The 139,964-nt window shown below is 52.0% G+C and overlaps 4 protein-coding genes and 1 long non-coding RNA gene across 15 annotated transcripts in view; 2 read left to right on the forward strand and 3 right to left on the reverse strand.

The window, feature by feature from the left end:
• Positions 1-2,850, reverse strand: part of NAA40 (N-alpha-acetyltransferase 40, NatD catalytic subunit) — a 12,790-nt gene extending 9,940 nt beyond the window's left edge. Inside the window, exon 1 of the mRNA XM_046644836.1 lies at positions 2,710-2,850. Within this exon, the coding sequence (XP_046500792.1) occupies positions 2,710-2,715 (6 nt within the window). The 5' untranslated portion in view covers positions 2,716-2,850. The remainder of the gene's footprint in view (positions 1-2,709) is intronic.
• Positions 2,851-19,022: 16,172 nt separating this feature from the next.
• RCOR2 (REST corepressor 2) lies at positions 19,023-24,204 on the forward strand. Of its 3 annotated transcripts, none has more exons than XM_046644250.1 (13): positions 19,023-19,246; positions 19,562-19,799; positions 20,528-20,584; positions 20,882-20,962; positions 21,208-21,260; positions 21,354-21,515; positions 21,623-21,747; positions 21,841-21,910; positions 22,000-22,215; positions 22,560-22,637; positions 22,753-22,810; positions 22,952-23,181; positions 23,288-23,734. In XM_046644250.1, exons 2-13 carry the CDS (start codon positions 19,673-19,675, stop codon positions 23,600-23,602), a joined length of 1,572 nt encoding a protein of 523 aa, XP_046500206.1. In that variant the 5' UTR covers positions 19,023-19,246; positions 19,562-19,672; the 3' UTR covers positions 23,603-23,734. The 3 variants fall into 3 exon arrangements, with proteins under 3 accessions (XP_046500206.1, XP_046500208.1, XP_046500209.1); XM_046644252.1 differs by having other exon boundaries at positions 22,952-23,067; XM_046644253.1 differs by lacking the exon at positions 22,952-23,181 and having other exon boundaries at positions 23,288-24,204.
• Positions 24,205-24,455: 251 nt separating this feature from the next.
• On the reverse strand, positions 24,456-79,581 carry MARK2 (microtubule affinity regulating kinase 2). Of its 9 annotated transcripts, XM_046643300.1 has the most exons (20): positions 45,218-45,597; positions 40,897-41,097; positions 39,909-40,088; positions 39,618-39,671; positions 36,837-36,885; positions 36,452-36,517; positions 36,293-36,363; positions 36,017-36,073; positions 35,060-35,296; positions 34,509-34,628; positions 34,318-34,417; positions 34,129-34,241; positions 33,051-33,183; positions 32,603-32,781; positions 32,190-32,287; positions 31,207-31,368; positions 30,334-30,591; positions 29,265-29,291; positions 27,213-27,257; positions 24,456-26,585 (listed from the first exon to the last, which is right to left on the reverse strand). In XM_046643300.1, the coding sequence occupies exons 2-20, from the start codon at positions 40,897-40,899 to the stop codon at positions 26,225-26,227; spliced, it is 2,313 nt and encodes a 770-aa protein (XP_046499256.1). In that variant the 5' UTR covers positions 40,900-41,097; positions 45,218-45,597; the 3' UTR covers positions 24,456-26,224. The 9 variants fall into 9 exon arrangements, with proteins under 9 accessions (XP_046499256.1, XP_046499251.1, XP_046499252.1 ...); XM_046643295.1 differs by lacking the exons at positions 40,897-41,097; positions 45,218-45,597 and adding an exon at positions 78,524-79,581; XM_046643296.1 differs by lacking the exons at positions 40,897-41,097; positions 45,218-45,597 and adding an exon at positions 55,625-55,737.
• Positions 79,582-93,378: 13,797 nt separating this feature from the next.
• SPINDOC (spindlin interactor and repressor of chromatin binding) lies at positions 93,379-105,092 on the reverse strand. Its single transcript, XM_046644824.1, has 6 exons — positions 104,775-105,092; positions 100,837-101,166; positions 100,591-100,740; positions 100,280-100,423; positions 99,884-100,084; positions 93,379-94,185 (listed from the first exon to the last, which is right to left on the reverse strand). The coding sequence occupies exons 1-6, from the start codon at positions 104,899-104,901 to the stop codon at positions 93,974-93,976; spliced, it is 1,164 nt and encodes a 387-aa protein (XP_046500780.1). The 5' UTR covers positions 104,902-105,092; the 3' UTR covers positions 93,379-93,973.
• An 89-nt stretch (positions 105,093-105,181) lies between these two features.
• LOC124229554 (uncharacterized) overlaps positions 105,182-139,964 on the forward strand; it is a 39,261-nt gene continuing 4,478 nt past the window's right edge. Inside the window, exons 1-2 of the long non-coding RNA XR_006885898.1 lie at positions 105,182-105,732; positions 139,193-139,297. This is a non-coding gene — a long non-coding RNA (uncharacterized LOC124229554). The remainder of the gene's footprint in view (positions 105,733-139,192; positions 139,298-139,964) is intronic.

Consider the following 139,964-nt stretch of genomic DNA (forward strand, 5'->3'; position numbering starts at 1 on the left):
CAGGACTGTCATGAGGACGAAATGATACACTCTAAGAGATAGAAAAGTTCTTCGCAGCAGGGACTTCTACTTACAAGGGGCTGCTAGGGTCAGACACCCTGCCAGCGCTTCAATAAGGATGACTTATTTCAATCTTTACAGTAACCCAGCAAAGTATGTGCGCCCACTTCTTTGATGAGAAAACTGAGGTTACACAGTTTTCAGGGTCACAGAGCCAGGGAAGAGAATTCTCAGAGGCCTTCCCACGACCCTCCCTCTGCTCCCAGCAGACTGCAGACGCCCTGAGACAGAGGTCACGTCTGCTTTATGCGCCAGTGTATACCTAGTGCTCAGCAAACAGGAGGCACTCGGGCTCTCCCTGCCAAATGGGTCATCCCAGATTCAAACCCAGGCCTCAACCCTAAAGACCATGCTCCTTCCAGGACGTCAACTACATTTACACAGCACTTGTCACGAAGAAGTGTGACAGAAATGTCGTTTTCACATGCAGCTGTCACACCCCTCCCCTTCCTATTCCTACGGCAGTTCTAAGACAGCTAGGGGTCACACAGAGAAATCAGGAAACACAAACCACCCAGATGGGGGCAGGAGGCACCTTTCAGAAAAGGGGTAGGCATGCCCCAGATTTGCAGGTTCAACGCCTCCAACCCACAAACTCCCCAGGATCCTAAAAGAACCTCTGTTTTTGGCGAACGCAGACAGAGAACTAAATTCTAACTCTAAAAGACAACAACCATGTAGCAGGAAGGGCACAAGAACTGTGAGAAGAACGGGGCTCCAGCGAGGCTGTTCTCTCAGCCTGGGGCCAGGCTGTCAAGTGCAGCAGGGCCCTCGCTGGAGGGCGACCACTGTGATGACCTTCCTGACGCCAAAGCGGGGCGCCCAAGGCTCCCACCCATGAAGAATGAGGCTAATGAGAGGGGTTCAGGGAGAAAAACTCAAGCGTCTGCTTTGCAGCGAGTTTCAGGCCAGAAGAGACGAGGTGGGGGCCGTTCCGAGAAACACATCTGTAAAGCATGAGTAATAAGATTGGGGCCCTAAAGGAAGCAAGGATGGCAGTATCTCTGAGGCCTGCTGCTTCGACTCGACCAATGAGGAAGTGTGGAGCCAGACTGGCATGTTAGGCTGCTTGTTTTCACTCTGCCTGCAGTGGCTGGTGCTGGGCAGACACTTACCCAGAGATACCGCAGACACAGGTTTCATTTAGTTTCAACAAGAGCTGGGGTCTGGGCCCTTTCACCAAAATCTAGGTTAAATACGCCTCGGGTCTCTAGACTCGCTTTGCTCCCTATGAAGCATGTAGCATCCCAAATTCCTGCTGAAACAGGGTGACTGTGTTTTGACACGGATTACATAAAGTACTTTGATATGGATGAGACCACTATTTCTGTCTAACAAGTTGATTCGTTCAGTCAATAACTATTTGAGTGAGAGGAAAAAAAAATCTAGGTTAATAACAGTAGGGACAAACCCAATGGGTTAAAAATAGCACAAATCCATTTTAGATAACTAAAGGCTGAGAATAGAGGCAAAAATAACAGCCACTATTTCAGAGGCCCCTATTCGGCTATCCACATCCACTATCTCATTGGATCCTCACATCTATCCTAAGGGGGAGGTGTCATCAGCCTCCTCACACAGAGGAGGAAATTCAAATTCAGAAAGGCCAGCCAGCGAAGACGAGGCTGGAGCTGATCTATCTAGCTCCAAAGTTAGGGCTCCCCAAAGGTGGTGGAAATTCCAAGGAAAAACTAATATACACAATACCGGAGGGGAGGGGGAGGGCCAGTTCCATTTTTAGGAGAGTGGCTGATGCTACTCTAATTGGGACTTAGGAGGGTGAACTCACAGGAACATGTGAACGACTTCTGCCCAATCCTCTATCAGCACATGCCAGAGAAGGGCACAAAACGCACCGCCAGGCGGCCTGGCACAGAACAGGTGGTCACCACCCACCAGCGGCTGGGGCCGTCACCAGTGGCCTCCCCATCAGCGCCCCGCTCCCCCTCTGCACAGCTTCCCCACGCAAAGCCACCTGTAGTGCTGAGACCACGAAGCACCCCAGTAACAACGAGAACCACTTGCTCGCACCTAGGAGGCCGTGAAGGCCGGCCTCTGCTGGAAGGGAAGAGGATGTTTCAGGAGCAGGAGGAACCTGGAGGAGAGGTTTCGAAAGAGAGGAGGGGAACTGGCTTCGCTGAGAATCCGAGTAGCGGGAAGAGCGGCGGCCGGGGATCCGGGAGACCCGAGTTGGGGCCGGCCCCCCGTCACCGCCAGCGTGACCTTGGCTGGGGGCCTTCTTTCCTCTGGGCCTCAGCTCCCTCCACGCCAGGCCTGGCCCCTGACGTGGGAAGCCCCAAAGCCGGTGACAGCTAGGGGATAGGGGACCCCTGGGGATGGGGGGATATCCCAGGGCCTGCGGGGAGGCCAAGAGGGTAACAGGTCCCCCAGGAAAGCAGGGCGGGCGCGACGCGGGGGCCCCCGAAGGGGTGGGGCCCGGAGAAGGGGTCTCTCCGGGGATTCCCGGGCTGGGCCAGGCGTGGGGACCCTTAAATGGGGGAGTGGGGTCATGTGGGGGCTGGGGGTCACGTGAGGCCGGAGGGGGGGGGGGTCACGGGGGGGGGGCTGCGGGGAACGGGGGGGGCGCGGGGGGCGAGGGGGGCGGGGAGCGCTCCCGGCCCTCGCGTCTCCTCTCCCCGCCTCACTCACCCCCATGGCGGCAGCGGCGGCAGCGGCCCTCGACTCCTCCTTCCCACACTTGCCGGCGGGGAGGCGGCAACGGCGGCGGCGGGGGCGGCGGCGACACCAGAGCGGCGGCGGGCCCCGCAGCGCGCATGCGCCTCGCGGGCTCCCCCGCGCGCCCCGGCGGGCACCGCGCCGGCGCAGAGCCCAGAGGAGAGGGCGGGCGGGGCGGGCGGGGCGGGCGGGGCGGGCGTGCAGGTGGAGGGCCCGGGGGGCGGGCCGAGGGTCTCGCCCGCGAAAGGGGCGGGAGGCGGCGCCGAGCGGCGTCGCGCTGGGGATGACGTATGCCCGGCCCCGCCCCTCCTCGCCGGGCTGTGTCTGTTGCTATGGCAACGGCCGCGCTCGCCCGGGGCCCCGCGCCTCCGGGTCGCCGGGTGGGTGGCAGCGCCCGCCGGGCGTCCCGCCTCTCCCCGCCCGCCCGAGAGGCCCGCGGAGCAGTCACTTTCACAGACGGCCAAATGCGTCCCCTCTGAGACGCCAGCCCCTCCTGCAGCCCTCGGGCACGGAAGTCTTTGGAAACGCTCCCACCCTCTGGACCTTGAACTCCAGAAATTCCTTTTCTAACCAGAGTCCCGTTGTCCGTTCATCCATCCTCTACCCATTCATTCACCCTTCATTCATTAGCTCTCCCCGTCAAAATTTACTGGCACCTGCGCTGCTCTGAGCCCAGGGGGCACAGAGAAGAGCAAGGTGCAGCGGGGGCCCACAACTTCCTGTTCAGAGGGAAGACAGGCGTGTGACAACTGTTTAATGGAGAAGGGGTGGCGCTGTGAACATGAGACCCCAGGTGTCCCGTGCAGTATTGATTTCAGTCTGTCCCAGCAGACCAGACTGTGACCCCCACACGACCTGCGGCAGAACCAGCTGGGGCGCTTCTGCACAGTGCACACCCCTGGGGCCTGTCCTAGAATCTCCAGGGATGGAGCCAGGGTCTTTGCTTCTAAAAGCTTCCCAGGGAGGCCCTACACACGAAAATTAGAGAGCCGCTGCCCGACACTTAATCTTCATAGACTTCGTCAGGTTTTGCTCATTATCCCATCTTCAGTGCTCAGCGCAGTGGTGGTCCAGGACTCCTTTTTTTTTGCTGAGGAAGATAGTCCCTGAACTAACATCTGTGCCAGTCTTCCTCTATTTTGTACGTGGGTACCCGTCCCAGGATGGCTGCGGAGGAGCGATGTAGGTCTGCGCCTGTGCGGAACCCGGGCCTCGGAAGCGAGAACTGGGAACTTAACCACTAGGGCAAGGGGCTGCCCCTAGGGGTGGCCCCGAAACAGGCGCTCAAGCAACGTTTGTTGAGCGTGTACCATATGCTGGGCACTCTTGCCGGCAGCAAAGAAAACCACAATAACAAACAGAAAACGCACTGCCCTCGTAGATCTTGTATTCTAGGAGGAGGAGGGGGTAATAAACACAAAATACAGAAGACGGCAGATGAGATAGGTTCTATGGAGGAAAACAAAGCAGGGAAGGAGAATGGAGAGGGTCAGGTTTATGGTTTTAACTAGGATGCTCAGGGAAGGCAAACTGGAGGTGACACGTGAGTCAAGATCTGAAGGAGGTGAGGGAGCAAGTCATGAGGAATCGGGGAAGGGCAGACCAGGCTGGGGGTGAAGCTAGTGCAAAATCCCCACGCAGGAGGTGACTGGAATGTTTGAGGAGCTGCCAGAAGGAAGCACAGTGTGGCTGGAGCAGAGTGGATGTGGGGCGTGAGGAAGGGAGAAGAGTCAAGATACCTTCAGGGTTTTTAGCTTGTGCTGCTGGAAAAATGGAGCGATGTGGATGACTCTGGAAGGAGCAAGATGGGGTGGAGTGGGGACGATCAGGAATTCAGTTTTGGCTGCGATGTCTTTTAGACATTCACGTGGAGACGTGGAGTCATGAGAGTCTGGAACTTAGGGGAGAGGTCCAGGCCAGGGGTGCAAATTTCGGCACGGTCAGTGTATGGATGGTATTTAAAGTTGGATGAGACCTCGGAGGGAATGTAGGCCGACTAGAATGCATGCGTCTTCAGCCCGCGTCTTCTTCCTCCGTCAGACGATCTGGTTGCTGGCGCTGTGGGCACCAGAAGAGGGAGCTAAGGGTGGGAGGAGGGTGACCAAGGTGGGAAGAGGGGACATCTGAATTTGCCCTTGAAGGAGGAGGAGGCAAGGAGATTCCAGACGGAGGGAACAGTATTTGCAGAGAGTGGGGAAGCATGAAGGGGCGGAGCAAGGTGAGGCTGAGGTCCCCCACGCCCAGCCCAGTCCCCCGCCCTGTTTGGGCTTCTCTCATCTTGTTACCCACATTGAACTTCATAGTCAGCTGTTTCAGGGAACAAATGCCTGTCACCGTGACACCTTGTGCCCTTTCTCTTCTACTGCTCCCCACTCTTGGGTCTGCCCTCCCCCAGGATGCTGGAATTGGCTGGGTACCAGACAAGGCTTGGGAGGTGAGCCCAGCAGTCCCGATGGGAGGTGAGCTCATCAAGACCCTATTCCCACCCCACAGCGAGTCCTTCTCCCTGGGGGCTACCCCTGATTGTGGGCTGTCTCGTGCTCAGGGCTTCTTCGGTCTCCCGGGGTGGTGGACAGAGCCTGCTGTGGAGGCAGGGCAGCCTGGGTTTCAACTCCCTCTCTGCTGCTTACAGGCTTTGTGACTTCAGGCAGTGAGCCTCAAGTCTCTGAGGCTCAGTTTCCTTACTAATAAAGGGAGATCACCAGGAGCAATCATCTCCAGCAGCAGCAGCATCCTTCAGGAGGGTCGTGAGAATTAAATGAGATACAATGAGAGGTAAGGATGGAAGGCACTGACAGGTCTGGGGCAGGAAAGGAATGCCCTCCCATGGCACACAAGGACATCTCTGCACCCTCCCCACCCCATCCTCGCCCTTTCTTCCCTGCCAACCCTCTGCCCCTATTGACCGGGCTGTCTACACTGCCTCCTTAGCCACTCTCTCCAGCTCCCACGCAGCCCCCCCACCCCCGCCCCCATTCTCCACTCTCCTACCCTCTGACCCCTCCAGACAGGGACACTGTCCCCCTCTCTCCCCAGCCCTGCAGCCCTCCCCCCTCCCTGGACCCCTCTTCCTCCCAGGACAGCCACTCCCCCAAACTCTGTGCTTTGCCCTCCTCTCACTCTACAGCCCTCCACTTCTCCCAACTCTTCATTCACTCCTTTGCTTGGCGAGGCCTGGGGGCTGCTGTCTGCTCCGTGTTGTCCTCTGTGCTGGGGAACAGGCCTGGGAGACAACCCCTGCCCAGGGGTGGGCGTGTCCCAGCACAGCTGGGGGGAGGCAGACTTTGCACTGAGTGATCAGCTGGCAGATGAGGGTCCCTTGATGTCCCAAAAAGAATCTGAATGGGCCCCACCCTCCTCTTCCTGCCACCTGGGGAGCTGAGCCTCCTCCAGGGCCAGACCACCCTGGGCCTCACCCCCTCAGGGTCCCTCCCTTCAGTCCCCCCCACCCCCAGCCTTTCTCAGTGCTGGCCCTCTCTGACTCCTGCCTGCTCTCGAGCCTCCCGCCTGGCTCAAAAGCTTTGGGGAAACTGTCCTACCCTGTCTCTACTTCCTTGCTTCTCATGCCGCTCACTCTCAACCCTCTGCAACCTGGCTCCTGTTCTTCCCACTGCCCTGGCGAAGAAGCCTCCCCTGAGTCCTCCAGCAGTTTTTGTAACTCCAAGGGATGCATCTCAGTCCTCTTTTTTTGGTGAGGAAGATTGGCCCTGAGCTAATATCTGTGCCAATCTTCCTTTATTTTGTATGTGGGATGCTGCCATAGCATAGCTTGACAAGCCGTGTGTAGGTCTGTGCCTGAGATCCAAACCTGTGAAACCAGGGCCGCTGGAGTAGAGCATGCGAACTTAACCACTATGGCACTGGGCCAGCCCCTTTTTTTCCTTTTTTTTTCTTTCAGTCCCTATCTTTCTGGATCTCCCTGTGACATCTGCTCTGTTATTCGCTCCCTCTTCTTTGAAATGCTGTTCTTTCCTTGGCATTTGTGATACCACATACCCCCCCTTTTTCTTTGTTAAAGGTTTTGTGGTTTTTTGTTTTTTTTTTTTGGTGAGGAAGATTGGCCCTGAGCTAACATCTGTTGTCAATATTCCTCTTTTGTTTTCTCCCCAAAGCCCCAGTACATAGTTGTATATCCTAGTTGCAGGTCCTTGTAGTTCTTCCATGTGGGATGCCACCACAGCAAGGCTTGATGAGCATAGGTCTGCACCCAGGATCTGAACCAGCAAACCCTAGGCCACCAAAGCAGAGCACGTGAACTTAACCACTATGCCACCGAGCCGGCCCCTAACCCCTTTCTCTTTTTCCTTTTTTTTTTGAGGAAGATTAGCCCTGAGCTAACTGCTGCCAATCCTCCTCTTTTTGCTGAGGAAGCCTGGCGCTGAGCTAACATCCATGCTCATCTTCCTCTACTTTATACGTGGGATGCCTACCACAGCATAACATGCCAAGTGATGCCATGTCCACACCCGGGATCCGAACCGGCGAACCCAGGGCTGCCAAAGTGGAACATGCGAACTTAACCGCTGCACCACCGGGCTGGCCCAACTAACCCCCCTCTTCACACCCTGCCTTCGGCCCTGCTGTTCCCTTCACCAGAAACCCACTTTCCTCCTCACCCCTGGGGTCCCAGCTCAGAAGTGGGAAGCCTTTGCTGTAGCTGGCCCAGGCACACTTTCTGGGGTCCCCCGATGCCTTGCCCTCCCCCTGTCACACAGCAGCGAGGTCACTCGGCCCTGCTGTCTCTCCCTTCAGGCTCTAGGCCCCCTGCAGCTGGGGGCCCTGCTCCCCCCCCCCCCCCCGGCCCCGCACTGCTGGTTGGGTTGCCAGACACAAGACGTGGGCCAAACTTACACTCTATCTGCAATTCAGACTTAACTGGGTGTCCCATATTTTCGTATGCTAAACTTGACAACCCTTACAGCTGTACCCCTGGGACCCAGCTTGGTGCCTGACGTAGTAATGGTGGCAGCGATGGTGGCAGGCACAGGTGCTGTGGGGCACAAAAGAGATGTAGCAAGCTCCCTAGCAGAGGTGACACCTGAGCCAAAGCAGAGGGAGCTATTAGGCCACGGCATGAACCAGCCCCTCTATGAGGATGCCTCCTGTAGGTTTGAATAGTGTCCCCAAAGAGATACGCCCCAGCCAAGGCCCTGGTACCTGTGCATGTGGCCTTATTTGGAAATGGGGACTTTGCAGATGGAATTAAGTTGAGGATCTCAGGATGAGATCATCCCGATTTAGGGTTGACTGGTGTCCTTATAAGAGGAAGGAGAGGGAGATTTGAGACGCACATCCCGCGGGAAGATGCAGACAGAGGCGGGGGTCGGAGCGAGGCAGCTACAAGCCAAGGGACGCCAAGGATTTCCGGCAGCCATCACAAGCTGGGAGAGAGGCCTGGAAAGGACTCTCCCTCAGAGCTTCTGGAAGGAACCACCTCTGCCAACACCTTGGTTTTTGGACTTCTGGCCTCTAGAACTGTGAGAAAATAAATCGCTGTTGTTTGAAGGCACCCAGCCTGTGGTCCTTTGTTATGGCAGCCCCTCGGAACCGACACACTCCCAAGGGGCCGTCTTTCTCAAGCTCCATCTGTAAGCCCCTTCCTTCATGACCCCTTGTCCCCAGGACCCCTTAGAGGACCAGGTCTCTTATCCAGCCTGCGGCAGCCAGCCACCAAAATGGCCCCAGTGACCCTCGCCGCTGGTATGCATGCTCTTATCTAGTCCCTCCCACACTGAACAGGGCTGACGAGTGTGACAGTGAAATACTGCACGAGTGACAGGGTGTGGCTCCCAAGACGAGGTTATAAACGTCAAGATCCAGCTTCGGCCCTGGCCTCTCGGACTGCTCCCTCTGGGGGAAGCCAGCCGCCTTGTCCACGGGGTGAGGAGCAGAGGCTTGTCCCCCACAGCCAGCCCCAACTTGCTGACCAAGTGAGCGAGCCCCTGGGAAGACCACTGTCCCACACTGGTCCAGCCTTCTGGTGACTGAAGCCTCGGCAACCCCATGGGAGACCTCAAGTCCAAATCCTGCCTGAGGGTCGGACTCATAGCAGCTTGGGGGTCGTTTGTTATGCAGCACTGATCCTGCATAACCGACACAGGGCCCCAGTTAAATTTCATGCTTGTTTCTCTCAACTTCAAGGTCCTCGGGCCCCACCCTTGGCATGGAAGTCGACAGGAGGCAACAATTGGTGGCTGGATTTAATGGTGACAGCTGGCCCTACTGGCCTCAGGAGGATCAGAGCTGGGAGGGGGCCGGCTGGTCTTCTAGTCTAACCCTCTTTGACAGCCCAGAAGCCGCTTCAGGTCCTTGTCCGGGAAAGTCACGCCCAGTCTGAATAGACTCCTGTGCCTGGAGGCCATTGACCCATTTCCTGGGGCTACTGTAACAAAGCACCCCAGATCAGGTGGCTTAACCAACAGAAGCTTAGCGTCTCACGGTTCTGGAGGCCAGAAGTCCAAAATCAAGGTGCCGGCAAGGTTGGTTCCTTCTTTTTTTTTTTTTAAATTTATTTTTTTCCCCTTTTTCTCCCCAAAGCCCCCCGGTACATAGTTGTCTATTCTTAGTTGTGGGTCCTTCTAGTTGTGGCATGTGGGACGCCACCTCAGCGTGGTTCAATGAGCAGTGCCATGTCCGCGCCCAGGATTCGAACCAACGAAACACTGGGCCGCCTGCAGCGGAACGCGCGAACTTAACCACTCGGCCACGGGGCCAGCCCAGGTTGGTTCCTTCTGAGGGCTGTGAACAAAGGAGCTACTCCAGGCCTCCCTCCTTGGCTTGGAGATGACCATTTTCATGGTCACATGGTGTTCTCCCTACACGGCTGTCTGTGTCCAAATTGCCCCTTCTTACAAGGACACCAGTCCTATTGGACTAGGGCCCACCCTAATGACCTCACTTTAAGTTCATACCTCTGGAAAGACCCTGTCTCCAAATAAGGTCTCATTCTGAGCTACTGCGGGTTAGGACTGCAACATATGAATTTTGGGGGGAACACAATTCAATCTGTAACACCCCAGGATCCCCTTTTTAGGGTCATGGTCTTTCTGCCCATAATTCATTCTGTTTCCCGGCCTCTTTCCTTCTCTCTGCCTCCCCCCCGCCCATTTTGTGCCCTTGGGAGACGTATCTGATCCCTCCGAGCATCCTCTCTGCTGAAGCAGGAGGCAGACTCAGAGTCCTCATCAGCAGTCTCCAGGCCATCTGCCCACCAATATGGGCTGGGTAAGACTTTGTGGAGAGGGGTCAGCCCCGTGGCATAGTGGTTAAGTTCAGTGCACTCCACTTCAGTGGCTGGGGTTCACAGTTTTGGATCTTGGGTGGGGACCTACACCACTCATCAGCCACACGGTGACCACGACCCATGTATAAAATAGAGGAAGATTGGTACAGATGTTAGCTCAGGGCTAATCTTCCTCAAGCAAAAAAAGAGGAAGATTGGCACCAGATGTTAGGTCAGGGCCAGTCTTCCTCAGCAAAAAAAAAAAAAAAAAAGAGGACTTTGTGGAGGAGAGGGAGGAGTCAGAGGAGACTATGCATGATAAGCTCTTATTGAATGTATGACTGCATACCTCTAACCTACAAACAGTTCAAAATCCATCAACTTGTCCTTCTGTCTCTGAAGGCTTACCACTGGGCCCAATGAGGCTGATCCCCATCAGGAGCTGTGGCCCTCTTTGCTGGTTTTCATCCTGGGGAAGGTGGGCACCTGGGGGCCCTGACTTCAGGGCCAGAGCCCATGGCTGCCAGGGAAGAGAACCCTTCTGCGTCCTTCTGTTGTTTGTAGGTCAAGCAGTAAGGTTTTTTTTCTTTTTGAGGAAGATTAACCCTGAGCTAACATCTGCCACCAATCCTCCTCTTTTTGCTGAGGAAGACTGGCCCTTGGCCCTGAGCTAACATACGTGCCCATCTTCCTCTACTTTATACGTGGGACACCTACCACAGCATGACCTGCCAAATGGTGCCATGTCTGCACCCGGGATCCAAACCAGTGAACCCCAGGCCACCAAAGTGGAACGTGCACACTTAACCTCTGTGCCACCAGGTCGGCCCCAAGTAAGTATTTCTGAATGCTGTAATGCAGGGAGGGGGCAGGGGGTGGGCAGCGGGGGGCAGGGTTGCCTGTCTACCCAACAGCCATGCTTCCTTCTTTCTTGCGAACAGAGCCCCAACTCTGCCGGGGTGATGCATGGAGATCCCTGGGTGTCACGGCAGGTGTGCTGGAGCACAGACGTGATGGGTCCAACCCAAGTGTGGGCACTCTATGCTCCTTTGCTAGGGGTTGGTAAAGGGGCCTGGGCCTGCTCAGGGATTCCTGGCAAAAGTTATTCTCCCTGAAAAAAGAGAGATGCCACGGAGAAAGGCCCACACCTCTCCCCTCCTAATCTAGAAATTGTCCTTCAAGGATGGGAGGCTCGGAGCAGCTGCAGCCATTTAGCGACCATGAGGGGAAAACTTCTGATGCGTGGAAGAGGCAGAACTGAGAGAAGAGAAACAAGGAAGAGGCCTTGATGACCACGGAGAGCTGTCCGTGGTGACCATCAACCTTCACACTTCTTAGGAGAGATCATAAAATGTCTGCTTTGCTCAAACCACCACTGAGCAGCTGTTCTCTTACAGGAGGAACAGCCAAATGCATCTTCACTGAAAGGGCGTGGACACAGGGATGCGAAACACAGGGCTCTGGCGGCAGCCGGGTTGAGATCAGTCCCGGCTCCGCCACTTTCAGGCTGTGTGGCCTTAGGAGGTCCTGTTCTGAAATCTCAGCTCCCCGCCTGTAAAAATGAAGCTAACTGGGATACCCACCTCACAGGGCTCCTGAGGGGGGAAACGAGAAGAGAAAATTTAGGCAGACATTTTGCACACAGTGGTTGGTCCATCTCAAAATTCAATTTGTTTATTCATCCATGAATTTATTCAGCAGTAATTCTTGAACATCTACTATGTACTTGGACATAGTGTGGACTAATTTAGAGTCAGAAGATGTAGCTATGAAAAAATTAATAATAGGAACTCAAAGACGTTGGCTCTTTCCGTTATTATTGTAAGTCTTTACCTACCAGGAGCCCGTAATCTGTTGGTAAAATCGAGGGAGATTGGGCAGAAGGATTTCCCTGGACGTGGTGAGGCTGGGGCCGTTACAGAGGGGAGGGACAGTGAAGTGGGACTTGGGACACCCCGGAGCTGATTCACTCAGCAGCCATTTGTTGCGGACCTACTGTGTGCCAGCTGCTACAGGAGGAGCTGGGGATGCACAGGTGAGTCAGACAGAGGCCCCGCCCTCTCTGGGCTCACAGCCTCAATGGGGGGACAGACAGGTAAACAAGCAGGTGGTTACACTGGAGTGTGATCGGGGCTGAGATGGGGAGGGAGGGAGCAGTCCCAGACAAGGCGCTCTCTGAGCTTCATTTTGCAAAGTCAATGAGCATTAGTCAACAGGAAAGGAGCAGCAGCGGCTTCCCCAGGGAGGAACGGCAGGTGGTTCAGCGTGGCCGAAGCATCAGTTCAAGAGGAGCAGTGTTCAGGGATGTGTTGTTTCAGAGGCTGTGCTTGCAAGTGACAGGAAACTGGAATCAACCAGGCGCAAGCAGTCCGAGGAACCTGCTGGCTCATACGACTAAAACGTTCAGAGGTTCAGCGGCTTCAGGTGCGGTTGATCCAGCAACTCAAAGATGTCACTGGGAAACCAATTTTCTTCCATCTCTTCGTGGTGCCCTCCAGTGTTGACTTTCTTTAAGGATCAAAGATGGAGGCCGAGGGGCTGGCCTGGTGGCGCAGCGGTTAAGTTCCCACGTTCTGTTTCGGCAGCCTGGGGTTTGCTGATTCCGATCCCGGGTGCAGACATGGCACCGCTTGTCAAGCCATGCTGTGGCGGGTGTCCCACATACAAAGTAAAGGAAGATGGGCACGGATGTTAGCTCAGGGCCAGTCTTCCTCAGCAAAAAGAGGAGGATTGGCAGCAGTTAGCTCAGGGCTAACCTTCCTCAAAAAATAAAAATAAAATAAAATCTGTAAAAAAAAAAAAAAGAAGGAGCTCAGAGGAGGCAAGAAGGGAGCTGTTTCAGTAATGGGGTGAGAGGGAGGGGAGTGACAGAAACGGGAGACTCGTGGACACGGAAGTGAAGCAAAGGGAGGAGGAGTCCAGGGCAACGCCCATTTCTACTTTGGGTCCTGGCGGGCAGGGGAATCAGGAGTGGGGTAGGCAGTGTGAATGGGCCATCAAGAGGCTGAGGTCTGACTTGGAAAGGCTGGCATGGGGGTGTCTGAGAAATAAGCGAGCACAGCCGTCCAGAAGGCACTTGGTTGGACATGGGGCTCCCGAGCCCGGGGTGGCGGTCTGGGCTGGGGAGGGAGGCTGGAGTGTCCATGGCAGGGGAGTTCAGGATGTGGACTGGCCCTGAAGCAGGCACGAGGGGAGCCGGCCGGGAGCTCATGTCCGGGAGCACGGCTGGCCCTCTCTGTCCAGTCCTGCCCGTCCAGAGGCAGAGGAGCGAGACCGGGCCCACCAGGGTTTTGGGTTCAGAGATAACAGCCACTGGTGACCTTGGCAGGAACAGTCTCCGAGGAGCAGCTGAGGGTGAGGTGTCATTGCAGTGAGTGGGAGGTGAGGACAAGGATAAAGGGTGTGAACAACTCTTTTAAGAAGCCCAGCTTGAAAAAAAAAAGAGGAAAGGCAGCAGTAGCTTCAGCTGAAAGGGGGAGCCACAGATGAGCATGAGACACAGGGCCGGCGGGGTGCGTGTGCGTGTTGGCATGTCAGTGGAGGTGGCGGCTGGAGGTGGGCTGGGGGCGTGTGAGGATGGAGGGACTGAAGCAGGCTGACGTGCTGAGGGGACAGACAGGAATGGGGGAGGAGAGGTAAAGGAGGACCAAGGCCCTCAGGAGGGGGTGTGTGTGCACGTGGAGGGGGGAGATGCGGAGCCTGGGAGCGAGGTGGCCTTGAAGGGGGAAAGTGCGGCTACAACTGGAGGTGAGAGGGACGGAGCCGAATCTCTGGATGTGGGGGCAGGCTTCCTCCCAGATGGCCTCACTTCTGTCTGGAAGTGGGAGGCAAGGTCACGGGCTAAGAGCCAAGCACCAGGTGGGGTGGAGGAGGAGCATGAAGGGCCAGGATAGAGGGGACCAGGCCAGGAGCCCTGGCTGAGTGCTGCCAGAGCAGAGCTCGCCTGCAGGAGCCAGCAGTCCCAAGGGACAGCAGGGCATGGGGCATTCCGTAGTGGGCTGGTCAGCATTTGCAGGGTGGATGGGAAATTCTGGGCCACCAGCTAGGGCTCAGCAGATGGTGAGCAGATCTCTTTGGCTGGATCAGAAACGGGTTAGAAAGCCCTCGGTACTGGGCTAGGAGAGAAGTTCCAACTTTGCCCGGAAGGCAATAGAGAGCCACAGAAGATTATGGAGCAGGAAGGGGACCTGATCAAAGCAGTATTTAAGAATCTGTATCCAGCTCCGTGTGCACGAGGGACTGGAGAAATCAGACTGAAGGCAGGACTCTGGAGCCCTGGACAAGTCTGAAGGGAGGATGTCAAGCGTCAAATGTCACAGAGGAAGAGCTTTTTAGCACCAGAGGTCAGACCCAGGAGCCCTGGGTGGCGATGGCCTTCAGCTGGTCCACAGAGCATGGGCTGCCTCACAGAGCAATGAAGGGGTTTCCAGCCGGGTGGGGGTATCCAAGAGGGGACCCCTGCTTCAGAAGGAAACCAGCATTGACCGCGGCTCTACTTACGTTCCAGCTGAGATGATGCTGGATCGTCTCCCAACAATCAGATGAGGTCAGAATTATTGTTCCCTTTGAGAGATGGAGGGCTGAGGATCAAAGAGGCCAAGTTACTCACCTCGGGCCACACAGCAAGGGAGAAGCAGAGCCAGGACTTACCCCAGGTCTGAGATCTTTGACCTGCACTGCTTTTGGGCTTCCCTGGCCTGTTCCTAATCTCCTCTGCCATTTCTCTAGAGCTTTCTGCTCCATCTGACCTTGTTCTGGGAGGTTCTGGGTGGCTCTGGGCCTAGGAGACTTGTTGGGGACCGGATCTAAAGCTTAGTAACTCTAAACGTCGCAGGGCGACCTGGATCCCACGCCCTTACGCCAGGAGGTCGACCTCCCCTGGAGGACGTGTGTGGCCAGGCGGAGGCGGGACCCCTTGGTTCACGCGGTCACCGCCAGAGGGCGCCAGCTGTCGCCCAGGTGAGGGCGCGGGGAGGCCCCTGCCCGGCTTCCGGAACAACAGAGCGGGCTCCTGGGGCTGGAAGCTGCCCCCTCGTGGGTCCGGGGAGCCCCTGTCGCCTTCCCCCGTCTGTCTCAGCCGCGGGCTTGCTGACCCTTCCTCCCCACTTCTGCTTTGCGCAGGGAGTCACATTTCCTCGGTGTGGGTGTCGGAAGCCTGGGGTCGTCGCGCTGCCCTCCCCCGGGCGCCAGTCCCAGATGTGCCTGCCTCACCTCCTCTGGCTCCCCCCTCACGCGGAAACAGTGCTGAGGCCGTGCCAAGCACCAGATTGTCACCTCTGTCACCTCCTCTCAGCCTCTTCACAGCCCTGGGTGGGAGTGCGGGCCAGGCCCGGGGATTACTAACTGGGCCCAGAGAGGGGGAGGGCAGCGCTCTGGGCCACACAGCCTGCCAGTGGGCCCCAGGGGTGTGGGGGAGGGAGGAATCGAATTCCTGCCTAGGCAGGATTGGGAGGGTGGGGGCCCCGGCTCCTTCCGGCTGCAGCCCATCTCCTCCATTCCCCCAGCTTCATCTCCCCCCAGGGCCTCCAATCCAGGGGAGTCCAGGGGAGCACCTCCCTCCAGCCCCCCCTACTGCTCAGTCAGGTTTCTGCTTAGATCCTGCCACCGTCCCCCCGCCGGCCCGCTTCCCTCCCTCCCCCCCCACGCTTAGCCCCTTGGCTGTGGCCACTGAGGGCCTGGCCGGGGGCCCAGGCAGCACACCGCAGCGGCCAGCGCTCGGGACAGTCCCAGTCTGTCTGGCAGGGCTGCGGGTTCAGGATTGGCTGGAGCTGCCCCCGCCTTTGGGAGGAGGTAGCCGTGAGAGAGGCCCGGAGGTGGCTCGCTCAAGGTCACCCTCCTTTTCTCTCCCAGCATCCCTGTTCAACCTTTGTCCCTTCTGCCTCACCTGGAGGAGGGGAGGAGGCAAGAGGCCCCACAGGCAGAGGACAGAGGAGCCCAGGGAATAGGCAGGCTTTTTGGGCTCCTGGCGTTTATTCATTCAGCAAATATTGAGTGCCCACTATATGCCAGGCACTGAGAACACAGCAGGGAACACCGTGGACGCAGTCCGTGCCCACAGCCCAGTGGGGAGACAGACCAGAAATAAACAATCACACAAACTGTGTAAACTTGTGTCCCCAGCAGTGTGGCAAGGGCCCTGAGCGCGGCTGTGGTCTCGCCTCCCTGGGGACCTGGGAGTGAGGCGTCTTATCTGGCCCAGGGCAGGGAGGCTGACTTCAGACGCAGCCAAGGGCTTTGCGGAGGCTGGGGGGGGCGGGGGGGGGCCGGGCAGGGCTGAGCACAGCCTCAGTTTCCTCAACTGGAAAACGGGGAAAATAAATGGCCCTGATCAGGGGCTGCTGCATCCTGGCCTGCAGCCCTCAAAAAGAAGGCGCTGTCACCGTCCCTAAGGAAGGGTGAGGGAGCTCATCAGGAAAATGGCGGGGGGAGGGCATTCCTGGAGACCAGCAGCTCTCACAAAGCTCAGAGGTGGCCTCAAGGAGGTGAGGGACCCCAGTCCTATGGCCGGCCGCTGCGCTACCGAGCTTCGCTGGCCCCTCGCTGCCTGAGGCTGGAGGAGAGGAGGGGCTGGTCCCCGGGGGCTGTCTCTCCTTCTCTCCCTTCCGTGCCCCCATGTTCCTGGCCACGTGGCACCTCTGCGGCCCCCCGCCTGGGGGAGGCTAATTCCTGACCTGGGGCTGGGGGAGCCAGGGACAAGTGGGTTTGGGGTACCGCAGAGAGCAGGTCTGAGGCGTGCTGGCTCCGCCCCGCCCCACAGCCCCAGGGTGGCAGGGAGGGGTGCTGTCTCTTTAAGAGCCTTCAGGCTGCTGGGAGCAGATGGCCAGGCCGGCCGGGGCCCCTTGTCCTTTGTGTGGCTTTGCACAAAAGAGGGGGCCAGCTGGGGAGGGGGCGGCTGCAGCAGGTGGGAGGGTGGGGCCTTGCCCCTCCCCCTCCTAGCCCTGTGCCATTGCCCTTGGGGAGGGGGTTGCTCACTAGGAATGTGCCTCCTTTACGGGCACTGTGGCCCCCACAGTCGCCCCCAAACTCCTAGGATACCCCTCCAGTGTCATGTCACACCTCCTAGGCAGAAGCTTCATCACACCCAGGCCTAGGGACTCCCGCCACCCCAGCTCCAAGGAATAAACCTACCCTCCCTGCCCCCTCCCCCAGCAGAATCTTCCTCCTGCCCTGAGCTCCAGGCTCTCAGGAGAAGGGAGAGCAGAATGAGCTCCTTCTGGGAGGGGTATGGAAGAAGGAGTGACACTAGTGGCGGGGGGTACCTGGGGCACCCCTGGAGAAGGGAGGCCAGAACAAGCATGATGCTGAGGCCTGGGGGTGCAGGGGAGCAGCTGGGGCCCTGGACCCTGGGTATGAGTGCCAAATGGAAGCAAGGGGAGGCGGGAGACCCAACTGAGGCCCTGCCTAACGTGGGCCGGAGCGGGCAAGATGGACTCCCTCCTAGGAGCGGGCTGTGTGCAGTGATGGCTGCCTGCCAGGCAGGAGGGGACAGCGATGGGAGCCTCCCTAAGGACTGGAGGTGCTGGGGGCGGGTGTGGCACCCTGCCCCGTAGGAGGGGTGGCTGGAGAGGCTCTCTTCATCTTGTAGCAGACCCCTTAGCTCAGACCTGCCCTTGGCCCATTCATTCTCCTCCTTTGTCCAGACTTCCCCACCCTGGGGCTTGGTGCCCAATCCATGATTTAAGAGGAGGAAAAAGGCCCCGTAGCTCTGGCCCGAGGTGTGGCGGGCAACGTGGCCGCGGGTTGGGTGGCCCCATGTGGCCCGACAGTGCCGCAGCCGGGCGGGGTGGTGCCTGACTTTGCCCGGCCGCCCGCAGGAGCCCTAGGAGCAGGCGGTCCCAGCCGGGTCGCGGCCCGACCGCAGGACCCCGGCCGGCTGGCCGCAGGCAGTGGGTGGGGGCGGGGATCCCTGGCTGGGCCCTGGGTTGCTTCTAAATTTAGGAATCTGATTACAGAGTGGCCGAGGAAGGGAAGGGAGAGGAGGGGGCGAACGCAGGCTCGGCTCTGTCTGGGCACAGCGGGGTGTGCCCGGGTGGAGGTGTGTCTAGGAGTCCGGGGCTCCGGGTGGGAGGGGCGGCGGGCGGGGGCTTCGGCTTGTGTGCGCTGCAGCACGTGCCCCGGGTGGCGGGGACGGGCACCGGCGCGGCTCGCAGGCTCGGAGCCGCCGCCGGTGTGCGCGCTGGCTCTTTGTGTGCCTGGCAGGGTGGCTGGGTCTGGCTTTGAAAGTCTCTGCCCACCCCCCTCCCCCATCTCCGTCTGTGCCGCTCTACCCGCTTCCCGGTCTGTCACTCTGCCCGTGCTTGTCCTGGGGGAGGGGGATGCTGATCCCAGCTGGGGTGACAGTGAACCCAGTAGGGAGGAGACCCAGCTCCTCCCTCTCTTTGCCGTCCAGACTTTTCCCTACACCTCCCACTCCCCATCCCTCAGCCCCTTATGCCACTGTTTTGGGATGCACACTGCAGCAGTTAAAGGGAATTGGGGCGACCCCTGGGGACCCACAGATGCACCAGAAGCCAGGCTTTGGCCCGGGAGCTCTTGGAGGAATTCATTCCTCGCCTGTCCGGCCTCCCATCCGCTCTAGCCCCCAAGGGCGCATGAGGGGGGGGTCCCCCCTGCGGAAGGGGGGGCGGGGAGTTCCTTGGCAGGAAGGGAAATGGAAGGAAAAGCTGGGCTCCACCCGGGCGGGCGGGCAGGCGGCCTCAGGGCCCCCGGGGCAGGCGGCAGTAACCCGAGCCCACTGGTGCGTGGGGCTGCTGTGCGCGCGGGTGGGGCTGACCCCCGGCTACTCCTGGGGGGCAGCGGGGTCTTCCCCAGGGACAAGTCTGGGAGCCCGGGGGGCCGGCCGAGGGAAGCGCTCTCCACCCTGGTCCTGACCCCACCCCCTGGAGGTCTAGCCCCGGCCCCCAGGCCCCGCCCCCCGGGCCCTCCCTCCCACCCCAGGGCCAGATGTTCAGCTGGCGGAGGCATCGGCTGGGGGAGGGGTGCTGAGGCCGCAGCCGGCACTACTTCCCTGCCAGCAGCTTCATTGTGTGCGCGAGGAGCGAGCGGCGGCGGAGAGCGGGCGAGCGAGCGGCGCCCGAGCGCGGCGGGGAGAGCGAGCGCGCCGGGGAGGGTGCGAGGCGGCGCCCGCGGCTGCGCTGCGCCCGCCTCCCGGCAACTCTACCCCAGCGCCCCGCGCCGTGCGCGCAGTCCCGCCACCGCCGGGGTGCCGCCGCCTGCCGTCGCAGGCAGGGGTCTGGTCGGGACAGGGGTCCCCACCCGGGGACCGGGGCATCCCGGTGCAGCCGAGAGGTGCGGAGCTCCCGGGGGGGCGCCAGTTGCACGGCAGCGTCCGCCCGCTGAACTGCGTGGGCACGCGGGCGCTGGGGCTCAGGGGCGCCCCGAGGGCAGGGCGCCCCGACTTCTCCGGGGGAGCCCATACCCGGTGGAGCGCACGGCGCGAGCGCGCCCCAGCCGCACCGGACCTTGCGCGCATCCCCCGCGTACCCCACTTCTGCACAAACTTTTCTGACGCCCTCGCCCCTGGGGGTCGCGGGGAGCGCTGGGCTGCCCGCTGGCCTCCCGCCCCGCCGGACCCTAGCCACGCTGACCTCCTGCCTCTCGTAGCCTCAGTGGCGACCTCTCCAGGCCGGGCCGGGCACGGCACCCGAGGCGAGCGCGGCAACCACCGCAGCTCTCCGAAGGCTCCCGCGCCCCCGGGGGCAGCTGGGCGCGGTAATGCCCTCGGTGATGGAGAAGCCGAGCGCGGGCTCCGGGATCCTGTCCCGCAGCCGGTCCAAGACGGCGCCCAACGGCGGACAGCCCCACTCGGAGGATGACAGCAGCGAGGAGGAGCACTCGCACGGTGAGCCCGGCGGCCTGGGGTTAAAGGCGCACCGCACCGGCCCGGAGGGCGCGGAGTCGGGCGGGGTAGTTGCCGACCGCGGGCGTGTTATACTGATGGTTCCTGCTCCCTGGCTTGGAACCTCTGCCTTGCTTCTCGCCTAGGCCGGCTCAGGGAATCTGAAGGCTGGGCCCCTAGCTGCTCAGGAGGCGGTCCTGCCCTCCCCCGCCCTGCCCTCAGTCCCTGAGGGACTCAGGCGCCCCTCCCTTCCCCTGATTGGGTCCCTCATACCTTGCCACCTTGCAGGGGTCTGAGGTCTGGCTGGGGCAGGGGCTGGAAAGACACCTCCATAGCGAGCTGTGAGGCTCATGTGGTAGGGAGGAGCTTGGATTCCCTGCAGGGCTGTGGTCCAGGTCTAGGGGCAGCCCTCCAACCCCCTTACCCCCGCAGCCGGAACAAAGGGCTCTGCTTGGCCTGGCCTCTAAAATTGGCCCCTTGTCCGTCTGGTGTCGTCCCCCCCCCCCACCCCCCCGCCCCCCATGGCTATGACTAGGCAGGGTCTCTCCCTCTTCCAGTTCCTTCTGTGGCTGAGGGTAACTAAGAGGGAAGATAGCGAAAAGTGAGCCTCCTGGAAGGTGGGGGCCCTGGGTGGTCAGGAAGGAGAACTCTAGGCCAGCCACCTCCCCCGCCACATCCTCCCATCCTCCCTCCCTCCCTGGAGTCCTGACTGCCTCCCCCTGGCTTCACAGACAGCATGATCCGCGTTGGAACCAATTACCAGGCCGTAATTCCGGAGTGCAAGCCTGGTGAGTGGCAGGGCAGGCTGCGAAGGGAGGGGAGCGGAGGGCCCATGGCTTGGCCCTGAGCCCCACCTGGGGGAACCCTTGGCTGGCGCCCACTGGAAGGACAGGCGGGGGGGGGGGGGTGGCCCCGTGGCATGGTTAGTTTTCCTGCTCTGCCTTCCTGTCTGGGTCTCTGCCCCTCCTTCCCTCTGGGCCTCACCTCCCAGGCCCCACTCCTCTGCCGCCCTTTGGCCGTGGGTTCAGGCCAGCGCCACCAGGCTGGTCTGAATGTCTTCCCTCCTCTGCTTCTGTGCCTTTCAGAGAGCCCCGCACGCTACAGCAACAAGGAGCTGAAGGGGATGCTGGTGTGGTCGCCCAACCACTGTGTGTCAGATGCCAAGCGTGAGTGGGGTCAGGACCCTGGGTTCATGCACGTCCCTGGGAGCTGGCGCCTTGAGGTCGTGCCAGCCGGTGGCCAGCTCTTCTCAGAAATGGGCTGGAGGCTGAGTGAGGTGTGTGGGTTCAGCCCCTGCCAGGGGGGGCTCAGGCTCAGGGGCCTGGTCCCTGGGGGTGTCCCTCTGTCTGGACAGGCCTGGGTTAGGAGTTGGAACCCCTCCTTCAAACTCTGGCCCCTCCCGCCCCTGCAGTTGACAAGTACATCGCCATGGCCAAGGAGAAGCACGGCTACAACATTGAGCAGGTGAGCCCTGGCCCCGCAGGGGTTTGGGGTGGGCACGGGACAGTGCAGGGGGCGGCTGAGCCTGAGCCCGAGTTGTCCCCTCTCCCGGGCCAGGCACTGGGCATGCTCCTGTGGCATAAGCATGACGTGGAGAAGTCGCTGGCCGACCTGGCCAACTTCACCCCCTTCCCCGACGAGTGGACTGTAGAGGACAAGGTGTTGTTTGAACAGGCCTTCGGCTTCCACGGCAAGTGCTTCCAGCGGATCCAGCAGATGGTAAAGCCCCTCCACCCCCACCGCGGCTCCTTAGCCCCTCCTTCCTGACGAGCCTGCCTGGGGCCCGAGTCTTGGGTGAGCCCCAGCCTCTGGCGTTGCCCCTTCAGCTGCCCGACAAGCTGATCCCCAGCCTGGTGAAGTATTATTACTCTTGGAAGAAGACCCGTAGCCGGACCAGTGTGATGGACAGACAGGCTCGGCGGCTGGGGGGCCGAAAGGACAAAGAAGACAGGTAGGGGCCCAGGGAAGCTCTGGGTGGGGGCAAGCCGAGCTCCTGGGGGCCCTTAGCTCCCGCCTCACTCCTTCCCCGGCCCTGTGTCAACAGCGATGAGCTTGAAGAAGGACGAGGAGCCGTGAGTGAGGGAGAGCCAGATGCCGGAGACCCCAAGAGAGAGGTGAGGTCCCAGAGCTGGGTAGGCCCTGCCTGCCCGCCTGCCTTCTCTCTGGGCTCTGCACCACCCAGCCCCTCTCCTTTCCCTGGCAGCCTGTGCCCTCTCGGCCCCTGAATGCCCGCCCAGGTCCGGGGAAGAAGGAGGCGCAGGGGTCTCAGTACCGCCACCACCCGCTGCGAACCCGACGGCGCCCACCCAAGGGCATGTACCTGAGCCCAGAGGGCCTCACTGCCGTGTCAGGAAGCCCGGATCTTGCCAACCTCACGCTTCGAGGCCTTGACTCCCAGCTCATCTCCCTCAAGCGCCAGGTGGGGCCCAAGAAGGGGCCATGCAGAGGGGGCAGTCAGCAGCGGGGAGCTATGAGTGGGGGCAGCTGCGATGGAAGGGAGGAGGTGCAGGCGCCAAGGCTTCCTCTGCCCTATCCTCTGGGCTTCCGGGTAACTCGGCATTCTTTTCTGGGCCTTTAGAACAACTGGTTCGTAAAGAGAGGTGAACCCTAGCATCACCCCTACTGAGTGGTTGTGAGGGAGGAATGAGTTAGATGGTGGGTGGCAAAGAGCTTGGCTGGGAAGGAGGCCCCTGGCGAGGGCTGGGTATTGATGGCCATCCTGGCACGGAGAGTTTGACGTCCCTCCATTTCTGACCTTCCCAGGTGCAGAGCATGAAGCAGACCAACAGCAGCCTCCGCCAAGCCCTGGAGGGGGGCATTGATCCACTCCGCCCCCCCGAGGTAAGGCTGCTCTTCGAGTGCAGAAGGGGGTTTTCTTGCAGGTGGAGCAGAAAGGGAGAGCAAGGCCTCCACTTCCGTATTTTTGAGTCTCAAGGATATATTGTTTGCTCTCCAGGCCAACACCAAGTTCAACTCCCGCTGGACCACGGATGAGCAGCTTTTGGCTGTGCAAGGTAGGTTCGATCGCCTATGGGGGGAGTAGAGGGCCCCCAGAGTCTTCCCACCCTCCGAGGAGCTGGGGTGGAGGGGGAGGAGCAGGGAAGTAACTAGTTCTCAGGGATGTTCACAGTCTGCTGCCCTTTTGACCCTTGCAGCCATCCGTAGGTATGGCAAAGACTTTGGGGCTATTGCAGAGGTGATTGGGAACAAGACTCTGACCCAAGTGAAGACCTTCTTTGTGAGCTACCGGCGCCGCTTCAATCTGGAGGAGGTGCTGCAGGAATGGGAGGCCGAGCAGGATGGGGCCCCTGGAGCCCCGGTCCCCATGGAGGAGGCTAGGAGAGGGGCTCCCTTGCCAGCCCCAGCCCTAGAGGAAGATGACGAGGTGAGAAGGGGTGAGGACACCCTTCAGAGAAGAGAGGAGAGGAACCGCCGGGACTGGGCCGAGGGCGGGAAAGAGCCTGGTCTCTCGCTCTTTTCTCTCCTCTCAGGTCCAGATTACATCTGTCTCAACGTCGGTGCCCCGATCGGTGCCCCCTGCACCACCCCCTCCTCCACCTCCCACCTCGCTGTCCCAGCCGCCCCCGCTGCTGAGGCCACCTTTGCCCACGGCTCCCACTCTGCTTCGTCAGCCACCCCCACTCCAGCAGGGCCGCTTCCTCCAGCCCCGGCTGGCCCCCAACCAGCCCCCACCACCCCTCATCCGCCCTGCTCTGGCTGCCTCCCGCCACAGTGCCCGCCCTGGCCCTCAGCCCCCACCCACCCTGATTGGAGCCCCTCTGGAGCCTCCAGCACCCTCACTCTGAGCCCTGAGGCCCTCTACCAACCAGAGGCTCCAGAACCCCTTTGCTGGACATCCTCAGACACCTCTGGCTTCCCTGAGGCCAGAAGGGACTAGAGCTCTTGCCAGGCCTTTTGAAGACCCGAGCAGCCGATGGGCACAGCCTGGACCCGCGGGTTCTGCACATCTCTGGCAGCTGAGCCTGTCTCTGCCCCCATCCCAGCCAGCAGCTGGGACTCAGTGGCTTCTGAGCTGGCCTGAGGGTACTTTCTTCCTGGCTGGGACTGGAATGGCTGTCTCCGAGTTGGCTCGGGCTTGGCCTCTGGGCCGTGCCCGTTGTGTAGAGGGGGTAGACTCTAGCTTGGTGGGTAGGGGAGAGGACAGTTCGACGTGTGGGCTGTTCTCCCTCCGTCCCTTCTTTCAGCAATAAGTCTGGGGTGAGCTGGGGAGGGGCCCGCAGGGGGTTGGTGGGCAGAGGTTCCTCGGGGCCTGAGGTGAGCAGGGCTGGAGGGGCAGCTCTCCTGTCTGTCTTCAGGGGCCCCTGGGGAATGCCGAGGAGCTCTGAGGGAGCCCACTGTGCCCCCCACCCACAAGCCTGGAGAAAGGAGGACTGGGAACATATGCAGACATGGGTTTATTTTTCAATGTTTTTAAAAAATAAATAAAACCTTCCAAGCTCGCTGAGTCCTCTTTCCCTGGTGTAAGGACCTGTCAATGCCATGAGGGTGGGAGCGAAGGCCGCCCAGCATAGGCCTCTCCCCCAGGCCCCAGACAGGAATCAGTTCTCTCCTGCGAGGCAGGCGGGCTGGGCCACATCTTGCCCACGGGGACTGGGTCCCTGCCCAGCTGGGAGAAGAAACAGGAGGAGGCAGCTCAGATTCCAAACATTCTCTTTATTACGTGTTTGATCCAGAGGAGAAACTAAGTGCAGGGGGGGGCTGGGTGGGGAGGGGCCACCTTGCCTGGGAGCCCCCCCGGCCACCACCCCCTTTGGGAGCCAAGCCATGCCCTCCGGGCCCCTCGGAGCACCCGGGCTGTTCCATAGGGCAGGAGCGGGGAGGGAGGGAGGGTGGAAGGGAGGGGGAGCCCTTGGTCGGAGCCGGAGCAGCCCGCAGTCCAGTCGGGGCTTGGGGCAGGAGGGCTGAGGTTGGCGAGGCCCCTTCCTGGGACCCAAGGGCTCGACTTGCCGCGGAGCCTGGCCTGGGAGTGGGGGTGATGAGTAGGGGTGGAGTCATCATAAATCAAAAAAAATAAAATAATAAAATAAAAAATAAAACCCATCACAAAAAAATGTACAACTCAGGTGAGGGTGGGGGCAGCCTCTGTGCAGGACCCCCTCCCCCAATTTCTCAAGAACAGAAACAGCAGAGAAATAAATTAAGGGATGCAGCGGCCGCCACCAGCCAAGCGCCCGTCACCAGCCACTCCCACACTGGCTGTGGAGGTTGGCAAGCTGGGCATCACTTGGCCTAGCTGTCCCCCCACCCCGTGGAGGGCAGAGGCTCCCGGCCCCCGCTGCCCCATCCAGCCCCGCCAGGCGGCCCTGGGCAGTGTCTCCTGAGAGGAGGGGCGACAGTGTCAGGAAGAAGAGGCAAGGCCGAGATGAGTGGTGAGGGAAGTCACTGCTATGGAACTAGCTGGTGCCTAGATTAATGCCAATGACGGGGAGCAGTGGGGGAGGAAAGGCGGGGGCTGTGCTTTCAGACAAAGGCTCTCCCATAACGGAGAATGCCCAGCGTCCCTGTTCCGGAGACTAGCAGCCCAGGCGGCCCCCTGGGGGCCGAGGAGCCCATCTGCCCTGCAGTCCCCTCCCCTCTCCCAGCCCTGGGGTCAGCCCCGCCTTCTACCCGGGAGGGGATGGGAGAAGATGGCACAGACTTTTGAGGAGGGGGACAAAAGTCCCCACAGCAGCTCGTGGAAGGAAATGCCCAGCTCGGGGGAAGGAGGGGCAGAGGATACAGTGTGGAGGGAGGCCGAGCCCCATCCTCGCCGCCAGCCCCACCTGCTTCAGGGCTGCGCAGCACCCCCGCCCCAGCCCCCAGCCGCCCAGGCCTCCAGCCCAGGGGCCTGAGGTCAGGGGAAGGCCACCTCTGGTGGTTTGCTTGGAGGGGAACGAGGGGGAGAGGGGAGAAGCCCAAAGTGGGCCTGGCGGAGGGCCTGACAGGGAACTCCACCACTCTTGCCTGAGAGTGTTCCAGCCCTGAGCCACCCTCCCGGGAAACCCCACAGATCCAGTCTCAACTGTCCCGATGGGGCAGGGAGGAAAGGTGGCCGCTGGGATTTTTTTTTTTTCTTTTTTCTTTTTGGTAATAAAAAATTTCTTGGTTTAGGCGAAATACTCTGTGCAACCGCAGTACCGAGGGGGAGCCCTGCCCCCCCACCCTCCCTCCCCTTCCTTTGCCTCCTGTGGGAGCGAGGGGGGAAGGGGGGACTTCTGGGCAGGGGTAAATGTGGGGGGGAAAGAGCCATCTCCCATCCCCCACAAACATGGAAGAAAAAACTGAGAAGGGCGGGGAGGGGAGATGTGCCAGCAGGGGGAGACACACCGATCCATCTCTGCAGTCTCGCCCAGGTGGGGCGGAGCGGCCGGCCCCAGCAGCGAAGTCCAGCTGGCCCGCCTCCGTGGCCCCCCACTCCTGGCAGCCTGTTAAAGCTTAAGCTCGTTGGCTATTTTGGAGGCAATGTTTTTGAAGGCCATGGAGGTGCCCGATATCCGCTTAAATCGAACACCGTTGAGAGAGAGCCGCGGCAGTTTGCACACCTCCATCTCCCACTGCACGAAGTTCTCGTGGCCCGGCGTGCCGTGCATGCACAGCAGCATGTATTTCTCGTGCAGCTCGCTCTGGCAGCTGTTTGCGTCCAGCACCTTGCGGATCTCCCGCATCATCTCGTTTGGCTCCATGGAGCTCGTGGTCTTCATACTCCACGTGAAGCGCAGGGAGCGGGGCTTGGCCTCCCGAAACTCCTCCTTTTCTTTGTCATTACCTCCGCTGCCCACTACGTGAGGTCTGCGGAGAGGGCAGAGGCAGAGTCAGGCGGGGGCTGAGGCACCCCCCGAGAGACAGCCACCCTGGCAGACAGACCCTGAGACGATGGGGGAGCGGAGGGTGCCCGGGAGGCAACACTGCAAGAGGGAATGCGAGCCCTGGTCCGGGGGAGCAGGGAGGGTGCGACAGGTGGGCAGGCCTGCCCCTCCGGCTCTTGGGGCGGAGAAGGCGAGGGGAGGCCAGGCCCTGATGGGGGGTGGGGGGGTGACAGTTCCATGCTTTGCTCTGAAGAGGGGAGGAGAGCCAGGGAAGAAAGGGGAGCGGTGTTCAACAGCCCTGAGCAGTTCACAGCCTGGACAGAAAGAAGCAGCTGAGGCACAGAAGTGAGCCAGTCAATGGGTAGGAATCTGTAGCCCTGACCGCCCAGCCCAGGCCCCCTGCTTCTAGAATATACCAGATCTGAGGGGAAGGGCCCACACCGACTACAGCTGGGCTGTGGGGATTCTCTGAGGAAAGGGAGGCCCCAAGAGGGTGAGGACAGGGCAGAACCACCGGGGGAAGAGCCAGGTGGCAGAAGGAAGGAGGAGCAGGCGGCGTGTGGCGAGCCCGGCGGCCCGGGCAGGGCCAGTGCTGCTCCCGCCCTCTCACCTGAGCGTCTCCACTCGGTCTTTGCTTTCAGGTTCATTCAGGTTCCTCAAAAAATAGAGCGAGGGAGAGTTTAGTGCTGGGACCTCTCGCTCCTTCCGCCGCCGCAGACCCAGGTGAGGGTGGGTCCGGGGAGGCGCCACTGGCGGGTGGGCAGGACCCAAGCCCAAAGGCCATTTGCCTGTCACCTGGCAGGCCAACGTGGCTCTGCAGCACCTCACACTGGCAGCTCGACTGTCCCTTTCCAACAGGGAGCCCAGCACAGGGGGGCTGTCCCTCCCCACACTCCCAGGTATCTGTGCTGGGGAGAAGGAGCCTCTGCTCTGGGGGAGGAAGAGGGTGTGGATGTGCAGGCACACGCATCAGCACACAGCCACAGCACGAGGCAGCTTCCCCCACCAGCCCACAGCCAGGGCTCACGCTGTGAGCGGGTCTCTGAACCGCAGTCCTCTGGGACGGAAGGGGCAGGGGGGAGACAGAGGTCTCTGGCCAGAAGCTCACAGGCTCAAGAGCCGGACCTGCTCTGAGAACACCCGGGGCTGGGCGGGGAGAAGGGCCCTGAGGCCAGCTGTGCCAGCCTGCCTCGCCCATTCTTTTATAACTCCCTGCCTGCCAGGCCCTCTGCTTGTAGAGAATGGAGGATGGAGGGCAGGGCAGGGCAGACACCTTGCTTGAGAGGGTGGGTGGGGAACAGGTCTGGCCCCGCTGAGCGGCTTCTCCAGCTCCTGGCTGGAAGATGGGTGCCTGGAGCCGGGAAACTGGGGATTGCAGGAGGGCAGGGATGTGAGGAGGAGTGAGAGAGAGCAGCAGCAGCACATGTAAAAGGAACACAAAGACACAACAGACGCACGACTGCAAACCAGCGCACCGCGAGCAGCGAGCCCGGGCTGTGCAGGGGAAGGAGCCTGGCTGCTCTCTCCAGCCCCACCTGGCTCCTGCCCTGTGGGTGGAGGCGCCCTGCAGGGCAGGCCCCCACTGGGGCCTTGTGAGTCAACAGTCAGCCATGCAGTGAAGGGCTGGGTGGGGAGCAGTGGGCGGAAGGGGGAAAGCCTGAAGACCCTGTCTTGGCCCTTCCTCTGTCAGCTGGGACACCAACGTGCCTGGCGAGGTGTCCCCGCCCAAGCACAGGGCCTGGGCTGACAGCCTTGGGGAACCAGGGCTCCCAACCTGGCCGCTGGTCTTCAACTTGGTATTTGGCCCACTCAGGCCTCCAGAGAGGAGGAGGGTAGGGCCAGGGGTGGCAAAGCCAGAATCTGGCCTACGAAGGGAGATGCCTGAGGTGGGATCTCCCATCGTTTCGCCAGAGCTTAGGGGTAAACAGCCCAGACCTAGAACATCCCAGCTCCTGGCTCTTCGGAAGCCACAGGCCATATCCGGAGCACCTAGCCCAGAGAGGTGGCTGATTCGTCCAGATACTGGGGGAGGCAGGAGGTGTGCCAGGGGAGAGCGGGGTGGGCCTAGTTCTGCAGGAGCTGCCAGAAGGGGGTGCTGTGCCCCACTCGTGAGGCAAAGGCTCCTTGGGCCTGGAGGCTCAGAGTGAAGTCCTGGGATCCCAGGGTCCCTGGAGTACCTCCAAAGTCCTACCATCCTGTAGGACGGGGGCAACAGGTCACAAAGTTCCAAGGACCAGAGAAGGCGGAGCCCCCAGGAGACCCGGAATGAGATCCCATCCCAGACGCACTTTCGACCCCCGTGGAGCCTCTTCACAGCGCATGCACAGATGGGCAAGGGCCAGAAAGGGAACCCAATGCTTGTACCAAAACCCGGGCTGGGGGTGGGGGGAGGAGACAATCTTAAAGGGAGAACTCCCTGAGAAGGTCCGCCTTGCTTGGGGACAGACCCATCATTTTCGAAGCCATCTGCCCTGAGTGGGCAAACGTGGCCTCGTGCCGCCGCCTGGTCAGAGGCAGTCTTCGTCCCTTTAAGATGGCAGAGAGAGGGCCACACAGACGTGGTTAGCAGATGGAGGAGGGAGCGAGAGCCAGAAAAGGGGAGTTAGTGACGGAGGCAGGACACAGGACACAGACACACACACACAGCGGGCTCAACGCCTACCTTCTGGCAAACCTGAAAGACAGATTTCTAAAAAAACAAACAAAAAAAGACAAAATAAAAAAAGAAATAAAAGAAAAAAACCAACAAGACGGTATGTGGATAAGCAGGTGAGGAGTGGGCTTTACAGGGTCCAAGGGTCGCCCCATCTGTGGAAGAGCCGCTCAGCGAGACTAGAGTCCCAGACATCCCGATCTGCTCCCGCCCCGCCCTGCAGCCCTGGACCCCGTTCCAGGGCCCAAAGGGGCCTGGCTTCGGGCCGCTCCAGTGAGTGGAGTGGAGTGCAGGAGTAGGGCCAGCAACCCTGCTCTCTCTGAACCCCCTGCTGCTTCTGGAGCTACACTAAGGTGCTTAGAGGAAGCGGTGGGATGGAGAGACAGCATCCCAAGAGGCCAGATTGCTGGATGCCCCTCAAGAATCAAAACTTCCCTTTGGGGTGGTCGGGGCCGGGTGAGAACCCTCGTGAAGAGAATTCCCACCCGGTTTCCACACAGGGAGGCATCAGAGCATCGGTCTGCAACGGAGGAGGCCACCCTTGGCGTGGCCCACCCCCACCCCCGCCCCGGGCTACTTCATTGATGGCTTCATCTTGGCAACTCCCGTGGCAGAGGGGAGTGGCTGCAGCCAGACCTAACCAAGTGGGTCGAGGGGGAAAGGAGGTCAGAGGGGGCGAGGCAAGAGACTAGGAAAAACTCTCCTTGCCGGCCCAGCCTGGCTCAGGCCTCATGACTTTGCAGCTGCGTCACCAAATATAAGTTTCCATGGGAACCCAGGAGAGAAGAGGGGGCTTTTATTTTAGCATCTGAGTTCACACTCTCCGAGGGAGGAGGCGGCATCGGCCATCTGCTCTGGGGCCAGAGAACGAGGGGTGTGTTTAAGGAGTTGGGAAGGCCTCAGAGGGATGGACGGGTTTGGGCACCTGAGGTGCTGACAAAGACCCAATTTCTTAGGCTTCCCGAGGCCTCTTCTAACCCCAGGACCCAAGTGCAGTTCTGGGTGTCCCTGTCCCCACCACCAGGCAGGTAGGAAGGCCTGGCCTCAGCCTCTCTGCCACCCTAAGCCCCCTACTCACCTGCGTACAAACTTGGAGGTGAATTTGCTGAAGATGCTCCCAGAGGCGCCCCGCCGGCCCTGGCTGTTGCCCGAGGGAGAGGCTGGGGTCACACCGTAGGGCAAATTCTGCTGGTCCCGCACCTGCCGGAGCTGCCCAGCGTGGAAGGTGCTTCGACTGGACACACCCCGGGGGAAATTAGTTCGGTCTGGGGCTCCACCACTGCTGCTGATGTTGTGGGCGGAGGGGGAGGCGACAGGGACACGCTGGGGGGCTGTGCTGTGGGAAAAGAGGTGAGGGGTGGGAGAAATGCGTGAGGGCATGAGAAAGCTGTCATTGCCAACCAAACGGACCATCCTAGGGTGGGAACAGGGCAGAGACAGCCACCACAGAGGACACAGAAGGAAGGGGTGTGACCACTGAGGACACTGGTGAGGACGTCCGGGTGGAGGTGGAAGGAAATGGTGGCGGGGAGGGAGGAAGGAAGGACACGTGTGTGGAGAGCAGCACAGGCTGGAGAGAAGTGGCTCCGTGGGAGCTGGGCAGACTGGAACCTCAAGGGGACAATGTTGACCAGCCCTCAAGGGTTGAGTCCCTGTGATGCTGACTGTCCCCAGGGTCCTAAGGACGTCCAGGAAGGCTCAGAACAAAAAGGCTTCCTTCTGGAGCCCCAGGACGGCTTCTGGCATACCTGTTCTGAGGGAGAACTGGAGGAAAAAAGGGGGCAGTAAGCTATTTTTGGTTCTCTCCACTTCCTGGCTGCAGGGGACAGAGCCATTTCTTGTGGCTAAGATGACAAGAACAGAGCAGGACCCTCAGGTGGGAAGAAATCATAGGGGCAGGGGTGGGGCAGGCCGAGGGCAGCAGGTGCACCAGCTGCCACAGCACACTTGCCTGGGCCGCGGCACCTCACAGTTACTGTCCGTGGGGGGCAGCCCAGTGGCCTTGTTGGGGTGCACGGAGGCCGACATGGATTTCTGGTGCTGGCGGGGCCGGGCCGCAGAGACTGCGGCGGAAGCAGAAGCCGTGGAGGCCCGGGACCCTGGCATGGTTAGGCTAGGAGACAAAAGCAGCGGAGAGGCCTGGGTTAGGGGCAGGTGGGGGCAGGGAGGTTCAGGTTAGGAAGCAAGGGCAGGGCAGGAAGGCCAGAGCTAGGAGCCTCGGCAGGATGCAGAGCAGGCCCCAGAGCAGCAATGGGATGCAAGTCAGAGCTGAGAAGCAGGGCTGGGAGGCGGAGGGCAGGGTGACGAAGGCGAGGCAGGCCCGAGCCTGGGAGAGGAAACCAAAAGTGCAGGGAAGCCGACAGGAGGCAACTGCCTCCAGCTGCACTGGTCTCCTAGGAATTCTAAGAACAAGGATGCTTCGTTGACAGAAAGAGCAGGGTGTTGCTAAGGGGAATTTTCATTAAGCTCAGAAGAGGCGGAGCCAGGAATGCAACACACGGGGAGATGCTGACGGTCAAGGCTGGGGGAGCGCTGCTCTCACGGGCACAGCTGGAGTCACCCACAATGTGTATGCCCCTCAGGTGGGCATCTCAGTTCTGCCCTGAGCTGGGGCCCCCAAAACAAAGCCTCAGGCAGTGATGCCTCGAGGAGCGCAGCTGCCATGCCCGGCTGCAGTCAGGAAGCGAGAAGGCAGCTGAGATGATCATGGAGTCACACTTGGGGCACCGCAGGGGCGGCCACAGGAGCACAGGGAAGAGGAGACGGGTGGGGGGAGTGGAGAGCAGGGAGGAGGCGCTGGTGTGTGGGAGGCTGGACTGGACAGAGCCGGGACGGAATTCCAGGGAGCAGGGAGGGAGGCGGTGCCGCTGATGGACGTCACCACCGCGAGAAGAGGCTCCAGGGAGCGGGGCAGGCAAGGCCAGGCCTGCTTACCTGTCTTTGCCATTCTGGATGGAGGCCTGGCCAAGGCTGGCCCTCTCCAAAAGTGGGGAATTCCTGCTTCGATTTGTGCTGGTGGAGAGGACACTGTTCTGTGGGGAATAAAAGACAGAGTTGTACCCAGAAAATCAGTGTTCTACTGGCAGGTTTGTAGGACCTGCTTCCCCTCCCCCTTTCACCGGGGGCAGATGGGGTAGCGAAAAGAAAGGATTTTGCTTTTACTCTTGAGGGCAAGGCTGTCCACAGTAAGCAGACGTGGCCCTGGAGGGAAGTCAGGGAGGCAGCCAAAGGGAGCTGGGTCTGGATTAAGAGCTGCCTGGAGAGGGCAGGCCCCACTGCAGGAGGGGAGAGAATGGGAGGGAGAGAGTGGGGCTGGCCAGGAGCAGGGAAGGGATGGCATGGCTCACCGTGGAGGGGGTGGGGGTGGTCTTCTTCCTCTCCAGGCCGGGCAGGGGGCTGGCAGGCACTTTGGCTGTGCTGCTGGCCTTCCGCCCTGACTCCCGGTCCTCCTCCGGCCGCTTATTTTCTGCGTTGTTACTCTGAGTCTTCTTAGAGTAGGAATTCGAGGTGGGAATGGCAGGACCAGCTGTTGGGCCAGAGGGACGGTGGGAATGGGTGAGCGCCGGGGGCCCGCTGAGTGCCCGCCACATACACGGTGCTTTCCTATAGTCTTGCAGCAGCCCAGCAAACCCCACCTCACCGGGGCCAAGAGAAGTTCTGTGACTTGCCCAAGGCCATGCTACTAGCAAGCGGCTGAATGGGGTCTGAATCTCTGCGGTGTCACCTGAAGCCCCCAGGACCTGTGACCTCTCAGGAGAGGGGTGAGCCCCCAGCTGCAACTCCTGCTGCACTTACCCTGGTCACTGAAGCGCCGCTGCTTGGGGTTGGCTGAGACGCTGCGCTGTACCTTGTGGGAGGGGGAAGGGGCGCTGCTATTGGTCAGATCAGCTGGAGGCCGGGGCTTCAAGGTGATGGTGTCGCCCTCCAGCTGTAAGAACAGAAGAGGGAGGGCTGATCCTCCAGCGGTGCCTACAGAGGGACTCGCTCATACCTATCACTCTGCCTCCCCCGAACCCGCCCCGGGCTCACAGGAGACAGAGCCCTGCAAGGCCAATGTGCATCAAAACACGTCCCGACACAGATGCTGACAGGCACAGCCAAAGACACCCCCTCAAGACCCCCACCCTGAGAGAGGGATGTCCATGTCCACGAGAACATACTCAGAGACCCTCCGCCCCCGATAACGCCTGAGCCCGCAAAGGTGAGAACCCAGAGAAGGAGCCCAACACTACCAGGGGCCAGCAGGGTGGGGAGGCCGTGGCACATGTGGGGACACACAGATGATGAGCAAGACCCCACTCCCACAGAAACCCATGGACTCAGACACAAACATGATCACGCAGACGGGCAGAAGGACAATCACGAAGCCTCCAGATGCACAGACTCCCATGGACACACATGCACACAGATGCACATACCGAGACGCCAGCACCAGGCAGAAGCAACACACAGACTCAAGACCCCATAAGAAAGACACACAGGCCCACAGACCCACAAACCGAGATGTGCACTTCCAGAAACAGAGAGACACCAACACATGGAACGGACACAAAGATTTCTAGATCAACACAAAACTAATCCAGTCAGACTGACCCAGACCCAGTCTAGCCAACAGAGAGCGAGCCACATCTGGCTTGCCCACGTGAAAACCCAGCCCCAGGCCCTGGCCCAGAGGCTTCCCTACTCCTTCCCTCCTGCAGACACGTGAAAGCAAAGGCCAGAGGCCCTCGGCCACCAGAGCTGAGCTTAAAATTCGTCAGCAGAGAGCACACCTATTCAGAGACAAGCGTCTGCCCTCCACGGCTGCCAGAAGCATGGGGGAGCTACTGACGGGGAAGGTGGCCGGTCAGGGAGGGGAGCAGGGGGCACACACCTCGGAGCTCTTGTAGCCCAGGAGCAGATAGGTGGCCATCACCTCGTTGTACCTCTGGCCCACCAGCGAGTCCTGGATCTCTTCCCGTGTGTAACCCATGGACACCATCAACTCTGCAAGGGGGGACACACAGTTAAGGCTGGTCCTGAGTCCTGGCAGGCTCAACTTCCTGGCCCAGCACAGCCTCACCTGTCCGCCGGGGGTCCTTGTAGTCAGGGAGTGGCTCCACATAAGGCTTTAATTCATCATCTTCGTGACCCACGTTCATCCATCGATCTTTCATGATTTGCTGGGGAACAAAGGGAAGGGGAAGGAGACTCAGCTTGGAGGCTTCCTCGGGAACCCAGGGCCTCCCAGCCAGCTGGGCTCAGGCTGCTCACCTCTAAAGTGCCTCTCTTGCTGGGATTGAGAATGAGAAATTTCTTAAGCAGGTTTTCACAGTCCGTGGACATGTAGAATGGAATACGGTACTTTCCCCTCAGTACCCGCTCCCGCAGCTCCTGTAGGAGGGAAATTTAAATCACCCCACGGCCCAGGGAAGGAACCTAATATTCAGGCTCTTGAGAGCTTAAGACTGGCCAGGCAGGTATACATGAAATACAGCAGGAGGCAGAGAGCCCAGGACAAGGCACCTCGCCCGAGAAGCGGTCAAGTACCCTGTGCCCTGTGGCTTGCCCGAGGCCAGCAGTCCTGAGTGCCTTGGAGGGTGAAGGGACACATGATCTATCCCATCCCTCGAGGAAACAACTGCGGTTATGACACCGGGTGCAGAAGACCTTTCAACTGCTGCTACCTTTTGCAAGCCCTTCTCTGAAGCCCTGGCTGGGGAAGAACGTAGAGAGGTGGCGAAGGGGAGGCCAGGGACAAGGCGAGAGGCCGAGAGAGGAAACGAGAAGTAACACAAGCGGCCTGAGTCTGCGCTGCACTCCACCTTGAGGTTCTGTCCGTCAAAAGGCAGGGATCCGCTGACCAGTGTATACAGGATAACACCCAGGCTCCACACGTCCACCTCGGGGCCATCGTACTTTTTGCCCTGGAAGAGCTCCGGGGCGGCATAAGGAGGGCTGCCACAGAAGGTGTCCAGCTTGTTCCCAAAGGTGAACTCGTTGCTGAAGCCAAAGTCTGCAATCTTGATGTTCATATCAGCATCCAAAAGCAGGTTTTCTGCCTGGAAGGTAAGGTGGAACATGTCAGGGAACCAAGTGGACTCCACTAAGGCCCGGGGCAGGAGGGAGCTGAGGGGAACGGGAGAACAAACAGGAAGTCATCTCCAGTCTTAGAACTTTCTCCACCAACTCCAGGGCAGCTCTTCAATTGCTGTGAGGAGGCTGGGCTGAGGAGGGCAGCGCAGGCCACTCCTCACACAGGCAGCCCTGAGAGAGCTGGGATGCGAAGGCTCAGAGAGGCTGCGAGCTGTGCAAAGCGTCTGCGTCAGGCCCAAGGTTAATCATGGTCACAGCTCTGAGGATGCAGGGGCCAGGAGACTCATTGGCAGCCTCACGCCCTAACATCTCAGTGAAAGAGGTGAGTGAGCGTGTACGCCGGCACAGCAACTGTGACACAGCTGTGGGAACAGCCAACGTTCTTTCCTCGCTCAGCCGCCAGGCTGCCTGAAGGACCAGCAAAGCCTGGAGCGCTCCTGCCAGGCCCGGCTGCCTGGAAGGTGAAATGGCAGAGACCCTCTGCCGGCCAGCTGGAGTGCGATCCTAAGTCCAGTCGTAAGGCCTCTATCAAAAGCAGCCCTAGAGGCTTCCTCACCATCTCCAAAGAAATTAAAGGCTGGGGTTTCCTCGAACACTTGGGGCCTGATGGTTCTGTACGTCATGGTGAATGGAAGGCCAAGAACCCAGCCCAGACTGAGAGACGCGGGGGTAAGGGCACACCTTACCTTTAGGTCTCTATGAACAATAAACTTCTGGTGACAGTACTGCACAGCAGACACTATCTGAAAGGAAGGAAGAAGGGTCAGTCCAGTGGCACCTGAGGGTAGGCCACAGGGGCTGGCAGAACTGTGACCCCGTGACCTAGTTCTCAGCTGCCACATAGATAAGCAAAGCCCAGAGGACCCTCCAAAGGCCACTTACAGACAGGCAGCTCCTCCATGTATGCCAAACCCCAGAAGGCAGAGGTCGGGCCCATACTCCATGGAGGGACTCGCACCCACCTGGCGGAATTTGGCTCGAGCCTCTTTTTCTTTCATCCTGCCATGAGCCACTAGGTAGTCAAACACCTCTCCTGCAAGAGACGGGGCAGAGTCTAGGTCAGAGCTTGTGGGGTCTGGGGGGCATGGGGACACGGCAGGAAGAGACAGTTCCACACCTACCTCCACTGGCGTACTCCATGACAAGGTAGAGAGTTTTTTCAGTTTCGATCACTTCAAATAATTTAACTACAAGAGAAAAGGCCAAGCCATGAGTCAGAGAGGCGGGAGGGACAACACATCGAGCCCCAACACGTACAGGGGCATCCCAGGGATGAACGCTCCCCCCTCACACGCCCAGCCTCCCAAGGACAAGCTCCTCTCAGAGCAGCCACATTCCTAAGGACAGCCCAGTGGGCCGGAGGCAGAGCTGGCCGTTGAGCTGGGCTTCCCCAGAGGCGGCCTTGAAGACTCCAGAAGGCCACATGCCTGGGGGGTGGGGGAGGATGACACGCTGGGAAGTGGAGCCCTGAGGTGGGGGAAGAATGGAATGACGACTGGTTCTCACCTATGTTGGGGTGATTCAAAACCTTCATTATTCTTACTTCCCGGAAGAGCTGGAAAATAAAACACCAGGGGTCATGCTTGCCCAGGCTGCTCCCCAAACAGAGCCACTGCCAGCATTCTTTTTCCAAAAGAGAAAACAGGCAAGGAAAGGAAACAGGACAGTTGTCCAAGTCATCCCTGCCCGTCCCGGGTGGCTGGGAAGCAGGGGGGAGGGGAGGAGAGCAAGGAGGGCAGGGGAGGGGGAGAGCTGGGCTCTCACACCTTGCAGCCTCAGGTTCAGCACCTGCGCGTCTCCCCGAATCCAGCCCCCAACAGCACACGGGTTTGGGGTGCGTCGGAAGGCAGGAGTGTGAGTCCATGTATATGAATATTCAGAAGCTGAGCTGCTTCTAAAGTTCAGTGCCAAGACAGACTCCAGCCTGGTCTGCATGAAGGGGTGGGGCGTTCTAAGGGGGACCCCATCATCTCCTGATTTGCAGAAGTCACAGGGCTCTGCACTGGGGGTAGGCCTTTCTCTCCTGGGCCTCTGGGGTGGTGACAGAAGAAGCCACTCCTATATATAGCTGATGCCAATTTTAATCAAATCCACCTCCACACACTCACGCTCTCTTTGAGAAACAAAATCAGGGACTCCAAACCATACATTTCCATAAAGAAAGATGACAGAAATGAACTCCATCCCCTCGGCGGGGGCCAGAGCACTGGAGGTGGGGTTTTTCGTAACGTCCAGGCCTCACAACTTGCACAAAGAGCAGAACTAGTTTTTTGTTTGTTTGTTTTGGTTTGGTTTTTGCGGGGAGAGGAGGTTTGGCGTATAGTTTATGGCATAAAGTGAACACTGTTTTTTCCTTTAACGAGGTCCCAGAGCTTTCGTGAGCTGGAAAGAAGAAGAGACAGGCTTTCCAAAATCTTCAGGAACCTGATTCTGACCTTGGCCCCCTTTTCTTGTCAGAGCCCAGGTTTCTCTTGCTTTCTTCCCTGGCCCAGCAGTTGTCTTGGATGAACAGGCAAAAAATCCTGGACACCGCCTCGGGGCGGTGAAGGGGGGTAGCACTGAAATGGGGTCCGGAGGCAGCTGCCAGCGTTCTGCTGCTGAGGGCAGCCACTTGGCCTGGAAAGGGCACTCTCCTGGGACAGTGTGGAGCTTCCTGGGCTCGACCAGAGCCCTGAGGGGGCTAGCTTCCTCACTGCTAGTCCTTTAGGGATCATTCTGGGATTAAATTTAAACAGAGTGATGCGGCCAGAATCAGATTGGCCTGGTAACAGAGTGTGTTAAAAGGCTTTTAAAATGGCTGCATTTGTCTGGTACTGGTGCCTTCCAGCCAGTCGGGAAGAGGCAGGGAGCAAAAAAGAGGTGTGGAATAAGATGGCCTGGCCGACTCTGGCAATGATGATGGCAGGCCGCACGGTTCCAAAGACCAAATGGCCCATGCCAGACTGGCGTCTCCTCTGTGGGGTCTGAGCCAATAGTAGCCCTCTTTCTCCTCTTTCTGGAAAGCTCCAAACAGGGAAGCCCCAGTGATGACAGCAATGTTTCCTTTGAATCAAAGAGCCTTGAAAGGATCTCAGGGGTAACAAAAAACAAACACCTTGGATTTGGGTCTAAGCGTGTCAGGGCGCCTCAACCCACACGCTCTGATTCGGAGAGCATCTCTCTCGGTAACAGCCCCTAGGCCCTGTCCCAAGCTTCCCCATCTCACTGTAGCTGACTCTGTTAGCACGAGGTGTGCCCTCTCCTAACTCAAATGACACAATGTGCTCATGAAAAGAAAACTTCAATCTGCCATGAGATGAGAAGAACCAGGTTAATCAAGGTGAGAAATCTGAGCCAGGGTCAGCTGGAGCGGGAGGGCGCAAAGGAAATGTGACTGACCTTAACGGGGGCAGCTTTCGGGAGCCAGACGGGAGATTCCCTCCTTCCCCTGACTGCCGGAGTGCAGCACGGGGGGAAAGCGCAGAGAGCTTCCAGGTCTACAACCCCCAGGCGCTGGCACGCTGCCCCCTTCTGCAAATCAAAGTCTCCTTTTCTCACTCCTACCAGCTTTCATAGTTTCTTGAGTTGGGAGAGGGGGGAGGTATGTATTCCTACTTGGAACGTTCTCCCAACCTGCCAAGTAAGACCTCAGTTTCCCTCCACAAGTCAAAGAGGGAAGGAGAAGTTCAACCTCAACCAGCGAAGACTGTGTGCAAACGACGTTGCGACTTCTGGTCAAGAAGAGCCTGGAAGTGAGAAGGGAGACTGGGAGAACCTGTCTTCATGTGCACACTGCCAGAGGCCCGGGCTGGAGCTCACCCTCCAGAAACCCCAGTCTGCCGCACTCAATCTCCAAAACGGAGCTGGCACAGAATCCAGGGGCAGGCTCCCTGCCTCGTCTTATCCTTGTACTCCTATAGCCACTCCCCTGGATTATTCCAGATCTGGGAGTAACTGCATGTGTTTCTAGTAATGGCTACAAACATGTGTTTTTGCAGAGGGCTGGCCACAGGCCAGAAGATAACAAGATGCAGGAAGTAGGTCAGACAGGTAGGCCAAGTGGCTGGGAAGGGGCAGAAAGACTTCTAAAGAGCCAGTGCCTGTGGCCAGGAAGTCCAATTGGAAGGAGTCAACACAGGAGATCCAACCAAGGCCGTAAAGGTAGCAGAGCCACGGAGAGGGGTGGTGCGACAGTGAAGTGCCCAGAGATTTTCAACTAGGGATTCAAGAGGAGGTCCAAACAGGGTTAGGAGATCACTGACCCCTGGAGAGAGCTTTAGAAAGGGAGAGGAGGTGCGGTGTGCTTACTTTCTGGAGGCTGGAGGAGTTCAGCTGAGTCTTGTCAATGATCTTCACAGCTACCTGAAGATGAGACAAAAAGCCCAAGGTTACCTCTCTCCCCAAGCTAACCCAGGACGCGAATCTCCTTCCTCCTTTACATTTCTGCCTCCTTTCTGCCCTGCCCTCTTAGCACCCCTACTTGTTCAGATCTCACTTCTGCCTGATAAACAAGAGGTTGGCTGTGGTGGAGGCCCCACTACTACCTGCTGGAGCGTTAACAGTCGGGAGACACTGCCATGTCCCAACCCCAGTGCTCACCTCTTTCCCAGTTAGGATGTGCCGAGCCAGCTTCACCTTAGCGAAGTTACCCTTGCCAATGGTCTTGAGGAGTCGATAGTTGCCAATATGGGGCTGCTCGTCAGCAGAGGTGGCTGAATTGCGGCCCCGGAGCATGTTGGACTTACTGCTGGGCTTGGAGTCAAGATGTCCCAAGGTGGGCTGCAGGGTGGAAACACGCACACCTTTGAGCACACTGGCCTTCCAGCTCCGCACACCCTTCCCTTCAGCCCTCTGCAAAATATCGAAGAGGCTGGGGGTGTAGGGGCAGATTCCAAGGGGCTGGCGGGCATGCAAAGAATCATAAGGCGAGGAGGGAAAGGAAAAAAGAGATGAGAAGTGAGCCAGTCTTCCCCTCAAGAGCACAGCCCAAGGTCCCTTGCCAACATCCTGTGGGTGTTGGAGCTTAGGACCTGAGCTATTCCATCACTGGCTCCACCGCCTGGCAATACATTCCCCCATTAATAACCCAACAGCTCCTCCGCCTCACGTGGGAGAGCGTCTCCTACTGTTCTGCCTGCTGCCTGTTCACACTGTGAGAAGGCTGCATCTCAAAGTCGCAGGTGCAACACGATCAGAACTACTTCAAAGCACTCATCGCCACCCAACGCTTTCATCTACCTCCATTATTTATCATTTTGCATTGATTTGCTGTCTATCCCGATGAGAAAGGAAGCTCATGAAGGCAGGCATATATCATTTATTCATTGATACATCCCAGCACCTAGAGTGGACTATGGTGGATGCCAAGTGAATATGCGTGCAAAGAGTGAAGTGAAGGACAGAGTTTGAGCAAGGCAATGTTCTGCCCTACCTAGATACTTGACAGCTCCAACAAGGGTGCGAGGAAGCAGAAATGATGACAGCGGCACTGAGCAGGCATACAGACATAAGGCGGGGTGTGGTCCAGACAAAACATACGTGCATACACAGACTTGTACATTCCTCAAAGGGCTAAACACACAGTTACCATGTGATCCAGCAACTCCACTCCTAGGTCCACACCCAAGAGAAATGGAAATGGACGTCCACACAAAAACTTGCATCCCAATGTTCACGCATAATATCCCATAGTCACGATAGCCAAAAAGTGGAAATAACACAAATGTCCAACAACTGGTGAATGGGATAAACAAACTGCGGAAGATCCACACAGTGGAATATTCATCAGCTGTGAAAAGAAATGAAGTACTGACACATGCTACAACACAGATGAACCTTGAAAACATGACGCTGAGTGAATGAAACCAGTCACAAAGGAAGACATACTGTATGATTCATTTCCATGAAATGTCCAGAATGGGCAAATCTATAGAGACAGAAAGGAGATTAGTCTAGGGCTGGGAGGGCTGAGGAGAGCGGGGGATTTGGGAGTGACAACTATGGGGTGTGGGGTTTCTTTCTGTGATAAGGAAAATGTTCAGCTCTGTGAATTTCCTAAAAGCCACTGAATTGTAACTTTAGTTATTTGGTTTTTTTTGGTGAGGAAGATTAGCCATAAACTAACATCCATTGCCAATCTTCCTCTTTTTCCTGAGGAAGAGTGGCCCTAAGCTAACACCCGTGCCCATCTTCCTCTATTTTGTATGTGGGATGCCACCACAGCATGGCTTGATGAGCGGTGTGTAGGTCTGTGCCCGGGGTCCAAACCTGTGAACCCTGCGCTGCTGAAGCAGAACACGCAAACTTAATCACTATGCCACCAGACAGGTCCCTAGTTTTAAAAAAAATTTTTCCCCCCACCCCAAAGCCCCAGTACACAGTTGTACAACCTAGTTATAAGTCCTTCTTCTGTGTGAGTCACTGCCACACTATGGCAACTAACAGACAAGTGGTGTGGTTCTGTGACCAGGAAGCGATCCTAGGCCGCCAAAGCAGTGAGAGCACCCACCTTTAACCACTAGGCCATCGGGGCTGGCTCTGAACTGTACACTTTAAATGGGTGAATTGTACGGATACGTGAATTATATCTCAATCAAACTGCTGAGAGTCTGGTCTAACTCTAGTTCTTATTTTCCTCTCAGAGAACATCTGACGCCATTGCTCCAGCAGACTGCACATAGCTGCTGCCAGAGCCTCACCCTAGAATCACTCAGAGCTGCCCTGAAAACTTCATGGGGACGATCTGGAGGGGGGCAGGCTGACCAGAGGAGTGGGCGTCAAAGTTCCTCACAGCCCCTTCTGGCTGTATGTGAAGCCCTCAAAAACCACAGAGGAAAGGAATGACTTGCTGCCACCCAAGGAACTGCCCAGGGTTCCCTGACAAGGAGCTTGCCTTCCCTACCAGAGACTTCAGCAGAAAAACAGTAACACACAGTAAGTGTCCTGCTACCGACTGTCCCCTTCTTCACTGTGTCAACGTCCGGCCTCCCTTTCTCTCCACACTGCAGCAGCCGCCTGGTTTGGGGGCAGCTGATTGACTCAGATCCCAGAAGCTCATGAGGCTGAACCCTTGAGGAGAAAAGACCCCCCCGCCGCGTGCGGCAGACGCGGGAGAGGTTCCCGCCATCCCCTTGGCCCTTCAGGGAGTGCTCTTTCTTGAGTCCTCACCAATCCTCAGATCTACCACAAGTGCCCAAAGCCTCTGACGCCTGCCCACTGCCGCCCACAAAGCTCTCTGCCCTCTGCTCTCCAGACACCCTGGAGCGCACCTGAGCCTGCCCGGTCCTGACGCGGCACTGCTGGACCAGCTTTTCTCCCTCCAAAAGGAACTCTAGGGTTCACAACGCTTGGAGAGAAGGGCATTTCTGGGTCCTGCTGGTACCTGCATTTGGGTCAGTCTACCGAACGGCACCCTGAACCCCACCCTTCAGGGTCCTGAAGGCCTGGCCTCCTGGCCTACCAGCCGGCCTGAGGAACCATGGACAAAGCTTCCCTCTGCCCCAACTCCCACAGGAGGAAGATGGGTAGAAAAGCTTCCCAGCAACCTCTAATTCACCTCCTGTTTCTTGTCACTCCCCTCTTCTCTGAGGATAGGAGCCAAGGGCAGCAGGAGCTTGGCAGTCTCCAGTCCTCAACATGTGGAATAGGGATTCAGCATCTCCCTGGGGATTTAGGCCCTCTGCCCCTCTGAAGCCAAGGCTGCGAATCCTACCGCCTATCCCGAGCTCTGCGCTGCCCATCCCTCTCAGGGTTTCTGGCACCAGGGGCTGGTCAGTGTGGCACGGCAGGACAGCACTCCCTGCCAGGCTCAGCTGCACGATGAACTTGAAGGAACATCCACAACCACAAGCGGGGCTCTGCCATCCAGGCGCCTCCTCACCGGGGTAGAGCGGCGTGGTTAAGAGTGTGGATGCCAGAGACAAACTGCCAGGGGTCAAACCCTAAATCTGCCACTTACTCACCACATGCTAACTTTATTATCAACACCATCCTTCAGAAGGAGAAGAGAGTATTACAAAGTGGGAAGGAAACTATCTGAAAGACGACCGTGTGGGTGACCCCACACATCTGTGGTCTGGTAGATGGTCTAGTGGACGATGAGGAGCTCCGTCCAACAGAACTCGGCTCCCCCACTTACTAGCGATGGTTTCCTTATGTGTAAAGTGGCGATAAAACACTCCTTACTTCACATTAGGTAGGTGAGAGAACACATGTAAAATGCTTTAGCCAACGCTCAATAAAGAGCAACCATTATTGCTATTATTTTTGGTTCCCAAATACTACTGTCTGCAAAGCTAGAAGTCTCAACAAGATTTCCGCATCTAAGTCGAGCCCTCGTAAGCCAGCTGCAGCCCAGATGGAGGCCCACGAGAGATGCTATGGGCCGCCCCACGGGAGAGAGGGCCACGCTGAGTGTCGGCCGCCCTCTGCTCCGGCGCTGCTGCCGGCCTTCACAGCAGGGGACGAGACAGGCCAGCTGTGAAGCGCTCGTTCCAAGCCGGGTATCTAGGACTGTAAGAGAGAAGGCTCTGCTTGTCCGGGACCCAGAGAAGCAGAGAGTGCTGGCACATGCTCTTTGATCCCCCGCGCCAGAAGTCACCTACTCCCCTGTCAGGACTGAACCACCCCCCTCTCAGGACTCAAAGCGTACAGCCCTTCTCTTACCCACTCCCCTCTTCTACGTCGTAAGATGTTCCCACAGCAGGGATGTGGGACAGGGCGAGGAGAGCCCACAGCAGGAAGGAGAGCATGGAGAACGGGAGTAGAGAAAGGAGAAAGGCTCCAACAGAAAACGTTTCTTGGACCGAGATCCCAAGCGAGGCGGCTTCCCGGAAGGCTGACGAGGAGGTAAGGGTGTGCGGCCGCTGCTATGGAGAGAGAGTCCCTTCCCTGGTTCCGAGAGACCCGTGCAGCCTGGGCCCAGATCTCCCCAGGCCGAGGACTAGCTGCCCCTCTGGGCCAGCTAAACAGGATCTGGCTACAGCCATGTCTGTCCTCCGTGCTCACAGGAAGATACGGAACACCAGCCGGCCCAGGGCTCTGGCCTACCTCACACCCAGGCAGGCCCCAAAGGTCTGAGGGAGCCTGCTGAAAGCACACGCCACGGCTCTCGGGCGGCCCTCAGAAAGAACAACGGGGTCCCCTGTGAGGACGTATTTGGAACCAAACGGCAGGCTTGATTCAGAAGCAGGGCCTCAACAGCTTCAGGGTCCTCGACGGAAAGGAGGAGAGAATGCAGGACACGGAGGATAAAAGAACAAGAGAGCCTGACATCCGGTGGGCCCTTCCACCTGGGATCTCCGAGCCGGCTGAGGCGCGCTGCCAGGTGCGCCGGAAGCCAGCCTCCACCCCGAGGCCCGGCGCTGACTCAGGGAGCGGGGCGCCTTCCCTGGTGCTGGGGGCTCCTCCGACAGTTCTCCCCCGGAAAGGCTCGCGCTTCGGGGCTCTGCACTCAGGGCTGGCCTCGAGCGTCCTGAGGCTTCCCCAGGGCTGAGAAGGGGCCGAGCTGGGAGGGGTGACAGGCAGGCACTCCCTAGCCACAGGTAGAGTAAGCCCGGGCACTGTGGAGTGGAGGAAGAAAGGCGTCCCTTGGGCACTACCCTTGGGTGACTGCCCAGATCCCAGTCTCCCTCACTCTCACACCAGAGACCCCCCCTGGGCCCCTGCCTGTCACCAGCACCCCCTCTCGCTCTGCTTGAGCCCGCTGACTCCACCTAAGGGAGACTCCTCCTGGTATTTGCTCTTCCTTCCGTAGCCAATGCCTGTTCGTCTGGAAACCCTTCCCATGAATTTCACTGCCCTGTGCTGGTGCCTGGCTCCATTTAGCAATCTTTTAGACATCCGGTATTCGGGGTAGGAGGGAGGAAAGAAGACAGGGTAATCCTAGAGCAAAAAAGGGGAAAACATACCCGGCTGGAGAAAGGGACAAGGACTACCAGCGACTTCCATTCAGCAGAACCTGTCAGGCAGCGAGGGCAAAGTACAGAGGCCGGGAAGAGCCAGGCCCAGGGCGGGGGCTGCTGGCTCCGCCAGCCACCCTTACTCAGCCGACGCAGGCGACACCTTCCACCACCTCCTCAGTGAAAAGTAGCGAAGCAGCCAGGCCGAGCGGCTCCTGCCTGGGAACCTGGACTGTGTTGCAACCGAAACCACCACTAGCAGAGAGAACCCGGGCTTGGCAAGGGGAGCAATGGGGACCAAGCCCCGCGGCTTCCCACAGGCCAGGGCCCGGTGGCCAGGAAACGCATGCAGTTCCAGGACACTACAGCAGGAGCAAGGTGGGAGAAAAGGGGCAGGAGGGGACGGAGAAGGAAGGGAGACAGACAGAGAAAGAGGCGGGTTTAGATCAACTTCCTTCTCCCTCCCCCACCCCCTCCCCGGAAGTGGGCTGCCCCACCCTCCCCAAGGTGCTTTGCTGGGTAACAGCTGGGACAGGGTGAGGAGACTCAGTGCAGCCAGGGCTGTCATCAAGTCCTTATCTCACCTGCAGCAGGTGGGACCTGGGTAAGGGCTCGAATCAGACATGCTGACCCAGAGAGCGGCTGGGAAGACCAGCAACCGCCCCTCAAGAACAAGGGTGGGCGGGGGGAGAAGACACCAGCATCCCATGGTGGCAGATGGACCTCCTACTTCTCAAAAAGCAGTGTTTAACCTTAAAAATGCATATTCTACTTACATGGACAATATTTTGGACATAGTTTCAGGGGGTTTAGGGACCCTGTGAAGCACCTTAGAAGTCTGTGGGTTCTAGATTAAGGACCTTTGTCACCGATACAGAATGTCATGTTTAATCCTACAGTTTGCCCAAAGGCTGGGGAACAAACGAAATGTCCCTTCTAAGTCCCTTCCAGCCCTGCTTCTGGGAGTCTAGCCCTAGCTTCCCGCCCCCTTCCAGGTCTCCACCCCACCCGCCAACACTGCTTTCTAGAAGAACTCTGAGGGCCTGGGGGCAGCCGTTCGCACACCTTCCACCTGCAAAGCCTGCTCTCTAGGCGTCTGCTGACGCGGGGCAAGGTGGAGCCCACCCTTGCCTATGCTCTGTGCTCTGGTCATGGCCTTTCTTCTGGCTCCCAGATCGACTTTGCATTCATTCCACTACTCCAGGCTACAGTCTGCCCCACTGAGCAACTCTTTAAAGATCTCGTGCTGGTAAGCCCTAAACACCTCCAGGGAAGGGCCAAGCCTCCTCTGTGCCCTCAGCATCGGAGCACAGACACCTGGGAGACCATGCTACTCAGTGGTCACCTTACATACGAGCCCTCGTGCACAGATTCGACATTCTGACACTACATCTGCCGGCACTTCCTTCCTATGTACTCCACACCACAGACCTGGAGGGTAGGTAGCATCCTCATTTTACAGAGGAGAAATTGAAGCACAGAGGTTAAGAGACTTGCCCAACGTGTCTCCAAGCCTTGCAGTGCAGAGCTGGGACTGGAGCCCAGGGCCCCTGTGCCCGCTTCAGCACTCTGCTGTTCTCACAGTCCCCTTTACTACTTCTCATTAACCCTTCTTGATGCCTAATCTGCTCTTATTTCCCCTAAAAGAAGGTAAGTCCCTAGCTCTTCCTCCAAGGAGGGGAAAGATGTGAAGACTCCGGGAAGGTGCCTGGGACAACAAGAATGCCGATGGCCGCTTGAGGCCAGTGGGGAGGGCTGTTTTAAAGGCTGACCCAGGTGGTCCCATAACAATCCCTCCTTTCACTCCTTCCCAAAGTGGGCCCTGATCTCAACGGAAGAGGTCAGGATTTATTCTGGACCCTGGGCTCAGGCCTGCCTGGGACCACTTGCCCCTTCACTCAGAAGCCAGAGCAGGATGGAACAGCTTCATTTTTCCAGTCCCTAGGATTTTGCAATGTGACAGAAGGATTGTTTCCTCAATCCTATTTGTGGGAGGCATTAAGGGGTTTTGTAAACTGAGGAAGTACTGAGCACTGACCTCAAACAGACAGGCTGGGGAGAGATGGGGTCAGACTGAGCTGAAAAGTCACATGGCTGTGGCAAGTTGCTAGTTCTTTAACCCTTCCTCCTTCACCGCATCCAGGAGCCTTGTCTGCCTCCTTTGATCCTGGTAACTGTCACTCTCAACTGCCAAACCAGCGGAACACTCTAGGTGGGAGAGATCTTGCAAAGCTGTGGTAAGCACCGATCAGTGGGGAGGCTGGATGCACCTCTGTCCCCGACATTGACTGTGATGGCCCCACCTGGGGACCCCCATCCCTTTAACACCCCACTGCAGAGGGGAGGTGGGGGCTGTACAAAACCGTCAAAGGGCTGCTCCCTTTTCCCGCCAGGGCAGCTGCCTCCCTGACACAAGAGACCAGCAGAGCCTGCCACTGAAGCACAAAGCCGAAAGCAAGGGGGTCCGCTGCCCTTTAGTGCTGAGTTGGAAGCCTCACCGCGAGCAGGGAGACCAGCACTGCAGCCTGGGCCACGAGGGGAGCCTGCAGGCCTCATAGCGGCCACAGCAGAACAAGTGCCCGCCTGGCAAGACCAGCAGGCAAGAACCGACCTGGAGTGGGATGAGAACTGAGCCCCTCCAGCTCACTCCCTGCATGCACGGGAGCCACACTGCAGCGAACACCCCTCCGATCTCCCGTCTCCAGAGCCGCCTCAAATGCTGGGCTCCTCTTCAAACACAGTGGATTCTCCTGAGCGACCACGGCTTTGTTCAGGAGCTTCCAGCACCACTTCATCCCTGAGAATCTGCTCGCTGGGGTCTGGTCTCTATGTCAATCCAGAGGTAGGGGCCAGAGCCAGCTGCAAAGTTCAGAGCGATGTGGTTCCCGCCTTCTAGAAACTCAGAGGAGGGAAGTGTACATGAGACTCACGACAGTATCTCTGCTTACTGTACTGAGGGGGCAGGAGGGCACGGCAGACGAGCCCCGCCTTGGCTGCTTACTAGCCGACTGAACACAAGCAGGATTACTTCACTTCTCTAAGTCTCAGTGTCCTCATTTGGGACATGAGGATACTAGCTGTACCCACTTCACAGGATTAGTGTGAAGATGAAATAAGGAAATCCACGCCCGAGTTCACCATGGTGCCAGGTACTCAGTAAGGTCTCGACGAGGGTTCTACGATCTCTCTTCACTTTCAGTAGGAACCTTTGTTTCCCGTCTCAAGGGGTTCTCTGAGCCCTGAGAAGAGCTATAATCTCTAAGAACTTGACCACAAGTACCAGTGTAGCGAAGCTGGTATCCCTTCTAGAATAAGGAGAAGTCAAATTTCTACCATGGCTGGGCTGTCAGGCAAAAATGACCCTCCTTCCTAACATAAAACCCCTCCTGCCAAGAGGAGCGGGGAAACGAGAAAGCGGCCCTGCACCTCTGCCCCCTGAGCAGCCCAGAGGAGGAGGAAAGTGTGCCTGCTCTGCCCTTTCCCATCGGTTCCTTAACTCCTTCCTCTCAGAAAAGGCCTAAGAAACAGCCGACATACCAGTACCACATGGTGCCAAGGGCTGGGGGAAGCTCGCGTTGCCAGCCTGACACTCCATTCGGCTCCTCCCTGTACCAGTGGGTTCTGTAGCCATGGAGACCAACTAGTTCCTCCGTCTCACAGGAGAGCCCGCCTGCCAGCAGCCCAGGGCTCTGGGGGAGGCAGAAGGCAGCCTGCAGCAGGAAGGTTTGGCTCACGTTACAGAGGACTGTGGGGAGCTGATGGAGACTAACCAGTGCAGCCAAGGCGCCTGGGCCTCCCTCTGACTTCCTTTTCTTTGCCTAGTAGTTTGTGTTGTTAGCACATTGTCTGGCTGTTTATGGTGTGGTAGACAAGGGCATCACTCTGGAGTTAGACAGACCTGCAGGGGGACCCCAGCTCCACCACTCTGGCTGCTGTGTAGGGAACGGATGGGAACTGTGGTAGGAAGAGCTACACAGATACACACATATTAGGAGGAAGGCTCCAGCTATCATATAATGTCTTCTTTTAAGGGATCCAAGTAAGTAAACCCTCTTATCCTTTGTTTATCCGAAATCCTTTTGTTCCAAGAATTATCCAGACATCTTAGCTGAGAGCGATCCCTCCCTTCTCCGGACTCTCACAGCACACTATCTGTACCTGTTCGTCTCTCCCGACTTTGTGTCTCCATGCCTTAACCCCTTGGAGCTCTGAGATATCGGAGACATCTTCATATGCCCTTAGTGCCTGTACCTAGCTGGCCCATGTTAAAGTGCACACAGAATAAAAGTGGTACAACTTTTTGATACTTAAAGTTGCCCTCCCCCCAGCCCCCAAGAGATAAGCCAAGGGCAGAGGAAGGAAGATGAACACCTCTTACCACAAGACCCCTTTCCCCTCTTAAAGGCATTCATTGCCCTTTGAAGTTGGTTGGTTACTGTTCGTCCTTCCCACTAGACTACACTACAAAGGGAGGGACCCTGGTCTGTCGGATTCACGGCCCACAACAATGACTACAGCACAGAGCAGAAGTATTCAATAAGGTACTGAATGAATAAATGGGTATGAACAAATAAGCAAGAAATGTGCTGGGGCAGCTTCATGACCATCTCTGGGATCCACACCAATAACCCGCATCAGTGGTTCTGCACACAACATCCAAGAGGGCAGTGGACCACAGGATCCCCTCTCCCAAGGATGGATGACATCTACAGAGCATCAGTTCTACAGAGAAGCTTTCTCAGGTGGTGATAAGGCCCTTGGTGCTCTCTCCTGACACAAAGCTCGAGGCAAAGGTGGCTGGAGACAGACTCAGAATACAGGCATACCCAGGACCAGCAGGGCCCATCCCAGCCCTGCTCCCTGGGCCCCCTCTCAACCACGTCCTGCTTTCGTCACAGAGGGAGTACCCTCTCCTCCAAACTTCCTGCTGCCCAACAATGACCAGGCCCTCCCACTTAAGACAGTTCTCTCTGCCTCTTCCATTCAATCCCTCCACTGCTTTGCTATCAAAGCCGCTGTGTCTTGCTGTGACAATGCAATGCAGCGCAAGTATTCTAAGAGCTACTGATTTGGGGAAGTGACAGTGACTTGCAGGAGACATTTATTTACTGTTTGCCACACTGAGAGCTCTGCTTTGCTATTTCCTCCCTGAACCACTGTACTGACTGTAAGGCCCTGTCAGCCCTAGAGGGCCAAGAGAATTCACCCATACACACCTGCCTCCTGTCCTGCTGTAGAAACCAGCATCATCCACCACCCACCCAAGTGCCTCCTGGTACAGAAAAGCAAAGGAACTAAAAACGGCAGCTGGGGAGCGCAGGTGACTCACCCAGCATAATCATCTCCTCCCAGAATCTCCCATCTTCTCCTGGGGTTTTTGCCAACACAAAGTAAAAAAGAAGCACAAGATCTTAAGAAAAAAAATCCTCTCTCAGCATTTATGCAACAGCCTTTCCACCTGGGTGCAGATTTAACCCTTTATCTCTACCCTTTCCAGTGTGGTTTCCTTAAAGGGTCTTCATGCTGGGGAAGGCCGGGGTCCTAGCCAGCTCCAGCTCTACACGGGAAGGTGCTGAATAAGACGTGTGCCTCTTTCCACTGCATCTTTCTCTGGGAGTGGAAAAAACACTAGCTGCCTACTCCTCCAGTTTCAAAGAGGGAGTTGAAGGAGGAGGAGGAAATGTCAGATGAAACACTGGGACAAAGTTTGCTGCCCAAGAAGTCACCAAGGCAGAGATCAGAGTCAAGCAGGAGAAGTAGTAATAGAAACCACCTAAGGCTGTCCCCACTACTCTTGCCTCAGAACTGTCCCCACCTAGCCAGGCTGCAATGTGGCTGCTCCACCTAAGTGACCATGAAAAATCCACTGGCTGCTGTTTCCATCAGCAAACCCCCACTGGGCGGCCCCTGCTCACAGTGTTATCTTCCTCCTACAGCAGATCTTCAAAACCCAACAGGCAAGGGCACCTGAGCTCTGAAGTGTGGGGTGCCCCCGTTTCCGGTGCTGCCTGACAATGGGTCAGATCAGCCCAAACTGAGAATTCAGTCTCACCTGTCCCTCAGAACACCCACAGGAGACGAGTACAGCGCTCAACAACATTTCTCACAGGAAGTGGTGTTTTGTCGTTGTCATCCAGAAGGACAACTTACTTTTCTGATAGATCGTGCTGCAACTAGAAGTACTGAGGACTCTTCCACAAGCAAATCTGTCGCAGCATATTAGTCAAGAAATCCCCAAATTACCAAAAGTTCCGTTCTGAGAAGGGACTATTTTTCCATAGAAATATGTTTCAAATGGAGGTTGTGTCCTCAGGCCAGCCCATGAGAGCCCACCACGTATCTAAAGTAGTATATTAGCCATACTTAAGATGTAAACCGTAGTCCAGAACAGGGAAATGAATTCAGTGTTCCAAGGTGGGACCTAGGAACGTATCTTGGTTCTCCAAGCAGCAGGGGTAGCAGAAACTGGGGCTCTCTAACCGACAAATCCTGGGTGAGGGGTTGAAACAAGGGGACTTGGGATGGGGGAGGGGGCTTCAAAGCATTTGGGGTGTTCAACTAACAGGGAGGGTCTAAGGAGCTGTGAACCCAGGTGAGGATGAGGAATGAGGCTAGAGGAAAGGAATTTTGAGTGGGTACTGCCTTACAGAAGGGGAGGAAGCCCAGAAAGAACATTCGGCTAGAGAGAGACAATCCCCCAACATATCAGGGGCAATGCTCTTTAGAACTGTCTCCTTGTTTGGCAACTGAAGCCAGAGAGCGTGCCTCATATCTACCTCACCGGGCCTGTCGCTGCCACTGCAGTCTCAACCCTGAGCGGAGGGCAGACACTGCTGGATCCTGCCACTAAGTGGCCATGACGTGGGCAGGTGCCTCGGCTAGCCTGCCAGGTCAATGCAGGAGGGCTCACTGGTCAGAAGTAGGGGGAGAAGACTGAAAAGCACAAGCTCCTCAGTGAGACTAAGCACATGTCAGCTTCTGACTCCTGGCCTAGGTTGCCCCCGGAGCCAAACACTGTTGATTCTCTGGTGGCAAGGACAGCTCTACTCTCTAGTGCCCTAGCTGTTTGTGCATTTGGCCCAGGAGCAGAGAGTACAGTAAGGGAGAGGAGAGCCATTTTCCATTACAAGTGCCTTCTTAAAAAGCACTTTTTAGAGTTAATTCACCTTTTCAGAAAGAATCCTAAGAAGAGAGTCTGACTGTACTGGTTTCCAAGAAAAGGGAGTGGTCCAGAGAAGGGCCAGCTCAGCCCTGGCCATGGCACCGGGGAGATGTGGGGTCAGATGCGGGTGCTGGAGGTTCTGAGCTTTCTGCCCTCTGATATGAACCCAGGAGCAGGGCTCTTTGGTGCAGATTAGCTCATGTGGTGGTGGAAGCCCTCAGGAGCTAGAACCACCAGTTAACAGGTGGGGGTGGGCAGGAGGGGGTCACTTTTGGGCACTGTTAGATGTACTATTACACAGACTGCAGACAAGAGAATGCCGGTTATTTTGAAGGAGGCAAGCAGCCAAGTCTGTAGCTCTCCACCTCCGAGTCCACTCAGAGAGGGCAGGGAAGAAAGGATGGCTACAAAAGGAATACAGATCCTCCACACCAAATCCTGAAGGGCAGCTCTAATTGCCAACAGGCATAGTGGCTTAAATAAAGACCTGAAGCTTGAGAGGAAAAACCCACACAGGATACATCCAATCAGAAGAATCTAGCTGGGCAGCAGGAGGCCACTGCTCCCCATTCTGCTGTTCTGTCTAGTCCATGAGACCACCAAAGACAAAAACCCCACAGGCATAAACGGGTCTTTACCAAGAGAAAACAGAAGGTGTTAAGTCAGAAGTCACCGAATATCCAATAGCGTCCAAAACACTTAGAACAATGCCTGGCATCCCCTAAATGCTCACGACACGCCTGCTATTATTACTGTCATTCCATATGCTCTCCCAACTTAGTCTGCAGGTTACCAGAAAAAGACATGGCTTTCAGCTTTAACTTCTCTTACCCAATGATCTCCGCAAATGCTCTACCTCTCCAAAACGAGATGCATCTTTTCCTACCGGCCCGGAGAGCTCTCGAGTCAAGGCCAAGTTCTGGTCATCTATTCACATGGCTTGGACGTGGACTTGGGTTTCCTGCAGAGCCAGAAAAGGCTCCAGCAACTCAACCATTCTATCCCTTCCATAAAAGGCCACTCTACTTTCCCCTGATAAAAAACACTTTAAACATACACATCCCACCCTAGGAAAATCCAGAGTGCACACCACAGCTCCTGAGATATACAATGTCAGCAAGCTTGCCAAAATCTGCCAGATATATGGACCTGGAAACTTTGCAAATCAATAGTCACAATGGGATATGTGACTAGTATTTACGACACACACACACAGACACACATACACACAGCACGGCTGGAGTCCCTGACTGTGAGGCCCTGAAGAGCGCTGCCTTTTCAGGTGTGAGATGAGGGAAACCTGCGTGTGGGCGTGCTGGTGGCGGTGAATGCTCAGCCGCACTTCCAGCTCCCGAGTGTCTCTGGCGTGAAGACTCGGCAGCCTTCGGTGGCAGCCAGGCTCCCACCACCAGCTGTCCTTCACACGACATAACAAGAGCACTGTTTGGGAAGACGGGATTTTCGGTGTTGGGTTTTGTATCCCACGAATTAGTGTGCATCTGTCTCAGGGGCAGTTTCCTGAAACAGCTGCATGTCTTGGGCCCCAGCAGAGAGGATTTGAGACACAGGAGAAAGATAAATGAGCTGCCAGAAGTAGGAATTCAAGGATAATAAAGGCAAGAAGGAATAAACTGTCTAGCTGTCTCTCGCTCCTGTCCCCCGGGAGTCGACCTGTCCTACCTGGTCCTCGCCAAGGAAGCACATCCTCTCCCATTTACTTCCTTGGCAGACCCAGGCTTCCTCCCAGCGTCTCCGCCTCTTTACCCTGACAGCTCGACCCCGTCAAGTGACCACAGTATCTAAAGTTGAAGCTGGTTACCCCAGGAAGAGATAACCAAGGTCATGTGAGCTGGCCCGACACGTTCTGCTGCACTTGTTTATAGGCAAGAGGATTAAAACAACCTGTCAGGGGAGGGAAGGGGGCAAACCCTGTGCACAGGGCAAGCACTGGGAACACAGCAGAGAGGCCTCCCGCCAAGAAATCTTTCGCTCAAATATAAAGCAGAAATCTCTCACCAAATGCCAAACCAGCTAACTATGCCAAATACCACTTACGATACAGTGACCCTGAGGCACCGCTCAATTTTTCCAATGTTCTTTGCGTGAAAGGTTTGGGTTTTTTTTGGGGGGTTGGGGAGACTAGAGGGATGAACAACACAGGCCCCCATAAAGAGCCCCAAATTAAATTAACAGCCAAGCAAAGCCTTTCTGTGCCACCAAGAAGTGTATGTGATGTGGGGCTAACGAAAGTTTGAGGGTACGTTTGAATAAGGCAAGCACTCAGTTCTCAGATGCCTAAACACCCAATCAGAAGTCAAACTACCGAAGCAGAACTTGCTGTGACCATTTCTTGTCCTACACAAAGTCAGGACTGGGAGACAATCAGGTACAGCTCCAAGGCAGAGGGCTGGGGCAGCAGGAGGTCCAGAGACCAGGGCAGGGGCATCCTCTCTAACCGGAGGGTCAACCCGACAACGACAGCACTGACCACAAGACACAGGGAGGAAGAGGGGAAGGCAGCACCTGAGCCTGTGGCTCCAGGCAGTCTAGGCTCTCGACAGCGATGCTGCAGATGCTGGCCCCTGGCTCTGCAAAATTAGATTCTTTTTCCCCTGCTCTGCGAAACCATTTGTCACAGCCCCTAAATAACCAATCCTCCCCTCTCAGCAAGCTTGGGCCGCTCTGGTCTGATCTCTGCCATGGGCACTCAAATCTTAGGAGCAAGAGGATGTTTCCATTTGGGTGTTCCCTTGGCTGGCTGGCGAGGTCAGCAGAAGAGGGCTGGGGTGGTGTCCCTTCTCCAGCCAGCCAGAGGCGGAAGGTGAAAGGCCTGTCAGCCACCTGTGCTCCCTCGCCAACATCCCCTTTCTAGCACAGGAGCAGCTCCCACTTTCCTAACCGTCCATCCAGAGTCTTGCTGAAGCCCGGGAAGACGCACCTAGCCTATGAAAACTGAAGGTAGTTAAGTCCAGGTTAGGAACTAAAGAAGCTGGTTTGGGGAAAAAAGGGATATTGTGCAGCAAGGGATTCCAAGAATAAACTCCTCAAACCACCCACCAAGCTCCTCTGAAGAGCAGGGGTGTTTAGAAGCGCTTTCCATTTCCCCACACCATAGAGAACAGGGTGGCCGTAGGCAGACACACACCTGGGCCATCATCTCCCCTAAGGAGCGCTGGTCTCCCTACCACAATGAGCCCACGCCCGCCAGAGGACCGGCCTGAGACGGTAACGGGCTCCAGAGTTCAGATACTCACGCGTCCATTAATCTGCCTCCAGATCACTGCTGTCATGCAGAGTAGTGAGGCGGGCTGAGTCCCACTCTGAGCCTCTGAGCCGGTCACTCCAGTTTGCTTGGCAGTGTTGGGGGCAGGAGGGGGAGGAGGAGGAAGGGAGATTATGAGTCTCTATTTTCAAGCCCCGCCCCTGAAATCAGGGAGGGAAGCAGCTGGGTTCCCGTTGCAGGAGAGCTCCAATCTCTGGGCACTACAGAGCCTACCAGCTGCACAAGGAGAACTCTGGGGAGCGTGCACATCAAACACCCTGGGAAAGGAGGGGAATCCAAGCCGGGCAGAAGTGGGTTGGTCTCCTGCCAAGAACTCTGAATGGTACTCCTATCAGAACTAGAACATAACAGGAGGTGGGCAGGTTTATGGTCTCTGGGGAAAGGCAGGAGGGGAAACAGTAAAAGCCAGACTAGCATGGGAACAAAACTCGCTCCCTGGCAGGAGAGGGGATGGCCCAGCTGTCTGCAGCGCAAGGTCCACACGCAGTCAGGAGTGAAATTCTGTCCCTGTACGCCTTTCTGAGACCGACAGTCCACACTAACCTTAGGCCAATTTTCACACGCTTTGCCCGCTGCTCCCTGAGCCCTGCAGTTTGGAGCAAGGTCACTTCTACAACCCAGTAAGCTAAGGGCTGCCCCTCAAGCACTTGTGCCCCCGCCACCCAATGATGGGAGGGGAGGGGGACTCTCACTGGCTGTGTTGTGCAATCCAGTCTGTGACCAAGGACAAAGCAGAAGCCACAGATGACAGCCCCTCCCACGGGGAGGGGAGAGAGCCTTCTTTGCCAGAGTAGAGCCCAAGGCTGCCACAGAGAGGTGCTGTTTAGTGACAGAAATGTCTGTCAGAAGTGGCAGAGGGATGGACACCAGGTACTTCCTCTTTCTCACCAAGTGCCACCATCAGCCTCCGCAGGCTGCCTCTGAAAAGCCTGCAGGACCTCCGGGAGCAGCAATGGCCTGTGAGTCACTCCCCACAAGGAGAGGGAAATTGGTCCTGATCCTGCTAGCTGGGCCGGAAGAAGCCCCACAGTGTCCTAACCCAGCCCTGCTCCAAAGCAAAGGCCAGAGTCCCCCCAACCCCCAGGACCGAAACCTGGGACAGCCTACTCTCCTCCTCCATCTGCACATAGGAAAACCAGTCCCTCTCACCCTGCAACATGGGCGGGGTGGGGGGGGCTCACCAACAATCATCTCAGCAGGAACCCAGCACCCTTAAGCACACATGTGCACACACATGATTTTTACGTATGTGTGTATACGTATGTGCAAATGTCTGTGTAAATAAACATATACATGGAAAGCTGATTTTCGTACTAGACCCACATGGTTTCCGGGTTTTTCCTTCAGCTGCATTACGAGTTGGCTGGCTCCCTTCCTGTGCCTGCAGATCCAGCCTCAACCTTGTCCCTTCCTAGAGGCTCACTTTGGGCTCCAGGTACCTGTCTTCAAACGCAGAACGTTCTCTCAGACCTCCAGGCCTTTGCTTCAGCCTCCTGCTGCCTAGAACACTTTACCTCCATCGTCCGCTCCCATTCTTCTTCCTGGTGAGCCTCAGCTCAGGCATCACTTCCTCCAGGAAGCTTTCCCTGCTCCATCCCTCTGGCATCCTGAGGTCAGCTCTTCCTGCACTAGGACTTCACTGCTTGCTGAACGGCCTGTTTTCTTCACAACTCTTTTTTTTTTAGGAAGATTAGCCCTGAGCTAACTACCACCAATCCTCCTCTTTCTGCTGAGGAAGACTGGCCCTGAGCTAACATCCATGCCCATCTTCCTCTACTTTATATGTGTGACGCCTACCACAGCATGGCTTTTGCCAAGCGGTGCCATGTCCGCACCCAGGATCTGAAGCGGCGAACCCCAGCCCGCTGAGAAGCAGAACGTGCGAACTTAACCGTTGTGCCACCAGGCTGGCCCTGTCTTCACAACTCATGGTGACTGTCCTGTTCACCATTACACAAGACAGAGCGGCGGAAGGGATATTTCCAGGACTTAAGTCATCTCTGTCCTCAGGACCGAGGCACAGTGCCTGGCACTTTACAGGCTCCCTTGAGGCTTTCCTAATCCATGAAAAAAGTCAGAGTCAGGGTCCTCCTGCTTTTTTCGGAGTGACTCCTTACCCAATAGCTCTTAGCACAATCCGTGTGACCCCTCCAACTTGGGTCAGGGCTATAGTGCTGGTGCCCACTGCTTTACATCTGGTCCCTAGGCCTTCTGGTGCCTCTGTGGACACAGTCCCTGGCAGGATTTCAGAATTCATCCCTGGGGTGTGGAGCTGCGGCCTGCTGTCCTTCCACTTGTCCTCTCCTAGCCTCCCTTCTGCCGTGAAGTCTGCAGGTAGCCCCCACGCAGGCCTGCCTCTGAAGTGGAAGCAATGGGGGTACACAGCCAAGGTCTCCAGGAGAGAGCGATTCTAGACCCAGCTCCATCCAGAAAGTGATACTCTTGAGCAAGTCATTCGCTCTCTTGGGACCTGTGTTTCCCGCTTGGAAAATGAGGCTGGAGATGAGCTCTGAGGGTCTGTGCTGTGTGAATGGGAGGGCTCTCAGTGCCTCCGTGCTCACAGCCTTCCAGCCCTGCCTCTGAGACCGCAGCAGGAAGTGGGCCAGGTCTGCACATCCTGAACACATCTTGACCTTGGCTTACATCGCATCAACCTCCCTACAAGTCTGGCTCCATAAGCAAACCTCACCTAAGGTGCCTTGGTCACCAGGCTCACACCTTGGAAAATCTCTTCTGCCTAGGGCTGAAAAAATTAAAGTTAACCTAGGTGACAACTCTGGACTTAGAAACACTAAAACCTTGAACTCAGGGTGCCCTAGGGAAGGATGCTCTCCCTCCCTAGGCTCCATTTACCCACAATTTACAAGCTCCTCACCCCTCCCAGCCTCTCTGCACACCATCAGTGTGGCCACAAGGCGCAGGGAAAGGCACCATGACAGACAGTCTATTTCCAGCAGGCCCCAGGGCTCTGCAGCCTTAGTCTGAGCAGCTGAGTAGGTGCAGTCCCTCATGGGGTATGTGGCACACCTAGTGCCTGGCACCTGCCCCCACTGCAGCGCCACTCTGCAGCAGCTCGGCTCCTCCGAGGGCTCCTGGGTGGGGAGCTGCCAGCCTGCCCACATGGGTAGGTGATCCATGAGGAGAAACTGACTTGGCAAAGCCCAGCAAGCAGCAGTTTCAGTCTCCCTGCCCAGAGCAGGGGGAGGGGAAGGCAAGTCCAAGCAGACCAGTCCAACAGGTCCTTTTTCCACCACCCTACACAGCTGATGCCTTCTGCACTGGTTCAGAAACAGCAGATTCAAAAGCCAGGTGGAGCTTTCACACCCTGAGTCACAAAGGCCAGGGAATCAAGAAGGAGCAAACGGTCATCTTTCTCACCCTTGCCCTACCCACAATGGTCTTAGAAAACAGGGCCCCTGACCTCACAGCTCTTGGTCAATTCAGAAAAGCCACGGATCTCCCCTGAGATGCTCAAAGAAAAATCTGGGTCCTCGTCATCCCCAGGCGCTGAGGCAGTGTGAAGTCAGTTTTTCCTGTGCCATGCTCCTGAGCTCTTCTCCCACTATAAATAACTCCAGCCTTCTGATACAGACCACATGATCTCTCCAACTCCGGACAAAACTCCCAACACTCAGCGCACCTCTCTCTGTTCACCCATCCTCAGAAGAGGGATGGATGAGGCCAGTTTAACCAGAAGCAACAATGTAGCCAGAGATGCCGTGTATCAGGGGTAAGAAGAGACTCAGCAAAACCAGGAGGGCTTGGCTTTCTGGCTCTGGTCCCTACTTTGGGAAGCCAGACAGGGTTTCCTCAGCAGCACATTCTCCCTCGGTGATTTCCTTTCTGAGTTCCTAACACAATCCAGTAACAGGGTAAACCTTCCCCCTTATCCTTTTATCCTGAAAAAGTTGTTCTTTTTAGTCCTTATTGCACCTATTAAGACACCAATTAAGACTTGTGACTTATATGGCCAAAAACTGGACAGACAGATGTCTGATTTCCAAATCAATATGGAACACTTCCCTAGAGGAGGTTGTAAGTGGAAAATAATGCCATGTTATAATTTTTCTTACTTTTTATTTCACAAATAATTGATTGAGAGATGACCACATGCAAAGCACTCTAAGAGATGCTGAGGGAGGAAGGGATACAGAGAAAGATAAAATAAAATTCCAGCTTTCAAAACAGTTGGTTATATAGCAGGAGAAATAAGCACAAATCACACAACCTGACATGGGACCAAATCCAGGAACTAAGGTTACAGTCTGCCTTTCCTCCCAGTTTACTAGAAGTCTGTGGCTGTTATTTTTCAGGGGAACCATTGGCTGAGAGATCTGAAGATCCTAGGGCTCGCTTCTAGCTAGGACCATGAGTCTGCCAGAATCTATCGAAACCCCAGGGCTTCAGTGAACGGGGATGCCCACCCAGTGAGCCCACTATGGTGAGAGTCGTGCCATGCTGGCATAAGAAGGAAGCCCACCTAGGGAGACTTACTGTAAGAATCAATCATCTAACCTTCCTCGTCTCACCCCATCTGGAAACCGGGCACAGGCCCAATAGATAAGCGAAGATGACACGGGAAGAACATAAACACAAAGTCAAAGTTGCTCACAACTCAGCTCACGGAAATGAAGGCAGAAAACCCCCCGAGTAACAGAATAGCAGAAGACGCTCTTGGAGATTTGGAAGGGATTCCTGAAGCTCTGTATCCAGAACCCCCAGACCTCAGGGCTAGCGGTGACGAGGGAGGCAGATTATATATTTTTCCTTTCATTTCCCAATTATTGCTTGTCAAGCCTGGTCTCCCTCCTTAATTCCCATTCAATCAGTACTACAGCTCAGTGCACACCAATACTCGTTTTTCTTTTCCTTCTCCCCAAAGACCCCCAGTACACAGTTGTATGCTCTAGGTGTGAGTGCCTCTGGTTGTGCTATGTGGGATGTCACCTCAGCATGGCCTGATGAGCGGTGCCATGTCCGTGCCCAGGATCCGAACCGGCGAAAGCCTGGGCTGCCGAAGCAGAGCGCGCAAACTTAACCCCTCGGCTACACACCGGCCCCCCATCTAACCTTCCCCTTCAGGCTTCCAGCAGTGTCAGAGCTCTTCTGGAAGGTAGCAGGAAGGAGCAAATACTCATTCCTGAAAGTGCCTGGAAAGAAATAAAAATCCCCAGACAAATGGAGAAGATTCTATGCCATCTAAAAGAAAAGTCAGTTAATTCAGGGCCTGGGGCTAAAGAATAAGCTGAGGTCCTCCTCTGTTGGGGGAAAAGGAATCCTGAAGCTAGTTCTATCTTAAAAATGGGAAAAGGCTTGGTCCAAATCACCTCAGAAGAAAATCACTTCCTTAAATTAAAAAAAAAAGTAGGTGAGGGGGATTTGGTTTGTTCAAACCTTTCCTGTACAGAAGAGAGCAGATTAGCTACACAAGACTCTTCTGGAATGGTTTACCATGAAGAATTCTATAGTGTAAGTATTCTGAATGTGAAACTGGGAGTTCAGCACCTAAACATGTATTATTGAGAAAAATCCTCACACCACAACCATAACGAAGGTTTAACATCAGCGGGTGACATTTTGTCATTAGGACTGGTTTTAACAGTGTGGATTTGGCAGCTTGCCCCATCGGCTGTTTCACAAGCAGTTTCTGTGGTTTCAAGAAAGGCAGGCTGTTTGCTTTTAAACACTATCTTAAAAATATATTTCAGAAAAGGGTTCCACCATTCCAAGACAGAAGGAGGGAATGAAAACCAAACCAAATAAAGGGATCTGGTGCTACCAAACAGAAATGGAGCACACCAGAGGTGCCGGGGAGGAAAAGACATCACGCACCACCTGCACGAAAACGGCAAGACAAGGCAGCTGAGCGATCCCTGCTACCGAGTTAGAAAATAAGGACACAGAAATGGCACTAAAGACATGTGATTAACAAAGAGAAAGCCCTACACAGATCTTCATCTCTCCAGAAATCAACTTACCTGGCTCAAACCTATCTGTTTATTTAAAAACAAAACAAAACAACTCCAACACTTCCACATCAATGCAAAAGACTGTCATCTAATCAATTAGCAGTCACACCTCTCTGCCAGCGTGATGTGGTAATTAAGGTAGAGATTTTTCTCCCTGGGAATACAAGTACAGAAGGGCAGAGCCCCTGCGGACCTAACCCATTATGACAGCCTTTTCATTAGCAAGAAAACACTGCCACCCGCTCTCCAAGGAAGCAGTGGCCCGCATCACTAAAGAACACCTGTGTGTGAACAGCAGCTACTTCTGTGGAGAGACAAAACTATGTTGGAGGGGCCGGCCCTGGTGGCGCAGTGGTTAAGTGCGCACGTTCCACTTTGGCGGCCTGGGGTTTGCCGGTTCGGATCCCGGGTGTGGACATGGCACCGCTCAGCAAGCCATGCTGTGGCAGGCATCCCACGTAAAAAGTAGAGGAAGGTGGGCACGGATGTTAGCTCAGGGCCAGTCTTCCTCAGAAAAAGAGGAGGACTGGTGGCAGATGTTAGCTCAGGGCTAATCTTCCTCAAAAAAAAAAAAAAAATGTTGGAGATGGGGAGCGGGGAGGGGGAGAACCACTCCTAAGAAAGCCAACAGGCTGTGCTTCTCAAAGTCATTTATGTGGATCTTGGTTTTTCCAGTATGACAGAAAGGGTTCTAAAGTAATTTAGAAATGGCATATAACCGTGATCTTGGAGGAATGAATCAGGTTTGAACACAAATACAATCATATAGTTGAACTCCCTCTTTCTCTGTGAAGGCAGCAGAGAGGCACAAGTGGATAACGGATGCTTGAAGCAGGGGTAGCGGCTCACCCCTTTACCCTCACCCCATGCTGGCATCTTAAAATAGGCTCAAGATTTCAGAACCTAGCTAATAAAAATAAAAACCTCTACCAGGATACAGAAAAAGGCACTACTGCCAGGGTGAGACAAGCAAGTAAATCAAACTATAAACTCACAAACTCAAGTTAACTAACATTCTACAGAGGAGCACACAGCAATCACTCTCACTAAACACAACTGCAGACATCTAGGAGGACCACATGCAGAGCCATGGGGACCAGCTAAGCTCAGCAGAGAGACAGGAATCAAAAGAAAGACTGAACAAATGCAACAGGAAGTAGTGGCATATTACACAAGCAACGGGACAGACACAGCAGGATGGCCAGAGTTCAGCTCCCAGGATTGAACTGGCAAGTCCCAAACGCACACAGAGGCCTGGCACTACCAGCTACAGCGCTCAGTGCCCTTGGCAGCCAAGGCTAAAAACGAGGAGCTCTGGGCCTCTGCCTCTGTAGTGGTACGTAGAGGGTTGTAAAGAGAGAACGTTCGTTTCAGAAGGATGCAATGTACACAGCTGAGATACACACAAAAGCTTTTTTCTTCTATTTTGGGTGGGGAGAGGAGGAGTGCTCCACAAAAAAGAGTTCTAGAATCCCAGTATTTCATGAGTGCCACAGAGCAAGACAGTCAAATCTAGGACACCAAACTGCCCTATGCTATGGGGTGCTGACTTGCTGCCTACCAATTTTAGGTCTCAGGACTGTGGTTTTTCTAAAGGGGTTCTCGAAACTCCAGAAGATGAGAAGAGATGAAGAGGAGAATCACAAGCCAGGATTAAATAAGGTCTTAAAGAAAGTTTCCCAGCTTCTGTACGGGGCAGTCAAGAGCAGGGAGGTAGGGGCAGAGAGCTGCATCGCACACGGCACCACCCTCGCGCTCTGACACAGGCCACAGGAGGGGAAGGAAACAGTCAGGTCAGAGGGGACCACGCACCACTCCCAAGCCAACCTGGGCGATTTGTTTAGCCCCTCACTGATTGGGCTAATCCTAAGGGATCTTCTCCTGCCTGGACACAACCAAAGCCAGGGCCAAAAAAGTCTCACTGTGACACTGACACACACTCTGGACCACTCGGGTTTGTACCTTGAACAAGTTACTCAACATTTCTGGGCCTCTGTTCCCTCTGTAAAGATGGGAAAATAGTAAGACCTACTATCTCACGAAGATTAAATGAGTTAATGAATGTAAAAGAGCTAAACAAGTGTCTAGGACAAAATAAGTGCTCAATAAATGTTGCCTATTATTTTGTCAATCGCTAAAGACACTAGTCTCGGGGCAAACCCACCCTGTGAGCCAGACAGGTAGGGGCACTGTCCCCTCCTCACGTACTCAGAGGCCATTCCCTTTAAGAGTTTCCCAACCACTTGGAACAGAGTAATGTACTTAGAGGGCCATCCAAGAGGCACTGTTACTGAGTCACCGCCTTAGCTGATAGAGTGAACAAATCTCCTTTGAAAGCAAAACTCTATCTTCCACACAGACCAGTGGCCAAAGAGAGAGAAAAAAGCACATCACGTTCAATTCTGGAACTGAAATGAAAGCCACATGTGAATCTGAAAAGAAATATGCTTTGCGTAAAAAGCAGAGGATTATGGGACTTGCTGAGTGATGGGAAATGGAGCAATAATCCTCTACTTTTATATATGTAGGCTCAAATTGATATAAATTAAGCACTTGATTAAACAGGTTTTGTTTTGTTTTGTTTCTTTATCATTATTTCTTTTCCTTTTTCTCCCCAAAGCCCCCCAGTACATAGTTGTATATTCTTCATTGTGGGTCCTTCTAGTTGTGGCATGTGGGATGCTGCCTCAGCGTGGCTTGATGAGCAGTGCCATGTCTGCGCCCAGGATTCGAAGCAACGAAACACTGGGCCGCCTGCAGCGGAGCACACGAACTTAACCACTGGGCCACGGGGCCAGGCCCCCCGAGAAGCGATTCTGAGCAAGTGAGATGAGTTTAAAAAGATCTGCTTACAGTCAGTCAAGGGACTACGGGAGGAGGCCCAAAGGTCTACTATTAGTGGTACTAAGGGAAGCTTTTAAAAGTTAGAGGGGCTACGGAACCTGGAGGATGAGTACAAGCCAAAGATAAGGTCGAGAATTATAAGGTAGTTTAGAAACTATATATCTACTGCAATTTCACCTGTCTTGTAAAGATAAAGTTCACAAACCCTACATGTGGGGCTAAACCAAACCCTCTTAGAGAGAAAACAAAGTGTACTACGTAAGTGTGGGATTTGGCAGGCACGTTTCATTAAGCAACAGGGCTAAGGAAGAGTTAAGCACAGAAGAAACCGGAACAAAGTGTGTAGGCTCTACAGCCACCCAGAGAACAGACTGTTGGCTGTTCTGGCCTTAGTGACTGCAGCCTACCAGCCTTCAGCTATGGTAGGAATCAAAGTTCTTCAAGGATATAAGCTAAGCAAGCTTTGCAGTTTTCAAATTTGGAATTGACCAATAACCAACACATAAGCTTAAAAAAAAAAAATCTAGTATCATAATGAAATCCAAGTAAGCCAAATGATCTTTTTAATGGAATAAAACAACAACAACAACAACAAAAACCAGCCAACGCTCTGTATTAGAAGGAGGAAACAAGCCAACTTTGGTAAAAGTCCCTTGGGTCACTGAGAACCAGCTTCCTCAGCTACAACGTCTTGAAACCAAGGCAGCAAGTGCCTTCCTGCAGCCCAGCCAGGACTCTGGGAATTGCAAAACAAAGGCTCATTATGAGGTCATAGCAAGGAACCAACCAATTAAGGAGAGGGATGACCAACCCCGTATTTGTCTACAAAAGTGATTCTCACACCCCTGTCTGGAAACCCTTCTCACTCTTAATTATTAAGGACCTCAAATAGGTTTTGCTTATGTGGGCTATTGCTACTGCATTATAATTAAAACTGAGAAAATGTTAAACTACCTATTAATTCACTTAAAATATCATTACTAAACCCATTACAGCTACACATCTCAGTAACTTTATTTTCCAACATATCAACTTAATACATATCATCATAGTAAAATCTAAGTTAAATTTAAAATGAATTAAAGCTTCAATTGGGTGAACCTTGAAAATACTATGCTAAGTGAAATGAGCCAGACACAAAAGGACAAATATTGTTTGATTCCACTTATATGAGATACTGAGAAGAAGCAAATGCAAAGAGAAAGTAGAAGAGAGGTTACCAGAGGCGGAGCGGGAGGGGGAGATGGGGAGTTGTTTCATTGATACAGAGTTTTTGTTTGGGATGATGAAAAAGTTCTGGAAATAGTGGTGATGGTTACATAACATGTGAATGTGCTTACTGCCACTGGAATATACACTTAAAATTATTAAAATGGTAAATTTTATGTTACGTGTATTTTACCACAATGAAAAAATGAAATTAAAGCACAAGGCCATGAGAAAATCTCAGACTACCATAAGTGAGGAATATTCTAAAAAGAACTGACCAGTATTCTGCAAGATTGTCAACACCATGAAAGACATGGAAAGATTAAGAAATGGTCACAGATTTGAGACTATGGAGACATGACAACTAAGTGCAGTGGGGGATCCTGAACTGTACCTGGAACAGAAAAAGCACATCAGTGGAAAAACTGATGAAATCTACATAAATTCTATACTTTGGTTAATTGTATTATGTGAAAAACTGATGAAATCTACATAAATTCTATACTTTGGTTAATTGCATTATACCAAGATTAATTCTCACTTTTGATACATGTTTTATGGTGGCATAAGATGTTAACATAAGGGGAAGCTGGGTAAAGAATGTACAGGAACTCTCTGGACTATTTTTGCAACTCTTCTAAGTTTAAAATTATCTCAAAATTAAAAAAAATAAAATTTCACTGTTTAAAAGAACTCACAAGGCCAGTGCTCTGTATTTGAAGGAGGAAATGAGCCAACTTTGGTCAAAGTCCCTTGGGTCCCTGAGAACCAGCTTCCTCGGCTAGAATGACAGCAAACCAAGGCAGCAAGTGCCTTCCTGAGGCCCAGCCAGGACTAAATAGGGGCTGGGAATTGCAAAATGGTTTTTTACGAAATTACCAAGAAATCAACCAACCAAAGCTAGGGAGAATTAACCCAAGTTTTGTCTACAACTATGACTCTTACACTTTCTGGTTTCAGAAACCGTTTCACTGTTAAAAATAACTGAATCCCCCAAAAGCTTTTGTTTATATGGATTATATCTATCATTATTTACTGTATTAGAAATTAACAAGAAAAGACAAATATGTATCCATTCATTTAAAAGAATTTAATAGTTCTTTTAATAAACCCACTACATATAAACACAGGTTACTTATTTTTAACGAAAAAACTGTATTTCCCAAACCACAACTTCACACAAACCAAAGGGAAGTCCACCTGATGAACTGATCTCACAATGAAATCAAAACACAATGCCCGACCAAAAAACTAAGGATCAAACACTAACAAACTAAATTAGAAATGAAAAAAGGAAAAAAGTGAGAAAAATTAAAAATAAATGAATAAAGAGAAAATGACAAAAAGAATAAAAATGAATGAATAAAGCAAAAACGTGACAGTAGAATAAACACACAAACCACAGATAAAAGAACAACAACAAATCTCACAGGGCCAGCGCTATATGCATGAGAAGAAGGAAATAAGCTAATGGGGGTCAAAGTCTCTGAGGCCCAGGCAGGAATTCCAGAGGGGCTAGGAACGGCAAACTAGGGCTCCTTATGAAGTCAGCGCAGGGAACCGACCCAAGACTGGGGACCACCAACTCAAGTTTTGTCTACAACAGAGATTTTCTCACTTTTTGGTCTCAAGAACTCTTTACACTCTTAAAAAAATCATTGATGACTGCAAAGATAGTTCATTCATGCGGGTTACAGCTATTGACAGTTACCTTATTAGAAAGCGAAACTGATAATTTTAGAAAATATTTTTATTAATGCCTTCAAAATAACCATAAACCCATTACACGTTTACACAGATAACCTATTTTTTATGAAAAAACTATATTTTCTAAAACAAGGTGAAATTCCTGACAGGAGTTGCACTGTACATTCTTGTACATCTCTTTAATGTCCGGCTTAACGGAAGAGAGTCGACTTCTCATTTCTGCTTCTGCACTCAGTGTGTTTCGATGTGTTGTTTTGGCTGAAAGATATGGAGAAAATCTCACTTCACACAGGCCTGTACTTGGAAAATGGAGTTCAATAGCCTTTCGGATACTGAGGATTTTATTCTTTGACGCTAGACCAAAACTCAACAAGTCGTAATTTTTAAAGGCTAGTGGCAACGTGCAATCTGAAATTTTATCAGCGAATCTTCTGCATGTGTCTACACCGAGTGGTCATCTTGTGCTCTGAATGGCTTTTACCCGCTGGCAATCTGGGGAATATTCCTTCAGAGAATTATGCAGAATTTCCAAATATTGGCATTTCATACAATATCAAAAAAATCACAGTCCATCAGTTTTACCAGTGATTTCATCAAAAAAGTCTCTGATAAATACCAGTTTTCCAAAATTCTAATTTTCTCCTGAAAATGTGAATTTTATCACTGGCAATGATGACAGACTCACTTTGTTCAATTTCAAGAAAACATCCAGTAAATACTCAAGTATGAACAGCTACAGCTTGCCCATCAGTTGTTCTTTCAAGTAAAAATGATGATCCATGCAGCTGGTTGGGTTCCAACACCCAAGCGCACTTTCTCAAGACAGTCATTGTACTATGGTACACAGCAGCAACGCTCCACGGACACTGCATTTCCTCACTCACAATACTAAGATCTTTATAAAAGGGTTCAGATTTAATAAAAATTAATAATTTTTAGTGCTTCATCCCGGACATTCTTAAGTGATTTTTTTTTCCTTTTTTTAACCACAAGTGTGTAGCAGGAAAGAAGTCCACAACTATGGCCACCAGCAGAGTTTGGTGCCACTGCTCTGATTCATGTTGTGGCCCCTGCAGTTTTCTCTGCCATTGCTTCTGCACCAACAGGGCAAATGCAAATGAAGTCATTCCAGGATAAACCACAAGAGTCAAAAAAGTCGTTCAAGCCTTTGCATATTTATCACCACTCGTGTCTGTTGTTGGGCATTCACATAAAGAAAATATTCTTTGAAGCAGAGCTGGTCCCAATACAAGTCAAGCCACATCTATAAATCTGCTCATTTGTAAGGTGAAAGTAACATTCGGTAAGCAAGACACTGACTCAGTCTTCACATTTGCGGGTAAATCTTTAATTTGACGAGTCGCGGGAACATATGAAGTGGCACTGCCCTGCATTTGACCGACTCTTCATCCAGTGGGCACTCAGGAACGTCAGCTGTTCAAGACTCCATTAGTCTCTCTGCTATTGGGTGGCCTTTCCAGCCAAAGCGATGTGACAACTTAGCCTGTAAGAGGCTTCAGTGACTGTTTCACTTCCAGACTGAAAAGCTGGAACAAATTTTGGCTTTTCAAGAGCTCATGGTGTTTACACTTAAAATATTCAACTCCTTTTTCTTTAAACTCTGAATGACTGGTCTTCAAATGACGCCGCAGCGTAACTGGCACTGTGACACTACATGAAAAGGTTCTGTTGTGTAAGATGCAATAAGATACATTATTAACATCTATAAAGCTGAGGAGAAGATAGCTTTCAATATAATTTTGTTTTTCTTAATTTTTTTTCATTTCTTATTTACAGTTTTGCCCAGTTTCTTTGGAGTAGATTTCTCCCTTTCACGTGTCCATTTCAGTAAAGAGAGGTTGCAGCTATGTGTTGAGAACGCAAGTCTTCTAATTTCCCTTTTTAAAGCCAACAATTCATCCTTAAATATAAGAGAAATATTATAAATTTTCTTCTATTTTAGAATAAAACAGTATTAAGTGCTAAAATAAGTTGTAAATAAAGCTTTTTAAATTAGAAGTTTCCCCAAAAGTTTCTACAAGTAAGTTTTACAAGTTGTACTTACTTCTTACTGTGTTTCCTCGAAGGTGCCAGGAAAATGCCAGGACTTCAAAATAACTATCTTTTGGACAATAATGAGGGTTACAGAGATTATAGTAGGTACAACCAAAGAAAGCTAGTAGGAGCACAGGAGAAGTAGTGAGAACAAACTGTGTTCATCATTGAAAACTTTCATATTTATATCTTAAAGCACTACCCTAAAAATTCTAGAAAACACAAGAATACAGTAGCATACATTTCATTAGCCAAGAATGATGATGTCAGCACACATCATTCAGCTCTGGAAAACTCCACTGCATCCTGTGAGAGAACGAGAGTGAAAAAGGCAAATGCTGCATTAATGTTACGCCGAGGATAATTCTGACTTGCTATACCACCGGAAGGGTCTTAGGGACCCCTAGGGTCCCCAGACTATACCTTGAGAACCAAGTTCAATCTTGTACTATCCAAAACTAACACGTGACTCCTCAGATCTCTCCCAAGACAGGGGCTAGAGTTATGGCATTCCTGACAGGTCAGAGGAACAGCCCACAACTAGCTTAGACTCTGTCACCAGGGAAACTAGGACGCCGTCCCTAATAAGCTGTCGCATCACCAAGCCTGGCTTTACTTAGGAAAGCGGCCCCGGAGACATAAAAAGAAAATGCTTTCTAAAGTAGTGAATCCTTAACTTTACCAAAATCAGAGGAATAGGAGAAAGGACTGAGTGGCTGTGGGATTCCATCCATGAAGGAGATCTCGACTCCCAAAATCCCTCTCCTGAGCCACCGCCACAGAAGAGGCAGAGGAACAGGTAAGGCAGACTGGGAGATGGAGACGAAAACCCGGGACGGACAGTCATAATGAAGGAACAGAGTTCAAAGAAACCAAACAGAAAAAAAGGAAGTGAGACAAGTCAGCAGAGGGGTCAAAAGGAAGAGGAAAATACAGTGAAAGAAATTCCCTGCCCAACTCTGATGACGGTTACCTTTCTCCCTGGCCACAGTTGCTCTGTGAAAACACTAAGCACCTTACTTGCTGTTCTGACAAGGCGTTCAGGCTCTAGAAGGGGCAGGAGATGAAGCCAAACAAGTAACCAAATGAGACCAAAATCTCAGCCCCAAGTTCAGCGTTCAAATTCACAGGAGCCACTGAGAAATGGCTGTGACCTCTCCAGGCCTCACCAAAGGGAGGCTTTCTTCTCACTTTAGAGAAGTCAAGAGAGGTAACAACTTATCCTTGAAGGCCCCTCTGCTAGTGAAAAAGGAACCTAAAATCATTAGCTGCAAAGTTCCCATGTGGTCGTTAAGAGAAACAGGGAGCTTTCTCTTGGGGCAAATACTGCACTTGAAGAAAGGAACTCGATGAAAGAAATCCCTACCCTCCATGGGGCTCCTCGAACACCTTGACCCCAACGTTCAGGAAAACCCACGCCCTGGTGACTGTCAATTTGGCCTTGCAGTCATCCATGAGGCTGCATATCCACCACCACCATCCACCACCCACCACACAGAGTATGGGTGGGCAGAGGGTGGCGTGTGCGTGGTTTTTTTCTTTAATCAATAAAGTTGCCCAATATTGACATCTTGTAAATAAATGAACTATCTTTTTTCTTTTTAAGTGCTCTCAAAAGTACTTAAACCTCTCCAACAGCATTCTGTTTTCTTTCAGATAGCTGACTGGTAAAAACACAAAACAAAACAAAACACAGAAACGCTAGAAAAAGCACCTATGGCACCCAGTGGCCAGAAGCGGCCAAGATTCTTTCCATTGATTACAGGGAAATTCCACTGTACATCCCTCACACTGACCTGCAGCTGTGCAGTGCGCAAAGAAAATCCACCAAGTGGCTCAACTGGAACAATGATGACGAAGATGATTGAGTCCTGCCAGGCACTATTCTAAGTGCTTTATACTCATTAACTCCTGTAATGCTCACAACTACTATAAGATAGGTACTCTTATTACTCTTTTTTTACAGATGTGCAAACAGGCCTAGAGATTAAGTAAGCCCAAGGTCACAGTAGGGGCTGACCCAAGACTCCAATACATGGAATCTAGCTGCGAGCCTGCTCGAACCACAAGGAAACCACTTATTTAAAGTCCAAAAGTGCTGGGATCTCCTTTCAACTCTGCCATGAGCTCAACTCAATTAGAATGCTACGCTACACCAAGAGGGCCTATGGGGCCCCACTTCCTGTGACTGGAGAACCAGTAATTCAAACTCTTGTGGGCAAAAACAAAGCAACAAGCCACAAGTGCCTCCAACACTAGATGCACACAGCCGAATGACGGCCATCTGTGGAGGGGAGGTGGGGAAGGGATGGGGTAAGAGAAGGCCGGCAGACTCTCGGGTCTAAAGAAGGTGGAGGAAAGGAGGCCACCCAGCATACAGGATATCAGTAACCAGAACCAAACTCTCAACAAAATGGTGCTCAGAGGAAGCGCTGAGTAGATCAGTAGTAGCAACAGGAGCAGCCTGCCCCCAAGGCCAAGGGCACAGGCTGGAGTTTGAGACTTGGGAGTTTTCAGCTTAGCAGGCGACTGGGCAAACCCATGGTCCAGCAGCCTCAGAATCCTGCTGTGTCCTTCCCCTGAGAAAGATTCCCTACTGCTGTTCAGGAAGGGCCAGCACGTGGGGACCGATGACTCCCACCTTTCCTACACGTACCCCAATCAGGGACAGACTCAAACTGTCCCCCGTGGCTGAAGTACCTGCTGAGCTGCCAAAGACCAAAAATGATTCTCTCTTCTTTTTCCTTGCCCAGCAGGCCTGGACAGACAGTCCCGCTGTCCTGAGCCAAAAGCTCCGGGGTCTCATTGGATTTAGCAGCCAGATCACAACAGCCAGGAGTCAGGAGTCCCGATTCCCTTCCAGATCCACAAATGAGGAGCCAGCCACAGACCCAGTCCCTTCCTCCTGAAGGCTGAGGGGCTTCTGCCAAGCTGTGAATTGCAAAGGGGGCCCAAGAAAAAGAGCTGTATCTTAAGAGCTTCCGACGAAAGGTGTGTGAGACCCAGCTGCCTAGAGCTGCGCGAGGCATAGAGAAGGCCCACTCATGTGCAGAGGCCCAGCTCGGAGATGCATTCAGTATGAGCGGGGAGGGGGTTGTCAGAGACACCGCTTAAACTCCTGCCTCAATGAGCAGAGCCCCAGAGGAGGCAGACCTTTGTATTGCCAACTTCCCAAAGAGCACAAGGGAAAATAGGCCGAGGCTGCTCAAAACCAGCTTGACTGGTTCTACAGAGAAGCCTCTGGTCTGCCCCGCCTTCCTTCTGTTTAAAAAGAAAAAGGTGGCTTGGAGCCAGTCGTTGAACACACTCCTCCCCTTCTGCTCTCTGCGGCCTCCATCCCCACTCTGTCCCACAGGATTCACCTAGCCACAATATCAGTGTCCATCTCACCCTCTCTCCTACCAAACCGGTGGTTATACAGCTTTCTAAGGCTAAAGTGAATCATTTGCTGCACGAGAGGAAATACATTTGTTTTTGCCCTTTTTGCCATTTTCTAATGAGAAATGTAAGGAATAAATGGACATAGGGGAAATGAGTGCCAACGCGAAGACAGACATCTGTGGAAAGAACCTTCCACAGGGACCGAGAAACTCCAAACACTCTAGACAACAGCAGACATGCAGATGAAGGATCTATTTATACCCCCAAAAGGAGGAGCAGGTCGGGTGGGCACGAGAAGGAACTGGGATCCCTCCTCCTCAGAGAGAACTGGAAACCAGGAGGCCAGACCCTCCCTTGGGGCTGTTTCAGAATCAGATGTACCATCTCAAAGTCGAAAAGACAGCAATGACATTCGATGGCCTGCCCCGAAGGGGGGGGGGGGGGGGGGGGGGTAGTGACATTCCGCTCTGAGAGCTAGAACTTTCAGAGTTAACATGGGGATAGACGGCCTCTTCCCATGCCAGAAGTGGGAAATGGGTGGTTTCCTCCCCCACAAGGTTTGTAAAGGCTTACTCTCGCCTTTGCTCAGACAGAAGGGGAAAATGCATAGATAACACTACAGTGACTCACTCATGTTTGATGAAGGCTGGGAGAAAGCCTGGAGAATCCAAGCTTCAAGCGCAAAATGTACAAATACTGGAATCTCCCATCCAGATAAGGAAACGCAGCCACCTATCTGGTTTGTCATTTTGCTGAACTTCCGCTCAAAGAGGAAGGGCCAGGTTTAAACCCCACCCACCCTTTCCACATCCCTCTCAATTTTCGCTTTGACAGGAAAGTGGTGACCCTGGCAGCACCGGCATGGCTAAGAGAGCATCAAACTGTTTCCACAACATCTCAAAGCAGACGCCTAGAAGCCAAGCCTGCAGTTTAACCAAGCAGAGGGAGGTGGGTCCGGCCCTGGTTACTGCAGGAAAACCTCATCAAGCAATCTCAGGGAAGGAAGGACGACCATCTTCCTTGCCCTTTCCATCTGCTGAGGTTACTTCATCTCAATCCATTAAAGGGCTCCAAAGTGCTGCTAGGAGGAGTCCATTTAGCAGAGACACTATCATGGGGCCAAAGGTGGTGCCCAGCCCCCACCCCACTTGCTGATAATGGGCCACAAAGTCTGAGGCTTGGCTGCACTCTAGGCATAAAATATTTATTCAAGTCGACATAATACATATGTAGGAAAGTCATAGAAGCTCCTGGGAGAAAAGAAATGCCAGCCAGGTGGCTAAGTGCTCAATGGGAAAGAGTTCATGAAGGCATGGCTTAGTCCTGGTCACATGACCACTGAGAAGTGGGTTGTTCTGTCCAAAGGGGAAACAGTCTAGTCTGAGAAGTTTTTGACTCCCAAGAAACCATGCAAACCTCTCAGGCAAACAAATTCTCAATCTTTTCCTGCCTCATGAGCATCAACTCTGCTTAAGACATTTACATGGAGAGAAATCTCAAGCCTGATCTTTGGTCACCATCTGAGAGATTCAGTGGTCCCTGTGCAAACTTGGTTTTAATCTGAAGCAGGCCAAGTTTCGATGACTGCCTTGTATCTGTCTGTTTAGCTACTTCCCAAAGTCCACAAATGAGGGAGAAATTATTACAATTTACTAGGTAGTTACCTTTGCTAGGTTCAAAGATTAGAGGTATGACGACACCATGAACTCCAGGACTCCTGGAGCACTTGCTCTAACAGCAGCAATTTCTGATTTCTAGGGCCCAGCAGAAAGAGAGAATAGACGGTCCGACATCCACCCACATCCCTGACCAGAAGGCAGCACCACCAAAGAGCCCCTGGGTCAGAGGCAGAGGGCGGAGGGCAGAGTCAGCACCCAGAGCATGGCGGTGTACAGCTTGGAGGGCAGGGAGTGACATGAGAGCTAACAGAGCTCTCTACTAGATGACACTAAAACCAAATTATCCAGCGTAACACTCAGCCGGGATCGACTCCGGGATCCACGGAAAACATGTTTGGAGTGGCCCAGTTGCTCTTTCCAGGATCCTATAAGTTAGATGTGCCCCCTTCACCCAGACTTCCCAACTCCTCCTCCCAGAACTACCTGGGAGAAGAAACAATGCCACTCACCCCCTAGAAGAACGACAGCAACACCCTCCCTTGCCCACTGCAACAGAATCGGGGTGAGGGGTGCAAGTCTCCTGTTTTCTCTCAGGAGCCCTCTCGCGTGGTTCCTGAGGACTAGACGGGGGGCAGGTCGCAGCCATGGAGCCCCTCCACCAGGTGTTGCAGAAAGCGCTAACCAGCGGCAGATGAACTCTGGAAACTGGACCCCCCTCCACACTTGCCTATTCCTGCTGCTGTGGGCTGGAAGACAAACAGTCATCCTGCTGATGGCTTTCACCACTGCCAAGCCTCCAGGCCAGCAGAGCCATTTGGAAAAGAAGCGAACAGAAAGCTCAGCTCACAGACTAAGAATCCCCAAACTACCAGCCCCAGGTCACAATCCTCCTCCTGTAAACGGAAGAAGAGTCTGGCGCTGTGAACAAGCACATCTGGAATCAGGTGTCACAAAAATCAACTTAAAGACGGGGCTTGACTTTCTTTTATCTCCTACTTTCGCCATTAGAAGCAGAGCTGACAGCAAACAGGCAATCTCCCCGCGTCACAAGGTTTATTTTTATTCTTCAACATTTTCTGTGTGTGTGTTTAATTCAGATGTGATCAAAGAGCTCCTGGAAACAGCTTCTCATCAGCCACATGTTGTAAAGAAAGGGGGAGGGGAACAGCAAGAGGAGACTGGAGCTTGAAGACAACCAGTGAAGTTTACCTATTTTCTGTTAAAACCAGTTTAAATAATTTAAATACGGGGATAGAGGACCTTTGCGGGAGAAGGAATCAGCCCAACCAAATCCCGTGCTTTTCATTTCATAACGTTAAGGCTTACTGCAATGACTGAGCTCCCAGGAATACTTCAGCTGAAATTGCAACAGGACAAGGAGAGCTGCCTTATTCTCCCCCGGTAGCGTGATGTATCCTAAAAGAAGCCACCACTCTGGCATCCCTGGTCTCATGACCAGAGGAGCTGCTACTTGTTTATTTTCTTGTTTGAAAAAACAGAGGCACCTGCCCGTAACAGGTGTATGCAAGGTTTTCCAAAGTCTGAGCTTCTACTAGGATGACACTTAACATCAAGTCAACAGGGTGACCGCCTACCCTGAGAACAGCAGCAGCAGCTATGGAGTGGCTCAGGGGAGCCTAAGTCCATAAAGAATGGAAACAGGATGGGCAATCATAATTTGGAACAGGATGCCAATGCATGCAGCCACTGCTCTGGACAAAGTTATCAAACAGCAGCTTACAATCCCAAATGGTTCACAGATTACCGCTATCACAGAATCAGCGGGTGGGCACCGACCTCCTACTACGCGCGCAGCAGTATGCTAGGCATGTGCAGAAGAGAGGGAAATCAACGCACACATCACAAGAAAAAACACATTTACACTGAGTAAACAGCATAAAGAAACCACACTGAGGCAGTCTGTACTCCACTTCGCTGAACACAATGCCCCCCAGCCTCATGCAGAGAGCAGGCACTCCAGCCACTCCCCAAATGCCTGAGGGTGCCAGTCAGTCGCTCGGCCTCCTCCTACAGCTCCTGATCAACAGTCTGGGAAAGTTCACTGGTTAAGCAGGGTTCACTTGCTAAAACAAAGGCTGTGATAGGAAAAGGAATGGAACAGGCGACCTCAAGAGGGCCTGGAGAAAGTGGTTCCCAGTAAGGCGAGAAACAGCTGGCAAGTGAGGGCAAGACTGTGAGATACAGACGACACTCCGGTTTCCAGAGCCCTCAGTCCCATGCAGAACCAGCTGCCAAGCCCAGTGATGACACGGAAATCAACCAAACCTCACTCTCGACCTGTGTCACCCCACAAGCAATCATTCCACCAGTAATGAAAGGTCACCCACTGCAGAGAGAAACTGGGTCCAGAACTCCTCTTGAGTTCCTGACCACCCAGGTGACACAGAACCAGGAGGTAACAAGAGAAAAACGTAGGAAAAATGAAGAGGGGAGATTTTTCAGAAAAGGATGTTAACACGCAGGAGACTAAAACAACAGCTCTATTGGGCTCCAAAGAACAAGGAAGGGAACCAGAGGAAAACAGAAAGGATGTGATGAGGGAAAAGGACGCAAAAAGCACTGCAGCCCCAGGGGAGAAGAGCTCCTTTTTTAAGCCGAGTTTTTTTGGCCTGTGAAGTTCTCCACCAAGAAGGGTGTGACAGGCAGGGGACTCTCCACAGAGCAGTCAGCAAGGGACACTGGAGACAGTGAAAGAAAGGTGGGGGGGTGGGTGGAAAGTGGACGCCTCTCAGCTCAGAGGTGAGATGACACAGGAAAGGCTAAGACTTGGGCGACAAATGACAGCCGTGATTGCCAAGATGAGGGGGAGCGTGTGCAGCCCAAGAAACTAGCATGCAAAACGCCTGGGCCGGGAGTTACAAAGACCAGCCAATCGGAAGAGGATGGAGAGGGGCATATGTGGGGAAAGCACACACGGGGTGAAGGCGGGAGACTAACACGGAGATGAAAGGCGATCCTGATTAAGAGGCACAGGAGGGATTACGGGGTGAGGGTGGCGAAACCGGAAGGCAACAAGCAAGGAGGAAGATACTACGAAAAGTGACAGATCCGGGAGTGAGGCGACAGGAAGGCATCATGGTTTGTGCCGCGGTGTAGGAAGCCAGAAGGGCAAGGACGGCGACGCAGCGAGGCCCGGGAGAGGACTGAGCAACAGGTTGCGCTAATGGAGTGGGGCTGGAACAGTCTCTTCCCTCGGTAGGAAGAGCCCAGCGAGAAGGCTGGCAAGGCGCTCACAGGAGAAGCAGGAGCCCCAGAGACGTAAAAGCCAGATCCCGGGGGGGAAGAGAACGTGAGGGACCCGAGGACTCCGAAGGGAGTGATGCTGGAACCCCAAAGACAACCTGTGGGAAAACTATGCGCATGACAGCTGTATGGGAAACACGGAAGCAACAAATGCCAGCGCGAGGCACCAGGGAGCTCCTGGCGAGAAGAAGGGAAAGTGAGCACAGAGTAGGCGAACGACTGGGAAAGGTGACGAGGGTGGAGCTGGTGGGTTGCGAGCAAGAGGGAGAGCACAATTTGGAGAAGGAGGAAGCAGGGTAAAAAAAAAGCGGAGGAACTGGAAGGGGACAGGGTTCCGGGACCGAGGACACTCCGGGGAGGGACCCTGAGGGTGATAACCAGGGACCGGGAGAACCGGTGCGGGCGGAGGGGAAGCCAGGCTAGAGAGCCGGAGGGAGAGGCGGACGGCGACGCGGGGCACATCGCGGGGTGCATCCGAGGGGCGGGAGGGTGGCTGCTTCAGGCGTGGGTGGAGGAAGACCAGAAAGGCCCCCGAGAGAAAAAGGGAAGAGCCGGGGGAGCTGCGGAGGTAACACGGAAGGGCGCAGGAGGGCGGGGAGGGGAGCAGGGGGCGGCAGGAGGACGAGTGTGCAGCTTGCAGTCGGGACTCGGTGGGTCCCAGGACGGGACTCGGAGGGGGATGTGCGGGGCCGAGAGCCAGATGACAGGGCAGCCGAGGCCGGCAGGAAGGCAGCAGGGGCACGAGGGGAGCAGAGGAGGGAGGAGGCTCCGCAAGGTGCAGGGGCCCAGCCAGAGAATCGGGGAGCCCTCGGGGCTCCTTACCTGCTCCGTGTCCCTCTCGTTCAGCGTGGGTAGGGGGGTCCGGGCGCTGGACATGGCGCCGGTATCTCAGGGGAGGGAACCGAGAAGCTTGGAGGAAGGGAGGGAAGGGAAGGCGCGGAGCCCGGCCGGGCGGGGCTTCTCACAGCAGGGGCACCCGCCGCATGGGCCCCGGCCGGGGGTGCGGGGAGGCCGGGCAGCCGCTCACGCCAGCCCGGGGATGCGCCGCTCGGGCTAGGCCGCGCCGGCTCCGAGCGGCTCCGGACCGCACCCCCCCGACCCCCGGCTGGGCTGTGCCGCCTTTCGGCCGGGCCGCGCCGCTCCGCCTACTCTCTGCCGCCGCAGCCGGCCGCCCGCCTCGCTCCTCCCCTGCCCTCAACGGCACTGCTCCGCGCCCGGCACACAGGCAACCGCCGCCGGACCTGCTGCTCCCAACATGGCCGCCACCACCGCCGGCCCTCGGCTCTTTCCGCCGGCAGCAGCCGGAAACATCCGAAGCGGCTGGGAACGGGAGGGGGGCGCGCCTCCTCCTCCCGGCCGCGGACTACGGGTGAATTCCGGAAACACCCGAAGAAGGTAACCCCGGGGACGCGCGCGCCTCCTCGATTCCGAAAACCGGGTTTCGGCTGTGTTTACGGAAATCCACGAAGCCACTCCGGGTACTCCAGCCACGCCCACAGGCCTTTCCCCGCCCACTGCAAGCTGGCTCTCGGCAGTTTCCGGAGAACACCCGAAGCGGCTCCGCGTGCCGTGAGCCGGCCACGCCCCCGTCCCGCCCCGCAGCCGACGGCGGTCGTCGGCCATTTCCGGCAACACCCGAGGCCGAGCGAGCCCCCGGGTCATTCCCTCGGGTGCTATCCGGAGTCTGACTCTTCGTTTCTTTCCGTCAGTTTTCGGATATTTTCAAACCTTGAACAGGCAGCGTGGATCACCTGTGCGTGTTGTTATTTGACTAGATAGCAAATAAGGCTGTGAGCCGTCCCTGTGATTGGCATCCTTTGGTTCTAAAACAACTTCCCGCCTGCGCGTCCGTTCGTCCGTCTGGCGGTCAGCTAATAAAATGCATCTCGTTTATCAACCAACCTGTCTATCAACACATGTGTCCTGTCAAATGCTGCGTTCGTCTATCAACTGTCTACCTACTACTCATCACCTGCCATCATCTATCTTGGCTTCTATTTATCTATCCATACACCCCACATCTAGTCCGCAGGGCTCTTCAAGGTCCTGGTCCGTGTCCTTGGCTCCCAGCTGCGGGAGGCTGCAGAGGTCCCCCCAGCCCTGCATTCCAGCCCCAGCTCTGTGGACTGAAAGTGCTGTGTGACCTTGGAAAAATCACATAACATCTCTGAGCGTAGGCTCCTCGACCTCCCGATATTGAGAAAATCCGTGCCTTTGTTCCAGTGATGACATTCTAAATAATGTCTTTGAATTCCGGTTACCTTTTTTTAATTTCAAAAAAAGTCTTTTAGTTGTCCAAAATAGCACAAAACGACACGGCACTATGGCAATGTTGAGTCACGCCAGTTACCTTTTTAAATACCCCTGGAAGGTAAGGCAGGAGAGAAACTCTCATCTTAATTCACATTTCAGTTATCCCTTCTAAGACAAGAAAACTCATGGAAAAAGAGAGAAACTGGTTGAAAATGAGGATTCCTCAGGATGGCACAAAGAATGGGCCCCTGGAGAAGTTCCTTTCCTTCCCTGGGCCTCAGTTTCCCCATCAGTAAAGTGAGGTCACTGGACTCATGAGCTCCGAAGTCCCTCTCATCTTTGGAGAGCCCCTGACTAACAGGAAGTGCGTGTGGCCACCAGAGTCCACACTTCACTGCCCCCTCGACTGTCTCACCAGGAGAGGCTGGTCTGACTCTTCTGGTTCCAAGGGGCTCCCATTCATTGTATCTGACACCCCACCCCCCCAGGGCTCAACAGCAGCTTAAGGTGGGCAGAAGCCAGATTCCCCCCAGGAGCCAGAGACCAGGCTCAAGCAACAAGTCCCAGGTGCAGGAGCAGAGAGGCCCCAGGGATGGGGGGACGGGGACGGGGGGGGGGGGGGGGGGGGGGGGGGGGGGGGAGGGGGGTGGAAAAGGAAGGGGGGGGGGGGGGGGCAGGGAATTGTTGGTTGGACCTCCGATGCTTGACTTCCAACTCCCAGCCACAGCATCTTGAGCAGAGCCCTGGGCCAAGTCAACCAGAGAAACAGGCAGCCAGGCAGACGCAAGGAGAGGATGGTAGGAAAGTACTTCCTGGGGCAACAGGTACCCCCTACAGTCCTAGTAAATGTACGGGACTCCAGGACACCTCCTCATGCCCCGCCCCAGCTCCATCCAGGCACCCAGCCCTTGCGGAAGAAGTTGATGAAGGAACAGAGAGGAGGGGAGGAAAAACGAGAGGAGGAGGTCGGGACAGGAGACATTCCACTCCCCCAACCCCAAATTCATCTCGGAAAATCCATGAGAATGATCTGCCCTCTGGTGGCCAAAGGGAGATACACCGCAGATTCCTGCGCCTGATGTCACCTCCAAGGCTTGGGTCTGGAAAGAAGGGAAAAGGGGAAGAGGTTGGAAAAGCAAAGGAAGGTGTGCTGGGGGGTCTACCCAGCCCCAGGCTCTTGTCTCAGCTCTCACGCCTGCCCTCTGCCCCTTAGCCCCCACCCCCAGCCCACCTGTCCCCTCCCTTCCTCACAAGGCTGCCTATCTGGTCTCCCTGCCTGGACTCCCTCCAACCTACCCCACCAGACAGGCCAGAATAATCTTCCTAAAGTTCAGCTCCAGGGACATCTCTGCCCTGCTACAGGGCTCTCTCCAGCTTCCTTGTGGGACGGGCAGGGCTGGCTTCACTGGCCCAGGACCTGTGCAGTCACACAAAGCCCTGGCTTAGGAGGGCCTTGAGCTTGATGTCATGCTCTGCGGTCACTCGCTGGAAACCTTCACCCAGGGGGCCCGCCCTTCCATTGTGCAATGGGCCCCACGCATTTCGCAGCCCGTCCTGGAGATAGGAAAAGCCTTTAGCCTGCATTCAAAGCTTTTGCACAATCTGGCCCCAATTTAGCTTGCAAACATCCTCTCCAACCAGGTGCCACGGGTTGACACCTCCCTCGGCACCTGCCCAGCCACCAAGCTCTCACCCCCATGCCCTTGTTCAGGCCGATCAATTGCCAGTCACCTACCTCAGCTTCCGGACGTACTTTAGGATCCAGTTCAAATGTCACCTTCTCAAATCCCTGAGCTCTCCTAGTTCCCCTCAAAGATTAATTATTGCCACACATTTACCCCTCTCTAATCTGCATATTTATTCATTCACAAATCTCTACTGAGGACCTACTATGTGCAAGGCACTCTTCTAGGCTCTTCTGGTGTATCAATGAACAAAAAAAGATCTCTGCCCTCGGGGAACTTACAACTGGGGGAAGACAGACAACAGATGTAATAGTAAGTGTTAAATGTCGTGGAAATAAAATAGAGCCAGTTAAAGGGGGTCAGGATTGCAGGGATGAGGGGGTGGAGTGGAAGGATTAAGGTGGTCAGTGTAGGCGTCACTGAGAAGGTGACACTTGAGCAAAGACTTGAAGGAGGTGAGGGAGTGAGCTCTGTGGATATCTAGGGGAAGGACTTTCTAGGCAGAGGGTATGGCACGTGCAAAGGCCCTGAGGCAGGAGTAACCTGGTTGTTTAAAGAACAAGAAGGCCAACGAGACTGGAGCAGAGTGAGTGAGAGGCTGAGTAGTTGAGAAGAGGGCAGAAAGGGGATGTGGAGCCAGGGCACAGCTTTGGCTTTCCTTTGGAGTGAGACGGGGAGCCGCTGCTGGACATGATCTGACGGGCTGCTGAGTTGAGAAGAGAGTAAAGATGCAGGGCAGCAGCGGAAGGAAGCCTGGGGACCAGGAAGGAGGCTTTCACGACAATTCAAATAAGAGATTATGGTGGCTTGTGGGAGGGCGGCAGCAGTGAAAGCAGGGAGAAGCAGCAGATTTGGGATATATCTGGAAGGTGGAGTGGACAGGATTTCTTTTGTTTTTTTAAAGATTTTATTTTTCCTTTTTCTCCCCAAAGCCCCCCCGGTACATAGTCGTGTATTTTTAGTTGTTTGTCCTTCTAGTTGTGGCATGTGGGATGCCGCCTCAGCATGGCTTGATGAGTGGTGCCATGTCCACGCCCAGGATCCGAACCCTGGGCTGCCAAAGCAGAGCGCAAACTTAACCACTTGGCCATGGGGCCGGCCCCTGGACAGGATTTCTTTTTTTCTTTCTTTTTCTTTTTTGAGGAAGATTAGCCCTGAGCTAACTGCTGCCAATCCTCCTCTTTTTGCTGAGGAAGACTGGCCTTGAGCTAACATCTGTGCCCACCTTCCTCTACTTTATACGTGGGATGCCTGCCACAGCATGGCTTGACAAGCGGTGCCAGGTTCGCACCCGGGATCCAAAGCAGGGAACCCTGGGCTGCGGAAGCGGAACGTGCGCACTTAACTGCTGCGCCACCAGGCTGGCCCCTGGACAGGATTTCTTAATGGATTGCCTTAGGGGGTGTGGGAGGGAGGAATGAAGGATAATTTCAAGCTTTCCAACCTGAGCAACTGAAGACAAAACAAACACAAAGGTAAAGGCATCTACCACAGGCCCCGGACCAGGCGGACACCAGCCCAGAGGAGCCGTGCTCCAGGGTGGCTGTGTTGTCCCCTGGGATGGGGAAGGCAAGGGGTATGGGGTTCCCAGCCCTAGCAGACACAAGGGGCCTTACAGGATGAGCAGGGAGGAAAGAAGTAAGAGGAGGAAAGAGTGTGGAGTGGAAGCCATCCTTATTCTCACCCCTCCAAAATACTGCAACCCGTCATCGTCTTTCTCCTCCCAACCCAGAGGGGCCAGAGACTATGCTGTTCCAGGCAGCCAGGAGTGGGAGGAGTGGGAGTGGGAGGAGGGGTCCAAAATTGCCCTCTGATCAAGAGTCAGATGCCTGGGGTGAAGCCAGACCCTCCCATCTCGCAGAGCTTTATTTTTCTTGACGTCTCTGAATTTCCAGCACGCGCTTTATTGCCGTTGACATATGCCATGTTGAATTTAGGACATTCCAGAGACGGTCGAATGTGAAAAAAATGTGCATCTTACAATTGATGGAATAGAATATGTTTATTATTGGTGCCTCTGCCCAACCATCACCAGGACGTGAACACAAGGGCAGGGACTGCCGCTCTCAATCCTCTGTCTTGGTTTTGCTGACATGCATTGAGAGCTGGGTACTGTGTGGACATCATCACATTTCTCCTCAAACAATGTGCAGGAGGCACTGTTATTCCCCCTAATACTGAAATGGAAGCGCAGAGCAGCTTGATCCCTTGCCAGTGGGAGTGGGAACAGGAGCATCATGCTTGGGGTCCCCAGCCCATGAGAGGGTGGCAGCGTGGGGCAGCGAGCAAACACAGACCCTGCCGCCAGGCTGCTCCGTAGGAGGTACATGATCTTAGGCTTCTCTTAACCTCTCTCTACCTCGACTTTCCCTTCTGTTAAGTGGGGACAATAAAACGACCTACCTCATAGGGTTGATTTGTGAGGATGCAATGAGTTGATCTATGAAACATGCTTAGACAGAGCCTGGTGGACGGCCGGTGCTTTGTGTGGGCTGCTGTTATTTCCAGGCAAACTCTAGCCAGCCTTCCCGAGTCTTCTGTTCACTCTGTCTGCTAAATCCTCCCCACTTCCCAGAAGAACACCACCAGATCAGAAGCAAGAGAGCCCGTCTGGTCCCAGCTCTGTCACCAATGGATCGCGTGAGCCATCAGGTAACTCCCTTCCCCACCTGGGGCCTCAGGCTCCTTGTCTGTACAGTGAGGGGAGCTGGACTCCTTGCTCTCTCTGGGGTCCTCTATAATGCTGTAGACCGAATGTGTGTCCCCCCAAGATTCATTGACTGAAATCCTAACCCTCAAGGGGATGGTATTTGGAGGTGGGGCCTTTGGGAGGCGATCAGGTCATGAGGGTGGAGCCCTCATGATGGGATTAGTGCCCTTATAAAAGAGACCCCTTGAGGGTGGCCCAGTGGCGCAGGGGTTAAGTGCGCAGGTTCCGCTTTGGCGGCCCAGGGTTGGCCAGTCCGGATCCCGGGTGCGGACATGGCACTGCTTGACAAGCCATGCTGTTGTAGGTGTCCCACATATAAAGTGAAGGAAGATGGGCATGGATGTTAGCTCAGGGCCAGGCTTCCTCAGCAAAAAGAGGATTGGTGGCAGATGTTAGCTCAGGGCTAATCTTCCTTAAAAAAAAAAAAGAGAGAGAGACCCCTAAGAGCTCCCTAGTCCCTTCCACTGTGTGAGGACCACGAGAAGATGGCCATCTATGAACCAGAAAGCAGGCTCTCACCAGACAAGGAATCTGCCAGCACCTTGATCTTGGACTTTCCAGCCTCCAGAACCTTGAGAAATAAATATCTGTTATTTATAAGCCACCCAGTCTACGGTGTTTCGTTACAGCAGCCCGAAAGGACTAGATACTCTCCAAAACCCTAACCCACCAGCAACGTCCCTCTTACCCCTCCTCATCCATGACCTGGCCTCATGCCTGGGATCAAGGGGACAGTGTCCCTGCCAGCCTTGCTCATATGTTCCTACAGTGCAGTAGGAAGGTCCAGCTGCCCACAGACACCACTGCAAACCAACCTGGGGCTGCGCGGGGGAGGGGAGGGGCAGCAGGGAGGGGGGCCACCTTCAGAGTCTGTTCTCCTGGGAGGAGGTGTCCTTTGGACCAACCCACACTCCCACACAGGGTCACTGTCCACCTCCAGGATGGAGAGCCAGGCTGCCGCGTTGGCAGATGCCCTGTGAGAAGGAAAGGAGAAAGCAGAAGCGGGCGGTTCTTAATGGGGCTTGGAGGGGGATACCCAGAGCGCCTGATCTGGGGCCTGTGGGAGCATGCGGACTGGAGGGAGCAGCAAGGAAGGCTTCTTAGAGGAGGTGATGCTGACTCGGATCCCAGGGATAAGCAAAGGGATGCAAGGAAGGACTGGTGGAAATAGGAGCAGCCTCCTAGGAAATAGGAGGCATGAAGGAGACTGGCCTTCAAGGAGTTCTCATCTCGTGGGGATGTCGCATGGGCCAGCAGCAGCCTCAGACTTGGAGCTGGCATAGGGGACAGCTGGTGTCCAGGGCTCTAACTGGCTCTTGGAGGAGGTGGGGGGGCCAGGCCCTCCAATCACTCACCAGTGTGCCAAGATGATGTCCCCACATACCCAAAGCTGTGCAGTCGCTTCTGGAGCCAGCAGGCAGGGTGTCTGTCTGGGAACACTCCTGCTGTCCCCACCTGCCATCCTCCACTGGAGGACAGTGCCTGAGGTCCCCAGCCCCAAGGAGAGCAAGGACATTTTCCGGTTCCTGGCAGAGTCCTTGACGCCTCAAACCATGCCTGGCACACTGCAGGCTGGCTGTGAATCCCTCGGGAATGAAAGTCACAGGGCTTCGGCACCCCTTGTCCTCTTGGCCTGGAGCTCCTTTCGCTACTTAATTGCATGGCTCTCTCTGCTTCAGCGTCTCCTCCTGAGGAAGCCCTCTCTAGCCTCCATCTCAAAACCACATACTTCTGGGGGCTGGCCCCATGGCCGAGTGGTTAAATTCATGCACTCGGCTTCAGAGGCCTGGGGTTCGCCGGTTCGGATCCTGGGCTTGGACCTACACACTGCTCATCAAGCCATGCTGTGGTGGCGTCCCACATAGAAGAACTAGAATGACTCACAACTGCGATAAACAACTATGTACTGGGGCTTTGGGGAGAAAAAAAAAGGAGGGAGATTGGCAACAGATGTCAGCTCAGGGCCTATCTTCGTCCCACACACACACAAAACCCCCAAAAACTGCATCCTTCTGGATGAACATGCCAAATGATATTATGGCAATGCAATCAGCCATATCCAGAATGGAGGAAATTCTGTCTACAGAACACGTCACTGTGTTCTTCCACAAGAAAAAAGAAAACAAGGAAAAAATGAGGAAAGAAAGGCTGTTACAGGTTGAAACCTATCAACCAAATGCAATGTGTGGACCTTACTTAGATCCTGGTTCAAACAAACAAGCTGTAGAAAGATACTCGTGGAAGAGTCCTGGAGACTGCTTGGACAACAACGTGAATGTACTTACTACTGAATTGTACACGTAAAAGTGGTTATGTGGAAACTTTATCTGATGTGTATTTTAGTGCAATTAAAATTGTGGTTTTTTAGTAAGTTCAATTTATTTATTTTTTTGGTGAGGAAGATTGTCCCTGAGCTAACATCCGTGCCCATCTTCCTCTATTTTGTATGTGGGATGCCATCACAGCACAGCTTGATGAGTGGTGAGCAGGTCCGTCCAAATCCACGAACCCTGAGCCACCGAAGCGAAGTGTGTGAACCTAACCACTATGCCACTAGGCCAGCCTCTAAAAATTTTTTTTTTTTTTTAAGATTTTATTTTTCCTTTTTATCCCCAAAGCCCCCTGGTACATAGTTATATATTTTTATTTCATTTTATTTTTATTTGATTTGATTTGATATTTTAAAGATTTTATTTTTCCTTTTTATCCCCAAGGCCCCCAGGTACATAGTTGTATATTTTTATTTTAGTTTAGTTTAGTTTTTAAAGATTTTATTTTTCCTTTTTCTCCCAAAGCCCCCTGGTACATAGTTGTGTATTTTTAGTTGTGGGTCCTTCTAGTTGTGGCATGTGGGACACGGCCTCAGCATGGCTTGACCAGCAGTGCATGTCCATCCCCAGGATCTGAACCGGTGAAACCCCAGGCCCCTGAAGCGGAGTGGGAACTTAACCTCTCTCTCGGCGACGGCGGCGACGGGGCCGGCCCCCAGAGTCTCAATTTCTTAGAGATACAAACAGACCTATTTACAAATGAAGTGAAATAATGTCTGGGATTTGCTTTAAAATAATCCAGAAGGGAGGGGGATGAGAGGAGATAAAGATAAACCAGGGGGCCGGCCCCTAGACCGAGTGGTTAAGCTCGCACACTCCACTTTGGTGGCCCAGGTTTCACTGGTTTGAATCCTGGGTGTGGACATGGCACCGCTCATCAGGCCATGCTGAGGCGGCGTCCCACATGCCACAACTAGAAGGATCCACAATTAAAAATACACAACTATGTACCCGGGGGCTTTGGGGAGAAAAAGGAGAAATAAAATCTGTAAAGATAAACCAAAATTGGCTGTATTTATTGAAGCTAGATACATGAGGTTCGTTATGCCATTGTCTTTCTCTCTTCTTTTGGATGTGTTTGCAAACGTCCATGATCAAAAAAGACAAAGAAAAGAAAAAAAGACAAAATAGCGCCTCTCCATCAGGCCCCGTTTTTCTCCCTAGCACTCATCCCAGCCGGACATCCGGGGACCCTCCTCCCTGGGAGCCGGGGTGCCAGGAGAGCTGGGGCTGTCTCTCTCATCCACTGCTGTATTCTCAGCGCCTGGAACAGCGCATGCGTCTCACCCAGCTCGCAGCTGTGGGTCCAAGTCTGCGTGGCCTCTCGAGCCTGAGGTCTGAACCACTGTCTCGACCACGGTTCTGACCTTGGAGGGCTGTGGGCGAAGCTCTCAGAGGCAAACCACTCACTCAGGAAGATGTGGGTGCCACGGTGGACAAGAGGACCCGCCCCAGGTGGAGGAGAGGGCGGGGAGGGGACAGGGCAGCGTCTGGGATAGGAGACTTGCCCCATCCCCCTGCCATGCCCTGCCCCCTAGAGCGGCCCAAGCTCACATGGACATCATGGACCAGTCCCTGGTGGTTTTTTTTTTTTTTTTTTTGAGGAAGATCAGCCCTGAGCTAACATCTGCTGCCAATCCTCCTCTTTTTACTGAGGAAGCCTGGCCCTGAGCTAACATCCGTGCCCATCTTCCTCTACTTTATATGTGAGACACCTACCACAGCATGGCTTGCCAAGCGGTGCCATGTCTGCACCCAGGATCTGAACCGGTAAACCCCAGGCTGGCAAAGTGGAATGTGGGCACTTAACTGCTGTGCCATGGGGCCGGCCCCAGTCCCTGCTTTTGTAGCCTCCAGATACAGAGCCCAGTCTGAGCCAGGGTCAGAGGTTGCTGAGCGAGGCCAGGGCCGGCAGTCAGGATCTAGCCAGGGGCCGAGGAGCCCCCTTCTGGAAAAGGGGCAGGTGAGACGAGCAGCCTTCCATGTCTGTGGTGAGCCCCTTCAGTCAGCACTGGGTACCATCCTAGCAGGTGCCAGGACCTGGGTGACTCTGGAAACGGCCTGGCAAGGGCCCTGGGCACCACCATCAGAGAGCTGGAGCAAACAGGTGTTAGGAGATCCAGTTTCCAACATGGGGGGAGCAGTTCCCCACACATATGACAAGTAATTCTCGGACACCAACTGGGTGTCCGACAATTCAACTCAATTCTGACACCATCTATCTGAAGACAGCACCAGATTCCACAGGCTAAGGGTTCAGTCCTATGAGACTGCCCTCCCCCTTCAAGGCCAATCACAAGCCTAGGGTGTGTCACCTGTTCTTCTGACCGACTAGCTGTAAATCAGAGGTTCCCATGACCTCCTCCTTGGGTGTTGACCAGAGCGGCTCACAGCAGAGAAACATTTGACTTATTGCGTTACAGGTTTCTTACAAAAGGAGACAACTCAGAACGGCCAGATGGAAGACATGCCCAGGGCAAGCTATGGGGAAGGGCGCAAAGCTTCATGCCCTCCCCAGGTGTGCCACTCTCCCCAGACCTCCACGTGCTCACCAACCCCGAGGCTCTCCAAATCCTGTCCTTTTGAGTTTTGACGGAGGCTTCATGACATAGGCATGATCGACTAAATCACTGGCCGTTGGTGACTGATTCAACCTCCAGCCCCTCTCCCCTCCCCAGAAAGTCCTAACCTTCCAACCACCTGGTGGGCTCCATTGGCAACCAGCGCCCCCCATCGGTGCTTTTGCAGAAATCACCTCATTCACATACACCCAGTTACGGTGGAAAGGGCTTGTTATGAATATCAAGACCCTCACATCACCTTTATGGCTCTCAAGCGTTTTTTTGGGAACTGAGGACAAGAGACCAAATACCGTAACAAAAGATGCTCCCTCCCCTTATTACGCAGGAAATTCCAAGGGTTTTGGGAGGTGTGAGCCAGAAACTGTGGAAGAAGGCCAAATGTATCTGAGAAATATATTTTGGTCATCTGAATGACCATATATATATATACATATATTTAAGATTGGCCTCGTGGCCGAGTGGTTAAGTTTGTGCGCTCTCCTACCGTGGCCCAGGGTTTTGTAGGTTCGGATCCTGGGCGTGAACCTAGCACCACTCACCAGGTCATGCTGAGGCGGCGTCCCACAAGCCACAACTAGAAGGATCCACAACTGAAAATATACAGCTATGTACCCGGGGGCTTTGGGGAGAAGGAAAATAAAATCTATTAAAAAAAAAAAAAAAAGATTGGCCCTGAGCTAACATCTGTTGGCTATCTTTTTTTTTCTTGCTTTTTCTTCTCCCCAAACCCCCCCGTACATAATTGTATATTCTAGTTGTAGGTTCCTCTGGCTCTGCTATGAGGGATGCTGCCTCAGCATGGCTTGATGAGCCATGCTAGGTCCACACCCAGGATCAGAACTGGTGAAAACCCTGGGCTGCTGAAGCAGAGTGTGCGAATTTAACCACTCAGGCACGCGGCCGGCCCCAAATACATATATTTCTTATAAATCACAGTATCTCATGGAGCAAAGGAGATGCTGAGGGTTTGTCATTGTGAATGACCTTCCTGGCTCCCACCTGAGTCCCTGCCCCCTCAACCCCTACCCTCATCCTACCACAGGTGCCCAGGCTCTCAAGAGAGGGTGTGTCAGTCTTCCTAAAGCAGAAGCAGGCCGCATAGCACAGGAGACAAGAGCTCTGGGGTCAGTGGCCCGGGCTTGCTCGGCTCTGCTCGTTTACCAGCCCTGGAATGGCAGGCAAGTCACCTCATTCATCTCGCTGTGCCTCAGTTTCCTCGCTTGTACAATGGGCACATTTGGGGTGACCACGTAGAGACCAGGGCGGTGTCCTGTCTGCTCTCTGCAGTTCCTAGCACACTTCCTGCCCACGGGAGCCTCATTCATGCCTGTGGACTCTGAGCCCTGCAGGGGGGTCGCCCCAGCCCCCTGCTCCCTCGGGCCTCCTAGATGTGGGGCCCAACACCTGAGGCATTGGTGTTGGTGTTGGGGAGGCCAAAAGACCTGCTCCGCTTCCTTCTCTGGAGGCTGATGTGTTCTGTGCGTGAAATCAGGCTGTTCCTTCTAGAGGAGAAAGGGACCGGCCAGATTCAGTGGCGTGAAGGCTCTGGGCTGAGCACCTGGTCCCAGGGAGGCGGGAGAACAGACACACCAGGTACTGCGGAGCCACCTTACCTGTCGCTGCACCTGCAAGCACTGCACCCTGCCGGCGAGGCCTTGGGGAGGTCAGCTGGGCACCCCCGTCCAGACTCAGGGAGGGAACAGACAGACAGGCTGCAATCCCATCAGAGACGCTCTCCCATCTCAGCCCCCATCCTTCCACACCTCAGGGGCGTGCAGGGTGTGACAGTTTACAAATGGCTCCGAACACAGTCTCCTTTGAGCCACAGAGCAGCCCAGGTGTGTGTGCGTGAGGTGGGGTGAAGTGACTGCTGCGTTTTATCAAAGGGAGAGGGAGGCCAGACTGAGGAGCCACAGAGCTGGCAGGGGACCAGTGCTGCCACTGGGTGCCGCACAGGGGCCCAGCCAGCATCCCCCATTCCCAGCCGCACCCTCCCACACTCGCTTCTCTTCAAGGAAGGAACGGGCTTCTCCCCGCCATGTCTCAGACTGGCTTAGCCCCCAGGGCTATTACTCCTTGCCCTGGACCCCAAGGAGGGCAACTGGGAGGGGCAGGAGGTGGCTGGCTGAGTCCAGAGCGCAGAGTATTAGGATCAAGAGCACAGGAACGTGGCTCAGCAGTCAGGGGCAGCGGCTGTTTCTCAGCATCGCACCTGGAGAAAGTCGCCACGGAGGCTTTCTTCGTGTCGTGGGCAAACAGCTGCAGTGGCTCCAGGATGGTGGCTCTGGTTGTGCAGGTGGGGGGGAGGGGGAGTGGGGGGGATGGTACAACATCCCCAAGCCATCAGTCACCTCAGTTCAGAAACTTCCTTCTGCACCCCGGCTGGGGTCATGCCCTCGGCGGCTCCCTCCCTCCACCTCTCCCTGGGAGCCCAGAGGTGCCACAGGCAGCCTCCAGCCACCGCCACTCACACAGTCCCTAGGGTCCTGGCCAAGGCTGGGCAGACCCCGACTGGCCGGGATGTGGGGCTGAAGTCCTGGAATGCCACCCGCAGACACCGAGGCAGCCCCCTGTGCAGAGAACTGCGCCCTGGGGACCAGCTCGCACTGATAAACATCACACAAGAAAACATACCAGGAGGGCACTTGACATTTATTGAGCACCTACTATGTGAAGGCCCCACATGGGGCTCTAGAAAAAAGAAGTCAATGCAACCTAGTTCCTGCCCAGGAGCTCACAGTCTAGTGGGCCAGACCAGCCGTCACAGTAACAGCAGCGAAGGCGCATTTAGCGTCACGGTTTTACAACGAGCTTATATATGCGTTTTCTCAACTGGGAACATCCAGCAACACAGCCACGTTGTTGAAAAGCACATCGGCATCAATGTAAACACAGCGACACGACTGAAAGGACGGACAGAAATCACCTGCAGTAATTCACAGTTGCGGTTCAGAGCCAGATTTTCAGCATTATTCATTCTTTTCTAACAGGTAGGATACAAGCTTTGCCATGTGCAGAAATGGTGGTAGAGACATGGGGCGCACTGTGGCACACCTGATCTCACACGGGAGCCACCCAGATGCACATGAGGGGTCCTGAACCTCTGCCTGCTGCCTTTTCTCCTCCACAGCGTCTTCTAATCTCCCCGGGACAAGGGCCCCACACTTCCTTGGGCTCGAAGTGAGTCAGATGGGGAGAAAGGACTGAGGCTCAGCTGGCCACGCTATCAGAATCTGGCCCATGGGTGACACAGCTCTGACAAGCACACAGCACAGTGTGCTCATGCCCAAACCCTTCCTGACTCAAAGATGAGCTTTCTGACCAGTCTCAAAGCCCAGCTGGGTCAGTGTGGAACGCGAACAACTGTGCTGTGTCTTGCCTATGCCCTCTCTTCCTGAACGCACATGTTCACCAGGAGCCCGGTCCTACGGATCCTGCTTGCCCCAGGATTCTCAACCGGACGAGAGTTTGGCGAGTTTGGGGTCTGAGAGGGAGCTCCATTAACACCAAAGAGGAAAAAGACTTCACACAGATTTGGCTTGTGACAGTCAGCTGAGGAGGGTAAGGAATCTGATGAAGATACCCATAGTGGGCTAACTCCTGACCCAGGGAATGGGGCCACCAGGCAAAGGCTCGGGTTCAATTAAGCCAAAAAGAGGGCGTGACAAAGCTGTGAGGCTGTGTACACGGAGGTGGAAGGTTGGAGACGGCAGGACTGCCCCTATCGTGAGGTGGGCGGGGGGGAGCGGGGGATGGACAGACACAACCATTTCACCTCGGAAAGGTTAAGTCTCAGCTCCTAGGGTGTGGGAGCCCTAGGGTCCCCTCACCGAGGCCTCTCTTGGACAGATGCTTACCAAGTGAGACATAAGGTACCAACTGTAAAAAAGGCGTTTCTGACCCCATTTCGAGGGCAGTGGCAAAGGGGAGGGCACGAGTCCCTCTGTGACTGTCAACCCCAGGCCTCATGCCCCACAGAGCCTAGCCCCGGCCCCGCCCCACCTTCTGGGGTAGGGGGCTTTCCTCACAGCCCTCCTTCCCCTCAAGGTCGCTCCAGGCGGCCAGATGTCCTGGTAGCAGCCCCTTCCCCCAATGATGGCCCAGACGGAACTCTCTTAATAAAAAAAAATAATTTATTGTCAACAAAGGAGATATATACAACAGGAAAACAGGTGGAAAGGAGAGAGGGAGTGAATGGGGCCCCCAGGAGGGCTGTGGGCCTCCTCGGGGATGGAGCGGGAAGAGGTAATGGAGGCCTCCTAGTCTAGGAGCCTGAACAGGTGGGGGAGGAGAGGCGTCCCCCGAGGTAGTGGGACTCGGATCAAACCCCGTTATGACCACCTCTGTGTAAGGCACTGTGCCAAGGGAGAAAGGTGGGGGGCTAAGAGAGGCTGGGAGGAGGAACGAGGGACAGAGAGATCTGGGTCAGCAAAAGGATCGGGGTGGGTGTTCTCCGCAGGCCCAATGCCCTACCGCACGCCGGCCCTCAGCCACCCTTGCCCACCTCAGGGCCTGGCCTCTTGCCTGGCCAGGGGCAGACATTTCCCAGTGCCCCCAGGGAGAGCGGATGCTGCCCAATTCCGCTCCTCCATCCTGCCCTGACACCTGGTTTTATTCTCTCCACCAGGTGACCCAGCAGGGCAGCTGTGAGTGACTAAGCCAAAGGGGAACACTGCCTCCCCCCCCCCCCCCCTCCCCGGGAAAGCAAGAACCTACACACCACCCCCTGCCTCCGGCTGCCCCCCGACAGTGGTGCTGGATTCCGACAGAACCGAGGGCCAGTCTGGGGTGTCACCTGCTCCCACACCCTTGGTGCCCTGGGGGGGCTTGGACCAGTCTTGCAGGAGGCTGACCGCCGGCGGCTCCTCCATCCGCACACGGATAACCTGGAGATCCAGTGTCCCGCGAAGCCCCGGAGGGGGAGCTGGGCAGGGATGGGAGCAGAGAGCAGAGTCAGGGCCCTCCAGAACCCCACCACCAGGATGCTCCCTGGCGGTCTCTGCAAACTGCACCCCCATTCCCATCACACAGTGCCTTGTAAGGGGAGAAGCCTGAGGACATGGGAGGCTCCACTTTTGGTTCATCCAAGCACCACTACCAACCAGAAAACAAGGTCATGGGCCCAAGGCCCTCCGTGGCCTTCCTCTCTCCTGTTATTTCGGTGCACGGACGCTTAGCAGCGTACAGATGCTTACCGGTGTACGCCTCCCTCAACTCTTACCTTCCGCTGACTCCATTTCATCTGAAACTCAGTGGGCATCCTAGCCTGATGGGTTCTGCCCTGGGCGGGCAGAGGTGACGGGGGTGGGGAACACCCCAAAGCACAGTAAGACAGGGCGAAGGAGCTCCCGAGTAAATACGCATGGTAGAGGAGAGGGACCGGTGTCTCTCCTCCTGAGCTAGCGTCCCAGCTCGGCCTTGCAACCTCGACCAGGCTCTTCATCTCCTGGGCGCCATCCCCTACCACACAGGGACCAGACGTCCACCTTAGCGGCGTGGAGAAGCCACTCAGGCTGGGCAAACCCGGGCCGGAGACTGGGAAAGTAGACTGCCAACGGCTATTACACAGCTACAAAAATGTCCCCTGGATGGATGTCAATTATTTCTCAAAACTGAAAAACAAAAATGTCCCCTGCGACACGGGCATGTGCGAAAGTTACAGTGAAAAGCAAAACCAGAAAACGGTGATTGCAATTGCTGCAACGTCTGGATCCAGAAAGACCAGTTTGTGGTTTTCTTCTATCTTGTTTTTAGAGACGCAGTGACTTAAAGCATGGCAGAGAAAATGCGAACAATTTTGCTGGACAGTTTGCTGGGGTTTAACATGACTTGGGGGCTGCCACTGGGTTGTACGATTGAGCCAATCCTGCTGTGTATTCCCATAAGCTGGTTTGTCTCCTTGACAATCCTAAGCTCCTCGAGGGCAGCCTGAACCCCACTCATTTGTACTTTAATTCAACAGTAACTTATGGAGCAACTATGCTGTGCCCAACACTGTTCTAGTCGGGAGGGGTACAGCAGGGCATGGGGCCCACCGGGTGGCCTTCTTGGAATTTATGTTCCAGTGGCGAGAGGCAAAAAACAGGATCAACAAAAGATGCAATAAATAAGCAAAAATGCACAGGAAGTGGAGAGTCAGCTTTGTGGCTAGCTGGGGGAACAGCATTCTAGGCAGGAGGAAAAGCAAACGCGGACACCCTGGTGGAGCACACCTACTGCTGTTGGAACAGCCGGGCCAGTGCCTGTGCCGCATGAGCCGGGGGTGTGGGAGAGGGAAAGATCCTGGGGTGAGGATCTCTGGTCACCTCAAGGACTCTGGTCTGTGTCTGGAGTGCGATAAGAAGAGCACGGGAGGGCTCTGTGCAGAGCAGCGACAGGCCTCTGCTTGGGTTTTCGAGGTACACTGGCTGCTGTATGAGACCAGACCACAGTGGGTGAAGGTCAGAAGCTGGGCGACTAGCTGGAAGGCTGTTAGAGGGGCCAGGCAGGAGACGGCTTGCACTGGGGTGGCAGCAGTGGTGGTGGTGACAGGAGGGTGAATTCTGAAAGTTATTTTGGAGGCGGGGCTAATGGGACGCGTGGACGCGTTGACGGGGGGTTTCAGAGAGCCAGAAGGGGCTGAGTCCAAGTGTTTGGTCCAGCCAAAGTGAACAGTGGGGGAAGGGAAGGGGAGACAGGGGAGGAACAGAGTGGCTGGGGCTGTGGGGAGGAGACAGGGGGTTCCACGTGGATACGCCGAGCTTGAGAGATCTTCCAGACAACCAGTTAGAAATGCCACATGGGCGACAGGAAGAGAGGCTGGAATCCCAGGGAGAGGCCCAGGCTGGAGGAGTAAAGGTAAGCAACGTGAGCACATAAATGGTACTCAAAGCCATGGACCTGGATGGGACCACGAAGAGCATGAGTAAAGATCCGGACCCAGGGTGGGGGCATTTAGTCACTCATTCATTCACCAAATACAGAAGCTGCCCCTATCCCATGCTGGGCATCGGGGTACCACAGACCAACATCCTGACCCGAGGGAGCTTACATTCTAGAAGGGGGAAGAAAGACAACAGGATCTAACTTGAGGACCTGTGAATGAACAAGCAAGAGAAACAGAACAGCCAGTGAGGGCGGAGGAAATTCAGGCCAGCTTGCCCGAGAAGCCAGGGACAAAAAGTGTCTCCAGGAAGGAGGCAGGGCTGGGTTCACATTACTGCCACATCAGGGAAGATAAGCACTGAGAACCACCACCGGATTAATTTTATGGGGGTCAATGATGACCTTGCCAAAAAAGTGATTTTAGCTTGGGGCGGCGAGGATGAGAGTTTGACTGGAGTGGCCTCCAGAGAAACTGGAGGGAGACAGTAAACGCTTTTCAGCTTTGCTGAAAAGGTGTGGGGACAAATGGGCCAGTGGCTAGAGAGGGATGAGGGATCCAGCTTTGTGCAGGCCACTGGGGAAGATTCAGAAGAGAAAGAAAAGCTGATGTGACAGAGAGGAGAGAACTGACGGCGGGGAAGAGGGGACGGGCTCCAGCGGTGGTCTAGAAAGGCGGGCGCATCTTTGCCAAGAGCAGTGCAGGTACAGGAGAAGGCAGACAATGTGGCCTGGATGCCGCAGGGAGGGTGGGGGCAGGTGGACATGCTTCTTGGCACTGTGGGCAGGGTGTCTGCGTGGGCCCAGCGGAAACGCACACAGGCTGCAGGGGGCGAGTGGCCTGAACGAGGTACCAAACCTCCCCAAGGCTCATGAGAACCATAGTACTTTATATGGTGCTTTTGAGGATTTAAAGAGATAACGTGTTAACGTATTAAGAGTCCAGTACATTGTAAGGGCTCATGAAGTTAGGGACTTCCCAAAGCAATGGAATTAAGTGACAATTCTTTCTGGTACCAAGGAGGGTAGAGGTGTGGGTGCGTGGGGAGGGGAGCATCAGAAGAGAGAGTCATGGCAGACAGATGCCCCTTTAGAAATCATGCATGATCAGAGCCCCAGGCCCATAAAAAAGCAAGCCAGGAGGATTTATTGGGCCCTGGGACAAGATGTCCCCACCAGAATATGTACAGGCAGCCACTGTCCACTTATCTTTCAATGAGTCTTCACTGAGGGCTTTCTTTGCGTCAGCCACTGTTGTAGGCGCTGAGGATACAGCAGTGAACATGACAAAGACTGTGCTCGTGGGAAGATCTCACACACTCACTCACACACTTACTTCTGGCCAAGGTATTCTAAGCCAGATCGCTAGGTCCTACTCAAAATTAAATACAAACAAGACAAAAAAGGCTTTTTTCCACTATTTGTGTGAGTGGGCCCTCAGGACCCACCTTTTTCCTGGCCTGGACACCCTCCCCACTCTCATCCTGCAAAGCCCTTGGAAAGTTCTAGAATGTCTTCCCTGACTGCTTCACTCATAACCATCAGCTCAGCTGACCTGACCACAGTGACCTTTTCCAACTTCCAAATCCTTTTTTAAAGTGGTAGTATCTTTAGTCAAACAAAATCTTCCAAGAACTTCAATACACAAAGCAACTCAAAGTGGACATACTGGTTGAGGCCTCACAGGATTCTGAGAAATCTGTCCAAGCTGTGGGTCCCCGAAACAGCCTGAAGCGACTGGTCCACAGCCTTCGCTCTGCACAGAAGCCCCAAAGGCCCTGCTCCTCCCCATCTGCTTCACTGCCTCTGACCTGGACCCCCAGACAGCGAGTCTCAGGGACAAAGGCTGCCCACTTGTGTCATTTCCCAGAGTGCCTCCCTCGGGGCTGGGCTGGGAACACTTGCTGCCGTGTCTGGGCCATCTCCCACCCCCACGGATCCTTCACTGCTGAGGACACCTCTCCTGTCCCCCGTCCCCCTCACATCAGTCCACTCGCCCCACACGAACCTGCCACTCGAGGACCCCGTCTCAGCTACTCACCACTCCAGATAGGTGGAGTTTGGGCCCAGGGTACCCCAGGACTCAAAATGAAGGCTCCCTTCGAGAAGGAAACCAGAAGACCCTCTAAACAGGGGAAGGGGTCAGCCATTAGAGCAGCGATCTACTGGGGAGACGGCCGAGACCCAGGGACCGCTGGAGTCCAAGCGGAGCGCAGTGCCTCAGGGAGGCGGGCGGAGTGTGACTCAGGCTGAAACTTGAGACAGTCAAAACTGTGATCTGCCTGAAGGGTCGAGGCCTGCCTCGAGATCAAGAAAAGCGGAGCCTACTTCGGTAAAATATAAACGCAAGTGACACGTGCGCGTACACACACCCAGAGCTCTGTGAGACCAACTACGGACAGTGGGTCAGCACTGGGGAGGGAGGTGGGGCTGGAGAAGCGACCCATTTGCTTTTGTCTTTATGCAAACAGCACACCACCTTTGTGAGAGCCCTGCTCTGGGGAGCCTCCAGCACCTCATGTGGCCTCTTTCTCCGGGCTCTAACTCCAAACACATATTTCAGACAGGCTGGGACAAGGCACCCTCTGTGTCACTCATCCACTCCTTCAAGAAGCACTTCCCAAGCCCAAGATGCTGCAAGCAGGGCCTGGTGAGACAAAGAGGAACCAGGCTGGGGCCCTGCCCTCCTGGAACGCATTCCAACCTCATCTGAATCCTGCCCCTGCTTGGTCACGTAACTGTGGAAGGCAGAGCGCCCCCCAGATGCCCATGTCCTCATCCCCAGAATCTGTGAATATGGTGCGCTTCACGAGAATTAAGGCTACAGATGGAATTAATGTTGCCAATCGGCTGACTTTAAAGTAAAGAGACGATCTGGGTGGGCTCGCTGTAATCATCAGCGTCCTTAAACGGCACAGAGGGATGCAGAAGAGTCGGAACGAAGACGGCATCCCGAGAGAGACTCTACTGGCCACTGCGCCTTTGAAGATGGAAGGAGACCATGAGGCCAGGAACGCAGGCGGCCTCTAGGAGCTGGGCAAGGCAAGAAAATGGGCTTCCCCATGACCCTCCAGAGAGGAACACGGCCCTGCCTACACCTTGACTTTAGCCCAGTGAACCCATTCCAGACCTCTGACGTCCCGAACTGCAGGGTAACAGATCTGTGTTGAACGCCACTAAGTTTGTGGTAATTTGTTACGGCAGCCAGAGGAAACCAAGGACCATGGGGAAGAGAAACTCTCTCTGAGACTCAGCCTCTCCATCTGGAAAAGATATTTATCTAAGGGCCAAACGCACCATGGCAGATAAAAGTTGCTTAAAATCAGAGGACACAACACACGCACACATGTGCTTTCTGTTCTCCTGAGGCAATTCACTGAGCTGCCTACCCCATGGTGGTAAAGGCTGTGTGCTTGCTACTGGTCTATTCTCCTGTGACCGGCCACACTTCGGCCCCTGCTCCACTAGGGTAAGGTGGGCCCCTCTCAGGCTCCAGCTGGAATCAACCTCAAGCGTGGTGATGGGTGTCAGGCTCCGGGGAGCACTGGCCTGGCCCAATCTGAGGACCAATTCCAGGACACTCCCACAGAGCCTGCAGAGAAGTTCAGCTCTCCGATCAGCCTGTCACTCAAACCCACCTGCCCTTGGCCCTGGCTCCCAGGGGACCCGTGCACCAACCACCTCTACGCTGGGCTGTGCTGCAGGGCCACTTCGCGGAGCCCAGACCCAGGAATGCAGCCTGCCTGATCCCTGGAGCTCACCTGGAGAGGCGCTTTCTGGCTGGGGTAGAACTCCTTCGGCCGCTCTCCCCTCTTTGGGGGAGTCCTTGCTGTCTGAGGCCCTGAGCTGGGTGTGGGAGAAGAGCTGGAGGACGAAGCCTGGGGGGAAGCTGCCATCAGTGAAATGCCGGACCTCGGGGGGAGCCGCGAAGGTCTCTGTGGGTGAGTCGGGTGATGGCGGATCTGGAAGGGAGACAGGATAGAACTGTGAGTCCAGGAGGCCTGGCTGCCTAACCTGCAGAGGCCAGAATCCAAAGGCCTGAGCTGGAGGCCTCTGGGGAGGCAGACGCCCTCAGCCTGGGCCCCACCCAACCCTCACTGGCTGGGCTTTCCTCTGGGAGCCCTGCAGCCAGAGACCCCACCCGCCCCCCGCTTCACCTGGGTCTGGGTCCGGGTCTGGGTCCAGATCCAGGTTTTTGGTCATAGGTCTGCCTCTTTTCTTCCTGACCGGCTCTTCCCCAGAGGGCTCCTTCCATCTCTGACCACGGGGCTTCTTACTTCCCGGCTCGGTGACAGGAGCAGCTGCAAAAACGAAAGACCTCACATCTTTTTAAGATGCCATGCCTGAACCCCGCAACCTCAGGGCTGCCGAACACACCTGCCCAGCAGCCTCTCTCCCCCCAGAACACGGGGCCTGTGGTTCCCCCCCGCTCCCCACCTCAGCCTCACTGGCTTCCAGGATGACTGACCGAGAAGCTCAAGGGGGCGGAGGCCCCTGGGCCGGCTCCTTTTGGGGAGGGATGGGTTGTCCTCAGAGTCAAGGAGAACGACAATCTCCGCTGGCATTTTGGCAGGGTCTGGGTCAGAGTCCGGGTCAGCATCGACCTCCTGGCCTGAGTCTGAAGCAGGCAAATGCCCAGTGAGCTCCAAGTACTCTAAAGGATCCGACATTTCTCTCCACCCCGCAACCCCCACCCCACCCCAGGCCCAACTACCTGAGTTGGGTGGGGATGGCTGCTCAGCTCTGACGTCCTGCAAAAGGGCCACCCCCTCACTCCAGGCCTCTAGGATGTTGCTCTTCTCGGAAGGGCTCAGGTCCAGGGTGTGAGGATGCTGCTCCAGGATGTGCGTGCGCGCCGTGTCCGCCGATGGCGACCGGATCTCAGCCCCACACACCATGCACAGCGCCCGCCCGCTGCCTCCTGGGCTGTTCCCGACCAGGAACTCCTGCTCCCAAGACACCTGCTGCTTGGGCTCCTCACAGCCATCGCCACCTGCCTCCAGCAGGCTGGGCCTAGGTGGTGGGGTCTTCTCCTGCTGGGCCACTACGCAGGGAGAGGAAGATGCTATCAATAAAGGTGCCCGTGGACAGTAATACTCAGAACATGATTCCCTGAACCAGGTGGTATGGCATTGGGAGTAGGAACATTTCCACCCAAAGTCTTTCTCTCCCTTTTCCTGGAGCCCACGAGACGCCAGCCACGTTAAATACAACCTATGTACCCTGGGACCCCGCCACCTCACCTCTGCACCTTCCTTCAATCTAGTCTCAGACCACAGGTCCACATGTGTTTATCCAATAGGCTATGTGCTTGCACGTCTTCAGAATTGGCCCATCTGTCTGGACCACTCTGACCAGTCTGGCAAATTCCTGTACTTCCTTCATGGCCCTGCTCAGTCACCCCCATGGAGTCTTCCTGATGGCTGATTATCTCCGCATGTGACTCCCCGGCCACAGTGCTCGCTTTCTTCAAGATGAGGATGGCACACAGGAGAAGAGATGCTCAATGAGCCTTCCAGTCAGTGAATGACATCTGTGCCTGTTTCTGCACCTGCGGAGGCCCCTTCAGAAAGCCACCCTATTCTGTGAGAACTAGCCACGCTTCCACAATACCCCCAGAACATCTGCAATCGTGATCTCGTCCCTGTGGGTCTGCATGGCACCTGCTCTTCGTGCACATGGACCGTAAGTTCTGACAGGGCATGACCTTGTTCAGCTTGACAAAGACGACAGGCTCAGACCCATGTTAGCCTGGCAGCTCAGTGCTTCTGTGACATGCCCGTGAGCACTCCTGACTGTAGCTCTCTCCCACCTGAGAGGATGGGACAAAATACAAATATGGGAGGCTAACACCCGGGGGCTGCATGGAAGAGGTGGCATTTGAAACGGGTATGAGCACTGGCTTGGACTCAGAAGACCTGGCTCCACAGCTGGGTTGCACCTATCTCCCCTGGGGCTGCAGACAGGAACCTTGACCTCCTGGTTGCAATTTGGGCTTTCTTTCCCACCACTCCTCCAAAACAGCCCGTGAAGGTCACCAACGCTAAACCCAGTGGTCAGTTCTTTTTTTTTTTTGAGGAAGATTAGCCCTGAATTAACATCCGCTGCCAATCCTCCTCTTTTTGCTGAGGAAGACTGGCCCTGAGCTAACATTCGTGCCCATCTTCCTCCACTTTATATGTGGGATGCCTGCCACAGCATGGCTTGCCAAGCGGTGCCATGTCCACACCTGGGATCTCAACCAGCAAACCCTGGGCCGCCAAAGTGGAATGTGTGAACTTAACTGCTGTGCCACCGGGCCGGCCCCCGCAGTCAGTTCTTAAACTTCATCATTTGACTGATTGCTTCTTCCATCTTGACTTTTGTCACTTGGCCTCCAGGGCACCACCTTCTCTTGGTTCTTCTCTTATTTACAGGTGTCTGCAGTCACTCCTGCCTGTTGCTCATCTCACCCTCATCCTTATCCTCATCCACATCACCTTCTCTTCTCAGATCCCTGCACGGCTCCCTCACTTCTTCCAGGTTGTTGCTGAAAAACCATCTTCTCCCCAAGGCCTTCTGTGCCACCCTGGGGAAAGCTGCCACCTGCCCCCCCCACCGAGCACCCCGTTCCCCTCACCGCTTCACTTCCTCCCTAGCACACGTCTCCCCCTGACCTCACAGGTACTCTACTTGTTTACTGTCTCCCCAGCACACCGTAGGCTCCATGACAGCACGGTTTCTGATCCTTCACACCTGTATCTTCAGCGCCAAGCAGAGTGCCTGGCGTGTAGTGGCCGCCAGAATGTCAGATGAGAGGCTGACCCCCAACCTGGAATCATGGGAGCGCCCCATGACATCCCCAGACCCCATGTCTACCTCCTTCCTCTGATGGTCTCGTCCCACTGCCTGCCTGTTGACAACTCCCACAGCAGACTCCAGCCAGCCTCCCCCACGAAATTGCGACTCACATGTCTAACTTCCTATCTGACCTCCGCGCTTACTGTGTCATCTCAAACTTGCCACGTCCAAACCCTAACCCCCATCTCCCACAAGCCTGCATCCCAGCCTTCCCATCGCAGTAAATGGGAGGCCCATCCTTCCACTCAGTTGCTCAAGCCAAAAACCTTGAATTCACCCTTTCTCTCCCACCCCAAATCCTTCAAGAAGCTTCTGCTTCAGGACCTTTCCACTTGACATTCTGCCTAAAATGCTTTCCCCTCCATCTATCTACAAGGTTCGCCTCTTCACTTTCTTTGGGTCTACGCTCAAAATTCACCTTAGAGAAGCCTTTCGTGACCATTCGGCACTCCAAATAAAACACTAACCTCTCTCCTTACTTTGCTCCTGTGTCCTCTGAACCCTTTATCGCCACTTGACATACTGTACATTTGTCTATCTTTGGTCATTAGTACACACATGTTCCAGAAGTGCAAAGTTCCATCTTTGTCTACAGCCATTAGCATGCCCAGCCTCAAACAGTGCCTGGCATAAAGCAGGTGCTCAGTAAACACCTGTTGAATGAATTAACTTCTCTGCACTTCTTTTTCCTCCTCCCTAGCAGTGGGGAGCGAGGCCGCCCTTGCAGGGTTGTTGAGAGGATTAGCCGAGACAGCCTGGCCTGGAGTACTCAATAAATACCAGAAGTAGGGAAAGCAGCTCTCTGTTGGATCCAAAGCTCCGAGCAGGGTAGCGGCCTTTATCTCCTTTACTTATTTTATAACCCTCCCGATTCCAACAAGGATGAGAGGTAGCACAGGCACGCACCATCAAGTTCCCCTGGGGTTAAATGAATGGCCTGGCTCTCGACGCCTTTTAGGTACTGCCCCCTCCCCCCCAAGGAAGAGTATCTGGGAACGAAACACGCTATTTACATTTTAACGAATATTAAGTCTCCCACTAAGGTGGCTCTTTGTTTTCCTACGCTTTGCAAGATCCTGAGGACTAAAAAAATTGGTAAAGGGGGAGGGGAAAGCGAGTGTTCCCAGATTGTTGCAAAAACGCCCTCCCAAGGCAGGGTGGCTGAGGGCCCCCCTAGCAAGCACTTCTTTTCCCACAGCGGGTGCTGTACGCAATCCCATCCTCCCTTGGAGCTCCAGGATCTGACACCTGTGGCTTACGCAAGTCGAAGGCCTGGGGATGGACGCGGGGTGGGAAGGAAAGCTTTCTGCATGGAGGGCCCTTACGATCCACCTCTCGGCGGGCGGCAGCGGCGCCTGCCTCCATCCCCCGAACCGCTCCGGACGCCAGGCTGCCGCGCCAGCCTCGGTCCGGAGGCCCCGCCGCCCCCGGGCCTGCCTCTGCCTCTGCCTCCGCGGGACGAGAGCGCGCGGCCGCGGACACCCAGCGCCGCCGGGAATCCGGCCGCTCTTGCTGGGCCCGGGAGAGGGGGCGCTCGGGCACCGGAAGATCCGGAGCGCGCGGGGCCTGAATCGAAGGCTCCAGACCCTGGGCGGGGGCGGGGGAGGGAGAATTCGGGAAGGCCTGGGATTCCAAACCCTGGGGAGGGCGGAGCAAGAGCGCGCTCGCGCCCCGGACCCAAGCGGGAAGGGGGCGCTGGGGCCCCGGGCCGGAGGGGGAGGGGGCGCTCGGGCTCCAAACGTGGGGGGGGGGAGGCGGGGGTACCCGAGCCCCCCAAGGTGACGCGGAAGTGGGATCCCCTCCCATCCTCACCTCTGAGCATCGGCTCGGGCCGCGGAATGACGGCCACCACCATGGCCTCCTCGTCGTCGTCCCCTTCCTCGCATTTGAGCGTCACCTCGAAGCAGTCGAGCGCGGCGCCCTCGGCCTTCAGGGCCATGGTGCGGCCAGGGGGGATGGCGGTGACCGGACGCCGGAGGACGGGCGCGCCGCCCCCTCCCCGCGCAGCCCCCGCCCCACCGCTCGCCGGCCGGACCTGCGACGGGCACGTCCGGGCCTCCCCGAGACCTGGCACGTCGGGACCCCGGCCGGGGAGGGCTCAATCCGGGGCCCCAGCCCCCCGCCGCTGCCTTTTATGGAGGCTCATTGTCGGCGCCCGCCCGGCCGGCCCGCCGCGAGCCCGCCCCCGACCCCGCGCGGCCAATCGCGTGTGGCCCCGCCCCGGGCACGCGGCTCCGTTAGGATCCCGGGGACCCGCAGCGCGGCGGGAAGGGCGCGCGGGCTCCCGGCTGCCCTCCCGCGCCCACGCGGCGATCGCCGCCCCCGAGCGGGGACCCGCGCTCCCCAGGGCGGGGGGCGTGGCGAGCCGGCCTGCCGAGCCCCGCGGGGCTCCCTCCGCTGAGCTTCCAGTCGGGCTTCTTTGCTGGCTTGAAGAGCGCTGCCAGGCGCCCCCAGATTTTGCTCGGGGTCGCTTTTGCCTTCCCCTAAACCAGCCTTCCTCCGCCAGAAGATGCCGGGCGGGAAAAGAAGCGATGGGGGAGTGGAAAGGATTAACTGTTCTAGGCGGAGGGCTTGGCGTGGGAAGAGTACAGCCTGGATTCTTTCCGATTTGCTTGTGACCTTGGGCACGTTATCTGTTTTCTTAGACAATTCATCCTTTTTTTCAAAAAACACTGTGGAGCCTTCGGGACAAGGGAATGCAAAGAGGAAGAGCCAAGTGGAGTGCGGGCGCACGCGTACCACCCCCGAGTAAAATTTCCATTTTTTACACGTGAGTTCAGAGATTGTGACCCTCCCCAAGGTCACACAGAAATCCCTGAGAGCCCCAAGACCAGGGTCCAGTGGCCATGACACTGCTGTCTCGTAATCCTACTGTGGGTGAGCTTTTACCTCGGTGACGTAGAAGGGGCTTCTCCGTCTGCTGCGGAGAGCTGAGATTGCAATCGAGCATGAAAATCCATCTTAAAATGCCCTGGATCAGACGGGGCACAGAATTCAGAATAATGTAGAAGGTTGGGGGCGGGAAAGGTGATGTGAACGGGTGGGTATGGATTACAGTATTTTTTTTTTAAGGTGTGTCTTTTGGTGAGGAAGATTGGCCCCGAGCTAACATCTGTTGCCGATCTTCCTCTCCCTCCGCCCCAAAGCCCCAGTACATACTTGTACATCCTAGTTGTGGGATGCCGCCACAGCGTGGCTTGAGGAGTGGTGTGTAGGTCCACGGTCAGCATCCAAGCCAAAAGTGGAGCCCGGGAACTTCGCCACCACGCCACCAGGTTGGCCCCTACAGTATTTTTTTGCGTGAAAGATTTTACTTTCAAGAATATGCAGTACTTTAAAGGTTTTACAATTAAAGGTGTTAGCGAGCTTGTTTAACTAATTTCTGTCAAATGTTCGGTCTCCAGCCTTTGGGGCAGATTCCTTCCTTGCCCTCCTGCTCTGCTCTTTATTGCCCTGCCGGATGCAGTTTCTCAGGCTGCGCAGACAGCTGCCTTGGACCTGGATCTGGCCCGTGGGAGGCAGTGGCAGGAGACTCGAGGCGAGGAGGAAGGAGAGAGCCCTGGTATTTCTTCTCTTTCCCTCTCTTGCCCAGGCTCAGGTGGGTCTCCAGCAGCAGGCGAGGCTCCTCTGTGGCTCCAGCTCCTACTGGGGAGGTGGCTGTGGTTCCAACTTCTGAAGGGTGGCCTCACCCTTGGGCTCCATTAAATCCATCTCCTCCATCGGCCCCTCTAGTTTAGGAGTGTTGGCAGCTTTTTGTTTTTGCTAACCTCTGGGGTGCCTCACTGTCCCCTGTTGGGCTTCTCAGCCCTTATATCACCTCTGTCACAGGTGTCACCAATACCCTGCCTTAAGATCTCTGTTTTACACACTTATGGTGGCTTTTGTTTCCCTGGTTGGACTGAGTGACACACCCAGTATTAATGCCAAGCACTTTGTAGACATTATTTCTTAGTCCTCACAAGCCTCGTGGGGTAGCTCGTATTGTTTCCATTTTACAGAGCAGGAAGTTGAGGCTTAAAGGGTTAAATTACTTGCCCAAGGCAATACAGCCAGAATCCTATTTCATCAAATCCAGGATGGGCGTTTCCCCCCACATTTTCACATCTTTGAAATGGAGGTGCTTTCTGTAGTGGATGTCAATGTGAAGTTGTAGGAATACCAAGAAAGCTTAAGGTGGCCGGTCTGATAGTCAGACAGTGATGGTACCAACAGAACATAAACCACGCTTAGAATGCGACACAGATGAGGCCACTTCATGACCACAACAGTGACTTCGCCTTTCTCTGAGTGATTGCTGCTTCTTTCCCAAGGAAAAGTGGCTTGAGGAGTGGTGTGTAGGTCCATGGTCAGCATCCAAGCCAAAAGTGGAGCCTGGGAACTTCACCACCACGCCACCAGGTTGGCCCCTACAGTATTTTTTTGCGTGAAAAATTTTACTTTCAAGAATATGCAGTACTTTAAAGGTTTTACAATTAAAGGTGCTCTGCTTGATCCTCCTGCCTCCTAGATAAACATTATAAAGATACCCAGTGTCTGAATTGCCCCTGCTTCTTGACAGCGTTCAATCCAGAACCGGTCCCCACTTCCCTAATCCCTCCACAGAACCGTGCAAGGAGAGCCCAAATTTAGGGAGACACATGAGCGTGTCCCACATGGTGTACTCTCCTTTACTGCGGCGAGTTAAATACACCTAGCCCTTTTTAAGTATAGGTGTGTTTGTGGTGGTCTTAACCAATTTATTTTGCTTACATTTTCATTTTTATGTATAGGAAGAGTGATCTATAATAAAAATCTGTGTCAAAATATCACTAAGCCCAAAAGAGCTCTTTTAATAACAATTCCAAGAGATAAGAAATCATTGTGGCAGAATTTGGCAGTGTTTTTTTTCTTGGGGGAACATAAAATAATGGTCCATCTTGCGATCTGTGATGTCCTCGATGTAATGAAATATGGTTGCAAAGTAGGATTCAACTCCGGTTCTGTCTGTCTGGTCCTTGCTCTTTCCACTAGAGTACCGCGCTGTCTCTTAGTGAACTTTAAGTAGTTGTTAAATGAATGAAAGGGTAGATATTATTAGCTCCAATATATACACGAAGAAACTGAATCCGAGAGAAAGAAGTCATTTGAGATCAAACAACTTGGAAGTCACAGAGCGATTCTGTCTGACTGCCAAGCTGGGCCTCATTTCCATCGCACCTGCTGCTGAGCCAGTCCTCTGCACCGAGCATCTGAGGGGAAAGTCCAGTGTTAAAAGGAGTCCCCATCCACTGGCTACATAGTCAGTGCTAAATGACTACTTGTTAGACGAACTGGGTTCTTAATTGTTGAGAGAGCCCCGTGGGCACGAGAGAGGGTAGAGACTTCCTAGACAGGTATGTCTGTAATTTGTCTTTTGACTTAGTGAATTTGGTCTTGGAATATGAGATTGGGCCTTGGGGACGAGAGGGGACAGGGAGAGGGCTGCTGCAGGAAATAAAGCTAGACAGAGCTCTAACTTACTTAGGGGACTAAGTAAGAGGGGGGGTGTGCCGCTTGCCTCCTAACTCCCTTGGTATTTTGTAGTGGTCTGCAAAGACCATGATAGATATATGTCTATGCTCTTCAGCTTAGTAATCCTATTCCTGAATTACCCTAACGTCATCTGAATGAAGAAAAATAATGACCTAACAAAGATGTCATAGTAATGCTCACCGCTTGAACTATTTATTTCCTAAAACTGAGCAGACTCTCACTCCTGGCTAAAATGTATTCCGTTCTTGCATGTGTTCAGGGGTCCCCTTCTTGTGCTCTCACTTCAGTTGGAACAGCTGTGTTAGGAAAGTCGGCACAGCACGGTGTAATTGTTTGTTTGCCTATCCTGGTTTCTCATAGTCTCTGGGCCCCTGAGGGCTGGTCCATTTCTTGTCCATCTTTCTAGGTCCAGCACTGGCCCAGAAGCTGTGGTGTTAGCGTCAGCTCGGTGCCTATACTTCTGGGCTCTTGTTCAAACAAAATGGGGATTTATTGGCTCGTGGAATTCAAGGAGAGGCTGACCGCCCAATCATGGGAAGAGCAGGGATACGATCAGACTTTAGGAGTAACTGACCCAGGATGTGAATACCACTGGAACATTCTTTCCATCCCGGTCTCTGCCTCTTTCTGTGTGTCAGCCTTATCCTTTCCTTGTAGGTGGGCTTTTCTCACGTATCAGAAAATGTGGCCACTGTTTCCCATAGCTTCTAGCTCTGTATATTTCAAACCTTGCTTCTCCTCCATTGCCCACATGTGCCTCTCGTGCTGGGCACTGTAGGACGTGCTCCCGTCACCAAATAACTTCTGGCCCTGTACTTTGGTGTCACAAAATGAGCTGAATCAGCTTAGTGGGCAATAGGAGAATTTCTGGAAGCCACTCCTATTCAGGACAGCTGTCAATAACTGTATGAGGACGTGGCTACGAATTATATAAATCTATACCAGTAAACTACTACTATTGAATTACTAAACTATTCCTGAATTCAACGGTTGGAAAATGCCAACCACCATCCCACCTCCACTTGACATGAGGGGAAGAATGGTGGAAAAGAAGGCAGAAAAAACTCAGCCAATCGAATGTAATAAGAATTTTTGGAATGAATGAAAGTAATAATAAAATGCTAGAGATAACCACGATGTCCAAGAACAGGAATTGGCTAATTAAATGATGGTATGTGAGCACCAAAAAGAACAGATACCCAGATTGTAACAACATGGAAAAGCATTTATGAAATAATGTTAAGTGTGCAAACCCACAGACGTATATACTATGATTATGATGAAGGAAAAATTGAATAACATTAATACAGATTGGAAGGAAGCAGGAGAAATGGAAATAAATCTCTTAGGATGGCAGAATTATTGGTGAAAAAATATTTATAAACACATTGAAAATGTAAGTACCATCAAATTCGTACAAACATTAAAAAATGATCTATATTTTTATACAGAAAGGTATTAATGAAATTTTAACGAACAATAGAGATTACAAAACAGTATGTATCGTAATCCTGATGGTGTTAAAAATAACATGAGTGTGATTATATATACGTATGAAAGTGTGTAAGAATGAACACCAAGCTGTTAACGTTGGTTAACCCTGAATGGTGGGATTATAGCTAAGGTTTACATTTTAAAGTTTTCTGTAGCGTCTGATATTACTACTTTTATAATCAGAGTTTAAAATATAGTCATTTCTCTTAAAGAAAAAAGATCCCAATGCAGCGGACATTAGACAGATGTCTCATAGAGCAGGAATGGCAAGTATGTCGCCCAGTAGCCCGGGTAGATTGGCTTGTTTCCAGCTCTTCCACTCCCCCCTGAAATAAGATTACCCGCCCAGCCACATTACCTTGAGACTTTTCAGAGCCTCTCATTAGGCAGTGAATACTTTCCCAAGCCTCTGACTTTGGGCTTGGCAATGCCGCTTGCCTTGGCCAGTGGAGTGTGAGCAGGCGTGAAGGAAGCTGTGTGCTAGCTGAGGCTTTGTGCACATTTGCGTGTCGTGGCTTGGCCTCTTCTGCTTGTGCCGCCCGCCCTGAGGAGAACATGCTGCAGAGAAATGCTGCTTCTTCAGCCTGGGTCCTAGAATGAGAGACACCCGAGTCCAGCTGAGCCCAGCGGGCGCAGTTGAGGCATAGTTGACTCACAGACCTGTGAGCAAGAAATACACGTTTGCTTTTGTAAATGACTACGTGTCCAGGTTGTCTGTTACACAGCATTGCTAACGCAAAAAGCTGCCTAACACCCAGACTCTGCATTTTCTCCCAACCCCCTTCTTCTTTTTTTAAAAAACCAGGGGCCGGCTCCGTGGCTGAGTGAAGTTCATGCGCTCCACTGCGGCGGCCCAGGGTTTGGATCCTGGGCGCGGACATGACACCGCTCGTCAGGCCACGTTGAGGCGGTGTCCCACATCCCACAACTAGAAGGACCGGCAACTAAGATATGCAACTGTGTACAGGGGGGATTTGGGGAGATAAAGCAGAAAAAAAAAAAAAGATTGGCAACAGTTGTTAGCCCAGGTGCCAATCTTGAAAAAAAAAAAAAAAGAAAACATTTATATGAGTGAGGATGGCATTAGGGGGACCAACCCTCCTGGTTTGCCTGAGGGATAGAGGGGTTTCCTGGGACACGAGACTTTCAGGTTTTTAAAAATAGCTTTGCTGAGATATAATTTACATCCCATACAATTCACTCATTTATTTATTTTATTTATTTTTTAAAAGATTTTTTTTCCTTTTTCTCCTCAAAGTCCCCTGGTACATAGTTGTATCTTCTTCATTGTGGGTCCTTCTAGTTGTGGCATGTGGGACGCTGCCTCAGTGTGGCTTGATGAGCAGTGCCATGTCCGCGCCCAGGGTTCGAACCAACAAAACACTGGGCCGTCTGCAGCAGAGCACATGAACTTAACCACTCGGCCACGGGGCCAGCCCCAATTCACTCCTTTAAAGTAAACAATTCAATGTTTTTTAGTCTATTCGTAGAGCTCTACAACCATCACTACGATTTAATTTTAGGACTTTTACCCGTTAGCAGTCACTCCCCTTTGTCCCCACCCCCCATCCAATGGCAGCCACTAATCTACTTTCTATCTCTATAGATTTGCATCTTCTGGACATTTCGTATAATGGAATCACATGGGGTGGCTTTTTGTGACTGGCATCTTTTTAATTAGCATAATGTTTCCTAGGTTCATCCTTGTTGTAACATATATCAGTATTTCATTTCTTTTTATTGCCGGACAATATTCAATTGTATGTATATACTACATTTTATTTATCACTTCTTCAGTGATGGACGTCTGGATTGTTTCCCCCTTTTGGCTACTGTGCATAGTGCCGCTGTGAACATTTATGGACAAGTCTTTGCGTGGGCATCTGTTTTCAGTTCTTTTGGGTATATGCCTACGAGTAGAATTGCTGAGTGATATTGTAATTCTCTGTTTAACTTATTGCAGAAGCACCAAACTGTTTTCCACTGTGTATTCCTCCCAGCAGTGTAAGAGGGACCCAATTCCTCCACATCCTTGCCCACACTTGTTATTGTCCACCTTTTACATCATAGCCGTTCTAGTGGGTGCACAGTGCTATACCATAGTGGTTTTGGTTTGCATTTCCCTGACGACTAATGACATTGAACATCTCTTCATGTGCTCTTTTGCCATTTATATATCTTTGGAAAAATGTCTATTCAAATCCTTGGCTCATTTTTACATTGGGTCATTAGTCTTTGTATTGTTGAGTTGTAGGAGTTCATTATATACTCTGGATGCTAGACCCTTATCTGATATACGATTTGTAGGTATTTTCTCCTATTCTGTGGGTTGTCTTTTTACTCTCTTAATGGTATCATTTGCAGTATGGAAGTTTTAAATGTTGATGTAGTCCAATTTATCTATTTTTCTTTGGTCGCTTGTGCTTTTGGGGGTGTACCTACCATCCTCCTTGTCCATGGCAGACATCTTTAACCAGCTGGGGCAGTTTTTCTCGCTGAACCTGGGTGCCACCAACCTTGAAATTTTCGTCAATACTGCGCTATAGTGTAATGGTTAAAGGCCCACACTCTGGAGACACACTATGTGGGTTCAAATCACCACTACTGCTGCCACTTACTGGTGGCGTTTTTTTCGCCTCAGGGTCACTGACCAGATGAGCAAGATGCTGAGTGTAGGTGAGAGAAATCAAGAATGGGGATAGTTGAGGAAGATAATTAACGTAGCTTATTCTACAAATCCTCTTGTAATGGATTGGACTTTTAAAAATTAATTAATGAATTAAATTTATTTTATTTTTCCTTTTTCTCCCAAAGCCCCCCAGTACATGGTTGTGTATTTTTAGTTATGGGTTCATCTAGTTGTGGCATGCGAGATGCCGCCTCAGCGTGGCCTGATGAGCAGTGCCATGTCCGCGCTCAGGATTCGAACCGGTGAAAACCCAGGCCGCTGAAGCGGAGCATGCGAACTTAACTACTTGGCCACCGGGCTGGCCCCTGGACTTTTTTTTTTTTTTTGAGGAAGTTAGCCCTGGGCTAACATCCACTGCCAATCCTCCTCTTTTTGCTGAGGAAGACTGGCCCTGACTAACATCTGTGCCCATCTTCATCTACTTTATATGTGGGACACCTACCACAGCATGGCTTGCCAAGCAGTGCCGTGTCCGCACCCAGGATCCGAACCTGTGAACCCCAGGCCGCAGAAGTGGAGCGTGCGCACTTAACCACTACACCACCGGGCCGGCCCCTGGATTGGACTTAATGGTGGGCCTGAACAGATCTGAGAGTTCAAGAGGTGGACCATACAGAAGACCTCTTGTGCATTACTTCAAATCTTCTCGGTCAGACCTCTTCTCAAGCCACTGCTGCCAACTCTGGATAGGTACAACCTGATGGCACCTTGCCCATAGTTTCCACTCCTTGCTTCTTGCTCTGGGGCATCTCTGACACCTCAGTGTGGGACGCTTGTGGGAGCCTACTCAGCACTGACACATGTTCATCCTAGAAGTGGGTGGAACCAATGCCTGTGGAGCTGTCATTGACCATAGGGATGGGAGCTAGTGAGTAAGTGCTTATGTATTTTGTCCCTCACATTGTTTCCCCGCAGGGTACCAAAAGGAGGGATGAAGGATGCTGAATAGGCATAAACAACTTTTTCTACTAAATCAGAATCCATAGAAGGATTCCAGCAATCTATATTTGTAACAAGCCCTATGGGTCACTCCTATGCACACTAAAAAGTTTGCAAAACACTGAATTAGGCCATTTTCTCAAGGCATTCACATTATATAAGGAGCAGAGATTGCAATTCTGGCTCACTTGAACATCCCCATGTATCAAACAGAAAAAGCACTACCTGACCCTCCATCTTCATCTTCATGGATGCTTCGTCTCTTCTGACTCCGCCCTCTGGTCCTCAGGTTCACCCAGCATGTGGACATGAACTTCCTTCTCAGTCTCTAAGTAAGACAGCTCTCTTCCTAAGGAAGACTCCACCCCTTTCCACAGGAGGTTTTGCATCTGGGTTCCTTCCTGCATCCTGTTGTCCAGAGCTGAGTCCTGGGCTTCAGCTGGAAGGACACCGATGTTCACTTCCTGCCAGCCCAGCAAGCTTCAGTGATGAATGGTGTCTGGAACTCAGAGCAAGGATGAGTGTAGTGGATCCCCTAATTTTAACTCAGTTGGGAGAGTGAAAGCTGCAGAACCTGCTTAGCTTCCTCATTAGATTTCTTCTTAAGGAAGCATGTCTTTCAAAGACCCGCCCCCCCAGAAGTTTCTAGAATCAGTAAGTATAAACGTGTTTCCCTCTCATTGGCATGGCTATTATCTTTACAGATAGCATTCCTCCCTGTGCTGCCTGGGTCTTGGGGGCATCATAAATCCATACTTACTTTCTGTGGCTGCTCAGTTTATTACTCAGGGAGTGGCGCTAGTTTTCATTAAATTCTTTTGATTTAGAGTCTGTCTCTGATAAAGCTGATAGTGGTGGGGTTGGGGAACTTAGTAATTATTCCAGTTTTAAACAGTATGCCATTGGATCTGACTTTGGTCTATCCAAGGGCAGAGGGAAGGGCTCCCCAACTTCTGTAACAAGGGCCATGCCACATCTCTCTGGTCATGTCTTTCCCTTGCTTAAAACCCATTTGTGGTTCCCAGTTACCCCAGAAAAAGGTCCAAACTTATTAGCCTCACATTCAGGCCTTTCATCATCTGGCCCATTTGTCACCTATATTATTTAGGACTCTTCAATTGCAGATGATAGAAACCGAATGCAAACTGAGTCAAGTGAAAAGGAGAAAGTATTTGCCCGTATATCTGAAAAGTCCTAAGCTACAGCTGGCTTCAGGCACAGCTGGATTCAGGAACACGTGTATTACTCTCGGTCTCCAGTCTTCTGGCTCTGTCTTCTGCACTGGCTTCATTTTCAGGCAGAATCCACTATGTGGTGGCAAAGATGAACACCCTGGTGACTTCAGGGTTATAATCTGGTAGTTTAACAAGCTCAGCAGAGAGTGAGTGTGTCTTATCTGGTAAATTCCAGATAAGTTCAGAGGATGCCTCTTATCAGTGAGGCTAGGTCATGTGCCCATCCTTGAACCATCGTTGTGACTCTTCTTGTCCACTCCTGAATGCTTGAGGTGGGGTCACCCTGGTTGAACTACTTTTTTTTTATTGAGTTCGTAATAGTTTACATCAATGTGAGATTTCAGTTGTACACTATTTCTTTACTGTCACCACATAAGTGCTCCCCTTCACCCCCAGTGTCCCCCCCCCAACTCCCCTTCCCCTGGGAACCACTGAACTGTTTTCATTGTCCCACTACTTGTATATATTCCACATATGAGTGAAATCATATGGTGTTTGTCTTTCTCAGTCTGGCTTATTTCACTTAGCATAATTCCCTCTAGCTCCTTCCATGTTACTGCAAATGGGATGAATTTGTCTTTTTTCTGGCTGAGTAGTATTCCGTTATATATATATACCACATCTTCTTTATCCAGTCATTGGTCGATGGTCGCTTGGATAGTTTCCATGTCTTGGCTATTGTGAATAGTGCTGTGATGAACACAGGGGTGCATATGTTACTTTGGGTTGTTGATTTCAAATTGTTTGGGTAGATACCCAGTAGTGGGGTAGCTGGGTCATATGGTAGATCTATTTTTAGTTTTTTGAGGAATCTCCATACTGTTTTCCATGGTGGCTGCACCAGTTTGCATTCCCCCCAGCACTGTGTGAGGGTTCCCTTCTCTCCACACCCTCTCCAACATTTGTTATTTTTAGTCTTAGTGATTACAGCCATTTTAACAGGCGTAAGTTGGTATCTTAGTGTAGTTTTGATTTGCATTTCCCTGATGATTAGTGATGTTGAACATCTTTTCATGTGCCTATTGGCCGTCTGTATATCTTCTTTGGAAAAATGTCTGTTCATCTCCTCTGCCCACTTTTTGATCAGGTTGTTTGCTTTTTTATTGTTCAGCTGTGTGAGTTCCTTATATATTATGGAGATTAACCCCTTGTCGGATATATGATTTGCAAATATTTTCTCCCAATTGGCGGGTTGTCTCTTTGTTTTGGTCCTGGTTTCTTTTGCGTTGCAGAAGCTCTTTAGTCTGATGAATTCCCACTTATTTATGTTTTCTTTTGTTTCCCTTGTCTGAGAGGACATGGTATTTGAAAAGATCCTTTTTAGTTCGAAGTCAAAGAGTGTACGATATTACCTTCCAGGAGTTTTATAGTTTCCAGCCATATCTTCAAGTCTTTGATTCATTTTGAGTTTATTTTTGTGTATGGTGTGAGATAGTGGTCTACCTTCATTCTTTTGCATGTGGCTGTCCAGTTTTCCCAACACCATTTATTGAAGAGACTCTCCTTTCTCCATTGTATGTTCTTGGCACCTTTGTCGAAGATTAGCTGTCCGTAGATGTGTGGTATATTTCTGGGCTTTCAGTTCTGTTCCACTGATCTGTGTGCCTGTTTTTGTACCAGTACCATGCCGTTTTGGTCACTATGGCTTTGTAGTACATTTTGAAGTCAGGGAATGTGATACCTCCAGCTTTCCAACTGAACTACTTTTTTGAGAGTGAAGTATGGGAGTTTCCAAAGGATATTTGCGATGTTATTATACAAGAGGATGTGGCATACATCACCTGTCTATCAAACAGCCGTGCCCCCCTTCTTCCTTGCTAACAGAGTCCAAGCTTTGCTGGGCAGCAATGTGCTAAGGGAAGGAGAGCCCCTCACTCAGCGTCAGGGAATGAATCATAACTGGTTTAACCCCAGCCCGGGAATCCCGTTCCTTTTGTAGTGATTGGTTTATGGGTCTGCCTATGACCTGGCTCTAGCAAACGAGAATCTAAGAGGCAGTCTGCTGGAGGGCTCCTGGGGAAGGTTTCCTTCCCTGAGAAAACGTGTGAGATCATCAAGGAGAAGCTTCTGCCCACTGTCTTTCCTTCTTTGGATGTTATCACGTGGGGATGAGAAGCTTGAAGCTGTGGCAGCCATCTTGAAACCATGAGGGGAAAACGAAGAGATTCATGGAGAAGACAGCCCATCAATCTGCCTTTGTCAGGAAGTTGAATTGTCCAAACTTAGTGCTCCTCTTAAGACTTCTTCTTCTTTTTAAGTTGTGCTAAAATATACATAACATCAGATTCATCATTTTAACCATTTACAGTGTATAATTCAGTGCCATTTGGTACATTTGCAATATATGAAACCATCAGGATCTGGTTCCAGAATATTTTCATCACCCCAAAAGGAAACCTCCATACCCATCAAGCGGTCACTCCCAGTTCTCCCTACGCCAGCCTCTGGGACCCACTGTTCTATTTTTCGTCTCTCTGCATTTGCCTATTCTGAATATTTCATATAAATAGAATCATATAACATGAAGCCTTTTGTGGCTTCTTTCACTTAGCGTAATGTTTTCAGGGTTCATCCATGTCATAGCAGGTGTCAGTACTTCATTCCTTTTTAAGACTGAATAATATTCCATTGAATGGATATACCACATTTTGTTTATCCATTTGTCACTGATGGATGTTTTAGCTGTTTCCACCTTTTGGCTGTTGTGAATAGTGCTGCTATGGACATTCATGTACAAGTGTCTGTTTGAATACCTGTTTTCACTTTTGAGTATATGCCTGGGAGTGGAATTGCTGGGTGACACGGTATTTCTATGTTTAACTTATCGAGGAATTGCCAAACTGTTTCCCACAGTAGCGGCACCATTTATGATCCCATCAGCAATGTAGGAGATTTCCAGTTTCTCCACATCTTCACCAACACTTGGCTATTTTCCATTGTATAGCCATCCTAGCGGGTGCAAAGTGGTATCTTATTGTTTCTTAATTTGCACTTACCTAATGACCAATGACATTGAGCATCGTTTCATGTGCTTATTGGCCATTTGTGTATCTTCTTTAGAGAGATGTCTATTCAAGTCCTTTGCCCATTTTTTAATTGAGAATTTGTTGAGTTGTAAGAATTCTTTATACAGTATGGATATTAGACTCTTATCAGATATATGATTTGCAAATATTTTCTCCTGTTCTGTGGGTTATCTTTTCACTCTCTTCATAGTGTCCTTTGATGCACCAAAGTTTTAAATTTTGAAATCCAATTTGTCTGTTTTCTCTTTTGTTGCCTGTGTCTTTGGTTTTGTATCTAAAAAACCATTGCCAAATGCAAGGTCATGATAATTTACCCATATGTTGTGTTCCAAAAGTTTTGTAGTATTAGCTCTTAGATTTAGGCTATTGATCCATTTTGAGTTAAATTTTGCTTATGGTGTGAGGTAAGGGTCCAACTTCATTATTTTGCGTATGGATATTCAGCTGTCCCGGCACCATTTGTTGAAGACACTATTCTTTCTCCCATTGAATGTTCTTGGCACTCTTGTCAAAAATTAATTGACTATAGATATATGGCTTTTTTTATGGACTCTCAATTCTATTCCATTGATCCATATGTCTGTCTTTATGCCAATATCATACTGTTTTGATTACTGTAGCTTTACAGTAAGTTTTGAAATTGGGAAGTGTGAGTCCTACAATTTTGTTCTTTTTCAAGATTGTTTTGGTTATTTGGGGCCCCTCGAGATTCCATATGAATTTTAGGATGGATGTATGCATCTGTGGTCAGACCCCTGATGTTGAGCATGACTCCCCTTCCCTTCTGCTGCAGGTCACTGATGTGGTCACAACAGTGGATGTGACAGCAGATGTTCCAGGAGTGGGCCTGGCCGCCACAGGCCTCACTGGGATCCTTCTGGTCAGAAGCAAGTGGGAAAAGCAATAAGGTCAAGAAATTGTCCTGAGAGCAACCACTTAGTATGGAGAAATCCAGCTTAGCCAGCAGGCATGGAGTGGGGTCTACTGATTTTACTCTTTGTGATCATTTAGGCTTATTTTAATGGAGCAAAATTAAAGCACAGGAAGATTTCCTTTTTTGTTTTCTCTTTTGGTGAGGAAGATTGGCCCTGAGCTAACATCTGTTGCCAGTCTTCCTCTTTTCTTTTCTTCTCCCCAAAGCCCAGGTACATAGTTGTATATCCTAGTTGTAAGTCCTTCTAGATCTTCTATGTGGGATGCTGTCACAGTGTGGCCTGATGAGCGCTGTGTAGGATCTGAACCAGTGAACTCCGGGCTGCCGGAGCACAGTGCACAAACTTAACCACTTGGCCACCGGCCGGCCCCACATGGGAAGATTTTACTTGGGGGAAATGAAGCCTAGTGTGAATTATATTAAAGACACAGTTGGGCTCTGTTATGGACTGCACGTTTGTGTCCCCTCAAAGTTCATATTGCAGCCCTAATCCCCAATGCGATGGGATCTGGAGGTGGGGCGTCTGGGGGACAGTTAGGATTAGATGAGGTCATGAGGGTGGGGCCCCATGATGGGATTAGTGTCCGTATAGGAGGAAGGGGAGAGACCAGAGGTTTTTTCCTCCTCCCTGTGAGGAAACCATGAGAAGGCAGCCATCTGCAAGCCCGGCAGAGGGTCTGCACCAGGAACCGTCTGCCGGCACCTTGATCTTGCACTTCCAGCCTCCAGGATGTGAGAAAATAGATGTCTGTTGTTTAAGCTGCCCCATCTGTGGTATTTTGTCACAGCAGCCCAAGCTGACTGAGACACCCCTGATTTCCAGGGGACTCATTCCAATGTTTTTATTTTTAGGATGATGCTTTCTGTATGTTTTTAATTTAATTTAATTTTAAAAATTGAGGCTAAATTTACATAAGATAAAGTGCACGAATCTGAAGTTTGACGAATTTTTATATATCTATACACCTGTGTAATCAAATCAGATCAAATGGAACACTTCAAATACCCGAGAAAACGTCAACCTACACCCTCCCAGGCAAGACCCAAAGCGTAACCACTACTCTGACCTCCGTTCCACTGATGACTTTTGTTGGTTTTTAACTGTCGTATGAATGAAATAACAAGTAAAAATAAAAAATGCTCTTTGCATCTGACTCCCTTCACTCAACTTTATGTGTGTGAAATTCATCCGTTATGGTGTGTAGCGGGATTTTCTTCCTGTTCATCGTTCTGAGGGGTTCCATTTTATAACTATAGCAGAATTTATTTATCCATTCCACTGTTGATGGAAATTAGCATTGTTCCTAGTTTAGAATTATTAAAATAAAGCTGCAGTCTTATACACGTCTCTTGGTGAGCATATGCGCTTATGTTTGTTGGAGCACGTACCCATTAGTGGAATTGTTGGAGCATAGGGCCTGTGCATGTTTACTTCTCCTAGTCTTCTAAACGTTTTCCCGAGGTGATTGTACTAATTTACACTCCTACCAACAATGTCAGAGGGTTCCAGTCGTCCACATCTTCACCAACACTTTTTATTGCCAGTCTTTTTAATTTGAGCCATTCTGGTGAGTGCGTGGTCGTATCTCATTGTGCTTTCATGTCCATTTCTCCAATGACTAATGATGCTGAACACACTTTTGTATATATTGGCCATTAGAATATCCTCTGTGTTGGTGAACTTGCGCAAGTCTTTTGCCCAGTTTTATGGATTGTTTGTCTTCTCAGTGAGCATTCACACGGAGCCAAGTATCTTCACATTCTGTGCCTCATCAGAGAGGTCCAGCCACCTATTTCTTTCCTAGACTTTCCCTGCTTCCAATTTTCCAATCATGCTTCTCCAAAGTCCCTGACCATCCAATGAAACCATTATTAACTCTTCAGGAATCAATGTATATCTGTACCTTTGGGTGTCTCTCTTTCTAGAAGAAAAGAGCCACCAAGTGCCCTTCTCAAGGCTTTGTCTCCTGGGAGTATTTCCCTTCACCACTGTCTTTGAGGGCTATCCCTGAGCGGGGTGGAGTGCCGCAGCTGTGCATGTGCAGACAGTGCCAACATGTTATGCCAAGTCACTAGGCCCCAAGTGTTTCTTCTTCAGTTAGCTGCTCATAGGATGTCCTATGAGACTATCGGGACAGTTTGAGAGAGCAGAGGCAATGTATCAGAGTAGGCGCCGTAGGAATCTGGGAAGTCAGGCACATCTAGCTGCCAGACTTGGACCACAAAGCACAGCTGGTACAGACATCCAGGGAAGGCTGCTGCCTCTGCATCTGGTGCTGGGCTGTGTCGCTGTTGGTTAACAGGGCCAGCAGTGGGAAAGAAGTGCCGGACAATCTGGGATGCACTGGCATCTTTAACCAAAATGCATTGGCTGCTTCATCATTTTTGTCTTCCCAGATTCTCACAATTGTCTCTCTCTTTCTCTCTTTTTTTTTAAGATTGGCACTTTTTCTTTTTTTTTGAGGAAGATTAGCCCTGAGCTAACTACTGCCAATCCTCCTCTTTTTGCTGAGGAAGGCTGGCCCTGAGCTAACATCCGTGCCCATCTTCCTCTACTGTATATGTGGGACGCCTGCCACAGCATGGCTTTTGCCAAGCGCTGCCATGTCCGCATCTGGGATCTGAACTGGTGAACCCCGGGCCGCTGAGAAGCAGAACATGTGAACTTAACCACTGCGCCACCAGGCCAGGCCCCATAAGATTGGCACTTGAGCTAACATCTGTTGCCAATCATTTTTTTTCCTTCTTCTTCTCCCCAAAGGCCCCCAGTACACTGTTGTGTATTCTAGCTGTAGGTCCTTCTGGTTGTGCTGTGTGAGATGCAGCCTCAGCATGGCTTGATGAGCGGTGCCATATCCGCACCCAGGATCTGAACCGGTGAAACCCTGGGCCGCCAAAGTGGAACGGCGAACTTAACCACTCAGCCACAGGGCTGGCCCCCACAATTGTCTCTTTGAGCCAACTCTGACCCAGGACCACCCAGGAAAGGGGATTTTGGGATATGTAGTTCCATCGTAGCCAAACATGCAGCACAAAGCTACTACATCCATCCAATGAGTTCTTAACTTCCGAAATTATATATTTGTCCATTTGACTTTTTTTGGTAATAGATTCTGACTCTCTATGGAAATTCTGCTACATCTTTTCATCTATTTTCTCTTCGTTTCTTGTACTTTCTTTAACATATTAATGATAAAGTCCACATCAACTTATTGCAATATGTGAATTATCTGAGTGTCTCCCTCTAATTTCTGTCCTTTGTTTTCCTCTTGAATATTGGTCATATTCTCTGGCCTTTTTGCATGTCTAGTAAATATTGATTGTGTGTTGGACATTTTGTATAAAAGAACAATTATCTTTTTAAAAAAATAGACTTTATTTTTTGGAGCAGTTTTAGATTTACAGGAAAAATGAGAGGAAGGTACAGTGATTTCCTATACACCTCCTGCCCTCACACATGCATGACCTTCCTCATTATCAACATCACCCACCAGAGTGGTACATTTGTTACAATTGATGCCCTACATTGACACATCATTATCACCCAAAGAACGTAATTTACATCAGAGTTCACTCTGGGTGTTGTCCAAATGTATGAGAAAATGTATCTGCCATTATAGTATCATACACCGTAATTTCACTGTCCTAAAAATCCTCTGTCAGTGACCTATTCATCCTTCTCTCCCCTCTACCCCTGGCAACCACTGATCTTTTTAATGTCGCCAAAGTTTTGACTTTTCCAGAGTGTCATATAGTTGGAATCATACAGTATGTAGCCTATTTAGATTGGCTCCTTTCACTTAGTAATATGTATTTAAGATTCTTCCATGTCTTTTCATGGCTTGATAGCTCATTTCTTTTTAGTGCTGAATAGTATTCCATTGTCTGGATGCACCAGAGTTCATTTATCTGTTCACCTCCTGAAGGACATCTTGGTTGCGTCTAAGTTTTGGAGAATATGAATACAGGTGTTATAAACATCTTTGTGCAGGTTTTTGTGTGGTCATAACTTTTCAGTTCCTTTGGATAAATACCAAGGAGTACGATTGCTGGAGCGTATGGTAAGAGTATTTTTACATTTGTAAGGAAATGACAAACCGTTTTCCAAAGCGGTGGTCCTGTTTTGCATTCCCACCAGCAGTGAGTGAGAGTTTCCATTGCTTCACATCCTTATTAGCGTTTGGTGTTGTTAATGTGCTGGATTTTGGCCATTTTAATAGGTGTGTAGTGGTATCTCATTGTTTTAATTTTCATTTCCCTGATGACATATGATGTGGAGCATCTTTTCATGTGTTTACTTGCCACCTGTATGTCTTCTTTGGTGAGGTGTCTGTTAAAGTCTTTGGCCCTTGGGGCTGGCTCTGTGGCCGAGTGGTTAAGTACACGTGCTCCGCTGCAGTGGCCCAGGGTTCGGATCCTGGGCACGGACATGGCACTACTCGTCAGGCCACGTTGAGGCGGTGTCCCACATCCCACAACTAGAAGGACCTGCAACTAAGATATACAACTATGTACAGGGGGGGTTTGGGGAGATAAAGCAGAAAAAAAAAAAAAAAGATTGGCAACAGTTGTTAGCCGAGGTGTGAATCCTTAAAAAAAAAAAAAAAAAAAAAGAAGGTTGGCAACAGTTGTTAGCCTAGGTGCCAATCTTTAAAAAAAAAAACAAAAGACCCATAGAGCTCCCTCAACTCTCCCACCATGTGAGGTTACAGCGAGAAGATGGCCATCTATGAACCAGGAATCAGGCTGTACCAGAACCTGACCATGCTTGCACCCTGATCTTGGACTTCCAGCCTCCAGAACTGTGAAAAATAAATGTCTGTTGTTTATAAGCTACCCAATCTGTGATCTTTTATTATAGCAGCCCAAATGGGCTAAAACAGGCCCATATCTTAATCAGGTTGTTTGTTTTCTTATTGTTGGGTTTTGTTTTGTGTGTATGTGTGGGGGGGGCGAAGATTGGCCCTGAGCTAACATCTGTGCCAATCTTCCTCTATTTTATATGGGATGCCTCCACAGCACGGCTTGACGAGCAGTGCTAGGTCCACACCTGGGATCCGAACGTGCAAACCCTGGGCCACCAAATCGGAGCGTGCAAACTTAACCATTACGCCACCAGGCTGGCCCCTTATTGTTGAGGTTTAAGAGTTTGTTGTCCTTTATCAGTTATGTATCTTGCAAATATTTTCTCCCAGTCTGTGGCTTGTCTTTTCATCCTCTTGACAGTATCTTTCACAGAGAAGAAATTTTTAATTTTAATGAAGTCCAGCTTTTCAATTCTTCCTTTCATGGATTATGCCTTTGGTGTCATATCTAAAATGTCATTGCCAAAGCAAAGGTTATCTAGATTTTCTCCTATGTTATCTTCTAGGAGTTTTATAGTTTTGCATTTTACATTTAGGTCTGTGATCCATTTTGAGTTCTGTGTCTAGATGTATTTATTTTTGCATGTGGATGTCCAGTCGTTCTAGCACCATTTATTGAAAAGACTATCCTCCATCCATTGTATTGCCTCTACCCCTTTGTCAGAGATGAATTGACTACATGCATGTTGGTTCTCTCTTCTGGGCTCTCTATTCTGTTCCATTGATCTATTTGTCTATTCTTCCACCAATACCACACTGTCTTGATTACTATAGCTTTATAGTAAGTGTTGAAGTTTGGTAGTGTCAGTCCTCCAACTTTGTTCTTCTCTCCCAATATTGTGTAGGCTATTCTGGGTATTTTTTCCTTCATATAAACTTTTTGAATCAGTTTGTCGATATGCATAAAGTAACGTTCTGGGATTTTGATTGGGATTGCATTGAATCTATAGATCAAGTTGGGAAGAACTGACATCTTGACAATATTGATTCCTCCTATCCATGAACATGGAATATCTCTCCATTTATTTAGTTCTTCGATTTCTTTCATCAGAGTTTTGTAGTTTCCTCCTATAGATTTTTTTTCCAATTATTTTATTGTGGTAAAATACATGTAACATAAAATTTCTCATCTTGACCATTTTTAAGTGTACAATTCAATGGTATTAAATACATTCATGATGTTGTGCAACCCTCAGTACCATTCACCTCCATAACTCTTTATCTTGTAAAACTGAAACTCTATACCTATTAAATGATAGCTCCTATGCCCCCATCCTCCCAACCCCCGATAAGCATCATCCTACTTTCTGTCTCTATAAATTTGACTACCCTAAGCACCTCATATATGTGGAATCATACAGTGTCTTTTTGTGACTGGCTTATTTCACCTAGCATAATGTCTTCAGGGTTCATCCATATTGCAGCATGTGTCAGAATCTCCTTCCCTTTTAAGACTGAATAATATTCCATTGTATGTACATATGACATTTGGCTTTTCCATTCATCTGTCAATGGAAACTCAAGTTGTGTGCACATTTTAGCTATTGTGCATAATGCTTCTATGAACATAAGTGTACAAATGTCTCTTCAAGACCCTGCTTTCAATTCTTTTGGGTATATACCCAGAACTGGAATTGCTGGGTTGTATGGTAATTCTACATTTAATTTTTTGAGGAAACGCCATACTGTTTTCCACAGCAGCTGTACCATTTACATGCCCAGAAACAGTGCACAAAGCTTCCAATTTCACCACATGCTCTCCAACACGAGTTATTTTCTTTCTTCCTTTTTTTTATGAGGAAGATTCATCCTGAGCTAATATCTGTTGTCAGTCTTCCTCTATTTTGTATGTGAGCCACTGCCAATGCATGGCAACTGACAGATGAGTGGTGTAGGTCTGCACCCGGGGACTGAGCCTGGGCTGCCAAAGAGGAGTGCATCAAACGTAACCACTAGGCCATCAGAGCTGGCCCTCTGTTTTTTTTTTATAGTAGCCATAGTAACAGTGGATGAGGGTTCCCTTTTGTCCACATCCTCTCCAACACTCATTATTTCTCATCTTGTTCATTATAGCCATTCTGACAGGTGTGAGGTGATATCACATTGTAGTTTTGATTTGCATTTCCCTAATAATTAGTGATGCTGAACATCTTTTTGTGTGCTTGTTGGCTATCTGTATATCTTCTTTGGAAAATGTCTGTTCATATGATCTGCCCATTTTTTGATCAAGTTGTTTGTCTTTTTGTTGTTGAGTTGTATGAGTTCTTTATTTATTTTGGAAATTAACTTCTTGTCGGATATATGACTTGTAAATATTTTCTCTCAGTTGGTGGGTTGTTGTTTTGTCTTGCTCATGATGTCCTTTGTATTGCAGAAGCTTTTTAGTCTGACGTGGTCCCATTTGTTTATTTATTCTTTTGTTTCCCATGCCTGAGTAGACATGGTATTCAAAAAGATGCTGCTAAGACCGATGTCAAAGAGTGTACTGCCTATGTTTTCTTTTAGGAGTTTTATGGTTTCAGGTCTTACATTCACGTCTTTAATTCATTTGAGTTAATTTTTGTGTATGGTGTAAGATAATGGTTTACTTTCATTCTTTTGCATGTGGCTGTCGCGTTTTCCCAACACCATTTATCAAGAGACTTTCCTTTCTCCGTTGTATGTTCTTGGCTCCTTTGTTGAAGATTAGCTGTCCATAGATGTGTGGCTTTATTTTTGAGCTTTCAATTCTGTTCCATTGATCTGTGTGTCTTTGTTTGTGCCAGTACCATGCTGTTTTTGATTACTATAGTTTTGTAGTATATTTTGAAATCAGAGATTGTGATGCCACCAGCTTTGTTCTTTTTGTGGTTCTTTTTCTCATGACTGTTTTGGCTATTGGGGTCTTTTGTCCTTCCATATAAATTTTAGGATTATTTGTTCTATTTCTGTGAAGAATGTCATTGAGATTCTGATTGGGATTGAATTGAATCTATAAATTGCTTTAGGTAATATGGACATTTTAACTAGGTTTATTCTTCCAATCCACGAGCATGGAGTATCTTTCCATTTCTTTATGTCTTCTTTGATTTCTTTCAATAATATTTTCGAGTTTTCAGTGTATAGGTCTTTAACCTCCTTGGTTAAGTTTATTCCTAGATATTTTATTCTTTTTGTTGCGATTGTAAATGGGATTGTATTCTTGACTTCTCTTTCTTCTAGTTCGTATAGAAATGGAACTGATTTTTGTAAGGTGATTTTTCTGTACCCTGCCACTTTGCTGTAGTTGTTGCTTATTTCTAATAGCTTTCTGGTGGATTCTTTAGGGTTTCCTATATATAGAGTCATGTCATCTGCAAAAAGCAAGAGTTTTACTTCTTCCATTCCAATTTGGATACCTTTTATTTCTTTTTCATGCCTAATTGCTCTGGCCAAAACCTCCAGTACTGTGTTGAATAGGAGTGGTGAGAGTGGGCACCCTTGTCTTTTTCCTGTTCTCAGAGGGATGGCTTTCATTTTTTCACCATTAAGTAAGTATGTATGATGTTGGCTGTGGGTTTGTCATAAATGGTCATTTAATTATGTTGAGGTACTTTCCTTCTATACCCATTTTATTGAGAGTTTTTTTTTTAATCATAAATGGATGTTGAATCTTCTCAAATGCTTTCTCTACATCTATTGAGATGATCATGTGATTTTTATTCCCCATTTTGTTAATGTGGTGTGTCACATTGATTGATTTGCAGATATTGAACCATCCCTTTGTCCATCCCACTTGATCATGGTGTATGATCCCTTTAATGTATTGCTGCCTTCAGTTTGAGAATATTTTGTTGAAGATTTTTCATCCATGTTCATCAGCGATATTGGCCTGTAATTTTCTTTCTCTGTGTTGTCCTTGTCTGGTTTTGGTATCAGGGTGATATTGGCCTCATAGACTGAGTTAGGAGGCATTCTGTCTTCTTCAATTTTTTGGAATAGTTTGAGAAGGATAGGTATTAAATCTCCTTTGAATGTTTGGTAGAAATCTCCAGAGAAGCCATCTGGTCCTGGACTTTTGTTTTTTGGGAGGTTTTTGATTACTGTTTCTATCTCTTTACTTGTGATTGGTCTATTCAGATTCTCTATTTCTTCTTGGTTCAGTTTTGGGAAGTTGTATGAGTCTAAGAATTTATCCATTTCTTCTAGATTATCCAGTTTGTTGGCATATAGTTTTTCATAGTATTGTCTTACAATCTTTTGTATTTCTGTGGTATCCATTGTAATTTCTCCTCTTTTGTTTTTAAATTTATTTATTTATTAAATTTTTTTTTAAAGATTTTATTTTTTTTCCTTTTTCTCCCCAAAGCCCCCCCCCCCCCGCCCCCCGGTACATAGTTGTATTATGTTCTTCGTTGTGGGTCCTTCCAGTTGTGGCATGCGGAACGCCGCCTCAACGTGGTTTGATGAGCAGTGCCATGTCTGTGCCCAGGACTCAAACCAACGAAACACTGGGCTGCCTGCAGTGGAGCACGTGAACCCAACCACTCGGCCATGGGACCAGCCCCTATTTATTAAATTTTATTTAAAAGACTTCCATCTTTTTTTCTTAGTGAGTCTGGCTAAGGGTATGTCAATATAATTTATATTCTCAAAAAGCCAGCTCTTAGTTTCATTGATCCTTTCTACTGTTTTTTAGTGTCTATTTCATTTATTTCTGCTCTAAGTTTTGTTATTTCCCTCTTTCTGCTGACTTTGTCCTTTGTTTGTTCTTCTTTTTCTAGTTCTGTTAGGTGTAGTTTAAGATTACTGTTTTGAGGGGCTGGCCCCGTGGCCGAGTCTTTAAGTTCACGTGCTCCGCTTTGGTGGCCCAGGGTTTCGCTAGTTCAGATCCTGGGTGCAGACATGGCACTGCTTGTCAGGCCGTGTTGAGGCGGCATCCCACATGCCACAACTCAAAGGACTCACAACTAAAAATACATGACTATATGCTAGGGGAATTTGGAGAGAAAAAGCAGAAAAAAAAAAAAGATTGGCAACAGTTGTTAGCTCAGGTGCCCATCTTTAAAAAAAAAAGATTACTTATTTGAGATTTTTCTTGCTTATTGAGGTGGGCCTGTATTGTTATAAATTTCCCTCTTAGGACTGCTTTTGCTGCATCCCATAAAAGTTGGTATGTTGTGTTTTCATGCTCATTTGCTTTCAGGTATTTTTTTGATTTCTCCTTTGATTTCTTCATTGATCCAATGGTTGTTCAGTAGCATGTTGTTTAGTCTCCACATATTTCTGACTTTCCCAGCCTTTTTCTTTTTCTATTTTTTTTCTTTTTTTTAAAAAGATTTTATTTTTCCTTTTTCTCCCCAAAGCCCCCTAGTACATGGTTCTAGTTGTGTTATATGGGATGCCACCTCAGCGTGGCTTGTTGAGCGGTGCCATGTCTGTGCCCAGGATCCCAAGTGGCAAAACCCTGGGTCACCGAAGTGGAGTACGTGAACTTAACCACTTGGCCATGGGGCCAGCCCGTCTTTTTGTTTTTTTTTAAATGCAGTCATCCTTTGAGAAGATGAATTCTTTTTTTTTTTTTTTTAAAGATTGGCACCTGAGCTAACATCTGTTGCCAATCTTCTTTTTTTTCCCTTCTTCTTGTTTTTCTCCCCAAAGCTCCCCCAGTACATAGTTGTATATTCTAGTTGTGAGTGCTTCTGGTTGTGTTATGTAGGACGCTGCCTCAGCATGGCCTGATGAGTGGTGCCATGTCCGTGCCCAGGATCCAAACTGGTGAAACCCTGGGCCTTTGAGGCAGAGTGTGTGAACTTAAACAGTTGGCTACAGGTGGGCCCTGACTGTCAGTTTCTGTCATTCAGTATTTCAAATATACCCTTCCATTCTCTCCTAATCCTCTAAGGTTTCTGCTGAGAAATCTGCAGAAAGCCTGATCGGGGTTCCTTTGTACGTTATTTTTTTCTCTCTTGCTGCCCTTAATATTTTTTCTTTGTCATTGACTTTCCCCAGTGTTAATAGTATATACCTTGGAGAAGGTCTTTTTCCATTGATATAATAAGAAGTTCTATTGGCTTCATGTACTTGTAAGTCCAGTTCCTACCTAAGGTTTGGGAAGTTCTCAGCTATTATTACTTTGAACAAGCTCTCTGCTCCTTTCTCTATCTCTTCTCCCTCTGGAATACCTAGAATCTTTATGTTGCTTTTCCTAATTGAGTTGGACATTTCTTGAATAATTTCTTCATTTAAAAAAAAGTCTCAGTTCTCTTTCCTCCTCCACCTGAAGCATTTCTGTATTTCTATCCTCTCACTAATTCTGTTCTCCATAATGTCAGCTATATTTTTTTTTTTGAGGAAGACTGGCCCTGAGCTAACATCCGTGCCCATCTTCCTATACTTTATATGTGTGACGCCTACCACAGCATGGCTGACAAGTGGCGCACAGGTCCGCACCTTGGATCTGAACCAGCAAACCCCAGGCTGCCAAAGTGGAATGTGCAAACTTAACTGCTGCACCAGTGGGCTGGCCCCTGTCAGCTCTACTTTTTATTGATTCTAGTTATCTACAATTCTAATTATCTATGGATAATTCTTTTTTTCTCATTAATTGTGTTCTTCATATCCAGAATTTTTGTTTTTTGTTTTTTTTTAGAGTTTCAATCTCTTTGGTGAAGTATTCCTTCTGCTCATTAATTTTATTCCTGAGCTCTTTGAACTTTCTGAGTTTTCTTGAAACTCGTTGAGTTTCTTTATGATAACTATTTTGAATTCTTTGTCATTTAGATGGTAAATTTCTGTGAGCTCAGGATTGGTTTCTGAAGACTTGTAATTTTCCTTCTGCTCTGAAGTGTTAATGCAGTTTTTCATGGTGTTTGATGAAGTGATCCTTTGCTGGCAAATTTGTGGTACTATCAGGTGGCAGATCCCACCTGCCACTGCTTGGGGGGAGCAGGAGCTGTGTTTTCTGATCCTGTCCCATCCGCTGGAAACTGTGGGCTGGGCTACTCTGTGTTTGCCCGGGCTGGCCACAGCTAGTCTGCAGGTTGTGCTGACATGGGGAGGGCCTTTGCACTGGGCGGGAGGCTGGGCACCATAGGCAGGGCCTCTGTCCTCTGCAGCGGATCCGCTGAGCTGTGTGCTAGGTTGAAGGGGCGCCTACACAGGGGCTGAACTCCCGCTCAGTGGATCCCACAGGCTGCTGTGCTCTGCAGGCAGGGCAGCTTTTGAGTGGGTGGGGAGGCTTCTTGCCTGCGCTGTGCTAGGGTGGAGGGGAGCCGCCACCACTCAGTGTAGAGCATCCCCTCTACAGGGAACAGGGCCGCCGCGGAAGGTTGGGTGCTGCCGTGAGTTGAGCTGCAACTCTGAAAGTATTTGTGCAGGCTGGGCTGTCCCACCTCCTCTTACAGTTGCATGCAGCTGCTGCGTGAGGATCCACAAGCTGTCTGCTGCCACTGGGGAGGGGGAGGGGGAGGAGAAGGGGTGCATTTACTTAGTTCCACTGCTGCCCCCCCCCCCCCCCGCCCGACTGGGATCCAGTCCACCCACCTTCAGATGTCTAGCTGTGTGGATCGCTCAGAAGTCCTGCTGTGCTGTCCAGAGTCCCCTGCAGGTTAATGAATATCCATTTGATTATAACTTCAAGGGGAGAGACGGAGGCAACAACTGATCTGCCATGATGCTGACGTCGGCTCTGTAGTTTTCTTCTCCTGCAATGTCTTTGTCTGGTTTTGGTATTATGGGAATACTGGCCTCATAGAATGACTTAGGAAGTATTCCCTCTCTGTTCTTATCTTCTGAAAGAGATTGTAGAGAATTGGTGTCATTTCTTCCTTAAACGTTTTTTAGAATTCACCAGTGAACCCATCTGAGCCTGATGCTTTGTGTTTTGGAAGGTGATTAATTATTGATTCAACTTCTTTAATAGACGAGACCTATTCGGATCATCTGTTTCTTCTTGAGTGAGTTTGGGTGCATTGTATCTTTCAAGGAATTGGTCCATTTCATCTAGGTCATCAAATTTGTGGGCACAGAGGTGGTGGTGATATTCCTTTATTATCTGTTTAATGTCCATGGGATCTGTAGTAATGTTCCCTCTTTCATTTATGATATTAGTAATTTGTGTCCTCTCTCTTTTTTTCTTAGTTAGCCTGCCTCGAGGCTTATTGATATTTTCAAAGAATTAGCTTTTGGTTTCATTGATTTTTCTCTATTGATTTCCTGTTTTCAAATTCATTGATTTCAGCTCTAATTCTTATTATTTCTTTTCTTTTGCTTACTTTGGATTTAATTTGCTCTTCTTTTTCTAGTTTCCTGAGGTGGAAACTTAGATTACTGATTTTCAGTTTTTTTTCTTTTCTAATATATGCATTCAATGCTCTAAATTTCTCTCTAAGCCCTGCTATTGCTGCATCCCACACATTTTGATAAATTGTTTTCATTTTCATTTAGTTAAAAATATTTTTAAATTTCTTTTGAGATTTCTTCTTTGGCCCACGTGTAATTTAGAAGCATGTTCTTTAATCACCATGTATTTTGAGATTTTTTCCAGTTACTTTCTGTTATTGATTTCTGGCTTAATTTCATTGTGGTCTGAGAGTAGACATTGTATGATTTCTATTCTTTTACATTTAAGTTGTGTTTTATGGCTCAGAATGTGGTCTATCTTGGTGAGTGTTCCATGTGAGCCTGAGAAGAATGTGATTCCATTGTTGGATGAGGTGGCCTATAGATGTTAATTTTATCTAGTTGATCAATGCTGTTCTTGAGTTCAACAACGTCCATACTGATTTTCTGCCTGCTTCCAGGCAGAGGGGTGTTGAAGTCTCCAACTAAAATAATGGATTTATCTATTTCTCCTTGCAGTTCTATCAGTTTTTGCCTCATATTTTGATGCTGTGTTGTTAGCCAAATACACATTAAGCAATGTTCTGTCTTCCTGGAGAACTGACCCTTTATCATTATGTAATGCCCCTCTATATCCCCGATAACTTTCCTTGTTTTGAAATCTGTTCTGTCTAAAATTAACAAAGTTACTATTTTCTTCTGATCAGTGTTAGTATGGTATATCTCCAACCATTTCCTTTTAATCTGTGTCTTTACATTTAACGTGGGTTTCTTGTAGACAACATATAGTCAGGTCTTTTTTGATCCACTCTGACAACCTCTGTCTTTTGATGTGAGCATTTAGACCTTTGACATTCGAAGTAATTCTTGATTTGGTTGTATTAATATGTACCAGATTTGTTACTGTTTTCTATTTATTTCCCTTGTTCTTTATTAGTATTTTCATATTCCACTCTTTTTCTGCCTTTTGTGGTTTTAATTGAGCATTTTGTATGGTTCCACTTTCTCTCCTTTCTTAGCATATCAGCTATAATTCTTTTTTTAGTTTTTTTAGTGGTTGCCCTAGAGTTTACAATACACATTTACAACTAACCCAAGTCCACTTTCACATAACACTCTACCACTTCACGGGTAATATGAATATCTTATAATAACAAAATAACCCTAACTCTTTCCTCCTCTCCCTTTGCTGTCATTCGTGTCATTTATATACAAGCATACATAAATATATATATATGCACATAGCATTCATAATTGAATACATTGTTGCTATTATTACTTTGAACAAAATTTTAGATCCATTAAGAATAAGAAAAATAAAAGGTTTTCTTCTTTTTATGTGAGGAAGATTGTCGCTGCACTAACATCTGTGCCAATCTTCCTCTATTTTTTTGTATGTGGGATGCCACCTCAGCATGGCCTGCTGAGTGGTGTGTAGGTCCACACCTGGGATCTGAACCTATGAACCCCGAGCTGCTGAAGCAGAGTGTGTGAACTTAACCAGTATGCCACCAGGCTGGCCCCAAAATAAAAGTTTTTATTTTATCTTCTCTTATTCTTTCTTCGGTATTTTTCCTTTCTTTATGTAGATCTGAGTCTCTGACCTTATTATTTTCCTTCTCTCTAAAGAACTTATTTTAACCTTTCTTAAAATAAATAACAGGTCTACTGGCAAAAATTTCTCTCAATTTTTATTTGAGGAAATCTTGATTTCTCTTTCACTTTTGAAGGATAATTTCACAGGGTACAAAATTCTAGGTTGGTTGTTTTTTTTTTCTCAACAATTTAAATATTTCACTCCCCTCTCTTCTCTTGCTTGCACGGTTTCTGAGGAGAGTCCAATATAATTCTTATCTTGTTCCTCAATACGTAAGGTGTTGTATCCCCTCTGGCTTATTTTAGGATTATTTTCTTTATCTTTGATTTTCTGTAGTATGAATATGACTGACCTACCTGGGTGTAGTTTTTGTTGCTGTTATCGTTTTTTAGCATTTATCCTGCCTGGTTTTCTGAACTTCCTGGGTCTGTGGTTTGGTATCTGACATTAATTTGGGGAAACTCTCAGTCATTATTGTGTCAAATATTTCTTCTTTTCCTTTCTCCTTTCTTCTCCTTCTGGCATTCCCATTATGTGTATGTTATACCTTTTATAGTTGTTCAACAGTCTGTGGACAATTTCTGTGTTCTTTTCCATCTTTGTTCTCTTTGTTTTTCAGCTTTGGATTTTTTTTTTTTTAAAGATTGGCACCTGAACTAACAACTGTTGCCATCTTATTTTGTTTTTCTTCCCAAAGCCCCCCAGTACATAGTTGTGGATTCTAGTTGTGAGTGCCTCTGGTTGTGCTATGTGGGACACTGCCTCAGCATGGCTTGATGAGCAGTGCTATATCCGTGCCCAGGATCTGAACTGGCGAAACCCTGGGCCGCCGCAGCGGAGCACGAGAACTTAACCACTCCTCCACGGGGCTGGCCCCATTCTTCATTTCTGCTACAGTGTTTTTGAGCTCTAGCTTTTTGGTTCCTTCTTAGGATTTCCATCTCTCTTCTTACGTTGCACATCTGTTTTGGCAGGCTATCTACTTTATCCATTAGAGCCCTTAGCATATTAATCATAATTGGTTTAAATTCTTGGTCTGATAATTCCAACATCCCTAGTTGTCTGGTTCTGATGCTTGTGCTGTCTCTTCAAACTCTGTTTTTGCTTTTAGTGTGTCTTGTAATTGTTTCTTAATAGCCAGGCATGACATCCTAGGTGAAAGGAACTGCTGTAAATGGGCCTTCAGGGATGGTGGTGGTGAGATGTGGGGGCAGGGGGCGTGTTCTGTAGTCCCAGGATTAGGTCTCGGTCCTTTAGCGAGCCTGTGCTTCTGGACTGTGACCCTTACAAGTGTTTCTCAGGGTTTTTTTTCCCCACTTTAGGTGGGACAGGATCGCCAGAACTGTCTGGAGTTGAGTATTTCCCTTCACCAGGTCAATTAGGCTCTGATAAAACCCCAGCAGGTTAAATAGTTTCTTCTGAGGGCAGACCTTGTTAGGAAGAACAGAATACTTGCTGTATTTCAAAATGGTTCCTTTTCCCCTCCCCCTTGCCAGAAGCATGAGGGGATTTTTCTCCAATAATCACTGTGAAAAGCAGGTGGAACTCCTGGTTTTCCTGGTTTTTACCTGAGCGTAAAACTCACAAACATGTGGGGGTCCCCTGTGACTGGGTCCCCCTGGAGATTTTTAACTCTCAGAGTTGTCTACACTGAGCCCCCAGCAATTCTTCAATTACAATTCAGGTTTCCCTACCCCGCACTGGTTCCAATGGAGGTTTCGGCTTGTGGGTTCCTGCTCCGGTTGATCGTGACTCTCTCTATCTCTGTCTGTCTCTCCACCTTTGGGGGCGGCAGTTTGCTGTCCTCGCTTCTGTGACCTCACGGTCACAGGTCCCTGTCACTGTGTGACCTGTCCCTTGCTGTGACATCACTTCTCTTACAGATCTAAGAAGAATTGTTGATTTTTCAGTTCGTTCACCTTTTTCCTTGTTGTTAGGACAGAGCGGCAACTTCCAAGCTTCTCATGTGCTACAGAACTGTGATCTTTTATGTGGATGATTTTATCTTCCAGCAGAGGATGGTCCACCTCTGTTCTTTCAGGCTCAAACAGTCAGAACTGATCGCCTCACCCTGGTCGTGGGTTGAACTGGACTGGGGAGCGGCTCCAGTTTTACTAAGACTCTGTCTCCGCTTGTTTCATCCTCATTTCTCAGGCGTGATCCTCTGGGCTTTTGCATGAGAGCCGGGAAGCTCTCTGTCTCCCTGGTGTATGGCTGTGGGAGATTTTATTCTGCCTTTTGGAGGTTTTGAGTTTAGCTCTCCTGTCTCCCACCCCACATATCTTGAAAGTCAGGCAAACATCCTATGCTTCAGGCAAGCCCTCTTTCTCCAATTGGACTTTGTCTCCTAAACACCATGAGACCGTGGGAGACTTCACTCTGACTTTTAGGAGCTTCTAGAAGCCTCCAGCTCCCCATAACCACCAAAAGCTCTGCTGGTTTCTCTTTCTCCCAGTAGTGTCCCTTTGACTGAGCTAAGCTTTTGTGCCAGAATTGACAAATGCCCCCAGAGAAGAATATTTAGCCAGCGATCCTCAGCTCATTCAGGAAGGAAGGGCTCCTCCCTCTTTGGAATTTTAATTCATCTTGTTCATTCATAGCATCGCAGTCATAGTTTTCTGCTGTCTTTAAAATGATGATGCTTGCAATTTTTCTGGTTTTTTTTCCTTCTAATTTTTGCAGTGGGAGCCTTGGTCTGCTGGAAGCTTCTGTATTCTAGCTGGAAACAGAAGTCTTTTTGATCTTTTCTTGCATTCTGTAAATTCTTCTCCATTATTTCTTCAGATATTTTCTCCTCTCCATTTTTATGTTTCTCTTTCTGAAATCCTCCTGTCTGCATATTTTTACTTCCCCTTCTATCTTCTGTATCACATATTTTTTCTTTTATATTTTCTAATTTTTTTTGGTCTTTGTCTTTTTGAATCTTCCTTCTGGGAAAGTTGCTCAGTTTGGTCTTCCAGTTCATGAATGTTTTCTTTAGCTGTTTTTATTCTGTTTCACTCATCTGTCTGGACTGATCGGCACTTCTGGTTTTAAAGGGCTACTAAGGAATAATCAGACTGCTATATGCATTCATTCATTCATTCATTCATATATTCATCAAATATTGATTGAATGCCTACCTTGTGCCAGGGCAGGTAGGGAGAATTCAATCACCATCTATACAAAGGAGCCTTGCAATTTAAACCTCTAACTCAGACCCACATGTGCAATAGCCTACTTGACATTGGAGGCATCTCAAACTCAACACATCTGAAATTGAACCAGGGATCTTCCCCTAATCAAGATTCTACTGGTGGCAAGTGGCAGAACTCCAAGTCAAACTGGTTTAAACCATAAAGCAAAGTTATTGGCTCAGTTAACTGAAAAGTCCCAGGGGGTAGGGTGACTTAAGGCCTGGCTGATATTAGGGGCTCAAAAGGTATTGACAAGACTCAGCATCTGTCTTTCCATCTCTTGCTTCCGCTTTCTTCCCTGCTGACTTTACTTTTAGCCCTGCCCTCCTCACGTGGGGCTGAGATGGTCACCAGCAGCAACAGGCTTACGTTCTTCTAGCTCAGTGACTCCAGCACACAGATTTCTCTTTCCCAATAATTCCATCATCAGCCCCACGCTCAAGTCTTGCTGACTTTTCTCGGGTTTTGTCCTCAGCTATAAACCAATTATTATAATTTGGGGGAGGAATATTCGGATGGGCCAGACCTGGGTCTGGGGCCCACACCTGCCGTGGATGTTACATTCTCCAGCTTTGCAACCCAGTAGAGTAAGAGCCACTTTCCTCAGAGCTCCATCAAACTCCCAAAGAGGGACTCTCATCAGCCTGGCTTAGGACTCACAGCCTTTTCCAAAGAGATCTCTGTATCCTATTGCTTGGCCCAGGTCTGGTGTTGCCAGATTTAACAAATAAAAATACAAGACATTCAGTTACATTTGAATTTCAGATAATGAAGAAAATTTGAAGACCAGTATGTCTCAGGTATGCATCCTATACTTTATGTGGCAACCTTACCTGGGGCATATACCAACCCCTCAATGTGGGGGATGAGGTCAGCCACACCCCAAACACTCAGTTCGAGTGTGAGGAGGACAATTCCAAAAGGAAGAATGGAGGTGCTGTTTCCAGAAAGAAACATGGATATGGGCTGCACAAATGAAGGTTGCCCTTGACATGCTCCGTGCACACCTAGTTCCCTGCAACCCATTACCCTTTCCCCAGCTCCTTTATCCCTGCCAAGAGATCCCCGTTTGATACAGGAAGTAGATGGAGATCCCTTGACTTTAGGAATAGAGGCCCTTCCCTCAGCCCAGAGGAGAAATTATGATTAATCTAAACTACCAACGATAGTCCCCTTCTCTTTTGCTGAATGACTAATGTTAAAGAAAAATTATTCATGACACTTGTTGACGAGTAATAAAGGCAGACTTTATTCAAGGGGGCCTACTGCAATGGGGCTTTGTAGCAGGGGGGAGATCTGGATCAACTCTGAATATATCAAGGAAAAGTGGGGATTTATAGCCAAGGAGCAGGGTGGGGTCAGTGGACAGAAAATTACCATGAAGAAACCTCAGGGGTGAGGAAGGATTCTGGCGCAATCGACCTAAGAGGATTCTTGCTAAAAGTGGGCAATGCAGAGACGAACACAGAAGCCGAAAAGTCAGGGCATCGTTGAGAAGAGAATTCAGAGGAGCTTGACTAGAGTTTGTCAGGAAGAGAGTCTTCATCACTGATACAAATGTTCCTAGCTCCCTTTGTATCCAGGGATGGCCATGCAACCAGTTCTGGCCAATGGGAGGCGAGGAAAATTTGCTGGGGGAGATTCTGGAGTAGATTTCCTTCCCAGAAAAAAAGACAGAGGCTTTGGAGGGAAAGATCTTTTGCCCCTGTACCTTACTTCGTCTTACTTGGAATGCTGGTGTGAGCACATGATATTCGGAGCTGTGGCAGCCACTTTTGGATCATGAGACAAAAAACATAGGAGTAAAAAGCTAGCAGGCTAAGAATAATGGAGCTGAAAGGTGGGAAGAGTCTCAGCAAACTCTGGAGACTTCAACCTCCAGACTTCTTCTCTAAACAATAAAGAGCCTTATAGTTTAGCCTCTGCCTTCTGTTACTTGCAGCCAAATGCACTCTAGCTGATATATCCTTCCCTCAAGCCTGCTTCTCTCCTAATGTCCCACAGCTCAATGAATAATACCACCACCTTTCCTTTCATGCAAATGCAAAACTTTAGTGTCATCACTGGAACCTCCCTCTCCTCCCCTAGTCCACCCCCCAATTTTGTTGAGCTTCCTCAGTAACTCTGGAATCTGCCTCCTTTCTGCGTTTCTGCCTCCACTGTCATATTCCTGGTGAGTCCTCATTTCTTTCCTGGTCCAATTCACAAGCCTGCTATCCAATTCCTGCCTCTACTCTTTGTTCCACTGCAATATATTTCCAGTTGTCTTTTCAAAATATAAATTGATAATGTCACACAACCCATGCCATGCCAAAAAAGCCCTCAGTTACCTCCCCTTGCTCTTAGAATAAAGACCAACATCCTTAACAAAACCTTTAAAACCTGTATGCTTGGGCCTGCCCCAAGTCATATCTCATCCACACTACTTTCCTCTTAATATGAGTCTGTTCCCTTCTACCACAGGACCTTTGCACATGCTGGAATGCCTGGAATGATCTTCCCCACCTCTACTCTCCTGATCCACTCCTGCCCTGCCTTCAGATCTCCCTATTACCCCAGCTTTTTCAGGTAAGCCTTTTCCTGACCACCCAGACCCACTGTTAGACTTTCTCAGAGCTCGACAAAGTTCTCCTTGAATACAGTCCGCAGAGACCTTCTCCATTTCTCTCAAGACCTAGGAGATGTCCACAGGCATCTCTTCCCTGCGTCTCCCAGAATCCTGCCAGCACTCCCTTAAGCTCCTGAGATCCTTCCCCTCTGGGACAATCTTGCTGCTTTTCTTCTATTTGAGGCTTTCAAAATCAATGGGCTGCTAATTCTCCAACAGCAGTGGGAACAAAAGACAAATTAACATTTCGGTAGATTATTTTGACAGACGAATAATAAGGCAATTACATTCTTGTGTTGTCTTGACTGGGTTTTACAGGGCACCACCTAACCCAGATACGGGAGGTTCTTGAAGTACCTAAAGGATGAGGATGCTTGAACCAGGAGCAGAGGGAGAAGTACGGTCCAGGCAGAGGGAGCTGTATGTGCTGTTACATTAATGAAAGAAGGAAACCGTTAGACTGAGGCAGTTCCGAGGCTGCAGTGCCTACATAAGTAAACCAAAATCTAAGCCTGTAAATACCTCAAGGTTATGAAAGTGAAATCTCAGGACAGCCAATCACAAACAGCCAACTGGGGTCTAAGCTATAGCCAGTCAATCATTTCCTTACTTAGTGTCTTCCTTTTC

The sequence above is a fragment of the Equus quagga genome, chromosome 17, assembly GCF_021613505.1.
Source record: "Equus quagga isolate Etosha38 chromosome 17, UCLA_HA_Equagga_1.0, whole genome shotgun sequence".
Taxonomy (NCBI): Eukaryota; Metazoa; Chordata; class Mammalia; order Perissodactyla; family Equidae; genus Equus; species Equus quagga.

Excerpts from the sequence above, each read along its gene's own strand:
- RCOR2 (XM_046644250.1), top strand. The coding sequence starts at position 19,673 with ATGCCCTCGGTGATGGAGAAGCCGAGCGCGGGCTCCGGGATCCTGTCC. Across the intron at positions 22,216-22,559 it reads TCATCTCCCTCAAGCGCCAG|GTGCAGAGCATGAAGCAGAC; the intron begins GTGGGGCCCAAG and ends TGACCTTCCCAG. Across the intron at positions 23,182-23,287 it reads CCCTAGAGGAAGATGACGAG|GTCCAGATTACATCTGTCTC; the intron begins GTGAGAAGGGGT and ends CTCTCCTCTCAG.
- MARK2 (XM_046643295.1), bottom strand. The coding sequence starts at position 78,577 with ATGTCCAGCGCCCGGACCCCCCTACCCACGCTGAACGAGAGGGACACG. Across the intron at positions 34,242-34,317 it reads CAAGGACCCCCGGCGGACAG|AGTTGATGGTGTCCATGGGT; the intron begins GTGAGGCTGTGC and ends CCCCCCTTGCAG. Across the intron at positions 31,369-32,189 it reads ATCCAGAATGGCAAAGACAG|CCTAACCATGCCAGGGTCCC; the intron begins GTAAGCAGGCCT and ends TTTGTCTCCTAG.
- SPINDOC (XM_046644824.1), bottom strand. The coding sequence starts at position 104,901 with ATGGCCCTGAAGGCCGAGGGCGCCGCGCTCGACTGCTTCGAGGTGACG. Across the intron at positions 100,424-100,590 it reads CCGCCCCCTTGAGCTTCTCG|CTGCTCCTGTCACCGAGCCG; the intron begins GTCAGTCATCCT and ends TCGTTTTTGCAG. Across the intron at positions 100,085-100,279 it reads AGACCCGGACCCAGACCCAG|ATCCGCCATCACCCGACTCA; the intron begins GTGAAGCGGGGG and ends TCTCCCTTCCAG.